The 143006-nt window shown below is 39.1% G+C and overlaps 1 protein-coding gene across 5 annotated transcripts; it reads left to right on the top strand.

Moving 5' to 3' along the window:
• Positions 1-43473: 43473 nt before the first annotated feature.
• On the top strand, positions 43474-115460 carry ATG5 (autophagy related 5). 5 transcript variants are annotated; one of them, XM_062489917.1, is made up of 9 exons: positions 43474-43512; positions 44212-44366; positions 49753-49880; positions 56289-56367; positions 62085-62247; positions 74187-74281; positions 89438-89555; positions 104793-104853; positions 114117-114236. In XM_062489917.1, exons 2-8 carry the CDS (start codon positions 44259-44261, stop codon positions 104828-104830), a joined length of 729 nt encoding a protein of 242 aa, XP_062345901.1. In that variant the 5' UTR covers positions 43474-43512; positions 44212-44258; the 3' UTR covers positions 104831-104853; positions 114117-114236. The 5 variants fall into 5 exon arrangements, with proteins under 5 accessions (XP_062345901.1, XP_062345898.1, XP_062345900.1 ...); XM_062489914.1 differs by lacking the exon at positions 104793-104853 and having other exon boundaries at positions 114117-115460; XM_062489916.1 differs by lacking the exon at positions 114117-114236 and having other exon boundaries at positions 104793-105263.
• The last annotated feature ends 27546 nt before the right edge of the window (positions 115461-143006 follow it).

The following is a 143006-nucleotide window of genomic DNA, read 5'->3' as shown; positions in this document are numbered from 1 at the left end:
GTGTGATTTTTATAGGGAAAATAAGCGTTTCAAACTTCTCCCGGGCCTTGGGACAGATGAGTGGCTCTGAGCTCCTCCTCGGGCATGGCACTGAGAAGTGGTGGGGAGGCATGCACCCTCTTGTGCCAGCACCCTGCCATCTAATGGCCAGGCTTCAGATTCACAGGTGAATCAAGTTTTACCTTTCTGCCTCCACCGTTCTAGATCCTAGAGATAGAAAAGTCTGTTTAAACTACCTTAGGTCACACCTTGTCAGCACAGAAGTATTCCTACTGGCTTACTTCGAGGTGTTTTGTTATACATCTTAATAACAGGGTTAATACCTCACCTAAAAGTATCCTTTGTTATAGTTACTCCACTCTGCCTTACTAATTCAGCCTAAATAATTCCTTCCTTTGTTTGGCAAATTCACACTATTTAAATACTTGCAGGCTTCAGCTGTGTCTCTCACTCACAACCATTATTTAGCATCATTTTCCCTTTTGTAAAGGAATTCCCATGCTCTCCTCTCTGTTTCCTTCTGACAAGACCTCTCCAGTGAAGATGTGTCCCGAGCTGGACACAATGTCCCTGCTTGACTCACACAAAAACCCAAGAAGAGCAGGTCTGCTGCCTCGTTGCTTTGTCCCACGATACATTTGCTCACACAAAGATTGCACAGAGTTTTTCTGAGCCACTCTAATACCACAAACTTGTCGTACTTGTTGTCCACTTCCATTCCTACACGTATTTGTTTTTTCTTTCTACCGCCTTCCCAGTACAATATATTAATTTCAGGTTATTAAATGTATTTGTTTGCATTTGGCAGTTTTGTTGAAGCTCTGAGCAACTGCTCATGAGATGAAATGGCTCCAAGCTTCTGGCTTTCCTGCACTTCAAACAGCATGCAGCTGGAAATACTACAGTCATTAGGCCTTCAAAACATGTTTTTCTGAGTGCTAACACAGACACGCAGCACTGCTGTAGCCAAATCTTTAATACAGTGAATCTAAGCAGCTTCTGGTTTCTTATTCCAAGAGATCATCTCCCTTTTTTTTTTTCCAAATCAAAAAGCCCCTCCGTCATAGAAATTACTGCAATTATTAATTATGTTTAAAGTTAACTTCTTTAACACCTAAATTAACTAGGAATAAAACCCAATGAAGGCACTTCAGAAAGATGGATTATAAAATCCAACATGAAAGTTAATTATAAGGTTAACTGCTAGATGATCTGGAAATCTACTGAATAATGGAGTTAGCTGCCAAAAACCCTGCCATTATATAACTACTTAAAATACTCATAACTAGTAGCATAGAGCTTGATCTATACCAGGCTTGTGCCAGATGCTCATCACCCTTTCACTATTTTGCCTCCTGATGTTCTCAGCTATGGAATTAACTGTACTAGATTTTTTATCTTCCTGTCTTAAGTGTATTTGTATCTTAAGTATCTTCACAGCAACTCACTTCTTCCCTTTTTGTATCTACAAATCAGGTTATTATCATTCTGTATTGACATTCCTATGAGGAGATGCATCATAAACTTCAGTTAACGCCTACCACAAACAGTCACTTCTCTCAAGTGATTTCTAGCCCTTATTTGCATAGCAAAAATCACAATCTAACAACAAACAAAAATCTGTTTTGGTACAAAATAAATGGAACATGTACTGATCTGCTTTCTAAAACCTCATTTCAAAGGAGGAATGCATTTTGTCATTTCAGCACTTGGAGACTATTCAAATTGCTGAAGCTCTTATTTCATTCTGTAATTTGAGGACCATTAATAAATTTTGTCAGTTACTACTTTTTGTGAAACTGAGTTCTCTGTGCTGATAGTGATATCTAAAAAAAAATCCTAAAACTTAGTACAATATTAGTGGAAGATGTAATCCTTTAAAGCATTTATTTTCCTTTTTTTTGGCCTCATCAAAAAAGCTCATTATTACCATCCAGCCACTGGGTGGCACCTCTGCATAGATGCCAGGTGTGCCTCAAGAAACCCATGACACCCTCAATAATCACTCCATTCCTCCCACAGCTAAGTGCTGACGTTTCATCAGTTTCATGTACACAGCCATGTTTGGGAGACAGTTAAAGCTGGCTACTAAAAATTTGCTTTGTAAAATATTCCTGGAATTTTCTGCTGTAATTTTTCAACTCCTAACTTTTGAGAAAAATGAATTTGTATAAAGCTGTCAGGGGAAACCTGATCCCTTGAATATGTTTATGGGCAACTTTTGATAGCATATGAAATTGTTTTGACAGATGTGCCAAAGAAAATATATAATAAACTTCGTCGCTTTGTATCATGTCTAAAATTACAGTAGCATCCAGCAGGCCCAAGCAAAGTTAAATTCCAGTTTTGGTGGGCAATGAATTAATAATATCCTTGCCCCTAGGTCAATTGTAACTATGCTGCACTGGACTATCTCAATGAGTGAAAAGCTCATCTTGATATTCATACTCTGGCCTAGCTTTAAAGCATTGTATAAACAATAATCATCACACTGAGTTACCTAACACAGGTAATATCTCATTTTATACAGTAAGAAGCTCAAAGAACCAGATGAAGCTGTTTGACTGAGGAGACGAAAAGCCAGCATCACTCATTTCTTTAAACACATGATGCTCATCTTCCTTTGTTCATATTGACTCACCATGACTTGAGGAACAGAAATATCATGTTACTGCATCATTTTCCTACTTTCTGTAGCTACATTGGGAGATACAGAAGGGTGTTTACAAATCCAGGGACACGACAATGCTTTTGAACATATAGACTCACACTTGCAGCCTTTCCTCACCTGCTCTTTTATGTGAGTTTTAGCATTTTGGCTCAAAGTGATAGTAAAAAATAACCAGCAAAGTTTATGTTCTTAAAAGTTTGTTGTGAGCATCTAGTAGTCTGCATTGGATTGAAGTACCACTTTACTGGAAACAAAGTGAAACTTAGAATAAGTCCAATCAATTCATCTGGACAATTCTAAATACAATGCAATTCCAGCAACAAGTAGGAAAGTCTTTAATTCTTGGGAAGAACGTTTCTGCCCACAAGAAGGGATAAAACAGGTTTGCATACACCAAAAAGAGCCTCTCAAGTTCCCACTGTCCAAAGACAGGAGAAGCCATGCAGGATGGGCACAGAGGCAGCAAGCAGGGAGGGATGCACTGTTAAACACACCTGAGTGCTAGGCCTTGTGTTGGGGACACCATTGTCACACAGAAATGAATGACCACAGCCCCAGGCTGCAGCTGGGGACTGCAGCTCACAGGAAGGGCCCGTTCAGCATGAGATCCAGAAGATTACATGGCCTTTCAGCAGTCTAATGCTCTCCCCTGCTCCAGCCTCTCCTGCACCCATTGGGCCAGTGAGGACACTCTGGGCAGGTCCCTGAGCCCAGCACGAGGGTGAGCCCCTGGCAGCACAGCCTGAGAGTGAAGAAAGGGCCAAATGAATGAGATGCAACCAGAACTTGTGAGGTGCTGCTTGGCTGGTGCTGCATAAACTCATCCATTTATCTATGCATCAAAATCTTTATAAACCACACCCTGCAATTTCAGCAAAGGAACTCACCTAAAATGAGTTGATTTCATGAGCTAAATTAGCCCACTGTCTAGAACAAAGACAAGCACCTAGTGTGGTACCAGCCATTCCACATTTGCATCAATTATGCTGAGCCAAATTGAAACTCAGACTTCTGGCATCAAGGCACTGAGCCACCTTTTGCTCACAAAATAACACAGTGGCTTACATTCAATGGAGATTCGTGATTACAAATTGCATTAATGTAGACTTATTATGTCAATTCTGAATATCAACAATCTAAATACCTAGGTAACCTACAAATACAAACACGCTGCAGAAAAAAAACAGTAATTTTTTTTTTAGTGGTACTAGAAAGGCACCTATTAAGAAAGTAGGCTTAGCTTTGTAAATTCAGCTTTGAAAACTGGCCATTAATATTTCACTGAGCTTTAAGAAGAAAGGAAGAACAATTTACTAAAATGATTAAACAACTTCTTCTTGATGTCAGGAATGGAAAACCGAATTGAAATTACAAATTCGGTAAGAAGTAGCAGGGAAACATAGAGCTATACTTAGATAAGTCAGCTTGTGTAACATGAGATATTTTGTTGCTTCTAGACTTAATAATGGACCTTATCATTTCAAGATTTAAGTAATTATAACTACTGCAAAAGCTATCACTATGGATTTTCTCATTTGCCTGAAAGCACACATCTGCAGAGATTTTAATATAAATCCTAGATTAATTACTTCCATTTAAATTCCATCTATATTTCAATATGGAGTATCTGAGTGAAGCATCATTTCTTAAGAGATGACAATACTGAATCACAATTTATGAGAGTGTTTAATGGGCCAGGTCCATGACTCTCATGTCTTAGAGCAAACAACCTTCATCTTTTATGTGTATATACAGTTACATTTATGAAAACAATTTAAAAATGCTTTAACACAGGCATCTTTTTAGATGCAACTTCTAAAAATCTATTCTCATACTTCATATGGCTTTTCTAGTCACATGGCCAGCAGAAGTAGTTCTTCTGTAGTAGTAGTAGAAGTCTTGAAAAGTATTAGATCATTCAACAAGATAACAATAGAGAAGATGAACAGACTCAAAAACTTTCATCAACAGCAGTCACAGATGCATCATAGACAGTGATTTTTGTCACAAATTCTAGCACAGCAACAATGCAAGATACAATTTCACAGTACATTCCACAGCCCTACAGATTATCATCAGAGCTCTTCATTCTCACATTCTCTCAAATACCATTAATGCAGTTATTTGAACTGTCAAAAGTTACACGTCAAATTAAACACATGGATTTGGATGGGTTTTCTACATACCTCCACAGAGGTCAGGCTTTCTGCCAGCTCAAACAGACATCATAACATGGATTTACACTACGAAGTGCTTCTTTGAAGTCATATTGGCTTCTTCAGAAGGACTATCTTACCGAGTAAAGAGCAGCAGAATTCAGGATTCCTTCTGGATACAAGCTCACTGAAGGCAGCCTACCTGCATCTCTGCATCTTTACAGAGCCAGAAGACCACGGGCTTCACCTTCAGATTTTGTTTTGCTTCACCTTCAGACTTTGTTTTGCTTCACCTTTTGAGGAATGACTTGTCTCCTGACAGTATTTTTGCCTCTTGTCATATCCATTTACCACTCTCCTGTTTCACCTCCTTCTTTTTTCCACAGCTACCAAAAGTGATCTTGCAGGCAGTGAGAGAAGAAAAAAGGAAGGATGCAAAAAACAGAACAGAGGGGAAAATGAAAAATGAAAATGGGAGGCTCCTGGGAAAGGAGGTACAGACAAACTAGGGAGAATATTTTTTAACTGGGACACTGACAGCCCAGTTAATTTTGTGTAAGGCTTTGTTATTTAAAATGGTGAGCATTTTGTTACAATTCAGTACACTTACTTAATGTTGCTTCTACTCTGTTCATTAACAGCTCTCTTCTGGATTACTAATCTACAAGGCCTTCAACTATTGGTTTTGAACAGCTCATCTTCCAGCCTCAATGCTTGATCATCCTAGAATGCTTAAATACCTCCCGAGCAGGAAACACCTTCATGTTAATTATATTAAATGTCTGAGCTGGAGCCTGCCAAGCAGTTCTGAACACAGTAAACCAGGCACAGACTTTGTGAAGAGTAAAAACAATGTGCTGCTACGATGGAATCATTACATGTAAAGAAAAATCCTCAGAAAAAACTAAGTAAAGTCTTAACTTTGAGGAAGCCAGTTACAACAAACTCCTATCTCTGGCACTGATCTGTGGCCACACCTCTATAAAAGAAATAATTTTATCTTGTCTCTTAGATTTAACAGACAGAGCAGAGGTGGATAATCTCAATGCACATGCACTTCTGCGTGAAAACAAGTTTGATTTGTCCAACACAAGCATTAACTTTCAGCCACACCTACTCTTCTGTTTGGGTCAAGTCTATAATTAATGAAAGCTCCCTCTCCATGTGACAAGCAAATCTTTATATCATCCCCCTTATCTTTGATTAAAGATGGCATCTATAAAACTATAAGATTACTATGTTAGTGTTTGAAGCTGATTTAAGACTAAAAACTGAAGAGAGTGAACATGCTCTTAACAACCTGCAGCTACAGCATCACATATTCTTATGTGTACCTGACCTGGTCTGTACCTAGCAGGAGCAGCCTCCATGGTGCTCACTGAAGGAAGGAATTTTCACTGCAGTAAATGTCATGGTTCAGATCATTGTCATCAAGAAATTAATTGTTTCAGTACAGCACTCTGTGACAAACTGCACTGCTCAAGTGTCTGTGAATACCATCTAAAAGGATTATGATGCTTTACAGGCTCTCAGTGTGCAAGCTCCTGAGAGCTCCACATTTTTAAAATGCCCATGTGACCATTTGAAAACAAACAAAAACCCAAAATCTTCACAGACAAAGTTTTCTGGTGTTCTTTCAGAGCCAAAGGTGTTTGTACCGTCCCAGTGTCTCAGTAGGTTGAGTAGCTCACTTTGGCTCTGGGTCTTACACAAGACCTCTAATTGACAGTTGAGCACAAAAAGTAATTAAGTAAACATCTTGAATCCCAAAAAATAATTCTACTACCATTTTGATCGCATTTTAATTTTAAAACAGTTCACACAGTGAACTTTATCCTAAAGCATCATGTGGTACAAATGTATTATGAGCCTCGGACTTTACACATGAAATGCAAGTCGTACTGGAGCTAGTTCAAAGACTAACTTAAGTCATCTAGGATGTCCTATTTATAATAGCTGACTACAGAGTCATCTGCCTGCAACTCTGTAGTTACCTGCTAAAACCTTCTATTTTAATTTCTGCATTTGCCTACTTTCAACCCTCTGAGGGCTAGAACCAGTTTAACAAGGCATTTATCTCATCATTGTGACCCAGATGGGGTAACTCATTCACAAGGGACAAGAAATCAGAATCTCCCACAGATAAAGCCTCAGGATCTGGGGGCAAAACATTTTTGATACTCAGTTTGAGACAGCAAAGTGTTTTGTTTTGGTGATTTTTCAAAGTACAGTGTAAACCCCTCCTTTCTTAACAATATTCCCACAGCTAAAGGAGCCACAGATTTCTTTCCAAAACCCTAAGTAATCTCCAAAAGGGAGCATGAGTAAACAACTGAAGTAATCAACAGTCTCTTACTGGAATCAGTTATGCAAGGGAAAAGAAAGAAAGCCGTCGAGTTTTCATCATATTACATACACAGTGAAACAAGGGACAACTTCAAAATCGTTGGACCCAGACTCCAAACCCAGACCTTCAAGCATTCTAAAAGCCTGATCTAGGCTGCTGTGTGCAGTAAATGTACACTTGAAGATGCAGCCAACCTGCCAGCAGACCTTTAGGACTGCAAAGTTTCTTCCTGCAAAGATACAGACCCTGGAATCTCTGTCCAAAGATATTCATTAACCATAATGCAGAACTGTACTTTTTTCTGCCTTCAAATGCAATAATACCAACTCCAAAGAAATTAAAGATCAGGAACAGGTAACCAAGGACAAAAATCAATTCCTAAATATTTGACATTTATTTTTTAGATAGATTATTTCATTGGTTTAAATGTTATAAAATAGTAAATTATAGATGTAAAAATAAAATTGCATGCTTTTGCAGAAGCATCATAAAGAAATCGACTCACTGAAAGACCTCAGCTGATCTGTTTCCATCAGAAGGTAGCACTGTAGCCTGGTCTACAGGTCTGTTAAATACAAATCTTTAACATAAAAGTAAATGAAACACACCATTTTCTACTAATGTTTCCATTAATTAACAGGAAAAAAAAAACAAACAGGAGCTACAGAAGACACTGAAGTCTTGGTTTCCCTAATGAGAGCTAGTTCAACATAATTTCAATATCTCAGCTCTCACTAATTAAAGCATGCAATAACATTTTTAGGAACTTCAGAACAACAGTGGCTGTACCTGGAAGCAAGATCCCATATACTTCTCAGGCAATTGTCTAGGAGGTAAGATCAATTGTTCAAAATAAGTTACACACATATTCCCAATACTCCTCTTCCTTAAGGATTTGTCAGAAGAGCAGTGAAAATGGAGGCAATAAACACAACTCAAGCTTTACAAATTTCAGCACAAAAATCTAGAATTAAAAACCTGCATTTTACACACCCATCTCATTATGGGTGCGAAACCAGCTCATTCATTAAAAGTTTATTTTCTTACCATGTAAGTCTGTTTAATGTAACTATTACCCCAAATCCATTTTTATCCTCCCAGTATTGATCAGAACTCACAAAATAGGTTAAAGTGAAGTGTCAGTCTCCTAACATAAAATTTCCAGCTAAGGTATAGCTGGTATAGCCAAATGCCCTATGTTAATTGGCACAAAACAAATTAACAAAAGCCGCTGTGGTGGAGAAGAAAAGATGGAAACTCTCGAGAGGAAAAATACAAGAAGGGGCAAACCAACCTGTTTATGGTATACTCTGCTTTTCTTCTGCTTGATTCTATGTCCTTAGTCATTCTTTTGTAGTGCTCTACTAGGCAAATACTCAAAGAGTTGGCTCAGAAGTCAGTTTTGCTATAGAAACTTTGGGTGGCAGTTAGTAAACTATTTCTGTTAAAAGGCTCTTCTCATCCCTAGTGAAAAAGCACAGAGTTTTCATTGAAGAAAAAAAGCCTCAGTTCCCCCCTTGGCTTTGTAAGCCACATGCAGCAGCAGTTCTGCATGGCACTCTGTACACAGGGACAAGAAAGCAGAGTTGCCCATGAAGTCTGGGCAGACTGAACCACAGACTGCAAAACCAGAAGGTGCAAGAGGACTGAAGGGTTTTTGTTTTGCAGCTAACTTTTTGAACTAGAACTGTCTGTCCTCCTCAACCCTCTCCTTCATTATTAAATTGTAATTGGGGCTAGATTAAAGGACAGTAGAGCAGCATAAAAAGAAGGGTGCAAAACTAACCAAAATAAATACATTTGGGACAGATTACTGAGCAGATGTAAATAATGAAACTGTTCCAGCATGTGACTCATAAAGAAATCGGAGTGGAAGAAGTAAATCAATTCTGAAAATATGACAGATGAAGGAGTGTGAGGGCTTCTTCAACAATTAACAGAAGAAGGACTCCCCAAGCCATTTTTTAAATCATGTGTTTCTTCTTCTTGGAGGAAGTAGAAAGAAGTTTCAGGAAAAATTAATTTGCAGAAACATTAAAAAATTGTCTGCAGTGATTCAAGCTTTTGCAATTTGTTGTTTTCTGTCTCACTTGTTCTATATAGGTGCCATGTAAAAATTCAGACACAAATACTAAGTAATACGATGTAAATAACAGGTAAACTGCACTAAAGCAGTTTAAAAAAAAAAGTAAAATCTAGTACTATTTGCACTTCAGTTATGCTGAGAATCTTTTGAATCTGACTGTGGCAAGTGCTGTACCAAAAACTGGGTATGTTCAGTAAGAGGGAAGGGAGGAGACATAATTACAATGAAACATCTGCAATTATCCTAACAGTTTCAGCCCAGCAGCTGCTTCATCAGACTTATCACCACCAAAACCCAGCATCTGCCAGGGAAAACTTGTGGCAGGAGGCACCAACACCACCTTACAGCTTGTGTGAACACCAAAGCCACTGGGAGACGGACATGAGCATGCTCCTGGGAGTCATCCAAGACGGACACAACATCTCTACCTCTATGGTCTTTCAAAGCAAGATCACGGGACAATAGTGACAGTCACACAAACTTAGTGGCATTTCTAGTAACCTCCAGGGTAACAGATTTATCAGTGATAGCACTTCACTACTACCTAAGTGATGCAGGGCAGCAGGGAATGCCACACTGTGGTAAGATATGACCAGCTATTTGCTTGGACATGGATTTGTGTCCATATTCATGCTTACATGGATTAAGAAACACAAACAGGGAAGTTCAACAACAAGTATTCAAAAAGATACCCGACAAGGAAGGAAGAAAACTTATACAATAAAAAGTCAGACAGTGAAATAATGTTAGATGTGCAAATCTGTACTTCATTAAAGCATTGAAAATACACTATTTAGTTTATTTATAAACGAAGTGGGACAAGTTTTTCTCTAATCATGTGATAAAGCATACTGGGCAAAAACAGCCTTTCCATCTTTCCTAGGCAATATTATTAAGCTCTGAAATCTAGGATTTATTTTTCCTTGCTCTAATCTTACTAACTATAAATGTTTTAATTTGCAAAAATTATCAAAGACTTTTCTAAAACTAAGCTGCAGCTCTGACCTCATGTGCATCCAAGGCAGCTCAAGAGCTTTCAAAATATAATGTCATTTCATAACTCTTTTTTAAAAAATCAGCTTTAAACTTCCTTTATAAATTTAGCGATTCCTACATTCAAGATCCTGTGTGGGTTTTAGAGATATATAAAACAATATTGTTCATCAGCTTTATATAAGAAAATATTCTTTTTTTTTTTTTTGCAACCTGAATTATTTCATAGTGACTTTCCTGATCTTCAAAGTCACAGCTGTTTTTTTCCTGTCTTCCAGATTATGTATGTGCACAAAACTCACCATACTTAACTATCAGGGTTCTTCCACCAATTTTTCCGACCACAAAGCGATATAACAAATATTTCAGTGAATAAAAAATCATTAACTATGAATAAGCACCTAAGGGTGTGCACTGGGTCTGGCTGGAATGGAGTTAATTTTCTTCACAGCATCTCATATGGTGCTCTATTTTAGATGGAAACAAACAAACAAAAAGCAACAAAAAAACCCCAAACCAAAACAAAAATCCCAAACAAAAAACAAAGTTTCAGCTGTTGCTGAATGGTGCTTGTAAAGCACCAAGGCTTTATCAATTTCTCATCCATTCTCCCCAGCAAATGGGCTAGGAAGGAACACCTGACCCAAACTGATCAAAGGGATGGATACTCCACAGCATGTAATATCATGCTCAGCAATACAAACTCTGTTTTTGTGGTGGGGGATGTTTTCCCAAAGTAGCTGCTGCTCAGACACTGGCTGGGCACTGGTCTGCTGGTGGAATTATTGAGGGGGTATGCATCAATTTGGATTGGTATTCCTCTTCTTTGCTTATTAAGATATCCTTATCTTGACCCATGAGCTTTTCTTGCTTTTGCTCTTCCAATTCTCTTCCCCATCCCACTGACAGAGAGGAATGAGCCAAGTGGGTGCGTGCTTAATTGCTGGCCAGGATCAACCCATCACCAAGTAAAATCCTTCTCATGGGGTTGGGATTGGGATTCCTCCACAATAAGATGTCCTCAGGAGATTATGTATGTTCCAAGGCCTATTTATGAAATTCATACCATTTTTCAGTTATCATGCAAAAATGTGCGCTGCTCTGGTTTTACTCTACTATGCCATCATATTTCCTTCACTTTAAGCAAAAATATTTTAATTCAATCCTGTGTGACTGTTCTAAACAGAAAAAAAAAGAAGATATCAGAGTTAAATCAGTCCATAACTACATTCCAGTAGAAGCATACATATTTTATGAGCTTTTTATAGCATTACCTATGCATTTGATAATCTTCATATATAGCTTAACACTCTTTGCATTGATGTCATAAAGGACAAAATACACCCAAAATTTCAGTTTTCATGAGCATGTGATCCCAGTCTGCCATGTGTGCAGAACAAGTCGTTGCAGAAGGTGCCTATGCATTACATCTCTTCAGGAAAGCTAAGTAACACATTAAAAAAATTCCATTCTTCTATTTGTGGTGGCACACACATGAATAATAACAAAGGAATAACCACTTAATTCAGAAGCGGGAAGGGAAAAGAAGACTTCAAGGGGTGTTTTGCTGGATATATCATCAAATTTGGATGCCCTCAGAAAATATGTAGTATTTCCTGAATGTGCAACTGTAAAACTGTCCTTTGGACCTCTTAAAAAAGATAAGTACAGTTTCTGACCATGCTGGAGGTGCTAATTCCCCAGCAGCCTAGGTCAATTCAGCAAATCCATCACCCAGAGGACACTTGTTTATAGGCACAGAGCCTGTTCCCAAGGCTGTCTGCTGGACTGCCAGCAGTACCGATGGGCTGTTTGATGTGGTGGCATGGTGCCAGTCCATCACATCTTAGACCTTAACTCTCTGAAATCTTCTGTGGAATGCTCATCTACAATCACTTCATCTTGGAGGATGAGCTGGAAACAGGATCTCCAATGCCTGTGAACTCAATTACTGTCTTCCAAGCATTTTCTTGCCACAGGGACTGCTCCTGGGTAGATGTGGGGCTGAAGAGTCTCTAATTGGGCCACCCTGTCCCCCCACAAATGCCTTGCATCTCTAGACTGTCTCAGAAACCATATTTTCTTTCCAGAACTGCTCATATTGCCAAAGACTGAGAATATTTACACGCATCACATCCTCCTAAATTCCTGCAAATGGTGAGGAGTCATAGAGAAAGGCAACACCCTTCCTCTGCACAGAGGTAACTTTGGGGCCAAAGGCAGCAGGGTCATGACAGGAACTGAATGGCATCAGCAACACCATTTCAAGTCCTGGAGCATCAGTCAGTGCTGCCTGCTGCTCACATATCCTGACATACCCTGCCTGCTCTGTCAAATATAACCTGGTATCCTGGCTTGTGCCAGAAATGCTACCGGACACCACAATGATAATAAAGATTACATAACAAGATATCGCAGGGAAGTTAGTGCCCAAATTTTTTCCTTATTGTCATTTGATCGTGATTCGACCCTGGGAGAGATGCAGAAGGCACTGGCAGTGCCACTGCCAGTTGCATCTGTTCCTCATCCAGGAACTTTGGAAGCAGGTCACCAACAGTCAAAACTGCATGAGCACCAATGGAAAATATTCATGTCCGCAGTTTTGGGAGGTGCTCACTACTCCTCCAGATGCCTCCAGTCACTGCCTTGTTTGTTCATGTGTCCTTCAGCTTTGCGGACTTGGTGACAAAAGACTTAAACCAATGAACCCCAGCTTATTAAAAGGATCGGAAATGGAAGTTAAAATCTCCACAAGAACAAGAAACTTGCATTCTGGCTGAGGACTGTTTAAAACATGGGCAGAAGTCAGACCTTTGTTCCTCTGATAGGAAGCACAAGTGGCAGCAGCAAATCTGTGGATCCCTGTGGATATTGCTAGATTAGAAGGTCCTTATGTTTGAGCACAGTAACCACACACAAATGCATCCCTGAACACAAATGAGGACCACTGCTCAAAAGCAAAACAAATTTTTAGAATACACATGCAGAGAAAAAGGTTCTGCCAAACCCTTGTTCTGAAGCTGTTATGGTAGTCATTTCCCTACTTTTTGACCAAGTTCTAACATCTCTTGTGAAAACCTGACACTAAAGTTCAGAAAATGGCATACTCAAAAGACTCTCCAAGTTCTCATATTCACAGGTTAATGCAACACATTGAGAGTGAGGGCAACCCAGGGAAGACATAAAAAAAAGCTAAATCAAGTAAGTCTGTCCACATTTCAGTATCCAGTCACAGTATTTATTTTCATGACTTTAATTCTCAATAGCCTTTATTTCACAGCCATTTCCCCTGACACTCTTGATGTGATTGGAGAGGTAAAGGCAACTGCATGTGTTCTTCCCACAAACTGAGTAAGAGGCTAGTTGGAGGAGGGGTTCAGAAGTCTTTTCACACATAAAAATGACTCAAACACTAGATGGAATATTACACACACTGGGGGGGGGGGGGGAGGGGGGGGGGAAGACAACAACTTACAAAATCTACCCTTGGAGAAGCACCCTGGTTTATTCTGAAAGTTAAAAAAGGAAGCACGTGTATCTCACATACACCATGGCCTGCTCCTGCCAACACCTTGCTGCTCACACTTGCTTCATCAGATGACATAAACACTCAATTTGTAATCAGCAACAAAATTTATTTAAAATCATCTGCACATGCAATGGACATCCTGCTAGTAAGAAAACTCAGTAATCAAAATGCACATGTTAGAATGAAAACAATTATTATGTCTTGTATATAAAATTAATTTTTATTTTTAAAATTTATATCAAACCTACTCTACACACCTATGCTGCAATACAGCCTGTATATCAGTGAGTCCTCTGGAAGGAAATAAAAACATATTTCAGAATTATGAGAGAAACAGATCAGATGGTGGATAGTTTGGGGAATATTATGTCCAGAAAAAGAACTGAGGGAATTGCATGTTGGAAAAAAATAGGTAGTATTACTAATGAGAGAGACTGTCTTGGTTGCAGAGTCTCAACCAGGAAATTAATGGTAAATTCTTGTCAGCTCCTACATCATGTGAAACAAAGTAAGAACTGATACGCTCACTGTGGGAAGAAATGAATACATAATAATGCATTGCTTTGGCAGATGTCCCATGTAATGACAGGAGAGTTCCACTTCAACTGGAAAAGCCCATCCAGTCCATTAGTGAGTGAGAAAGAACTCCATGGAACATAATAAAGAACAGTGGGAACAGAAGACTTGTGGACTTACACAAACCTTAACCTTAAATTATCAAAATTGGGAGTCTTTAGAGCATAAAGGATTGCTTTAAGCTGGATACAGGAGAAGCACTACTACAGAAAAGAAGCAGGGAGGGGGAAAGCACTATTTGGAAGAATTACACAAGGAAATATGCCAAAGGTTGTCAAGTAACTCAGATCTGACTTCGAAGAGACTAGACATGTCCAAACAGGTATACAGTATATAGACCTTTTTTTTTTTTCTTTTAAAACCAAGCAAAGCCAAGCAAAACTAAACTGCAGAGTATGGCAAGTTAATAACAACGGCAGTGATATTAAGGTATCACCCTGATTCTATATCACAAAAATCATAAAAAAAAAAATTAAAACAATTCCAAGGAAAACAACTGACAAACAAATCTTTGAAGACAAATCAGATAAAGCAAACAGGCATCTAACAGTGGGAAGTGATTAAAATACCTTTCTAACAGTAATTAAACATCTCTCATAGCCTAACTGTATTTTGTACTTTTAGAGGAAACCTGTCATAAATACTCATCACAAAAACCTTTGTTACATCAGGCAACACTACAATGTCATCAGAAATACTCTGGTCAATATTTGAACTTGATAGAGCATATGTAGACACAGAAACTGAGAATTTAAAGTTGCCAAGTTTTTGTTAGACACTTCCTGCTCAATTCCTCCCTGGCAGCCAAAGCAAGCACCCCTGCAACCTGCAATCCTCCCTCGAATACCTCCGGGTGAGCCCTGAACTATTATTACTGCCTCCAATGCTGCCCCACTGGTTTGGCAGCTAGTGGGACATTCTTCCAGTGCCAGCAGCCCGCCAGCAGCTCCTGCCAGGCTCACACACAGCTTCTGAGCACTGTACTCTGCAGTGGGGAGAAAAAATATATACGCCCATTAAATCCAGGTTCATTCGGGATGCAGAGGATTCATAAAAATACTCAGGACTGAAGTTCTACACCATTTCACAATGTTTTTTTGACTTGAGGTCACTTTTTGATTGTTTTTGTATTAAAGTCTCACTACCACACTGTGGTTAGTATTTACAGGGGGGGAAAAGGGGATGTTATGGGGTTTTTTGTTATGTTTTCACATATCAAAACAGACCAGTTTATCATCTGATTAGATTTACTTCTGACTAAAACTTACATTACAAAGTATATGCAATTTTCTATTCTTTTTATTTCTTTGTAAGCTATTCCTAGCACCCTGGCACACCTGTAGAAGTCTTTTGGGATAAGACTCCTATTTGTTTTGAACTCCAGTTTATAAAAATTAAAACACCTTCTAAGCTATCCTTTGATCCAAAGATAGTATGTTTGCACCAACAAATAGTTCTTGAAAGTCAAGATGAGAAGTTCGTTTTCCTAACAGAAAAAGCTGCATTTAGGCCTTAGATTTTTTATTACAATTTAAACTTTTTTGTTTGATTTATTAACTATAAAGAACCAGTAGACAGTACTGTTGTAACTCTACTAATTTTTGTCTTTTCATATTGCATTATAGTGAAAATGTGAGGTCTCTTCCACAGAATCTAACTTACCCATACATTTATTTCATAGGGAACACTGAAAATCCTGTGTTAAAATGACTAGCTCCACATTAACTCAAAGGCTATATAGCAAAGTTCTCTACTCGTCCCAGGAGAAGAAGATATCATCTTGATCTTACTGAAGAACTGGTTAGTTCAATTACCAGTCGCTCCAAGCCACAGATACGTGGCCTATGATAGTGCTAACAATGAGACAGACTCATATGAGTAATAGTACAGCTCTGGCTGCCTTTGGATTTCTACACTTCCATCAGAGACGACAGAGATCTCCATAATTCAGGTTTGTTAGAACTTTAAATACAAGCATTTTCCTGAAAACATCAAGAGGTTTCAACCCAAATACAGAATAGCCCTGGCTACACTCCATTTCTAACAGGGAACATTACAGGAATGGGCACTGAGCTGCTCATCTGGAACCAGGGAGTCCATTTCACGTGAGTACACTTATTACTTGCAGGACTGTCATTTATATTGTATTTAAAATACTCCCCTGTGGAATGTTCATAGGCCTTTCAGCCTCTTTCTTAATTCTTCACTTCATACACACCCAGTAAATTACACAAGGACTAAAAAGTCTGATAAGTTCCGCTCTGAAATTGCAAATGATATGTACTTACTCAGAGCTTTGGAAAGACGCCAACTACTTCTTTTTGGTCTTTTGTGCTGTTATTTACTATTTGCATAGTCAAAATCAGACTCCATTATTCTAGACATTTGATAAACACACAACCCAAGCCACCACAGCCTGGGAGAGATTACTCAGTAAACTAACAATGCAGACAAAAGGTGTGAGAAAAATATTTCTTACTTGCCTAAACTGAAAACACACAAGGGTACCTCCCACTGAATAAGTTAAGGAATCCAGCCACAAATCAGAACAATCCCACAAAGTTAAATCAGAATACATCTACAAGGCGGGGTGAGGCAGAGGTCTCTGTACAATGTGTCCAAGTCCAAATCAGCCAGGTAGAAAGCAGCTGTATGTTACAAGCCATGTCACTATGTTACTTGAGTGTGTCTGCTCATTTGTCCTCCCCGGCTGATAATGTGGGCTTCTTCTCAGTGCTGTTAAAACCAATCCATCCATCTGCCTCTCAACAGAATGCAATTGTATTAAGATGTTTTTGTTAATGGCAGACAAAGCCAGCTGTGCTGCTTCCAAACAGAAGGTACCTTGCTCCTAGACAACTTCTAACCCAGGGAAGTGAGACACCACCTGCAGTGCTGCATCCAGCTCTGGGGTCCCCAGCACAGGAAGCACATGGACCTGTTGGATCAAGTCCAGAGGAGGGACACCAAATAGATGAGGGGGATGGAGCACCTCTCCTCTGAGGAAAGGCTGAGACAGCTGGGATTGTTTGGCCTGGAAAAAAGAAGGCTTCAGGGTGACCTAACTGCAGCCTGCCAGACTCAACAATGTTTCCTCTTCACCAAGTGCACAAATCTTCAAAGAGAAAGAACATAACCTTTTAATTTCCAATAGAGAGAACATAAGATCGATACCTTATTGTTTCCATCCCTATTCTCTCCCCTACTCCTTCAGCTTTTGCACAGGGGATAACCAGCATGTATCTACAGGTGTCCTCCCTATACCATGGAGAACAAATTATTTGTACTTTATCTGTAAAACAGTAAAACCATGGGTTAATCATCAAAACACTGTCCTTGAAGATGGAGATGGCACTATAATGTTATAGAATCTTATTAGTAATCATATGGTTTTATTTTATACCAAATGTGTTTATACTGTATCAAAATCCTAAATATATATTTTGTCACAAGAATTACTGTCACAGGTTACTCACTTAATTCCTAAGTGGCACAGGATTCCCAGCCAAGGGTAGGAAAATGTGTCAGGACTGCAAATCACACAGCACATCCTGCCTGCTGAGGAATGTCCACCGTGAAATTGCACCGGTGGTTTTCAAGGAATTAAAATTATGGAAACCAAATCAAAGAGATCAATAAAATCTTCTGAAAGTCAAAGAATAAGAAACTATAGGCACTCCCCCAGAAATCCACATGTTCAGAGTGACACTTGGAATTACCTCGCACTTCTCAGTACCAAGTCTCTGCAAGTCCTTAGTGTTCACATTATTCTATCATCAAACATTATCAGCAGCATGCCCTTGCGACAATGGGGACTACCTGTACATCTCCTATACATGAAAACTGTACAAAATTATGGGAGTACAGAGAAGGGCCACCAAGATGATTGGATGCTGGGATATGAGGTACAAGAAACACCTGGAAGAGTAGAAACTGGCTGCTTAACAAGCTTGGAAGTGCACAGGGAAGGACTGAGAGGCAAGGGGTACAAGTTGCAGCATGAGAAATTCTGCTAGCCTTCTGCCTGGAAAAAAACAGAAAACCTCCTTATTTCCTAAAAGACAGCCTCTCCTCACAACTCCACTGATTTTAGAGGTTCTCTCCCACTTTCCCAGCATTAATTAGAAATCATCTGTATGACTCTCCACTAGCCCTGAGACACTGCATTTTGTCACCTGCTCCTGGCCATAACGAAGGGACAAATGGAAAATGATGGTTTCCAGTAGACCACGCAACTCAAATGTTTTCTGCTCGTCTGTTTATAGTCTGTGAACCTGGGCACTAATCCTTCTGGATTTGAATGGCATCAGACAGTATTCCTGACCTACAGCCTTGCCTCAACAGCAGCACCACAGATCTGGCACCAGCAACAGTTCAAAATACTGTGGAGACAATAAAGAAGTAGCTTACAAAGAAGAAAGACCAACTATAAAAAAGCTGTTTAAAGGATGCACAGGGGCCCCTCTGTATGCCTATATTTCTTAGAATACTTACAGAGTGATTGAACTGTACAAGAAGCACTGTAATAAGGTATCCTTACTAAAATTTTCTATATATTCTTTTGTCAAAATGTTGGAAAATGTGAAATATGCAAAAAACCTTCTTAAACGTTTTTGATACTTCATCTTTGCATCCTTTCAAGTCTAATCAACAAGAAAGGAAATTTAATCTGAAACAGACAACAGCCCACAAGCTCTAAGTGATGTCCAGGTGTTAGAAAGACAAATTACAGGTTGGTAGAATTGCCTTGTTAAGCTTTAGGGCCCAACAGGTTTCAGTGATCTCACACCCAGAGGGAGGTTAACAGAGTTGGGAATAAGGATGTACCACTGACAGCAGAACACAAAGAATTCAGAGTTTATGGGCCATAAGGACATTGGGCAGAAGCCCCAAGATAAGGAAGAAACTAATAAACCTTACCCAGCAATTGTGCTGAATCAGCTCTTACTGGGTAAAAGGTAATTCTGCAGGGGGAGATCCTGACCACCAACTCATGGATCATTGACCCAAAAACCCATTGGACCAAAAGAAGAGAAACACCATGGGACTGATTAGTATGAGAAGTGAGAGAATCATTAACCAATAGAAGACAGAACACTAAAATAATATGAGAACTATGAAACTTGTAGCTAATTAATTAAGGCTTCTGTTTGTTAAAATGCATAGTGAAAAGTTTTGGTAGTACTGGCTTTGTGGGTTTGCCACCCAGCACCTCCTTCTGCACAGAACTGTAAATAAACCTTGACTATGTGTATGGATTGGCCCCTTGCAGACAGAGAGGATCCTATTTTTGGAACAACAAAAACAGTAGTTGTGCTTCTGGCACTGGGCTCTACCTGAAACTCAGGACTTGGGGAATTCATCAAACATGTCTGCTCTACAATTTTTCATAGCTCAGAACATTTTTACATTTTAGTTTGGTTGACTTTATAACTGTTAATTCTAAATGTATAAAAGACTCCAGTACCAAAAAAGAAACTTTATCCAACTAATGTTTTTTTTTTAATTTCATAATTTCCAAGTACAGTTCCAGAATAATACAGAAGATGGTATCTTATTTTCTTTAAATAAATAATATAGGTTTTTTTATGAGAGAGCACTAAAGGATGCCAATCTCTTACATTGATCAGTCTTTGCCTATCTTTCCCTTCTTGTCTCAAGGGAGCAATGAATGATGAAATATTTGATGACAGACTGTGTGAGCTCACAGTATGTGGCTGCATGAACAAATACATGCGTGAAGATAAGGTATACAGCAGAATGTTTGCTGGTGTGACGAATACAAGAATTGTATATACAAAGATACACTGCTATCAGATACATTACACACATGCAAACCACTGATGACTTCTGTCTGTTTTGAAAGCTGAAGGTGGGATTTTTTTTTTCCTTGCACAGGAACCTCTGGTGACAGAACAGGTCCTCATATTTTTAATCTATTTTTAAATGCTAAAGGAAGAATGGCCTAGTATTAACAATTCCCCAGTATATTTCCCCAGGAAACAGTGTATTTCCAACAGAATTTAACTTTCCTAAGCATTACTATTTTGGCTAAATTTCTGCAAATCACACCATACGTGAGTAGTGTCCTCTCCCCTTTTTCCTCCTTCCCTGGTTCTCTTTCTCAAGCCATCTGGGAAAGGTTTGTTTCCCATGCCTTTCCCAGCCATCCCAAAAAAATGCAGAAGTAGGGATCAATCCCAGTTCCCTAAAGAAACTTAGACATTTTTAGCCACAATCAAATGAATAACAGAATATGCTGAATAACAGAAATTATTCAAAAATGAGTCTCTCAAAGCAGACTGCTTGTGAACAAAGAAGGTGCCTTAAAGCTGCACATGAAAAACCAGAACATAGATTTTGAAGCTCACAACTGTTTGACTTTGCATCGTAGCATCTCCTACATGGAAGTGTCAGCCTATGGACTCCCCCATATTGGGTAACATTGATGAAATTCAGGTGCCCAAATTTACATGTCAGAGGTGTCACCTTCAGGCAGCTTTTAAAGTTAATGAGAAAATCTTGCACTTCTAAGATGCAATTCATTTAGCCTGGTTTAGACACTCACCTTAAGGTGAGATGCATTGCACACCAGACATGACCATTTGCCCTCCTTGATTATAAAGTGAAGAACTATTTTGGATGCAGATATCTAAAATTAGAGGATATGGATGTCATCTTGTACATGAAGTAAATGAAACTAATTATACTGATCCTTTCTATAACACACTAATTTCTATCCACAAACGTTGTCCTGCCTCTTCCCTGAGATGACCACAAGTACAATAAAGTACCACTCTTCTCTTTGTTCCATGCAAGCAGGAAACCACTAGAGTGTGCAGCATAAACTGCATGATGTAAATCTTGAGAGGATGGAGAGGGAAGGAAAGACGGGACAGAGTTGTAGGAGCAAGGACCAAGACAAGGAGGAAAGGAAGAGAGAAGAGACTGATGTGTTGAGAAAGAGTGGAGACTGAAAACTGCTGTTTTCTCATTCAGACAAGTGGTACTCACTGAATTGGTATGCATTCAGTATTTAACATTGTTTTTAGCACCCCATGCATTACTAAGTGCCAACTGTATGTACCTGCATTCAATAAGAACTTTTTGTTTGTGCACCTTCCTGGGTGATTTCTACAGTGGTGTTTTATAATAGTGATTTCCCAAAACACCTTTCTATTTTTATTTGTCACTATTTCCAAGTGTGGATCTGACACACTAAAACCAGAGATGCCAAGACGAGCACCTAGTTCGAGGAGGATAAAACCTGCTTTTTCACAATAGTCCTTGTGTTAACATGTATTTAAATACTCAGTACAGAACTCCTATCACCTGAATGGAACTCTGCACTACTGTGGACCAGATTCACCTGGACACAGTAAGGTAAACCATCTCTTCAAATAAACATCCAACAAAGCCAAAACCACCAGAAAAAAAAAAAAAAAGAAAAAATCCTTGACTGTGAATGGCATGACTCCATTAACTCAATTCATATTTTTTTTTCTAATTTAAATGAAAAAGCATGAGCAAAGAAAGTCGGCAATTCTTATACACCACAGCAGACGGGAATGAGGTGCCACTCTGCCAGGGTCTATCTTTCATATCCTGACATTCAAGCAGACTGATCAGGAAGGCACCAGCAGCATTCTTACTGGCTCATATTTTTCAGACTATCATTTGATTTTAAAAAGGACAAAATGAAAAAGACAGCATTCTTCACCCTGGTGTTTATTCAGCCACCAAACCCATGAAATCAGCAACACAGAAGCAGCAGCTGATGTTACAGGACAGCATTTTTTGCTTCTTAAAAATGCAAAAAAAAAAAAAAAAATTAATGTTATAGCATGTCATCCCTCTTATCTTAGTATCTTTCTAGAAACATTTTTTTTTCCCAAGGATTAATTTCCTCATTAGGTCGCAGCAGAGAAAAAACTCAGAAAAAAGAAGTTCTGCTTTTAATTCTTGATCATGATATCTTAGAAGATCCTCACTCCCCTATAAAAAATTAAAATGCTAAGTATTTATTCTTAATAAATGTTATAAATTCCTAATATAGTGTTATGCTTACATTACAGATAAAGAAGAATTATACATCAAACCACATTACCCTTTTCCATTTCCACCTCCCACTAAGTGCAACTAAGAACACTTGCAGAAATCCATATTCAGTCTTAGAAAAGAACACAGATGAATGTTTCCTTTTTCTTCTTTTCAACCAGACAACACACAAGTGTGAAGTTACACACGTAAAGTGCATTGAACTGAGGGTTCCTACTTCACAAAACAGAAAACTGTGTAACAGTTTTCTACATTTCATTCTTGTCAATCGAGCTACTAATTGTCCATGTTATTACACACTTCATTTTTCACAGGATGAAGCATTTGCTGTTCATTTTTTTCCAAAATGCGATGCTACACGTGGGCTGTGAAGCACAGCTCCTTCACCTCCTCTAACAAAGAAATCACAGAAGAGTAACTTAGAGTAAGAACATAGAAATAGAGAACAGATATGAGATCTTGGTCTCACAGACACTTTCTCCACTAAAAACATAATGTTTCTTCACATTCCACATACCTCCTGTATATGCATGTTCCTCCCCAAGATAAGGTATAATTCCACAGTCTAACTTCCCTTGGATGCAGCCTAATGCTGTTTCCCTCTCCTTATTTTTATGCTAATACTGGCCCCTTAATGATTTTTATTTCTTTGTCAAATCACTGTAGAACAACAGTCACACAGGTTTCTTTGCCTTCACATATTTAGCATGTTGATGAAGGCCAGCTGAGCTCATGTAATCAGAGGAGAGGAAAGTAATAAAGACAAAGGGTGTTGCTGATGGTAGTGTTTCTAACATGCTCAATATCAAATACCCGTGTTTCTTGAAACTGAGGAAGTAATAGGCAGCAAAAATACCCTCCTTTTTCACAGTGATGACACTAACACATCTCAAGCTAAAATCTAGGTACTATCATTTATATGGTAGCCAACTCATAACTGGACCAAGTAACTTGTCTGGTCTTGACCATCAAATACAAAAAGTTCCAGATTTATAGGGTAGCATACATTGTGAGAAACACTGCTAAACAAACACACCCCAAAGATAAACAGGGGGGGTTTTTTGTCCTCCTGCAGAAAACTTCCTGCTACAAAGCTCAATTCCAAGCCGTCCTCTTAATTTTTAAAGTTGCCATTGGGTGGAGACAGTTCAGTGTCCAAACCAAGACAGCTGTATAAGGACATGGCCTCCAAGGGACCAAATAAAAATTGGTCTGTATGTAACTATGATGCAGTTACCTACAGAAGTCTTTTTCTTTTTATTTCACTGCACCTTCTTCTTTCATAGAGGCTTAAACAGATGCTACAAACTTTTGGTGGAAAAAGTAATCAGAGGAGTTCCTCTGGCTGCCCTCATACCCATGAATGCAGGCAGTACAACACAAATTTCATAGAGACAGGAGAACGCACACTTGTAACTTCAAGTTTAAGTCAGCTTAAGTTTAAGTGGGATGATTATTTGTTTTTTATCATAAGATTTTTTTAATGCCATTCTGGGTACTGCTCTTCTAGATAAGTAACTAATAGCAAGGAAAAGTACTGGCTACCTGAAAAAATAACATCAGACAAGTAAAACAGCTGATGAAGACATAATTTTTAAACTCCAATACCATATAAATAGGTGTCTTCAAACTGACAGCTGTCATGCTTGCCATGTGCCAAACCATAGCTAAAACCACGGCTACTAATTAAGCATCTCATATCTTCAAAGTCATCCCTGTTAACAGGACACTTTATCTGTCCTATACAGTATTCTTGAGAATAAGCATTACAGCCTACCATGCATGTAATAAAAACAAGATACTTCAAATCATGTCTTTTGAGACGTGCTCTCATAATCTTCAACATATTTTTTAAAATGCATTTAGTGTTTTTGGCTGTATACTAAAAGTTTAGTTAATTCCAGTTTTTTAAAAGGACAAGGGTGGTAGAAAGCTACACTAACAAGAGAAGTTTGTGCTCTCTGAAGATGACCAACTGTAGTTAAAGATGGTGACACACGTGTATTTTCACGTGCTGAAGCACAAACCCAGCCTGTCATCAACAGCAGAAAGATTGGTTCCCTGACCAAAACCCAAATCCCCCACTGTTTCGTAACAGGAGTTACAACCCCATCCTTTCAGGAGACTTGCAATTATTAGACTTCTCTTGTAATTTAGGCACAGAACTTGAAAATAAATTTATGCTGTAAAAACATCCCGGTATCTGGAAGAAAAAGGAACCCACACCTAGCTTAAAGACTTATGCCACTTCTCTTATGCCACCATTCATTTGCCCATATCTAGGTATTCTATTCAGTTTTGGGCCCCTCAATACAAAACACACCGATAAAAAGAGCACAAGGCCCCAAGATACTGAGGGGCTGGAGATCCTGCCCTGAGGAGTTGCTGGGGAAGCAGGTTCAGCCCAGGGAAGAGATGACCACAGAGAGACCCCAACACCTGCCTGTCAGTATGCATGAAGAGCCACAGGGCTCTTCAGTAGTGCACGGCATGCTCAGCACAAGCTGTGAATTGAAATGTGTTCCAGCCTTCTACCAGAAGAAACTATTTCACACAAGGCAGCAGTAATACAGCTTGGTCAAAGTTGTTGGGCACTCTCTCTTCTTGGAAGATTTCAAAACTCAAGTGGACGCAGTCCTGAGCAACTGAGATCTGAACTCAGAGTCAGCTTTGACTCAGAGTCAACTCAGTCCCTTCTATCCCGAGCCACACTGTGATCCCCTTCTGTTTTATCTGGCCTTTGGAAGGCAAAAGAGAGATCTGCTCCAGGCTGAGGTCACCTGAAGCATTGCCCAGAGCTTTGCCACCCAACAGCATTCTGAAATACATAATTTCCTGGTTTAAAAGCTCTGAAGCGCAGACTTCATTTTCTCTTTCCTAAACATACGTAAACATAATCTTTCATTTTCCTTTTATAGAAGAGGTTAAAGTCCTCAATAATGCATTTCAATACCAAATACAAACATCATTAGACCACACTTTAGTCAACTTCTAACTTCAGCAAGTACTAACATTTTCATACAGAACCACCTTCTGAAACTGATACGTTTATTAATTTGGACCAAACACCCAAGAGATCAATAGCTTACTTTTTTATTATTATTATTTTTTAGATGTAGGCAGCACTGACAGCTTCTCACTGCACAGTTGGTGATGTTCAGATCTGAGCTGCATTAATCAAATCCTTACCTGATGTAGCCTCAAGTTCACCATATACTACTGTGAATTACCTTCACGTCAGAGGTTTTACTGCTTGGCAACCCCACAGCCTCACTGAGGTTCCTTGCGCTGTGGTCACAGGCTCTAAACAGCCCCCGGGGAATGCCTGTGTCCCTATGAAGCCAGCATGCACTAGACAGTCATTACTCATGGGAGACTTGGAGCCACACTGGGGAGCAACAGCTACGGGGAGCACTGTAGCAGAGTTTTGTCAAGCCCTACTCTTTCATCTTCCTCCTCTAGTACGTCCAGAAAAAGCGAGCATAGAACAAGCTCACTGCTGCAGAAGAGTAAAAGCCATTCACACGCGCCAGCCGCACTGAGGAGGCTGGTTCGGGCCAGGCAGCCTCCCCCTGCTCCGGGCACAGGGCTGACTGTTACTCGTTCACACGGGCGCTGCTGTTTGTCAACACGGCCGGGGCGCCGCTCCGCCAGCAGGCTGGGGCGAACGCGGGACGGAAAGGCTGCGGGGCACGCTCTTCCCTCCTCGACAGAAGAGCCCCTGCCCTCCAGCCGTGCCCGGCCCGCCGGTCCCCCCCGCCGCCCGCCTGGCTGTCGCGCTTACCGCGGGGCCGGGGACTCGAGGGCCGAGGCGGGCGGCGCTGTCCAGGCGGGCGCGGCACCGCCGCCCTCCCGGGGATGCTGCTCCTTCTTCTTCGGGCGCCAGTGGGGGAACGCGGGGCGCCGCTTGGGCGCGGCGGCGGCGGCGGAGGGGCGGCGGCGGGGGGCGGCGGCCGCCCCCTCGGGCTCCGAGTCCTCGGACTCGCTGCGGCCGAAGAGGCGCTGGAAGCGGCCGCGCCGCGCCATGCCGGGCTCCGCGGGGCTGTGCGCGGGGATCTCCCGCCGGCAGCGGCAGCGGCAGCGGGGGGAGCGCGGCGCTCTCGGGCTCTCCGCGGGCATGGACGGGGCGGCGGTGGCAGCCGCCCGCCCCGGTGTATGCGTTTAATAAGGCGATTCCCTCCCTCCCTGCCTGCCTGCCTGCCTCCCTCCCTGCCCACCGCCGGACGCGTCGGTCCCTCCCCGCGGAGCGAGCCTCGCCGCGGCAGGCGGGCTCCCCGCCGCTCGCACAGGAAGGGAGCGGCCCACGTGTGATCCGTGCCCAGGGTGCGCATTAGGGGCCATTATCTTGTTGTTGTTTTCTGCTAACCCTGAGGTGTGCCCCGGACACTTGTGCAAGGCGCGGAGAAAAGCTGCGCGCCCGCCCGCACCGCGCCGGGGGCTCCGCGTCCTCCCCGCAGCCCCTCCTTATTTAAGGCGAAAAACAGGAATAAAAGAAGTCAGCTGTACAGCCGAGGGGCTCAGGAGCCAGCACACCCCAAACCTTGCAGCGCTGCTTTTTGTCTGGGTGCCCGCCACATCAATTAATTAGCTGCTTATCCCTCTCCCTGGGAATAAATTGGCTCCGACCGCCCTGCTGTCTCGTTATCCCGCTGAGGAGGACGAGGAAGGGATTCCATAGGGAGACAGAGCCGCTCCCGCGGGAAGGGTCAGGCTGAGATACCTTGCAGCGGGGAGGATCGTGTCAGGTCGTGTCGTGACCACCCCCTGCCAAGACCTGGCGATCCTCATGCGTTCCTCGGTGCTTTTAGGAATTTTCTCTTAAATGACGCTGAGGTCCAGCTTTCCTTAGGAAACGCTGTTGAGCGCTGACGGATGCCGTCAGTCCTAAATTTCGTCTAACAAGCACGCATTTGTCTGGTGTAAGGAACTTTTAGGGCTCTTGTGGTTTTGGTTCTGATTTTTGCTTGTTACTGATGGGACATGGATGTTACAATTCTCTGCTAAAAATACCAAGATGACATAATAAAAATGTCGGAAGTCTGTATTCTGGAAAAAACTTTAAATTTTTCCTTATGCAATGGTCATAATCAGATAGTAATTGACAAACGCTGCATAAATTGGTGGATATAATGGATGGATTAATGATGTTTTTATTACGGCAGGAGGAAAAGGATGTGAGCAAGGCAGGGGAACACAAAATACACAGGACTTTGCTGGGCAGCTAAGTCTTACCTCTGCTACTGTTTTACCCCAAGCAATATGTACATCTGTTTGGGGGGCAGATTCAGTTCTTTAGACTTGTAATTTATTTGGTTAGTGATTAACAAAACAGAATAACCTAAAAAAGAAAGTTATTTTTCCCAAAATTAAGTTTGTGTCATGCCAAAATTGGGCAGAACTGGAAAGAAAGATAGTCATACTGTCAGGAACTACAGAAGGGATTGACAGTAAAAGTAATTTTCAGCAAAGCAAGCTATATAAGCATGAAAATTGTAGAATCACAAAACACTTGAGATGGGAAGGGACCTCTGAAGGTTGTCTAGTGCATCCCCCCGTTCAAGCAGAGTCAGCAAGAGCAGGCTATTCAGGACCACATCCATTTGGATTTAAAGTGTTTCTGAAGACAGAGACAGGAGACCTGATGGCAGGTAGATGCTGTCATTGACAGATGGCTAGGAACGAAGCGGAAAGTCCTGTCTGTTGTATCTGGGTAGGATTTTTGGACACTGGGTAGACACTGCAAAGATTCAAATCGCTATACCTCTTTTCTTACTTTAGCCTAGAATTATTCCTTTCTATTTCCTTGACTAGAGAACCACAACTGACATAACCATGGTGTTTTCTGACATCCACCACTGAAGAAGCTGGATAAATACATTGCTAAGGCTGCGTGCTAGATTCCCCTTTAGGTGTCAGTTCTAATTTGGATTCTGCTGTGCCAGAGCAAAGGCAAATTAATTGGTGTTGGTGAACCACTTCACCTAAACAGCACTGGAGAGAAAGGAGTCTTGGCCACTGCAGTCATGGTGTGTCTTCTCCCTGCCACTCTACCCATTAGATACCTTGAGTTGATGGCAGACCAGGCAGATGAGGGTATGTTCAGCAGACCTGTGCTACCTCATTACGCTCACACACATTAAAAAAAAAAAAAAATATATATATATATACACATATATAAAACACAAACAAACAAAAAACACCAGAACAAACAAAAAACACCAGAAAAACCCCCACAGATGTGTTTGGCCCAAAACCAGAAAACATACAGTTTAAATTATATGAGAGAAAAAGGCAAAATGCAAGGCATACATTTTTTCCAAATCCTCTTAGATTATTTTGGCAGGGTCTGGATTAGCATTATCACCACAGAGTACCTAGAAAATGTGCAGAGTTCCATATCTCTCTGGAGAGACACGTATAAGAAATGTGCATTCCACATTTGAAATGAGGTATCTTGCCTTTGTGCTTCAGTGCTAACCTATCCTAAAAAGTCCTGATATACAAAATTAGGTGAAAGCTTTTGGTTGTTTCTCAAACTTCAGGCAAAATTAAAATCTGGTTGTTAAATATGGCAGTGTCTGAACAATATGTGATTTTGATCCAAACAGATCTGTCGAGGCCCTGTACTTTTAGTTGTACCTGTCTTATGTAGAAGGTTTGCACTTCTTAAATCAGGAAAAGCATTATTAAGGCCATTAGTTAACATAGATATTCATAAGAATTAGCCAGCCATTCAGGAAACTTTAAATGATGGTCATGTTTATGTCAGCAGCCAGTTTTTGTCAGTTTAATCCAGGCACATGCAACAGAACAAGTTGGTCTAGCTTTATCTGAACCAACATAATTTTGCAACAGTTCATAGTACTTCATACCTTAGAAAGGTATTATGCAACAAATTATCCTTCTCCTGTTTGGTATCATTCCAGCGTAGTGAAAAAGAAGATGATTGAGTATCTAGATAAGACTTGACCATACTCAATACTCTTGCTTGACTGCAAACTGTATGTGAGATTTTAAAAAGAACCAAAAAAACCCCTAAACCTAAAAAATGCTAATATTGGAGTCACAAAGATGATCCAATAAATACAGACTTGAAATTTTTGAAGTTGTTATAGAAATCAGCGAACACACAGGTTGAGGTAACACTGTTTATTCAAATAACTGATTTTCCCTTTTTATTGTTTCAAACCAGAAACAATCTCTGTTCTAATATAAAACTATTCCAATATATGGCACAATAGCTCTGAAATGAACAAACCTCCAATCTAAAGTCCATACACATATTACAGAAAAATATGAATGGATTATCATCAACATTGTCATCAAATATTTTTCCTTCTTTTCTAATACAACACAAGTGTGAGACTTCCTTCAGAAATGGTGCATGCATGCAAACATTTGAGATTCAGATAATTCACTGTCAGAATATATGAAGACTGCTTTGGATTTCCATACTTTGGAGTTGGTGGTAGAAGAGCAATAAAGTACACAGGGGCCAAAAACCTCCCTGTGTCCCACATAAAACATATAAGTCCCAAACTCTGGTCCTGAAATCCCACATTCATTTGACACCCAACCCTGTGGGCACTTAAATTCCAGGGTTGCCTCCCTGTTTGTCTTGAAAGTGCCCCAGGTACTTAAGGATTCACTTCCCCACATGCTCAGAGTTGCCTCAGTCTTCCTGGGACTGAGTGTCAGGTGCCTGCTTCTTGCCTAAGCCTGACAAGGAGCTAAAACCTTGGTATTGCTTGGCCCGAATCTCTGCTGGGACCCCCTGTGGTTGCATATTTGGATCTTATTTTATTCATGCAGTAACAGCAGGCTCCATACAAAATGCCATATTGGCTTCAATTTTTTTCCAGGAGTTCCAGGTATGATGCAGCAATAGTGATGGAAATGGTAGCCCTAATTTGGGAATATCCTACCTACAAGAATACATTCTATCTGAGAGTCATATCACCACTAATGTTTGTTTGCCAGCCCAACAAGAGACTGGACGTTCCCTGGCCACACCTGAAAAGAGGAGTGAGTCCCATTCCATGCCTTGAAAAAAAAGGCATAAATTAATGTCCTCAGTAAATTATCAGACATGGCGGGATGTGGGTGATCATCCCTGAGGGTTAAAGACAGCCTGGAAAATGCAACTAAATATTAGGATCAGGAAAAGCCAAGGCTAGGAACTAGCCTTAAATTAGTTCAGGAACATGGCAGCCAGAATTGTAGCACGAGCAGTATGTAGGAAGCCAGGGAAGCAAAGAGACCCTTAAAACAAATATCAGGGCAAACCCCTTAAAGGTAAGAAATTCCATGTCACAGAGAAGGACTTTGGAAAAATCACAATAGCTTGTCTGAGAGTAGGACTAAGAAATCTGGAAGGAAGAGACAGTGATGTGAGCTTCAACCAAGAAGTAAATTTGGAAGTCAAGCATTTCTTGGATTGCCTTATGTACCTGGTAGGTGGGGCAAAACATCACTCAGGCTCAGAGGGCAATCATTATTGGCGTGCCAGCTGCCATGACTTAGCCTGGTCTGTCTGGCGGCCGTGTGGCTGGATCGCCTGGGGGGACACACAGGGGAGCACAGAGGCACTGGAGCTCAAGTAGGTGGAAGTACCTCAGGCTCTGAGGACATTTCGGAGTGGGGGTGAATTTACATAACCTCATGCTCTGAATTTGATCTTGTACATACTGTGCGATTACTTCTGGCAGCAATTTAGATTTGCATGTTGGATGCTTTTGGTCTTATTTTAAGTCGCCTGGTTCCCATCATGGTTCAATTTGGGATCTTTGGTGTTTAGATTCATCTGTGAGCTAATACCTGCAATGCCCATCTCTTAGGTGCTAGTTATTGATCAGATAAGTCAAAAACAGATGTGACCCTTACCAGGGTCAAGATTTCACCTTCATTTTTCTGGTAGTTTTGGCTTAATTTATAATCCACTTTTTAATGAATAGATCTGCCAAACCCTCTGATATGGTAAGATTTTTTTCTGTAAACTGAGTATTCTAAATCAGATAGGTGTGGGTAGAATTTTTAATGGGCAATTAGCATATTCAATTAATCAATTCAATATTAGCATGGTTTCTCTTCTTATTATTATTTTTGTTGTAGAATGACAAAAATTTATCTGAAGATAAATATAGTTGTCTATATATTCACATAGATGAAAAGTCTCACATAGACCTTCTCACTAGCCACACGCCTCCTGTCAGCTACTCAAAGAAGAGTACTACAACCCATCCTTGGGCCTTTAAAGAGTCTTTTGCATTAGAATCCTACAGCTCAAGGGAAGCAAACAAAATAAGTAATGTATATAATACATAGGGTTGTATAACTTCAGTGCTCACCCATTAGAAAAGTCCCACAGCAATGCCAAGATGTAGCATGTGGTCTTTGACTTAACATGAAATTTTATAGTGCTAACCAGAGCCACTGTAGTTTTTTTTTTAGCATACAAGCAAACTACTTCTGCATCAGTTACTACCTCCACATAATACTCCCATTGTGATGCTAACAGTGAGAGTACCCTGTTTGGTTTCAACACCAGCTAGGTTCAGCCCATAAGTCCAGGCAGATAGCCAAATAGATTTCAGTTATGAAATGCTCAGGAGTTCCCAGCGTTGAATATTCTTCTTATTCTTGTTAATATGTCCATGCCAGTAGTTTTCATTCCTTCTCCAGTCAGTTCACAGAGGAAAAAAATAGTCTCACAGAAAAAACATTTCTTTCAGGGGTTTTCTTCTATGTTGGTGCCAAGTGCTTTTCTCATTCTATTAATAAGAATCCAGTGTTACTTTTCTTTAATGATAACTATCTTTCACTGAGGTGCAGTGTCAATACAAAGCCAAGATAACACCTACAACTCACATACAAACCACTTCATTCTTGCACTGAGTATCTAAGTATTTTGTTCTTTTGCCCACCTGTAAAAGATGAATGTTTCCTCTTTGCAATTGTCAGCTTACAGTTTCTTTAAAGCTTTCAGTCTTTGGATTTCGCAGTGTGCATAAAGATTAAAATAAAGATTTTGAGCCTGGTCTCAAGCTGAGCACTAATATCTGTAAAACACTTTATGTGTGCTACGTCAAGGCTGGTTCAGTATGGTGTTTATTTGGCATCTGAAGTTTTTCAATATTTTTTTTTCCTCCTCAAAGCTATATGAGAGGAAGATAAAATAGCTGTGAGAAAACAGGCTATCTAACTAGTCTGAAACAAATATTGTGGATGTTGTGGCTACGTTTTTTTCTTTCCCATCTTAGTGGGAAAGGAGGAGGGAGGTGGGACATGCTGCTTCTCATGGGAGCAGAATGCCACTGATTGGCAGCATCATCAATACCACTCTGTGCATCATGGGCTCCAGCCTCCTGTGGAGTTTGATTAAAAGGAAAAAAAATGTATATGAAATCTAGCACTCAGATCTCCTGTAGTCACAATTTAAAGGTATACTAGTAAGACCATAAATTAATTCAATTAGGAAAACACCACAAATTAACATAACAATGAGGCATTAGGAATACAATACTGACGAATTGTTAAATTACTGTTTAATATCAAGCTGTGCTTCTGTTTTCCTGAGTAGATATAGCTTGACTGAAATGTATATATTTCCAGGCTAATATTTTATGGCTTTGTTTCTCTTGCTTTCCAGTTTTGTACTGGTTGGTGTGCTACACTTTCATGCTTGGCCTAAAGCAAAGCTATAGGTCATATTCTTCTCTGGTCTAAATTTTTGCTTATTATCTAGGTTGAAATTAATTTGTCACCTTAAAGAATAATTTTTAATTTGACTAAATCAGCAGTGCCATTTTATTATATTTTCATTATATTCTCATGGAGATCTATCAGCCAGCATGGCTTAAATTAGGATAAGATATTTCTCTTTTTATTTTTAAGAAGGAAGGGAGAAACTACTAGGAAATTTGCAAGTAATTATATCATAGAGGTTCTAGGTATATTACTAAATCAATAGCCCTGAAAGTTAGATACATAATTACTAGTTATGTATTATTGCTTATACAAACAGATGAGCTGGGAAATGGACAAGCATGAAGGAAGGGAAGAATTGCTGAAATATTCATGCAATATCATATAAGCATGAATTGCTGAAATATCTTCAGCAATTTACAGAGCCAATGTGCTAAAGAATGAAATGTAAGCACAGCTGATTAAATTTCTATGGGATCTGAGCATCCTGTGACAAATCCAACAACTATCCAGTCCTCTGTAACCTAGCTGGGTGCTAAAGAATCTTCAATTAAATACTAAGCTGACCAGATGTAATTAAAAGCATAACTGTTCTTTTGTATCTGCAGATAATACAGGACCATTACTAGGAAAGTGAAACTGTCTATTCGTAGTTATGTTCACCAGTCACTTCTTCCTCCTGTATATTACACAGGGTCTATAATACAGACCCTGTTAACACCATCAGCCTCTCTGCAGACATCAGCTCTGTCCTCTTGCCAGATGAATATAAACCTTACACTGAAATATGTGTAAGGCTTTTTCATGGTGTCCCATGAAAAGTTATCCAAAGAGGAGGTGTTGGAACGGCCTGGTGAAACAAACCAGTTATTTTGAGTCCTGGGGAGGAGAAGCACAAAGCAGTAGAGCTGTATGTCAGCATTTGCTTTTCCCAGGATAATCAGTTGTGATTACAGAGAATAAGGATGTAATATTTAGAACCAACACAGACAGCGACTGTGAGAATGTGGGTCAGTGAATTTCTACCATTAATAAACAATAATTAGGGAGTTATCTATCAACCGTTCCACAAAAAGACAGATGGAGAATGTGTAAGCTAAGTCTTTATAAACATGCCCTTCCCACCAAGTTATCAAGGAAACTACACTATTATGGGTTCAGGGGGCAAAAAAAAAGACAAACAGAAAGAGTAAGAATGATCAATATGAGATGCAACAATGGACTTCCTTAAACTTCTCCAATAAGATTATTCTTATTTAAAATACTTCCTTCTCTAGGGGCCGGAGTATCAACATGCAGGTCAGACTGCTGTCAGGAAGCTGATTGCTTGTCCTGGGTCCTGGTGTGGGATGCTACCAAAGGACCAGCAGTGTCTTTGGATTGTTGCTGACTGTTACTGCATTTTCACTGTTACTGTGTACTTCTTACCCATCTGGACACAAGTGTTTCTACCATAAGAGAACTTGAGCAGATCAAAGGCAACTGCTGTGCTCGCAGCTGTGGTAAAGAGCCAAGGTGGTGTTCCTCTTTGACCCCACCAGTTAAGGACATGGGCTTAATAGGAGAGGGTGTATTATGCAGATCAGAGCCAGTGTAGCTGGTGTCACAGGGACAGCCTTTGGCTTCTATGTCCATGGATTCTTTTCTGGAAGTGAGGGCTGGTGGAAAGTGATGGCACCAGCATAAGAAAGAAAGAAAGGCAAGAGCACCTTTCCCAATAGTCTTATTGTTGAGAAAGGTTTCTAAGCAGGTTCATCAAAGTATGCAGACCAAAGCCTAAAAAGAAGTGGGAAAATAGGTTAAATTTAAGATGCTAAGGGAAGAAAGGAAGGTACATAGCAGAGACCTGAACTTCAGGAGAGTGGATGTCAGCTTGGTCAGGGAATAGGTCGGCAGGAATCACTGGGGAGCCAATAAAGAAAAAAAAAATGAGTTGGTTTTCAAATAAAATCTCCTTGAAGCACTAGAATGGTCCATTGTGATTGCACCAGAAGATGTGGCAGATACAGTGGGAAGGCAAACTGGCTGGTGAGGAAAGCTCTAGCTGAGCTTTGAAATAGATAGGAAGTCACCAGGAAATCTAGCAGCATCACTCAGGCATTCAACAGTCAAATTAGGAAAGCCACACAACTGGGGTCAAAACCACCAAGGAACATAAAGGACAACAAGAAAAGCTGCTACAGATAATCATCCCTGTAAGAAAGGTGAAGAAAAATGTAAACTCACTGCTAAATAGTGCAGGCAAGATGCAAAGGATGAAGTGACAAATTGCATAAAAAAGATTGGAGTACTTAATGCCTTGTTTGCCTTGTTTTTTACTGCCAAGGTCAGGTCTCTGACCCTAGTAGCAAACTGTGATGGCTGAGGCACTACCCATCCTACAGGAGGATCAAATTAGGAATAATTTAAGTATTTATGGACTTAAGACCAGGCAAGATGCATCCACAGAAGTTGAGACAGCTGATGTGTTTGTGAGGCTCCTCTTTGTCATCTTTGAGAGGATATGGCAACTGGGGGAACTCCCCAGTTGCTGGTAAGAGACAAGTATCACATCAATATTTTTAAAAAATCAAGAAGGAATGTCTACAGCATGGTCAGCTTCTGGGAAATTGAAGAAACAAGTCCTCTGCATTTTAGACACGTGAAGGACAGAACAATGACTGGAATCAGCCAGCCGAGATTTATCAAAGTTAAATCATCCTTGGCCAACCTGATTGACTTCTATGATGAAATGGTTGGCTCTGTGGATGAAAGGAGAGTAATAGATGTAGCTTATCTGAAGCAAAACTTTCAACACTGTCTTGTAGTGTACTGGTAGCTAAACTGAGGAAATGTGGACTGGATGAGTAAACTCCAAGGGTAGTGAAAAACTGGCTGGACTGCCAGGATCAGAGAGTAGTGGTTAATAATTCAGTGTGTATTGGGTTTTCGTGGCAAGGTTTTGGTAGCAAAGGGGCTACAGTGTTCTATGGGAACATGCTGGAAACTTCCCCTGTGTCCTACAGAGCAGGCATCAGCAGGCTCCACAACAGAGCCACCACTGGCCAAGAACAAGCCTATCAGCAATGGATGTAACAGGTTTGAGAAGGGGAAAAAGCACTGCAGAAACAGCAGCAGAGAGGGGTCTGAGTTTATGTGAGAGCAACAGTCCTGCAGACACCAAGGTCAGTGAAGAAGGAGGAGGAGGAGGTGCTCCAGGCGCCAGAGCAGAGATTCCCCCACAGCCCCTGGTACAGACCACGGTGAGGCAGGATGTGCCCCAGCAGCCCATGGAGGTCCATGGTTGAACGGATACCCCCACCTGCAGCCTGTGGAGGACCCTATGCCAGGAGGATGCCCAAAGGAGATTGTGGCCCTGTGGTAAGCCTACATTGGAGCAAGCTCCTGACAAGGCCAGTGGTCCCATGGAGAGGAATCCACGCTGCAGCAGGTTTCTGACAGGACCTGTGGTCCTGTGGAGAGGAGTCCATGGTGGAGCAGGAATGCTTGCAGGACTCATTACCCTGTAGCAGACTAGCAGACCCATGCTGGAGCAACCTATTCCTGAAGGACTGCACCCCATGGAAGGGACCCACGCAGCAGCAGTTCATGGTAACTAGTGAGTGAACTCTCTCTGTCCTTTTGTTGACCCAAGAGCCTTTCTTTACATTTTCTCTCCCCTGTCCAGCTGAGGAGGGGAGTGGTAGAGTGGCTTTGGTGGGAACCTGGCATCCAGCCACAGTCAACCCATCATAAAGCCATGTAACACATTTATCATTGAACTGGACAAAGAGCTGGAACACACACTTGTTTGGGTTTTGGGTGATACAAACTGGGCAGGGTGACATGATTGATATGCTGGAGCGTTGAGCTGTTATTCACAGGAATCTCAACAAACAAGAGGATGCAAGAATCATGGAGTTCAAGAGAGGCAAATGCAAACTTCTGTGTAAGCAAGGAAATCAAACATATACTGGGCTATGTTAGACAGTGGCCAGCAGCTCAAGAGAAGTGATTTCCAACAACCCTCCACTCCCTCAGCACTGATGAGGCCACTGTTAATTATACTTCTTATGGAATGAGACAGACTTTAGGATTTTTACTTCTTTTCACCATCAACTCAAACACCCATTCTTCTACTTTATGTATATCGTATTCTTACTTTTTTCCCTGAGAAACCAGTGATTTAACAGCTCGCTCATATAACAAATGTTAAACAAACACAACCAAGAGGAAAAGAAAACCAGAGAAGCTTGCCTCCAATCTTGATTTTAAATTCTCTAAAAGGTCTTTGTAAATTTAAATCTTCATAACACACTTTATTAGTGGAGAAATAAAGATATATCAGAGTTTCAGAACTGGAGTTATTGACATTTTATTACTACAAAATTATCAAAGTGAATTTGGAATCACTGAGAAAAATTCTTTCCCTGGGTAAAACTAATGAAAAACATCCAGTCATATTAAAAAACCTCCTTTGTCGACAATACAGAAATGCTGTGTTTTATTACAAATCAGTACTACTTTTTCAGAAATCTAAGGCAAAAACTGTGGTCTACATCAGATGTAATAAGACACTTATGTTTACTGAGAACAGAAAATTACTTTTCTGATGCCTTGATGACTTGGATGGGTGGGGAATGTGGGCTGCTGTCTCTGTGTCATACTTGGCACTGTGTTGATCCATGAACCCATATGATATTTGCAATAGTAAGTTAGGTTTCATAATATAGCCAATAGACCAGGTTGTAAAGAGTCTAACTCAGATGCTTGGAATTACACTGTGTAACACAGAAAAGAAATGAAGTCCTTATTGAAATGATTTTAATACAGAGCTGTACAGCAAGAAGTATTCTTACTGAGGTATAAAAGATTACTTGTCAACAAATAGCAGTTAATTCTGGTTTCAGTTCTGGGAGTTTCCAAGTCCTGAGTGACACATGGGTGCTTAGTGTCTTCTTGTACTGAGGGCTGGACTGCCCGTGTCTCAGCAGCTGACATTTCAATGGTATTAACAAGGTAGGTTGCTGGTGAAGCCTCATCTTGCCTAAAAGTAAACAACCAAAAGGCTGTTCCAATTGCTAAACAGCACAGGATTAATGTATTATCTTCCTTCTACTTTTGTGTTACTTTCTGCCTCTGCTGTGATTCAGCACTAAGTTAGTGCTGATCTTTGGTCATAGATGGCTAATTTTATGTATCAAACACAGATGGAGCCCAACCTGTCCCATACTGAGATAGTACTGACAAAGCAATTAACCTTTCCATCAGTATTCCCAACAGAAAAAATCCAGAAGCATCAGGAATCACCGTCCCACTACCTTTTGAATACCAGATACATATCATTGGTAAGTGAGAATACTTGAGAGAATAAGTATGACTTAGTTAACATGCAGAGAGGTAAAAATCTAGCTAAGTGAACAACTGGCTGTTGGCATTGTCAATATATTAAAAAAGAAAGCTTATGATGTGATCTACCTTGATAAGAAATCTCCACATGTGCATACTGTGAAATTTTAAAAAGGGGTATTTCCCTTCCTCCTCACTGAGAACAAGAGGTTTTCATGAGTCTGTGACAAAGTAGTAAAACCAAGAGATTTTGTTCAAGGTAAATAATAAGCAACAGACCTAAAACTAGGATTTCCTAATGTCCAGTCACTTGGTTTAGCAAAGATTTTTTTGATAGTCTGAAATAAGACACAGGAATTTTAAGTTAGGACTAAAATAGGAAATGAGGGTGGGAACTAGATTGGACTTCAAGGTCCCTTTCCAGTGCAAATCATTCTGTGATTCTATGAAATCAGCAAAGTGAAAAAGATTTAACAATGGTGAGTGAAAACTAGGACAGTTTTCAGCACACCTCAGTTATTTAGACAAGAAAGAGTTTAAAACCAGTCTAGAATATTTCTAAATATATTCACTGTTACAGAAGGCAAAAATATTTGTAGGTGAAGAGAGCGTGAAAGGAGAATTACATCCCGATAGGAGTGATGTTTTTGCTTCCACAAACTTATAAATTAAAATTGTATCTGGAAAACATTAGGTGCTATCTTATAATATTTCCAGGAAGTTCTCAGATTAATGAATCAGCTTCTTGTGTAATTAATCAAATTAACTCTTCACTGGGAGTAGGCAACAATGAACTATTCAGCTAGATATAAATAGCAGCTTTATGAGTTTCATTTGACTCTTACTCACTGTTGCATGTTAAAAGGTGTACATAATGATTCCCACAATTTGGTTTTGTTTACACACTCAAAAAACAATATCTAGAAAATTAAATTATGTTTTGCTTTCTACTGAAAACTGTTAGAGAAGTGAAGGGAACACAGCAATAGTGATTGCTGATCAGTTGCTAATGAAACAACACTGGAAGAGGTAAAGTTTCACAGATCTCTGTGTTTTGCCAATGATTTAATGGAGTCTGGGTTCTACAGCAGAGGAACCAGGACTGAATAAATGGAATCTTTTGTCCACCCGCCAAGGCCATTTGTAATACACCCATGTATGTATAACTTACATAAATATATACATTATATACTTGCAAACTATCCTTACTGTGTGGAATGCACAGGTGACAGAAAATACTAATTCTATAAAAGTACCATTACATTAATTCCATGTGATGAAAGCAATGAATATCAGTAATCCCAGTTCTAGCAAAATACAGAGGGAAATAGTATTTCATGTTTTATTTCAGGTTACTTATCAGTAATCAAATGCTGGCATGATTTGCCTTTACTAATATGTTCTAACTTTGCAGTAACTCCTGCTTTGAGCTGGGGTGTTGGCCTAGATGTCGGGGAAGAACTCCAGAGGTGCCTTCCAACATAAATTATACACTGATTCTGCTTACAAATCTTCCTCTGCACTACCATTGCACAAAAACATAACTGCCCACAAATATGTAAACCATCTGTTCCATTTATCTTATTTTTTATTAGAATTAATGCATCTTTAATTATAATCTTGTTCTTTACAAGCATCTTCACATTCCATATGTACTCAATAACAGGTATTTTGATTCAGCAGCCATTAGGCAATGACTCACTGTGTGTTGTCTGATGATGACGTTTAAAATGAGGGAATACTGCTCAAGGATCTTTGGAATTGGAAATATGTTTGTTGAGTTCTTCCCCTTCCAATTTAGATGAGTCAATTGTGCCAAGTGATGGTGCAACTTAATGCATTAGATAGCAACGGGGAAAACATTGTCAAAGAGGGAATTCCCTGTTTATTGCATTTATTTTGATGTTACCTTCTGGCAATTATTTTTAATGTTTGGATTTGGATTCTTTATTTGTAGTCATAATAACAGAAAAGCTGGCATTCACTTCTACACTAACTACACTAACTACACCAGCAGGATGTTTAAATAGGAAGGTAATTTAAATAGCAAGTTATCTCACTTTATAACTTAGACTGAGTTTTATTCTCTACCTGGCTTCTTATATCTAGATCCAGCAAAAGACTTGGGCTTTCAGTGGAATTCAGTTTTCAGCCTATGAAGTGGAATCCATGTGCCTGAATCAGGTGCTTATGCTCATTATATTATATACAAGAGAAAAATGCAAAAGTAAATGTTTAATCTGCTTGGTAGTCATCATTAATAATCAACAGAATGCTGATTGTACAATATAGCTGGCCAATGTTATGCATCAAGAACTGTAGCAGTAGGGGTTAAGTAAGACCTCAGGAGGTAAGCACAGGCAGCATCAAGAAGGAGTCACATCCTAACAGTATCACTGATAATAGCTTGCAGACTCCTGCCTGTGAGAAAAAAAATTACCTGGCATTACTTTTAATGATGCTGCTACAATGATCAGTCAATCCTTTCATCCTACAGATCCTACCAAAACTACCCTTTTCTGTGAGCTCTGAGGAGTTCATAGGAGGAAAGGGCAAATACTATCGCTGTGGTTCTCCTTGACTTCCTGCAGGGATATCTGCATGTTCAAAACTTTCTGAAATCTTGTAATGAGGAAAAATCTTTGTAAAAATCTTGCGGAGTTTTTGTCTGTTCAGTCAGGGTTTTCTATTTGTTTGTTTGTTTGTTTGTTTGTTTTTCCAAAGGTGCTGGCATATCACAGCAGCTCCACTGGCCAGTGCATCCTCCTGAGACTGGTTTCAGCAGACTTGTAACAGCATTAAGAGGGTTCCTTGCAGAAACACACAGTAAACGTGCAGTGCTTGCGGGTAGGATGTCTCTGTAATTGTGGGATCGGTTCTGTGCACATCTCCTGCCATTCCAGGCGTGCAAGACAATCATTTCCACCCCATCCACACTAGTTAAAACTGTTTTGAGTGCACAGACAATACTTCTGGAGGAACCTCTCCCACCATCATGCCCAACACATGCAAGGTGAGTGTAGTTGACCATATTCAGGAGTGTAAGGGAACTGATCCCTTCAAAGCAAAAAAGCCCTTGCAATATCACATGTGCTCTGTGCCTTCTTTCCCTGTCCTTGAGCAGGCCATACCAATTACTAAGTTTTCTCCAGGTTTACAGCAGTTTACCTCCTTTGTAAATCAACGTGTCACAGAAAACTTCAGAGAGAAGGCAAGGAAAGCTTCCTTGTGTATGTACCAAATCACAAAAGTGCCACAGCTTAACTTTTTGCTTATAGAGCATTAGCAAAAGAGATATTTTTTTTATTAAGCCTCATGTTTGGAATATCATGCTTTACCAAAAAGAGGTCATCATTATGATCTTATTTAAACTGGGAAAAAAAAATTAAAATGAGCCTTTCAGATTATTCTAATCCTTCAGATGATTAAAAAAATACTAGAGTTCTGTAAATCACGTTGGCTCAAAACTTATTAAAATGCCAGTCTTTGGGTAAACCCCACCGAAAGTCTGTAATAATTGCAGTTAAGTTCCCGAACGCCTGAAGACGCCTTCAGCAGCCGTGGCCACTGCGTGACATCTGGTGGCCGCAAGGCAGCATGGCCAGAACGTGGCACTACTGAAACTGCTGCCCGTGCATCTGCTAAAACCACACCGTATCAGCTTTCATCCCAACGTGCCGAAAAACGCACTCTGAGTTGTTCGCTGCAACTGTACATCTTGCCAGGGAACAACCCAGATTTGACAACCGCTAGTGTGTAGCACAACAGGATACACACCGTCCTTGGGAATTACGATGTTCCCTGCCCAACAGTTGATCACCTCCTGTACTCTCTACAGTTGTAGGACATCGAGATGGGGATTGCAGAGTGACAGAATTGTGGGAGATGTTCTTTGAAGTGCAGAGGTGGAATTCACTGTGAACTTGCACCTACTGAGCGGATAAAAAACAATTTAGAACGATGCTTTGGTATGCAAGAGGTGTTACTGGTGGCAACAGGCATACTCCTCATCCACCTGCGATCATGGTATAAAATCACAAAATTATAGAATACAAAGGATTGGAAGAGATCTTAAATATCATCTAGTCCCAGTCTGCCCTGCCATGGGCAAGGACACCTCCCACTGGACCAGGTTGATCAAGGCCTTATCCAACCTGGCATTGAACGCTGCCAGGCTAGGGCTCCCTGAGCAACTATTCTAGCGCCTCACTACTTCCTCACAGTAAGGAATTTCTCCCTCATACCCTAACTAATGTCCCCTCTTTCAGTTTGTACCCATTCCTCCTTGTCCTATCACTACAGTTCCTGACGCAGAGTGCCTTTCTAGCTTCCCTGTAGGCCCCTTCAGATACTGGAAGGTTGCCATGAGGTCTCCACACAACCTTCTCTTCTCCAGGCTGAACAGCCCCAACTTTCTTTTTTCTTGTCTTCATAGGGGAGGGGCTCCAGTCCCCTCACCAAATTTGCGGCGTCCTCTGGACACGCTCCATCTATTACGGTGGGTAAGATCTACTACAGAAAAGGTCACTGAATATTCTGAGTTGGAAGGGACCCATCGAATTCAACTCCCTGCCCTGCACAGACACCCCATAAAGTCACAGGATGTGCCTGAAAGCACATCTAAATGCTCCTTGAACTCTATAAGGCTTGGTGTTATGATTACTTCCTTCGGGAAATAGGAAAAAGAACAATCGGGTAAGAGAAAACAGAAATATTAAACGCTCAAAATCCTCAAAGGCGCGGTCCATCGGCTAAGCGACCCCCCCGATGGCTCAGGAGCGGGCCCATGGCCGGATCCAGTACAGCTGGAGCCCCCCGACTCTCCACCACAGCACCAACAGCGCTCTCGCAGCGGCTCAGGAGCGACCGCCCGGCCCGGCCCAACCTCTCCCACCGCACCACCGCTTCCGGCTTCTGGCTTCCGACTTCCGGCGCCGGCGCGGGCCGGGCGGAAGCCCCTCGGCGGGAGGCGCGTGCGCGGGGGCGTGGCCGCGGCGGGGGCGCGGCCGCCGCTCAGTTCCTGCCCCGCGCGCGGGCGGGCGGGTGTCGCCGGTCGCGACAGAGGTAACGGCTCGGCCCAGGCCGGCCCCGCGGCCCCTTGGCGGGACTGCCCGGGCGAGCCCGCCCCAGGCCCGGCCGCTGCTCGGGACAGCGCGCCTGACGCTGCCGCCTGCGGCGCTTCCCGGTCCGGCCCCGTGGGGCGGGAGCACCGCTGATTCACCGCGGGCGGCTGCCGGTAGTGAGGGAGGGAGGGAGGTGGATAGCCAGGCAGACGGACAGATAGACAGACCCCGCGAGGCCTGCCCGGGCCCCGGCTGGCCCCGGGTCTCAGCGCGGCGCGGGGCGATGCTGGGGCCCTCCTGCGGCCTCGGTGACCCCCGGCCGGTCCCCGCCCCCCCGCACTGCCCGGCTCGTTTGGGTGTTCCCGCCCGCCCGTCCGCGGACACGGGCTCTGCCCCTGGCACCGGGGCCTCCCGGGGTGCCGGGAACTGCGGGGCGGTAACGGGCTCTGCAGCTGGGGCGTGATTCAGCCTTAGGAAATGCTCACTTGCGGTTCCCTCCTTGCCCACCGTCGTGCGTTTGTAGCTGGGAACTTAGTTCGTCCCGTTCTTTGTACCAAGTGATGCGTTTAATGCCCCAGTGACAGCACTGGTCAGCCTGCAGGACCGTAGCTGTGGGAGAGCCTTTAACAAGATGTATTTTTTTGCAGTCGCTCTGACTTGTTTTATTTTGGGGGGTGTTGGAAATGGGTTACATTTGTAGCTGAAGAAACAAATTGATCTACATGTACCTCGCTGTCCATTGGAAGAATGACAGATGACAAAGATGTACTTCGAGATGTGTGGTTTGGGCGAATACCGACCTGTTTCACTCTGTATCAGGATGAGATAACTGAAAGGGAAGCTGAGCCCTACTATGTGAGTATGACAAAGGGAGTCGCAAATAGTCCAAGGCCGTGGTTATGTTTGTTTACTTCATTCTCATCACGTGTACTACTGCATGTTGTGGGAAAAAAACCCGCTTTTTTTCTTCTTATTCCTGGTAGCTTCTGAAAGTAAAGATATGACCATGCTGTGTGACTTTATCTTTCTTCACAGCAAATGGAAAACTTCAGGCTTGTTTCACTAGGGAGAGAAACTTATCACAAATAATTAAGATCTTTGAAAAAAATTCTTAGAAAGTCAGTGAGTGACTAAGTAAAGGAGGAGGCTGGATGTGAATTTGTATGTTCTTGGATAATGAGCAGTCAAAGGCAGAGGGCTTCCATTAATGCAGAAATAATTTAGTCAGACTTACAAAATCTTAAACATTAGGGTTGATCACCTGTGTAACAAAAACTCATAATGAACACTGGCTCTGTGGATGTCTTCTACTCATTTTCTTTTCTTTAAACTGCAGCAGCCATGAGAGATCTGGCTCAGAAATAAGAAAAGGACTACAATGGCCAAACAGAACGCTGCCTGAATAGGATTTCTAGCTGATGATTAAAAAAAGCATTATGGATGTATTTGAGTTGTAACATGGAAGTACGTTCTGTAATGATCTATTTATTTATAGTGTTCTCATCAGTTTTCATTCTTTCAGCACCTAATAGGCATCAAATTGAAAAAGAGTGTTAGCTGATTCAGTGAAATGCAAATTTGAAATGTAACAAATATATGGGAGGGAAATCTTGAACTTTTTTTTTTTTATGGGATTCTGAAAATCTAGAGTTTTATCGTATCCCATTCCATACTGGATAGAACTTTTTTTCTTGTGTTCAATAGCATCTTTGTGTTATCAGTTTCTCATTTGCATGTGTTGCTTTGAAACCTAATAAACTATTAGTGTTTTTTCTTCAGCACTAATAGTGCTCATCTTTGTCTATTGTAGTTTCATCACTGGTAAACTCTGCTTCATATTTGTTGACCTATTGCCAAATACATCTAACCTATCTAAAAGTCTCAGATTTTAAATTATTATTAATTAATTACACGTGAGTTAAAATATGTTTGTGTACTTTCTTTGAGAGCTACTTGAAAGGTATGAGTTTAAATTTAGAGGCTTACAGCCTTGATCTGTTTAACATTGGCATGGAAACCATGAAACCATGTTATCCTTGTGGTCTGGCCAGCTTTCTAAGTCAGGAAAAAGGTTTTAAGGTTGTAGGATTTCTTTTATTTATTCCATGTAAAGTGTGCACAAAAATTCTCAATGCTTAATTCTATCTTTCTGCAAAATGTGGTTACTCATGGAATGACGTGAAATTCTAAAATTTTAGCTTCTTCGTTTTGCAGTTCACGTTGGAGCTGGTAATGCAGCTTTCTGTCTTTGGAGGGACCAAGGATTTATAATAGAATAAGGCAGAATAGTAATCAAGGTTTTAAGCCATGGTATAGTTCTGATAGTTTCAGAGTGTGTTTGCATTAATGTTTTTGTTCAGTTCTGGAGTGCATTTGAAATAAGTCTTCATCCTTTCCACTTCCTGTGCCCAGGTTGGCATCACAGAGCAGTCAGCCCATGGGCTGAATCATTTTCACGTGAAGCTGAAGCAGCAGATGGGCTTCAGCTGCTAGTGGACATTTGAGCTAAAACAAAATAAAATAACATCAAAACACCTAAAATTATGGGTAAAGTAGAAAAGTATATGTAGTTAACATTTCCAGCCCTTGATACTAGCTCTTCAGCTTTATCTCCTCTTACTTTTTGGTATAGACACAACTTCTGTATTCCAGACTGCCTTTCATAAATGGTGAGATTGCATGGGAACATATCACTGGCATCAGTAAGTTGAGAGAGGATAAAGGATTCTGCTCTGAGGAATTTGCTTTATGAAGATGAAGGATAACAGACTTGGAGGGTGAGGGGTTAGAAAAACAACCCAGAGTCTGTGGGATGGATTTCAGTTTTTGTGAGTGGTGTGACAGGGCAGCCCTGTCTGTCAGATGGGTTAGTGCAGCACAGGAGTTGAAGCATGTGTGGACCACTTTCTGGCACTGCACAAGTAATTTAAAATTAACTTGCCTGCCTTTTGGAAAGAGGGTAACATAAAGACTGGGCAGCTCTGATAAAACATTACCCTGTGTTTTAATATATTCATGTAGGGTGGGTTTCTGCAGTTATGCTAGGAATTGATACATCAACTTTCTTTGGAGTGTTTCATGCAGAGGTTTATATTTTGAGTGGCAGCGTATTTAGGAACAGTTTACTTGAATTACTTTTGTTGCTGAATTACCGGATTTTTCTCTTATTCTAAAATTGTTTTGCATTTTATTTTAAAATTATGTACTGTTTGCCTCTTGGTGCAAGCAACAGTTAGAAAGAAAAGGATAAAAGAAGTATATATGAAGCAGAGGCTCATTGGCTGAAACTTGTCAGATGTATAAAGAACAAAATTACAGCAGGGTACAGTCTTAGAATGATGCTCTGCCCAAGGGACTGGTCTGTAACAGGACCACTCTTTAGCTTGCTGGTGGTCAAAAGTATTATTTTGTTAAGATATCTGTAGGAGAGAACAACGTGAAGCCATTCCATATTATGATGTTTTGTTTCATCTCTCTCAACTCTTTAGTAATCAGACCAGTGCAGTTCTATTTAAAACTGTAATTTTTCTGTTTTAGTTCTTTCTTATAAAAATACTGCATGCTCTGCAACAAAACCTGCGGATATACTTGGAGAGATAATCTTTGCACAAAGTTATATTGCAAGCATTTACTTGGGCATTAGGAGTTCTTTGTATTTCATTTAACCTCCTGGTTAATAAGAAGTCATTCCTGGCTATTGTGAATAAATATTGTAGCAATGCAAAGTATTCAAAAGGAAGGTGTTGCGGTTTGTGTAATTTTTGGGGGTGACATTTAGGGATGACTGTGAGGATTTATTCTGCTTAGTGATGTATTTACTTTTCTTAATTTAATGAAGAGAACTCCTGATCTTGTTATCTTTCAGTGGGTGGGAAAGGGATATTGAAAGGGGTAACAGAGTGAAAATATGTTTAAACTGCTTTTAAAGATCTCAACAGATTTAGTGTACTTATAAATCTCCAAGATAATTAAAGCTAGAAATGTGGTAGAATTAGATCCTTTGATTTTTCCTATGGAAGGGGATAACCACATCAAGGTAAAAGAACTGGGGGGACCAGACAATGAGTTCAATAGGTTTACAAATGCTCAGCATCTCTGAAAAACAGGTAATTCGTGATTAACTGTTGAGTTTTGTACAGTTGTACAGTTTTTGTTGAAGCCTTTTGGGAGTGCTGGCCATGTTCTGTTGAAATCAGTTGAATGTGATTTGGTTATTGTCTATATTCTCTAATTCTGTTGAAGTAGGAACTGGGTTGTTCTTTCACAATATAAACTGAAATAGAATATTTTACAGAGGAAGTTATGCAGTTTAAAGGGTTATGTGAAACACTATTGCAATAAATAATGCTTTAATATATTTATCAGTTCCAGCGTGGCTGTGCTACATGCAGCATACTGAGAATTGGCTTTTCTAAGAGGCCTAGTAAGTCTCATCAGGGTACAACAGCTTTAGTTTAACTGTACATATCATGCAGAAGTAACTTGAAATTATTACCATGATATGTGGGTTTGATTGGTATAGCCTGGACTGTATTGTCTCAAGAGCAATCGGTGAATATATGTGGAATTAGGTAAATAAAGGATAAGCTTATGTTGTCATTCAAGTCATTAAAGTACCAAGCAATTCTTACTTGAATGTGTACATAACTTCATTGAATTTATTGAGTTTGTTTGCCTTTTAAAAATGAAGGTCATATTTTGATTGCATTGCTCCTATGAAACAAGGTAAAAACAATGTGATGATGGTAATAAAAGCAGCAGTTGGAAAAAGAAAGCCATATGGTACATGAAAAATGGAGTGGTAACTGACATGACTGTGATAGTGGTGAGACTTGGCCTTATGTAATTTTAAAAAAACTGTAAAATTTAGCTGTGTCACAGATGTAACCTAATGAGGCATTATCAAAAAGATGAATCTGTTCTTCCAGCAACTTGATGTACTGTCCATACTTCTTTGCAAATTGGTTATTTACAAATTGTAGTATTGTGGCCAAAATACTATCTGATTTATATATCAAAGTGTGGTCTAATTATTGGAGAAATTCTGGAAGAGTGTTGCAGCAGAGATCAAGTTTTCTGTCAGGCAAAATATATTCTTACACAGTTTGAGATGTCTGTACCACATACATTCATTTAGGGTATGGTATTATTCGTATACTGTAAAGAAAATACTTTAAGAAACAACACTGATTATGAGGAACACTGGAAAACAAATATTTCTCTAAACATGTAAAATATAATCTATATATTCCTTAGACCCATCTATTTTATTAATAATTATGAAGCAAAACTTTACAGAATGGATACTATTAATTTAAAATGTCTGGTCTAAAAGTGAATTGATATTTTACAAGTAGGTTAATCTTTACTCGTTGAGATACTGAATAGCATTGTTTGTTAATCCTTATGGATTGGTTTATCTCTTGTAAATGTGCCACACAGTCATCAATCCATTCACTGATTGATACAGAGTGCTTAACCACTCCTGGGCGTAAGACAGTTAGAAAAAGATGGTAGGGAAGATGTTGCAAATAAAAATAGCACAGTGTTCTGAATTGGATAGTATACACTTGAGAAAAGAAGATAGTATATGAAAAATCTGTAAGAATGTGTTCTTGTTTCAGCTAATAAAATATTTACAGTTTTCTTTCTGATTTTAGTTGCTGGGTGAAGGTTAAATAGTGGAAGAATAATAGTCTTGAGTAACATGTTGAACTGGCAAACCCAGTGCAAAGAAAATGGAAAATGCCAGCTATTGGAAGTACAAAACACTTGGAAACCAAATCCTTAAGCATCTAGTTTCACTGGTTTTTGTTTTCCTTGTGTAGGAATTTCCATTTTGAGGTAATGGCTGATACGCAGTTGCTCATTCTTTTCAATTAGAAGTTAGAATCTCTTCTTGTGCTCATATCAAAAAGGTTTAAAACTTCATTATTTAAATAGAGCAAAGCAGAAATTGAAGTCCACTGTTCTACGCCCCACCCCACTGAAAGAATCAATAACTTAATTTTTTACTTTTTTTGGTGTTAATATATTGGATACTGCTATTCTGCATCATCTGAGTAGGTCAATTTATAGCCTTTCATTGACCATTAAAAAGTAAACTGTCTAAAAGACCTCTTACCTTAAAAAGGAGGAGAGTGCTAACTGAATTTTGGTTATGAAAATGCATACTTATTACCAATTTTTACTACTTTAGTGTGTTGTATTTGCACTTAAAGCTTCTATAATTTTTTTCCAGTTGCTTTTGCCAAGGATAAGCTACTTGACACTGGTAACAGACAAAGTGAAGAAACACTTTCAGAAAGTTATGAGACAAGAGGAAGTTAGTGAAATATGGTTTGAATATGAAGGTACACCACTGAAATGGTGAGTTTATTGAACTTTGTACTTTGTGCCATTTATGAACCTGGGAATGTAGAGAGTTCCCAGGTTTAGCAGTGTCAGTAGTTTTCCTAAAGTAATCATTCCTTTGAGTTTCAAAGATGGCAAAAGAGGAGGAGGGTAAGAAATGCGTGTTTGTGGGGAAAGACAAAAGAAGGTTTAATGTTGAACTTATTTTTTTATTATTCTGCTTGAATTTTTACTGTACATGTAAGATAGAGGTGTTGTACTGCACTTACTGGTTTTGTTCTCGTTGTTACCATAATTCAGAATGCTTGTAGTTTTGGTTTTACTGTTGCTTGCAGTACAATTGCCAAATAAATCTTCCTTTAACATATTCCATCTTCCTAAAAGATGTCTAGTAACACAGATAGAAAGTAATAGTTCTGGAGTCTGAATGCAAATAGCTTATAAGTATGACAGTAATAAAACATGAGTAGCCCTCACTGTTCACTGGTGTGATACGTGCTTGCACTGGAAAAATCTAATATTGATCTGCAAGCATTTGTTGAATTCAATTAGCTCAAATGTACTGAACTAATTGCTTTTGATTCTTGTTTTATTTTGTCCTATAGTCTATTAAAACTATATTCTTTTGGGTTTTAGTTTGATGTTTTGATTTTTTTTTTTTTGTGAGCGGTTCAGGACTTGGACTGTTTGACTTAATTAATTTTTATAAAAACTTTTCATCAAGTTTTCTACTTCTTCTGTTGTTAAAGAGTTTTAAAAAAAAGTCTTGAGAGCTGCAGTGTTTACTAGTTCTGTACAGACAGCATCAGCCCTCCAGAAAGTATTTAGTATTTTGAATGATGAAGAGATTTTTATTTCTTGTGTCATCATAGGAAAGAAAAAAAGTGATTTTTTAAATCTTTCTGAACCTGGATTGTCTTGTGATTAGTAAGCATCACATCATGGAGTCCCTGTAGATTTGGTGATGCAGTAGATCTCTACTAGTCTTCTGTTTCTTTGAGACCAACCTAGTGTAAACCTCAAAAATATCTAAATAGAAACCCATAAAAACAATCTCTTTAAACTTTTATTAGAACTGACTGGCGAAATCAGCTTTAGACATCTAAATAAATTATGTGGAATTTAACAAGAAATGGTGTCTTATGTGCCATGGTCATGTTGAGTCAAAGATACTACCTAAATAAACAGCAAAGTACTGCATTTGTCCCAGTGTGTTCATAATCCCAGGAAAGTATTGGGAGAATACAAGTTTTCACTGAAGTTGTAACAAGAAAGGAAAGAGAGGCTTTGTACTTCCACCAAAAATAGATCTGTATTTTCTGTAAGTTTTCTAATACCATGGTGTTTAAGCTAGAATTTAAAAAAACCCCAAACCTGTACAATATAGGTATAGAATAAAAATGTAGCTTGTAATTCTAAAATTACGTGAAGAGTTATTAAATTCACTGAATGTAGAAATGAAAAAAATAGTGTAAATTAGGGCTGTCACCTTTCAGAAAAACTATACCTGTTTTGCCAGGAACAGCTCCACTGATTTCGGTGGAATTGCTTTTCTAAGGAAAGTGGTATTTGTAAATCAGTATTTTAGGAGAATGGTAATCCCATAAAGAGCTGAACCTTATTCTGGGAAAGACCCAAACACAGGAACTGAGAATTAAATGGAGCTAGTAGTTCATTGAGAAAGAATAGTGGGCATTAATGTTTAATCTTTTTAGCTATGGCTTGTGCATTCAGACTCAGATAGAACTTGTTAATGGTATTGTTTATTCTAATTGTTTACCTTGCTCTGTGAGGTCTTATTGTTTACAGTGTGTGCAGTTTCATACCTAATTGGGATGAAGTCTATACCTGTTCAGACGTGGCTCTTCTATTTTCCAGTGAGATTTTGGAGGAAGTCTGAAACATAGTTTCAACTTTAGGCTCTGCAGCACATCGGTCAAGTTCTTAAAGGAGAATTAAGCTCTCTAGGCCTGGAGTTACATGGGCCAAAGTTCTTTGTCCTGCTGAGAGTGTTGGGACAGGGGAAGATGGATTCTTTGCCTGCAGGAGGTGTGTGCTGGGGAAGGGTCTGTGTCACCAAGGTAGGGAGTTTCAGGGAGAGATTATCAGACCGTGCAGCATTAGAGACTTCAAAAGGAAATGGATCAAACCTCAGACCATCCTGCAGCTACAGGAGACTTAATCTACAAGCACACTGAATGAGATACAGACAAATTTGGAAGAGCTGGAAGTTTGACTTCTTGCAACAGGAGGAATGTTCCTTCTACACCTGCATTTCTGTGGGTACAGCATAGATTCAGTGCTCTGGCTGCAGATGAAGGACTGAAAGTGTTGTCCAGTGATGCATCTGATATGGCTGAGCCTGAACTGTGTAGGGGCACCAGGAGGAAATGAAAAATGAAGTCAAAAGTCTGTATTCTGATTACTGTCCTTTCTCCAGGACTTTTAATTCTGCCATTTCAGGGTCACTGCATCTAAAGCTGCCACTAATTATCACAACTCTTTTGTCTTAACAGATAAGTAATAGATTCAGCTTTGGGTTATCTCTGGTTCATCCAGTGTCTGTACCAAGAAATCTTGACTACATGTGTCCCACTGTGTTGCTTTTCCAGCAGATGTGAGAGATTAACAGGAGCCAGGATCTGTGATGTAGACATTTACTGATTTGTTTAAAGAAGACTTCGTCTGTTTTCTCACCTGGATTGCATGATCTGTTGCCCTTACTAGTCCCTCTTCTGTTCCTGAACCACTGGAACCTGACCAACCTGTTGTCTGTCGTATTAAGTTTCATACATCTAAGCTGTTCCCTGACATGGACGGCAACCCTCTGTCCTCATCTGCCCTGCCTGCCTTTACTAAGCAGCTTATGTCTGTCCTTCCACAGCAGTATTCCAGTTGTGCAAGCTGTCTCGCTGTACCTCAGGTAGCCCAACACCCTCCCACTAATGTCATAGCTTGTGCAACTCTAGTTTTTCCTGCTTGTTTCCTGAGCTATGTGCACTTATCTAGATACTTGTGGTGGGCTCTCTTCTACCTTCTTTTATGACTTTCACCACTTGCTGTCCTCTCATGTCCATTCATTTCTATTTTTCTGTGGGTTGTTATTTACGCTTCTGTTGTTTATGGTCTAAAGCTCTCACCAGGCTGGGCAACATGAAGGCAAAGATACTTTTGTCTGACTTAGGTGGATTCCATATTTCCTTAGCAGTCCATTATCCCCAAAGAATATTCCATGTCTGTGAAAGCCAAGTAAGCCTCTGTTGTTGCACCAGCTGCATAACCAACTCCTGACCTGCAGATACCTCTCTGAACCTTTAATAGCAAAATTGTGGAGATGCCTCCTTGGCCCTAGAACTTGTATAGTCACTTTTGATACTCTCAGGTGTTCAGTTGCAGCACTTAAAATTTGTGCCCTTGTAGGTAAACAGCAAGGACTAGTAAGTCAAGCAGGGGACAGCTTTGCCAGTCTGCAACTTTTTAACAAGTGGCAAACCACTGGAGGTTAACAAGTTGGCAGTTGGGGTTCTCTCCCATTTAGGATGCAGTCTCCTAGTGCTATGACTGCTTCTTCTGGCTGTGGATGTGTTGTTCAGACAGCTCTGATGCTTCCTCAGAACTTCCAGCCTCTTGCCTGACCCAGAAGCACTGCCAGTGTTTGGAGAAGGCCTGCCCTCTCTTGGCCAGAGGTTAAGGAAGCTTTTCTGTCAGTCCATCCAGGAGCTGCTCTGGCAGTCACACACTTGGACCACCTGAGCTGGACTGAGGCCCCTTTGCAGCAGGCATCTCCAGGGAGCCGAGGGGTGCCTCGCTTGACTCCCTACACACCCCACACCCACACAGTCAGACAAGGTTTCCTTACCCACTCAACCCTTGGTTTCCCATAGCAGAGCCTCAGGTATCTGGATCCTTAAAAGATCTTGGTCATGGTGTAACAACAGAATAACAGCTTGAACTGGTGCCCCTGAGTGGGGACCAAAAACCAAGGAACCCCATGGCTTTTATAACCTCACCGTCTGTGTTTGATAGTGTGGGGTTTTTCCTCTGTGTCGTTGGCTCCTGCTGTGTCCCTGAGTGTCCAGGCATCTGGCAGGGCCACAGGCTCCCATGCCCTTTCCTGTGCAAAGGGTCAGCACCAGTTTTGGCCTCTTGCTTGGGGCTCCCATCACCCAGAGCTCAACCTGCAGCTCCCTCTGCAGCTGCACACTGAGCTACTGGCACTGAATGGATTCCTCAACACCAGAGTTCACACAGCTCTGGTCCTCCCCATCCTGAGGGTCCCCACTGACCACTCCAATGACTGCTGACACTTTCTCTCCAGATTCTCATCTCATTCTCTGAGATCCTGTTGAAGATGCCATTAATCTCTACATCTTCCCTGATGCTGTGCAGCCCCTTGACTTCCTGCAGCTCCCTAGCTTGCTGACATAGCTCCTCACTAATGTGCACCTCCTCTAGGCAAAGACATTTCCTCTGCTTTCTCCAACCCTCAGGAGAGGTCCCAAACTCCCCTGGCAGCTTGAAACCTGGAGAGTTGCAGCCTTTCTCAGGAGCCCTCCCTGGGTGATGCCACTCTGTGCTGGAATAGTTTCTTCAGCAGATGCTAGGGGATGGCAGCTGCAGCTTGTTTCCATCCTGTCTGAGCACTTGCACATGGCTTTCAGTGGAGTTGTTGTCCCTTTGGTGTGGGTTGTGTTCTAGCCCTGGTATTTGTATAGGTGGCTTTCTGGTACCAACTGGATGGATGCTTTACCCTTCCTGTTCATAATTTAGCAGAAGACAAAAGGTCAGAGCATCATTGGATCAGGCATCTGTTAACTCTGAAAGCACGGGGATTTTACTGAAGAAAATTGATTACATGAACTTCACTTAGGAATCTTAACTGATTAGAAAATATAGATGTAGGCCAAGACTTAATGCAGGAGGTTTTATATGGCTTTTTTTGTGGTGGTTTTCTTTTTCTTGGTTATCTTTTTTTGTTGTATAAATCGAAAGTAACTGGAAGTCATTGTTCATGTTGAAAATTTAAATTCATCTGATTATCAAATCTGGTTTTTGTTACTTAACTCACCCAGAAAACCATTCTTTCATGGAACTCTTGCTGATTCTCTGTTAAGTGTTTAGGACATGATTGGCAGTTAATATTAAAATATCTTAACGGTAAAAACTTGAGCATTAGCCGTGAATCGGGATAAATATGGATATTCATCCTCTTTATTCTCAGGTAAGCTCAGGAATTGTAGTCGTATTTTGGTTTTTATTTTGCTGTTGTGGTGAATTTGTCTTACCTTTGGGGTGGCTCACCCATAGAGGGTGCTAAAGCACTGTTGCGTGAGAGTTTCACCGCTCCGGAAAATGGCTTGGCACAGGTGCTGATAAAGAAACACTCTCGGTTAGTACTCTTGGGACTTTCAAAACTTATCTACGTGCTTGGGTCTGCGACCTGTCATCAGTCACATTTAATTCAGTGAAACTACTGTCTTTACAGTTCAGCATGTGTTTCTCTCTTTGTAGGACGAAAAGCTAGTAAGGCTCTTTGGGCTATGATTTTTTTGAAGGATATGAGAATGGATCTTGGTATGCTGAATGTAAAAAAAACAAACAAACAAAAAAACAACGCAAAAAATCTTGCCAATATCTGTGTTTGAGAAAACGGAACAAAAATGTTTTTTTACAGTGTCTGGAGGTTTTGTGTGTGTGATATATGTTCCAGATTCTGCTTGGGGCTGTAATATTCTGATGAATTTAAAGGAGAGAAAGCTAAGCGACAGAAGAGAATATTTGTCAGAAGCAGGCTTTTTTTGTGTAACTCCTTTAATCTAGACTAGCACTGAAATATAAAACTCCGATTAATTTTTTCCTCTCGTTTCATTCTTCTTGATTTGATAGTAAAGATACAGAGTTGATCTATCATCTTTCAGCCCTTTTACAGATACGTAATTTTTTCACTCTTCTGCTTATTCTCTGCCTTGATGTATCAGACATGTGGGAGAAGGAAAGCATGTTGGGGTCAGTGTGGTATAAACCCGGGACACTCAAGCATCTGAGAGCATGTGTGCTTTTCTGTCAGACCAGCTATTCCTGGTCTGATGCTTTTAAAATAAAAGTACTGTTTTGGAAAGTTCAGCAAAGCAGCTGTAGGCCACTTAAAGCTGTTGCAAAAGTAGCAGTGTTTTGTGGGTGCAGCTTGGAGACCACAGGTTTATATATTGAACATGTACATTCCAGACTTGATTCTGCCTCTCAGATTCTAAACTTTCCTGTATAACTTTTCGAAGTAAGCAGTAAAGAATGCTAATTATGGGAGTCAAACAGCTATTGTGTGTGTGTGTGTGTGTGTGTGTGTGTAAGTGCAGGTATGTTAACTGTGGTATGTAGTATTAAATGCATGGCTTCTATATTAAATTGATATCTTGTAATTTTTAGGCATTATCCAATTGGTTTACTCTTTGATCTCCATGCGTCAAATACAGCCCTTCCTTGGAGCATCACAGTGCACTTCAAGGTAAATTGATATAGAATCTTTTTTTAAGAACAAGTGAGCACCAGATTGCATGACATTTGGAAACTAGGAAAAGGTTGCATAACTATTTTATAAAACATGTGAATGGTGTGATTTGAAAGGGATAACATTAATTGCTCAGGAAGCATTTAAAAGCTGTAAATCTGCAGCTATTTTCCATGAGATGGTGTGTGCTTTTACTGGACTTTCTGTAGGAAATTATTCTATTATAATCTCAAAATCCAAAATTGTTTTTCAAGCTATGAGGCTTATGATAGCAGAACTTCCTATAATCTTTTTAATTTAATTGGCTTAAGTTGATTGAAGATGGGGAAGCTTGAGAAGTGCTTGTCCCTTTAGGCATATATGATCATGGATATGAGATGCTGTAGAAATCTTTGGAGTCAGGGAATGCTGTTTTACTTAATGTTGATCCCTTTTAGAGAACTGCGTGAAATGAATTTGGTCTTGTGATAGCTTAGTCACAGGAGAGACATTATTTTGATTATGCATTGTAAACCCATTAGGTATGACTTAATAGCACTACTGATCTTTGCTCGGAATGGAAGTTGAACGAGGTTAGCTTTAGTGCAGGATTTTTGCATATTCTGAAATGAGACAATAATTCCAGGTGTGTTTTGAAGTCAAAAGCACAGCTACAAATCATGATATTGGACTTAAAAATGTTAATTCTCCATTATAAAAGAAACAACGCAGCAGGAAAACTGATCTGAAGGACAGTGCTACATTAATAGACTTGACTTGAGTGCATGAGAGATTTGAATGCAATGAAAAATGTATTGGGATGCATTTGTGTTGAACATTTTCATTGAAACAATTCTCAATGTTGTGTTAGAAAGGCTTTTTCCAACAGTAATTGATTCTTTTTGGGAGTGTACACTGAAACCATACATTCTTATGCATTTCTACATGTTGAAACTTCTAAAATGACCGACTCAATGGATCTGAATTTGGGGATGTTTCTGAAACCATTATAATTGCTACACTTGCCTGATAAATGTTAGAGATCTGGGATGAGGAAACTTCCAGAATGTCCTGAAAAAAATGTAGGACATCTAGTTTCATAAACCATGGTTTAATTGTTATGTTCTGAGTGCTATGGGATATTAACAGTGGCAATGTGGGGGTGTTGCCCTCTCAAAGTAGAGGTATCTTGAAAATTAAGTTGTAGCACCACAGTGCTTTTTAATCAGCAACATAAATATGATTTTAATGTCTTTGTGTTGCTGATTGCCAAAAGATCAGCTACTTTTAGTTTTTCTCAAAGGTATACATTAAAGATCAGCAGAAATAATTAACTGCTAAGGCAGTTTTATTTTAAAAGTCAATGTAATTTAGTAATATAATACTGCAGAGTTAGCACCTGCATAATCTCTCTTCCCATTTTGATGTAATCTGAAAGTTTATTTAAATGAAACCCCTCTGAATCTGTAACTCAAAACATAACTGAAAGACTTCAAAGTATGTCAAAATATTGAAGAGGTTTTAATGTATTGCAGTTCCTTACAGCTAAATAGTTTAGATGTGGGATTTTTAACTAGAGTGTTCTCATTTCTGTGTAGTTATTCTTCAAAGAGTCATAATTTTTATTTGGCTTAATTAAACAGCGTTAGATTTTATGGGTTTAATTTCTGTTGTAGTGTCTGTGTCCTTTCTTCTGCCAATGCATGAAGTCAACAACAGATATCTCACACATCTGTAAAAAAAATGTTTTTCAACTTCTTTTTAAAAGTCAAACTCCTTCTATCAGGTTTCTTTGTTTGAAGTTAAAAACATGGAAAGGTTTATTTCTGTTCAGCAGAAGTTTTTAAGTTGGTAGATGTCCTCCTGTGTTACGTACACAGACCAAATCATAAACGTGCATTGGTTTTTGCATTGAAGAAACAGTTTGTTAATTTGTACTTCTGGTATGCAATAAAATTGCATGCATTTTATCTTGTAAAGTTGAAAAATAGTTGCATTAAATAGTTGCAGACGGATGAGACTGAAAAACATACTGGGGTCTGAGAATCATGAGAGGCTGTAGGCTGGGAAGTTGCTTTTGTTATCCAGGTGTGGCTTTACAGGAAGGAGCGGAAATTCTCTCCCTTCTTGCTAAAATCATCTCATCTTGCTCTCTGGCCTGTTTAGCACTATCCACATTCTCAGTGTGGTAACCACCTCTCCAGATTTTGGGCAGTAGGTAAGAAGTGGTGAATGGCTCTGGAAATAGTAGCACTGTTGGAGGAGAGGAAATCATGTGTGCCAGAGGAAATGCTGAGGTTCTGCTGAACCCGTTATCTGCTGGTGCCTGCCTCTCCACCTGTGACCTAACGTACAGGAGGAGAGACAGCACCTGTCCTTGTGTGACAGTCATCATCTTTGTGTTTTTTTTTTTTGGTGCAGGTTGGGTCAGGTGGAATGGAAAGGAAGTACTTTTCCTCGTAGCATATGGATAAATTGTGGAACTGGTAGGAGATATTGTGCAATCTAGAAGTATAAATGGGTTTGTTTTTTTAATTAGTCTACTTAAAGAAAAGACTGCTGATGGTAGCTAAACACAAATGCATAGATGTACCCCCTGCCACTGGATACATTCCTTATGGTTTTTAATGCCTTATTTTCTGTAAGCATAGTCTAATGCAAGTAGACTGCCACAGGATAAACAGATGTTTTGTGAACTAGAACTGAGAGATAAATATAGGTGGAATGGAGTAATGAAACCAGACTGTTGAAATTGCCTGTCATGTTTTTGGTACAGTTTTATGTGAGAGGTCATTTAGTGCTCTTGTTTGTACAGATGATACCTATTTCTTTGTGACCAGTTCATACTGCAAGGATCTATTGGTATGTGAAAATAAAAAAACAGAACTCCTTGAGGTTTCTGAGAAAATCAGGGTCAACCCTTAGTAACTGTTCTTTCAAGGTTGTAGGACATGGTGGGAGTTATGCACCGCCCGTAAGAGTACTTGAATTAAAGCTACTTATGTCATCTATTAATACTTCTTGCAAATCTTCTAGTTATATGGTCAGGACAGGCTACCAGTTTCTTTACAATTGTCCCTTTCTTCAGGGAACTGAATAAAGTTATTTTTGATTGATCTGTATTTCTTCAGGTAGAAAGAAGGCAAGTAGATTTTTGTTTTTAAATACAAGCACACATGATTTACATTTAAGTATAAAACTTATTGTGTGCCCTGATTGATAAATCAGTGGGGATACCATGTTTTCTGTTGGTAGTCTCATGTAGGTGAAACTGTTCCATATGCTTCTTGCAGATGTGCAGTGTTTTTTTCTAAGTTGTCACTTTCATGTTTAAGTTTTTCGGCTTCTACTCACAGTACTGCATAGAAATGTGCCAATGCTTTCCTACTAAAGAAAAGAGTACACAGCACTGAGATTCAGGAGTGTTTTCCAGTCTTTCACAGTGTTGCTCCTTAGAAGCTGGGAAAATTAATCATGTCACACCTAGTACTACTCTGTCTAGATTCTTTACACTAGCTTAAATAGCTTTGACCAAATTTAAATAGATCCTTGCTGTTCTGCAGACTACACTTTGTATGATTTCTGGAACTCATCCCCAGGGAGTGACATTATCTGCAACTTGAAATTAATTGGAAGAAAGTTAGCAGGAAGATGTCTACCTGTAGAAAGAGAAGTATGTCCAAAAAGAGATATATTTGTCTTTTTCAGTTCAATATTTAGACATATGTGTAGCGAAACAGTTGTAACAAAACTGTTGTTTTCATAAACTTAGCTGAAACATCAGCTTTTAACTATGAAAGTCAATTTCGAGGTTCTTGTGTTCTTGGCATTAGGTATATACCACTGTTTTCTTCTTTTGTTTTGAGGGATGCCAGTGTCTCACTTTGAATTCTTGCACGTAAAGAACTTTTTTGATCTTTAAGTATGCTATTTCTGTCTATTCGTTTCTTCTGGATTGGTTACAAGAGTTTGCATTTTTATTTGAGCAAGTAAATTGAACTTCTGAAAGTATTTTACAGGCCTATGCAGATGTCAATTGGCAAGTAACAATCCCAGTAATGTTTTCCTAGTAATCTTGGGCCCAATTATGCTGAGACACTCAGCTTTGTAGGGTAGAACAGGAGCGAGGTCTGCCCCAGAAGAGCTTTCCTTATTGTTCTGCCTTCTTTAATGTCTTTATACTTGGCCATTCTCATATAAGAAACTAGGTTTACCTCTGTCCTTAGATTTCTAGTCAGCTTTACATACACCAACCCTAACAACAGGCACTCCCTTTTGCAAGTTCAATACCAAACCATGTAAACTTTAGTGGAAAAGATATCAGCAGTCTTTTCTTTATGCCCCTGTTTTTGGAAAATACTCATCCTTTTGATCCACAGTTTCCAGAGTTTGGGTTCTCACTGTCATAAGGAGGAAACACTATATGAAATTTCATTATTTAATTTCCAATTCTTCTCAATAACCTAATGAGGAGGGAACTGTCACTGTTATCCTCAGAATTTATTTCAGGTAAGGCAATCCCCAGCTCCCTTGTTGATATTTTGGGTTTCTGTTTTTTGAAGCAGTCTTCACTATTTTTCTTGGGGTTATGTGGTGAGTAAAGATAGGGTTTTTTCCAGCATTAGATTGCTCCTACTTCAAATGTTAACTGAGTTGTAAAAGCCTTTGAAAAATATCCCATTATATGTTCTTGTATTTCCAAAAAGGTTTTGACAGTCTCTCACAAAAGGTTTTTAAAGTGCCAGTTTGTAATGGGTTAAGAGGAAATGGCCACTGGAGTAGCATGAGAATTCAAGTATAAAAATGTGGCAAGCCCTTGATAGGAAGAGGAGTACTGATGATGTCTCCACTCTGGTTTGGCTCTGAGGTTTGCTCCAGTCAGCATGGTCATAAGCAACTGTGGAAACAGAATTAATAAGGAGGGAATAAAAGTGGGTTTTAAAACTGAAAACTAAAGGCACTGGATTTATAGTAATGGATGCTTGTGTTGTTATTAAATGGCAAGTGATAGTAAGTGTTGATAAAAGAAAAACTGGAGGAAGGAAAACCGCAACTTCTACAGTGCTGGACTTCTGATCATTTAATTTCAAAATTAATCTTTTTTTTTGTATTTGAATGAGATATACTGCTATAACTCCTTAATAAATTCAGTAGGAGAGGTCATTGTCATTTACTGAAGGGTTAAGAGTTACCTGAGGAGTGGTAGTTTTGCAACTGCAACGCTGAATGCTGTGTGCCAGTGTAACCAAATAAAAGGGATACAGAATCAAGTCACACAGGCTAGCAGTAGTCATTTCCAGTATCTCTGAGCAAAAATGTTTCTAATTGGAAGATATGCTGTAGTTCATATATGTGGGTGATTCTGCTTGGTTTTCAAGGAACTGCATAGCTGCATGGTTGATAAAATATCATAGAGAGCTAATATAAATTAGGTGCTTGTCACTTGCTTCTCATAATTTTCTCCTCTTTACTATCTGAGATTGAATATCTGCTTGAAAACTTGTTAAAATTCTGGTTTTACAGAAAGTTGTTGAGCTTTTGTTTTTCCTGAAACATTTTCACTGCAACCTGTTTCTTGTCAGCAGCGTGAGAGAATGGTTGTTAAATTCTTCCATAAGTAGAACCCGTGTGCTTCTTCTGCATAAATATATGTCTGTTTAAAATTATTGTTTATTCTTCATCATACGAGGTATGTGATGCATTTATTTTTCCTGATCTGTCATTTCTCTTTGTAGAATTTTCCAGAAAAGGATCTTCTACATTGCCATTCAAAGGATGTGATTGAAGCTCATTTTATGGCTTGTATAAAAGAAGCAGATGCTTTAAAACACAAAAGTCAAGTCATCAATGAAATGCAAAAAAAGGATCATAAGCAATTGTGGATGGGATTGCAGAATGGTAAATAGAACACATCAAGTATTAATTATATTCAGGTCGAACAAGCTAATAATTTCTTAAAATTTCAGTTATTGCATGAGAGATAAAATGTCAATTGTTCTGCAGAATTTTTGTCTAATGTTATGGAAAGCACTGATGGTTTGGATTTTTTAAATTGAAATCATCATTTTGGTGGTAATTCACATGTGCCTTGAGTTATTCAAGGAATTAGATTGGGTCATGACTCTGTTTTAACAAACCAAAACTAGCAACAAATCAAAATAGATAAATATTGTCTAGTGTACTTTTGTGCAAATTACAGTTTTTATTTGGGAGACACTTGGGGTATAAGTATTCAGTATTAGCTATCTTGGACTGTACATAGGAGATTGTCTCCTCTAGTTAGTGCTAATGGGTTGTCACTGGTAAACAATACAGGCAAACTGTAAAAAAAAGTCCAGTAGACTTAATAATTTTTCTTTTCTCTTTGCCATTTTTTAAAAATTTCTTTGTGGCTTTCACAAGTAAGTATTGACTTGAAGAAGTCAGCAAAATTATTCAGAACGAGATCTTTAATTAGTGTTCTTACTTTGCACAGATGGTATGAATCAATATTACAGTATAAAATAAAACTTTTGTTTGTAGTGTCTTCCATATTAAGGTTTGTGGAGCCCTGTAAGTTGAAAAGCTTTTTTAAGTATTTCATAAACTGCTCTCTGGAATGGGTAATCATGCCACTTTCATTGCATTTTTCTCTGAAGCTGTCATTTATATTATCTCTAGTAAATTTATTTTACGAAAGCATTTTACTATAAGCATGAAGATGTTTATTCTGTGTTGAGAGACAAAATACTGAACAAATAGAATTAACATCTTCCTATATATTAAAATTAAATTAAAAAGAAGAACATTAGAATGCAAGCAGACTTGAATCATGCTTTTGGTTTAGACAAGAAGGTTCCAAGCTAGTTTTGGTTTAATGTGCATATTTAGTGAGTGTGCGACATTTTTTTACGTTGTCGTTTAGTGGTACTGCCTTCCATGTTAAAGGTACTCCAGTGATATTTTGGAGATGAATGGTTATTAGAAACTCTGCTTTCTTTTTTTTTTTTTTATTTAATTGGAGGACAGTTAGAAATTGAGGCATTATTTTAAATGATTATCTGAGTGGTAAGATCTTGAGGAAGGTTGTGCATGCCTGCAAAATGAAACAGTACAAGGTAAAGTTCTTTTAACGAGAAGTTACAGAATCTCAATATTTAAGATAACAGGAGAGATAAACAGCATGGTTTTTTCATGATCATCTTAGGCTTTGTCTTTCAGTTGATTATTTATCTAAGAATATCTTCAGTTCTATAGAAGGCAGAATTTTTCTGTTTTTCTCTGTAATGTTAAGAACAGAGGTTGCCTGGCAAAGTTGATTTCAAGGTTTCACTGTACTTAATGAGAAATTGCACCTGTGGAATCTGACACCTGAATGAGAAGTTTAAGCAATCTTTTGAATACTTTCAAATGCTAATATTAATTTCTCAACTCTTCATAAAAGAGAAACAAGAAAAGCTTGTGAAACCAAGAAAACTCTTTTTAAGCATGGTGTATCTTTCAATATGTTTTTATAGGGCTTTCGTTTGAGATGTAATAATTTTAAACCACTTTGTGAAACAGAATGAATGACCACAAAAAAGAAAAGAAAGTAGCATTTGTGATAACTGCTTTGTAAGTAAAGATACATCTGTAGACTGTTTTTTTCTGTGCAACGTCAAACAATTTTCTTCAGGCCTTAATTATAAGGAAGTGTTATTTTTTTAACAAGTGATAGCATTGCTTAGAAGACATGTCCTGATTTTACGTTTTTGAAAAAAAAAAAAACCTATCCAGTTTTGTTTGGAGAAATACAGCTGTCAAATAATTTATAATTTGTATAAATGTTTCTGCTGAGAATCAGCTCCTTGAACAGGTAACCTGTGAAACTTACCAGTTGCTTGTAGATGGCGTTTAAGAGAAAAGCTGTAATAGTGAATTTGTGGGAAAATATTGTACTGGTAACAGCTGGTGGTTATTCATATCAACCTTTACATCCCCCCTCCAATCATTTCTGGTTTTATGTTAATCTGATACCAAATCAGGAAAGAAAACATATTCTTCTATTTTGTGCTGTGGTTTTTCTTGTTCTTCACAGTCAATTTTTGATTCATAAACCAGATATTTCTGAGTTAGAACTTTTCTTTGAGACAGGTACATTTTTGACCAGCCACAAATGACAGCCATGTCTGTGGTAGAGAAGTGATAAAAGCAGACTATGCAGTTATACCTTTGTTCCTTCATATGAATTGTTAAAATTCTTTGGTCAGAATTCATGGAAAATGTTACTACTGTTTTTGCTTTAATAGTTTTATGGCCATTTTTATCATGGATGAAAAAGATTTTCAAGTGGGTGGGGTTTTTCTCTTCTTGCCTTTTGTGTGGAAAAATAAAAGGCTTTCAGCTTTGAAACTCTTAGGACTCTATGGGCCTACTGATGATTCAGGATCAAACAAATGAAATCCCAACTGTTTCCAGGGAGAGAGCTGTATTTTTTGCATGGTTCAAAGAATTAATATCTGTAACTTCAGTATATAATGGTTCTGATAAATGAGGGGATTTAGGTTCAGCACATCTGCTTTTTATCAGTTGTGAACTAACAGAAGCAACTGTACCCTGAAATTTTCACAGGCATCATTTATAACCAAAGAAGACTAGAGTTGGTATTTCTGATACATGAGTGGGAGAAATAAACAGTAAAAACTCATAACTATTTTAAGGTTTCTTTTATATATTATAAAATATAATGAAGTCATTATTTTCCTGAAAATAGTATGGAAAAAGAATGCAATGCTCATTCATGCTTTAGGGCTTACTAAAAGTTAAGTGTCCATATTGAATTGTTCTTAACTGAGGAGAAAAATCCTGCAAGCATTCAGAATATACAATATTTTGTATTTTAGTGCATATGATCTCTTTCATGCCTTACTGACAGAATCAGGCCTGTGTTGTCTTGCATTTAGTTACAAAATTCATCTAAACGATTCTGGGTTTTTGAGAGGCAGAAGTTGTGCTTGTTCTCAGTTATCACATTTCTGTTTAGAAATGTTCAAATTGCAAAAAGGGGAGTGTCTTACAGCTTTTCTTGTGCTGTGTACACTTGACCCACTCAGGTTTGATGGGAGTACTTCCCCTCTTCATAGAGAACTGTTAGAAGCAATGCTGTCCTTTACCTCATGGTGAGCATGCTTTAGCAGCTGAACAAAATCTCTGTGATCTCAACTCATCGTTTGAAATTTGCTTAGAAAAATCTTCCAGAGTTTCTCAGGACAATGAATAAAAAAGCTTCTAGTTTTTAAATCACAAAGCTATGTTGTTTACTTCTCCCCATATGGCTACCAAAATGGAGAGTGCTTTCCATGTTCAATCTGTAGAGATTTGGTTAACTGTGAAGAAAAATAAAATAATTCATTTCAACTTTGAAAATGAGTGTATTGGTTAAAAGTTATTTTAAAACCCAGTTGTTACTTTCCTGGGCTTCCTTTGTTAAAAATTTCCCAAAATTCATCAAATTGCCTTATAATTAGCATCAGTACCTGCTTATTCTGGAGTTAAGGTAGTGTGGCACACACCAAACATTGCTGATACCATGGAACTGAGGGTATGCATTTTAAACCAGTTCAGATAGCCCTGCACAAAGTCTCCCACTGCTGATTTAGTGTTGAGCAGGGTCTAGCTTTGAGCAGGCTAGACCTACAGAATGAATCATCTGCATCAGAGCAGGCCTTTCTGGGGGTGTTTTTGGGGTTTTTTTCCATAGCAGTGAGTCTTGTTTGGGGTTTGGTTAGTTGTGGTGGTTTTTCTGGTTATGGATTGTGACCTAGACCTCACTGTTAGTTCTGCAGTGTTTATGGGATTGTTACCCTTTCTGCACAAATGACTAAGCTAATGCTCCACTGATATGGATACACTATTGTGAGTCTAAACTACCATCCCCTGAAACGGCTTTTGGCTTTGTTACTCCTCTGTGCTGGCCTGGTGTCTACTTGAATAGCTGCCCTTTGCTGTGGCACAAAGTTGGGGAATGGATGGCAGCCTGCATTCACCCATTGGCTTTCTCTTCTCTGCTCTCAAACAGGAGGGCAGAGGAGGTCTGGTCTGTCTGAGGCCAATGAGAACCAGTGGGTCTCAAAGGAAGGCAAGAACTATATGAAAGCAGAGAAGGAAGGAAAGCAAAAGGTAACACAATCCTGCTCAAGTCTCTGCCACGAGAGGAGGTTGCTTAGAAATGAGATAGAGACAGTGCTTCTAGCATTTTCACCCTCTTGTGTTAGATGGCCATGTGCCTAATAAAAACCTTTAGACTCTGAAGGAGCAAACTTCAAGGTCTCTTTTTGCTGCTTTCTGCTTTTTTTCATCCCCTTGCTCTCAATATAAGTCATTTCCTGAAAAATGTGTATGGTCTAACTAAAATTTAGAGTAAACTGTCTAAAAAATGGACTTCACTTTTATATTTAACTTTCTTTAGTTGAGGTTTTCTTGTTTTGCAATTTGAAATCCTTCTAAGTTAGTTTCTGCTTGTAAATTCCTTGTAAATTCTAAATTCTGCTTGTAAATGCATCTATTAATATAAAATTTCAAGAAAAGCTTTAATTTAGGAAAAACACAGTACAGGGAAAGCAAAGTGAATTAAAAAGCTAACATGGTGTTATGCTGCTCTGTTTTCATGTATATAGGGAGCATAATTAGACATGAAGAAATCAAAATTCCAAAGCTCTCCTAGACATGGAGCAGAGATCTGGAGGATGGATAAAAGTGTCAGGAGTCCTTTTCCCTTTGACTTACTCAGGAAAGTCTGCAACAAGCTCTGCTGCTTAATTCCTATACAACCTGTGGGTTGTGTATTTCAGAAATGGATTATACTTCTTTGTCATCAGAGCTTTCTTTTTAATTTAACTGACAGTACTTCTGAGATCACCTGCTTTTTTATTATAGAGAAAGGACACATTTTGTAGGATGCATGCATTTTCTTATTTGGATGAAAGAAAGGAAATAGTCATCCATCTTGATGACTGCCTAAACCTTTTCCAGATTAAGCTGGTAACCTAGAAATGAAGGGAGATGATGTTAAGGAAACAGTGTACTTAAAGTGAAACTTCTGCTTTGTGAGTATCTTAGTAAGTGAAAAGAATGTTGGTAAGGTACGGCTTCTGTGTATAGACTGCAAGAAAACAGGCGGAAAATGCCTTTTTGATCTGATAAATTATCTGAAGAGTGACATGCTGCTTTCTTGTACAGTCTTCAAAATGTCCTCTTATGTTGAATGTTGTTAGCTTGCTATCTGTGACATGAAGAATATTTTCACATATTTCTGTGGCTTCTTCTACATTATGTCAAAACTGTTCTAAAGTCCTGTCTCCATATCGGATAGTGACACATATGAATATAGTCTGAAAAGTTCAGTAAACTTGTGTTCCCTTTTCAGGGGTGGATTTGTATTATATACTGTGGTCTTTCAAAATGCCCAAGTAAGCTAGGTGTTTAAGAGCAAGAATGCTTTAACTGTGGCAATGTGTAAAATGGAAGAGAAAAATAAATATCTTAATGATGCCATAGCAGTACTTCAAGCTGTGTTCTCAAAAAGGCTGTCACTGACTGAAGTAGTCATTGAGAGTCAGATATGTACCAAAGTCTTCCTGAAGTCCTTGACAGTTGTAATTATGAGTGTTTTTATAAAACAAGAATATGAATGGTGAATTTAGGTAAATTATAGTAATCAGCTGTAAATAATATTTCTGAATAGCACAGAAATTGGTTTTAAAGTGGTACTAAAGTTTTAATGTTTATTTCATCAACAAAAGCTCCTTCATGCTTGAGGCATACCACACAGGAACTTAAATTTTATAAAATTGGTTAGAGATAACCAGCGAGCAGAATTATGTATGCATGCAGAGTCTTAGTGTTCCTGAGAATAATAGGGAAGTTGTATTTATACTAAATTTTGAGAAGACTTGTTTTTGGCTACATCAGTTAAAAGTAATGCTTGTTAAAACATGAGTCAGTAGAAAATAAGCTTGCTTTAAGGTTAAGGAAATACACTTTGTATCCTTGACTTTCAGCTGCAACTCTCTGTACCCTGCAGTTTGATTATATGTATGTGACAGATTAACCCTTAGTGAGTTTATCTGTGACTGAAAGGAAAAGTTGGTGGGAGCAGTTGATGGAGTGGAGGGCAGATCTGCCATTCAGAGGAGCGATGATGGACTGGAGCCTCCCAGAGCTGACCTGCAAGTCCTGCACCAGAGACAGGAAAAAAGCTCATGTGTTGTGGCAGTCTAGGAACTGCTTCTGGAAAAGCAGCTTTCTGAAACTGGGTAATGGTGAGCAAGAAATGAGTTGAAAGCGTGTTGTGTGGTGTTGCATAAATAAAGATTAACCCGGGGAGCTGCTCAAGGCCTCGTGCCCCCTGGTTGGCTCAGCACTTGTAAAGCTGTACTGGGAGTGCCGTGTTCTCTTGGGACCCCAGGACCAAAGAAATATGGGCAAACAGAAAAGAATCCAGCAGAGTGCTGGTAAAATTCTTAGGGTCTGGAGCATATGCTGTATTAGAGAGTGAGGAAACTGCCTTGTTCAGGCTGAAGATGAGGAAGCTGAAGGGTGGATTTAATGCCAGCTTTATCTGAAAGGAAGACCCCTAGAGCAGATGGAGTCAGACTCCTCTCACTCTTGTCTCCACTGGCAGTGGAGATGGGCAATTACCAAATGAAAAACAGATACTAGTTGCAGCAGTAGGAAATCTGATGGTGCCTAGGGAAGGGAGGGTGGAGTGGGCTGAAGGAGTGAAAGTAGTTGTGTGGAAACCCACGCAGACAGTCAAACTTCACTGGGCAAGGCCTTGAGCAAACCCGTTTAACTTTGTGTAGGCAGCTCTTTTGGGGCAAGATGAGGAACTGTTATTCCAAAGCTTGACTTCCAAAGGCACTTCCAAACTAAAGTTTTTCTGTTGTTCTTGTACATCTTGTACATCAGTCTTTGGTCTCTTACTGCTAGGTATGGTTCTATCCAAGTAATTCCATGGTTCATATGGTGGTTAGACAGTGGTGAACCTCTGAGAATGGACAAGTTTTGTGTTTTTTAAACTTCAGCATGGAACATAGTTGTGTGCAAGCTGCGAGTTGGTATTGCTTGCATAGAGCTATTTAATTTCAAGTATTCTGTTTAATTTATTCCAATAAATGATTTCAAGAAGAAACTATGAATAGTCCAGACAAAAATGTGCATATGTCCTACCCCAAGGGCTACACCAGTTTGTTCACTTTGACTTTCTAAAAAGATGCTGAACTGCAAAAACCATGAATTAGTATTTCCTTTCTGAATTTCAAGTGTTTCCTTATTTCTGTATTAATTCTTTCTGTTTTATGAATCCTCTGAACAGCCTTCTTGAAATATGTCCAGTCCTAGTCTGATAATCTCTGATAGCAGTTGTATCAAATACAGAAACAAATTAATTCCTTACTATTATGATATTTTTGTTGATAAGGTTAAAGATTATGGTGGGGGTTTTTAGTTCTTTTGCCTACTCACTGCAGTGGGGGCTTCATTTTAACTGTCTCTATGCTCTTAGCAGAGTTTTTCATTGAAAGGTATTTGTAGATGTGTTTTTCCATTCTGTGATAATTGCCTAGATTGTTTGTGTCTGCAGATTTAAAGCTGTGCTGCAGTGAAATGCACATGTTGGTGGTGAGCACTTGAGTAGTGCCTTTTACCCTCTCTGTGATCCATTCTGTTGTAGCCTCATGTGATTGAAGGGGGCGTGACTTACTTAAACATCCATATGAAATTTTAAGTTGTTTGAAGTGTGACAGCACTTGAGTTTCAGAAAATGACTGAAAGAGGCTGGTATGAGTGAAACTAATTTTTCGGGTTGCCTGAAAAACGTTTCGGGCTGAGACCCAGGGGCAAAAGGGACCTCAGCCTTTTAGCCCTCAGCTTGGACTAAGCCTTAGTTAACACTGCTCAATAGTAAGAGGTTCAGGAGTTGCTGTCCATTAACAATAAAGTATGAAGGGATTACCAAGATTTTTTTAACATAACAAGGTATATAAATTTGGATTAATTTCAATGACTGCTAAAGTATCTCCATTGGCTGCTAAACCAGATCTCCAGTCTGGATTAATGGAGGAAACAACAATTCTCAGTGTTTCCCTGTGTCAGTAATTTTTTCAGCATTTTTAATGGATACTTTAAAGGCATGAATAATTTTACTGATAGGCTTCCGAACCCTACATGCATAATGTGGCATACTGTATTTGTAAATTTATGTTTGAGTTTACTTCATTGCTTAATTAATTAGTGCACTGAGATCATATATTGTCATGGGTGACATTAAGTCTTTGTAGTTTTGCCAACTCATGCTTTTTCTAAATATGTAAATAGATTATTTTCAAAGCTCTCCTTAAATTCTGTGCATCTTTGTAGTACTGAAGGGTAATGTCTGGCTGGCTTTTGGGCATTCAATGATTGCATTTCTAAGCAATGAATAGTTATAAATGTTAGTGACTTGGCTGATAAATTTCTCAATTACTGGTTATTAACTTTGTGATCTTTGACATAAAATACATGGAGAAGTTTTTATATTTCATTTTATGCAAATTTATGTAGCAATCACAATTTCTTAGTGATTAGTAGAGTCATATGAAACTTTTATACTGTCACTAATCTCACTTCTGTTCAGATCCTATTGTTATTACTTTAAATATTGTTATTCAGATAGGGACATGTGCCTTTTGCAAGTACTGTTTTTTGCTAATATAGAAACTAACACTTCAAGCAAGCACTTTCTTAAAAACAGATGGACTGTGAAAAACAAAAGGAATCAGATTTGACTGTTATGGTGGTTTAGATGTCATGCAGACTGCATAAGCTTTTTACGAGGGAGGGAGACAAGTGTGTAAAGTGCTTTTGCTGATAGGTAGAGAACTCTTCCTTATTTACTGGCTTGACGAAAACTCAGTTTTGTTTTGATTGTTAAATTTCCAGCCAGCACCTTCTGTCTTCGTCCTGTCTAGCCAATAAACTAATTAGTTCTTATAGCTCATTGTAGCACTAATAGCTTCCTTGAGATTTTGCAAAAATAGGGGGTACTGATACATTAAAAATGAGAGAAGGAAGAATCTTTTCACTACGGTTTTTAAGGAGATTGGGTGGATATTTGTCAGTGGTTTTATTTGTTTATTTTAAGCTTTGACTCATAAGGATTCTGTCACTTTTGAATTTTGTACTTTTGGAGCTTTAGGATTCTGGCACTCAGACAATGCTCTGCTAATTAAAGCTCTTGCCAGGTCATATATATCAGTATGAAAACTGGATAGCTTTTTTTCTCCTGCTTGCTTTAAAAATTTGTCTTAGTTTTCTTACACCCACCTCAGTTTCCTGTGGTGAAAATACTGTATCCCTGGAAGGATATTTGGAGGACAGCAATATAAGATTGTGAGGAGGAATTTGTTCAGAGGTCTTCAGACAATGCTGTACACAGTGGAGATCTTAAGATATCTGACTCCGTTATGTCTAGCTAAAATTCCTGGGAAATCAGGCAGATTGACAGAACATGCTTGATTACACAGTGTAACAAGTTCATAATTCAGCTGTTGCAGATTTATTGCTGTTATATTTAGAAACTACAGAAACTATTAGAACTTTGAACAATAGAGTATCTTTAGCACTGCCTAAGTGTTCAGAGAATAATCTGAGAGATATAATATTTTAAAATTTAACTGCCTTAAATAAGATTACCTGGTTTCCTGGATGTTTTGTGGCAGGTGAGGAAGCAGGAATGAAGAGCAGAAGTGAGCTAACTGCACATTATCACTGTTTAAACTTTTCTTGTCAAGCAGAGCCTTCCTTGTTTGTCATATTTGTAGGCCACCAGGGTCAATATGCTTAATCTTCTGATAGAAGTCTCTTACTTGTTCATAATTTCTTTTTCTTCTGGTCCATAAGATGTCTTTCTCATTTCTGGTGAATTTTGAGAACAGTAAACTGTTCACCCAATTTTTCCTAATTACTGTAATGTGAGCATTAAACAAGTAAATCAAGTTAATGTTTGTTTTATTTCTATTTCAAGTAGGATGTGTCCAAATATGGAGATTTCTTATTTAAGTCTGCTGAAGCTCACTAGCTTAAGTAGGACTGGATCGTTTTGTTTTGTGTATCACTGTAATAGTTTTCTCAAGTGAGTTAAAAGTGGTAATTGAAGTATAAATCTATCAGTGCCTACTGTGGAATGACTGTTCACTCCTCTGTAGTGAAAGCTGCAAGCCATTCTGAGTGCTGCCTCCAAGGATAAAGGAAGCATGCTAAATCTTCACCTTCCCTCTGAAAGAGTTCCTGAGGAGGAGGCAGTCATCCTTTGTGTTGGACATTTTAACACTAAACCTCTGACTCTGTAGACTGGGGCTCCCAAATGTGGGATTGTTTGATTACAGTCTGCTCCCGGGCTGTCACTGTCACTCCCAGCCCAGTGAATGATGGGGTAACATCCTGAATCCAGGCAGCTACTCCTGCCAGGCAGGTGCCTGCCTGGTGGTGCTGATTGTAGCTCAGGTAAGTGCCTGTCAAGAGGCACTTGCTGCTAATCAGGAAACAAGGGTGTGGAAGTACGTTCTGAGATAAGTATCCTGCAGCATTCCTGGCAGGAGTTTGTTCACAGTTTCTTGGAAATTCCTGCCTTGTGTTGCATCCAGTCAGGAAAATCAATGTATTATAAATATGAACCCTGCAATATATACTAGCCTGTACCTTTTAGTGCACTGACCGGTATCTGTGCTGTATGGGGGAGTGCAGCAAATCTCAGACTCATTTTCTGCAATTACTTTAAGTGTAATCAGCACTTTTGAAAGCAGAAAGAAGCTTTATCCTGTGAATACATTTCTGAATTTTACCTTACTTCACTGGTGCTGAATTCTGTAATGGGTATATTCTGTAAGAGCCCAGCTTTTTGAGACTTGGCTGAATATTGTGCCAAGGAGGGAAAATTTGAGACTGTGTGTTGCCTTCTGTGGAAACATCTGCTGTGTTTGGTGTATTGGAGAGTTAGGGCCTATAAGGAAATTGATCCCTTGCTCTTCTGCTTTCTCCAGTAAGGCTAGCAGCAGCTCTATTAATCTTACCTCTTTGTATTCCTTTCTATCACTTCTGGTGTTAGTTATTTGCTTAATTTGAATAATTGATTTGCATGTATAAAATGCAAAGATCTGTGCTGTCATTAGTACATTTTAAGTGTAATAAACTATTCAGTTCCTGTAATGCCTGAACAGCATGAAATGGTGTGCCAGGCTATTTGCCCTACTTACTTGGATAATAACAAAAATGTGTTTCAAGCGTAAGCTTTTATTTTCAGGTTGTATCATGAATCTGGCAATGACTTTTCTGACCCTATCATGCGTTGTTGCGGATTAATTTAAGATCTACATAGCCAAATGTAAACCATTCAAGAAATGTTTCTCCTGCTTTAGTTTCTCTGTACTTTACACCCTTTGTTCATTAATGGCTGAGAACAATTAAATGTTTTTACTAGACTGTGATACTGTGAGTATGGACCAGTACCAGCAGGGAGAGTGGAGAAACAGGCTCTGTTAGTTGAGGTAATGAAGTCTGTAATTTATAGCCCAATATTTCCTTAACAATGGGAGATAAGATATGAGTTAAAGTTGCTTTCTCTTTCAGTTCAATGAATCACCACCTCAGTGTTTTCATAGGAGAATGCAGATGACCTACCTTTGGCTTTGGGCTAAATAGGGAAGAGAAATGTGGGAAAAATAAATTTGTACAAAATCAATTCTGTAAGAAAAGTTTGTGTGTTGTTCCAGTTGTGTCTCATCTACCTCTTTAGGCTGAAAAAATGTTATTGATATTGACAAAGTCTAATTTTACCTTCACAGATAAATTTGAGCAGTTTTGGGCAATAAATCGAAAACTCATGGAGTATCCTCCAGAAGATAATGGATTTCGATACATCCCATTTAGAATTTATCAGGTAGGAGATAAGATAAAATCAAACCCTTCCCCTGAGGTGTCATATATTGTAATCTGTTTTCAGAATTATATGTTTTCTTGCATTATGGCAAAACTTTGCATGCTCATCTTTGCTGGACCCTTGAGTTGTATGGATTAGCAGACAAAATAGACTGTGTTTATTCTAATAGGTAATTAACATTTATTATGTTGTAAGTGTGCAATACTTGAGAATTTGCCATGGCTGGTGTAGATGATGTTTTTTTCTTTTTTAAAGAAACAGTCCAACAACATAATTATGTTACTAAAAATAGGTACTAAATATGAAGAATGCTTTAGAAGCAAAATGCCCTTTGAAAGGTCTAAGCCAAACACTTTAGGAGCAATACTTTTCCCTCAACCACTGTATGGGCTTCTTTTCTTGTAGGCATTTTATGGTAGAAGTAATGGTCTTCCATCTAGTTCTTACCTTTGTCTTCTAGTTGTATACCTACATCCCAAAACTAGCTTTGAATGTGGGGCTTTTTCCTGTTTTAATGCACCAGCACTTTATTTTTCTCAGCATTTTGTTTGGAGACATATTCTTTGGAATCATCATGATTTTTCTTACCCTAAGGGCATCTTAGTTTTTACAGCATTAAAGTCACAATGAAGTTTGCAATTATGTATGGTTAAAAAGCTTATACAAAAATTTGTGTAGCCTCTCTGCAAATTAAACAGTTGTGCTCTGTTGGAATGTTTTGAGCTGTTCATATTTAAGTTTTGCACCAATAACTATGAAAAGAAAGTCCTTTATTCATAGTACTGAATGTTCTGATACTACTTTGTAACAGGTTATAATGACCATAGAAGCCTGTACAGTCTTGCAGTGGGACTGGAGTAGCTTTTAATATTAGATTGTCATAATGAAACCTTAGATTGAGAACGGAAGTCAGTTATTTTGTCAGAGATCACAGCAGATGGCAAGGTTTGTATAAGAATCAAAAAGCATGTATCAGAAAAGTAGTACTCACAGCACTTGTTTGATTGGTGACTAAGTTATTTGCTTGTTCTCTGGTAGGTGTGGGGTTTTAAAAAGTCTTTTCATAGAAATCACGTAAATGGGTTTGCAAAACAGAGGTTTTGCTCTCTGAATAGGTTGCAGATCTTTAAGGCATGAGGGAAGATGTCTATGATATTACATTATTTCAAGCTAATAAAGCTTTTTAAAAATAAATAAGCCAATAAAATATATCACTTGAACCAGTAGTGCTTATCTTGATTCCCATTACCTTTTTGATTGAAAACCCTTACTTGCTGTAGTTTAAACCCAAAATGTCTCACTAAGAATTGAAAACCAAACACAGATAAAGATGATGCTGAGACAACCTTTGAGAAGGTTGAGATATAATATTTTCAGTAATGCTGCTCTTATTGTTTCTAAATATTCCCAGTCTTTTTTAAAATGTGAGTGCAGATGTCTCTAGCTTTATGGTTTGATTTGTTAGTGTGTGTACTGATTACTGCTGTTTATGTTTAAAGGAATGTTTAAAGGAATTTTCAGAAAGCCTTTGGAAGGGTGAAATTTTAATTTTAATTCCAAATAAGGAGTTAGTGACAAACTTGCATGTGGAAAAATAACTGATTCTAAAGTGTTGTTCAGATGTATTTAACCCCCACCCTGAGTGCATTTCATTTCCATTAGTGCTGGTAGAAGTCAGCTTGGCATTCTAACTGGTTCCTTCTATATCCCTCTGTAAACACCTGATTTAAGCTAAGTGTGTGTTGCAGTGGATATTTATTCCCTGTGTGTCTTCACACAGTGTTCTTGTAGACACTTAAGGATACACAAGTGGATGACAGGAAATGATGAGGCATTGCCTTCAATGGGAAGAGTTCCTCCTTGTATTTTCCATACCTTCTATTGCACCAAATTATTAGAAGGAAATTCTGTGAAGGGAACTTTCTACATTGTTTTTTGGCAGTATGAGGTGGATGAAGTTGTTTTCCTTCAAAAAATTCTATTAGATTATGATACCAAGTAAGAAAAAACAGTCTTAGTTGCAATTAAATGTGAATTGGCAAAGTAGCTGCAGGACAAATGCATTCAATAAAGTGATTAGATGGATTTTTTTCACTGAAGAATTCATTATTTTAAAAACTCAAAAACTCTTTCAGTTGTAAAGTTTATGTATTAAAATACATTTCTAAAGAGTAATATGAATCATACCTCCTGTGGTGACCAAATCTGATGGAGTGTGTGGGAGAAAGAAATGGCAAAAATATGAACATCATACTTGGGTAAGTCAGAACTAAACTAACCGCAGGTAATTTTAAAAACCTTTGTCCACCTCTTCTTTTAAGTATAGTAGCTAAGATTGGACCAGAATCCTGGCATCTGCAGTAGATGATGTAAAAAAAGGTTGAGAATCACTAAGGATCAACTTGTTTGCAATTTTAAAATTTAGCTAAGATATCTTGGAGATTTTATTGCTAGCTGTCTGTCATATTCTGTTAATTGTTGTATGGAACTTGAACCAGATAAACCTTTGACATAGGTGGAAACTTTTTCTACCAGAGACAGTTTAAAAATACCATTATATTTTTGTGATACTTTTAATTCAATGTGTCAAAAAAGAAGTTCCCCACTTCATCACTTCAGAGGTTTAAGCTGCTTTGTCTTCAACTGACAGGTGCACAAAACCTTTTTTGCCTTTTTATCTCAGTACTGTAGAATTTGAATGGCAAGAAAAAAAATCATAGTAATGTTTTGAGTATATTTTCAATTCAAGTGTTGCTTTTCATGTCCAGTACTAGAGCAAGTTCGCTTGTGGAATTTCCCGCTGTGTTTATAAGACCAGCTGATGTTTCACAGTTTAATTGAACAAACTGGCTGATAGATGGCAGGAAGTTTTCATCAGTCTTTGGCTCCAGGCACTGTGACAGGGCATATTAGTCAGGAGAGGAGTCTCTGTGTGCTGATAGAGACTGCTCTGATGAACAGCTGCCTGCTCTGGGAGCATTCTGAGTCTCACTTGTGCACTTAATTTGTACTCATTTCCTAGTTTGTTTCTTGCTCTCTCCCCACGTCATGCTCACCCACTTCTTCATACTCTTCTCTGGAGTCTGCTCTCTGAGTGTATGGGACTTAAAGGTGCATATTTGTATTTCATTCTTGAGATTAAATTTACAAAAATATTGGAAAGAAAGTGGATGAAAACGCTTCATGCCAAATTCGCTCAAGATTTTTTTAGAGTTGCAACTGCTTGAGGCAGGCTGGCTGTTTTGTGTTTGCTGTCCCAAAAAGGGATGATCTGGGCTTGTTTGCACTTTCCTTTATTTGGTACTGAACAAGCATTTCCTTTGCTTCCATTTTCTAAGGGTTCTGATTAACTTACTAATTTCATTGCTTATAATTGCATAGTAGGCCTTAACTTTAAACAGGTTTTCTTATCATAAGTCCCTTATGATGTTGAGATTAAGCTGTACAGTCACAAATTGTCAGGATGTTTGTCTTCCTTTGTAACATGAGTGAAATTCTCCACACTTAATAATATATCAATTAAATGCAATACTTTACTATTTATGTCAAAGCTGCAGTATTGAGATGTCTAAGTAGACATAAATGTTTATCATGACCTGTCCTCTAAAAGTGGGAGTGGGAAATGAAATATTTTAAGACATTATTAATATTTGTCTCAATAAATGAATCAGAAGCTTAAGCATGGGCATTTCCAAGCAATTGAAGACTGTTTCATCCATATTTCCACATTAATTGGCAGAGCTTGGGTAAGCAATTGCAGAAGCCATTGCAAGTATGCAAATCAACAGCACAATTCAAACCATGTTGTGACAACTATTTTAAAAACTGATCAAAATAGATTGCTTGGAAAGATACTGGATCTAGCTGTAGAGTTTTTAAGTAATAATAAATCTACTTCTTTATGCTGTTAGATTATTAACTTCTTGTTGTTGTTGAAAAGTCTCCATTGCATTTCAAGTCTGAATTTTCCTGACTTCAGTTTCTAGATTCTGTTTTGCCTTACCCCACTTGAAACTCATGTGACTTTCTGACCTCCCATATTTACTTATGGATTGGTATCTGGAGCTTTCTTTGGTAAACTGAATCAATTGAGCTTTTTAAGCCTCTTGTCATGAGACTTTCTTATCAGCACTGTTGTTGGTTTTTAGTCATCTTTTCAAATGCTAGCTGGTAGTTTGATAATCCTCAAGATTAATATTGAGGTTAGGGAGATGTAAAGGGCAAAAGTAAAGTTTGTTTATAGGATATTAAGCCAAAAATGCTTCAAGCACTGGTGGAGTACAGGTGAAGTTAGCTGCTACTTGAAACTTCAGATCTGAAAAGTGTTATGAAAGAAGTTGGTTCCTCTCCTCGATGAGTTATTGCATTGCAAAAAATATGTTGTTGACCTGAAGAGGGCAACACAACACAGCAAGTTTCAGCATTTAGTGGGCTAGTATATAATGCTCTTGAACGGGCCTATATGCAATACTTTATTTTTTTTTCTTACTTATTGAAAATGATGCTTTCATAAAGAACCTGCTGAAAATAGACAATTTGTTTCTTAAAAACTTCCTTTTACAAGGAAGAAGTATAGAAGGAAGAAGTATCAAGGGAGATCATAGGAAATGGTGATTTGTGTAACAGAGCTGGGCTCAGCTGAATTTCTGTGCTGAAGAGAAACAAATGGACTCTGAGTTATTAGAATAACTGATGGTTCAGTACTAAAGAAGCAGTAGCACACTTTCACTAGTTTTAAACTACTTCAAAATCAAAGCTTTATTAATAGGAAGGTTTAAAAACTTTGTTAGGTAAATATTTTTCCCTAGTGCCTCATGACTGGGGGGAAAAAAAGAAACACTTCTATCAAGTATTGCATGGGGGCAGCGTGATCCTTAAATACTTGTTTTCTGAACTGGGTTGTCTTGTTCTGTGCTGAAAGTAATAGCAATTTGACTAGTTCTCACCTTGAGTTGAAGGTCACTGTCACCACAGGTTTCACCAGAGGCTCCATAATTGCATAAGCTTTTCTTATGCATCTCAGTGCACAGTGAAATGAGCTGGCTCAAACCAGTGCTGCTAAAGATGACTTTTTAAACATACTCTATATTAAGGAGTGCTCATGCAGCTCTCTTGAAAGACTTCAGGAACCCATGTGCAGGATCAGCCTTGTGCCTTTAACAATCTTGGTATAGGATGGGAGCTGTCAATCAGAGTTTTGAAGAAAAATTCTGAGATGATAAATTGTGTTTGTCATCAAAATGTGACTAAAGTTTCCTTAAATATGCCCAAGTTGTGTGTAAAACTGTCAATCTGCCTAGTTCAAAGCTATTGTGAAAGTAACACAGTGCCCAGGGAAGGAGGTGCAGAGGAGATGGAGCTGTAAAACCTCGATTTGGATTGTTGGTTCTCTGCTGTGGTTGAGCTGTTACCAAGCTGGATGGTTTTAAGCTAGTTCAGGCCTGTCACTAGGAGCTGCAGTAATTTTTCTGGTTTGAGTATAGATGTAGTTTGTATACAATGAGTGAAGTAGTTTTGCTTGTATGAGAAACAGTTTGTTGAGATTCTTAGTTATGTTATACCTGGTTGAAAAAAAATTTAGGGTTATACTGGATTCTGTGTATTGGGGGAAAAATGGGTAGTATCTTTTTTAAATCCTTTTTTTTATCTTGCAATACTTAAGTTACTCGTAAATCTCTGAAGAATCTAAGTATATGAAAAAACAGTAGAATCCTACCAATTACTTAGTTAACTTCATGTAACAGTTTTATGGATTTTTTTTAAGTCCAAGTACATCTTGAATTACAATGAAATAATGAACACTTTGTGTGGGGAAAAAAAAATAGTCCATTGCCAATTTGAAAATACCTTAATCTCGCCTCTTATGCACCCCCCCAATTACAAATTGGTAGTAACTTTTTAACCAGTTGGTACTGTATAAATTTCCTCAATTGTTGTTTTTTCTTTGAATTGTCTTATGACAATGGAGTTGAGTATAAATAAGTTTGGGTAAATGTTCCTGCTACAAGTTTGAATTTAAGCAATAAGATTTGAATTCTTGTGGCTCTCTAAACTGTTTTGTTAAGATGGTAACCTTGTAGATTTATATATCATCCTAAAATTGTTAGGAAAGCTAATGTACGTATGCAATTAAAAATAATTTTAAAATGTGCACTTTTTACCTCAACCTTGAATCTTTATTCTTAAAAACATCAATAGAATGAGAGAGGCTGTGATGAAGACAATGAATGAAGCAGTAATTCAGTTGAGTTGGGTCTGTGTACAGTTACTCACAGATCTTATAATTTAAATGCAGTGCTCTTTAGCATATTGCTGCCTTTCCTCTGATCATTAAAGCATCACTTTACTTTTCCATTTCACTTGCTTTAATCAACACAAACTGATTTGCCACTTTCATCACATACTCTGTAGTGTGGGCGGGTTCTTAATGTTGTGGCAATAGGAATTTTGCCTACCTGAAGCTTACCTGGAGCTGTGTTCCACAGAGATGGGTTCTTGTACTTTGATGTAGTAGCAAAACTTAAAAAAAAAATAGTTGGTGAGCTACTTTCCTCAGGAAAAGGGGAAAAAGTGATACAAAACTTTTTCTTCAGAGAAATGAGGAATGTTATCTTCAAGGGTTATTTCTGTGTCTGTGCAGCATAAGCAATGCCTATAGAACTAAGGCTAGCTAGCCCATGATGCTGATGCAAAATGCTGCAGGGACAAAAGCCACAACCAATATCTGTTTTGACTTATCAGCATAAGCATTTCACCTTTACTTATTTTAAAATAAAATAGGTGAATAAAGCAGGTTAACTTTCGCACAGGAATGAGGATTAGAAAATATTGAAAGTGTTCTGGTTTTTTGGAAAGGACCAAGACTTCTATTTGGTCTTTCCAGAGACTGAAAGCAAATTCTCTACAGGTAAATGTGGAATGGAACAAACCTATGAGGAAGTGGGATATGACACCATACTACAGAAATACAATATGCATTAGCAAACAAATTTTTGAAATTTTGCTGCCCTTGATTATAGGAGCCCCTTCTAGTTAATCATTATTGTAGAAAGCTATGGAGAATTATTGGATTTAATGGTTTGAAGTAGCTTGAAAGTGATTTATGAAGTATTGTATTCTTCACTGCTCTTAAGCAAACAGTGAAGTGTTTGCTTTTGTGGATGTAAATCCATTTCTAAAGTTGTTTGCTTGATAGGTAGTCAGTACTCAATTGCTCAGTTGTTAAGAGAGGGTTAGGTCTGCATGTGCACATAACATGCTGCAGCTGTGAAGAGCACTGTTGATTTTTGTTGTTGCTGACTCTTCAGATATCTTGATATTTTACCAGTTACAAATACAAATTCTTTCCTGGGAAGGAAATTTAATGCTTTGAGGCCATGCCTTTATTGTAGGTATGTTTGTCTTCTCAAGGGCCAGCAAAGCTGCCTCTTGAAGCTGTTTTTTGTATTTATTCTCTGTGTCTGGCTGTGTGACGGTTGTCTGCTGTCTGCTCTGTGTGCCTCAAGTGTTGACTTTCTTCTGCTTATAGGATCTGTCCAGATCATCTGACATTAAATAATGCAGATCCAGTTGTTCAGAGTATACAGTGCTACTTTCCCTGCACAAGAAAATTTGATAGGTAATTTGAAAGACCAGGCAAAAGCCAGAATGTAGTTCATGCATGCTTGTTAGACATTTCGAGTGGTACTTCTGCAACTTCTTGTATGGAATTGTAACTTTTGGCAATACACACTCTTGTTAAAAATGATCCACAAGGTGTAAGAGGACCTTAGCAGTGGGACCTATGACAGGGAAAGTAAATTGTATCCTGGGCTGCTGTAGGATTAGAGTTAGCAGCAGCTTGAGGGAAATGGTCCCTCCAGTCGACCTGACACTGGTGAGACTGCACCTGGAATCCACTTTTGGGCTCTCCCATTCAAGAGAGACATGGAGCCAAGGGTATGAGAGCACAGCAAAGGACCACTGAAATGGTCGAGGAACTAGTGAATCTAACATGAGAGGAGAAAAAAGCCTGCAGGAGCAAGAACTATTCAGCCTAGAGAAGAGTAGATTTGGGGGAGGGGAGATCTCATCAATGTGTATAAAGATCTGTCTCTGAATATCAGAAAATACTTTGAGTGCAAATTCAGTGTGGACAACATGATGCATCTTTACATTTACAGAAACTGAAGCAATGGCTTCTATCCTGAAGTATCACAATGTACTCAGCCCATTAAATTTTTAATCAGTTTATTAAGGGATGCTTTCTAACTGCACGTTTCTTTTTCAGATAAGTAGAACATGTGGTAGAACTTTAACTTTCAAATGTTTTACATGGTTCTAATTACTAATTTTGTTGCTATTATGTAAAGTTTTTTCTAAAAGATTGTGAGGAAGCATTCTCTGCCAGTTTAAATAACACGGAGAAGGGTGATATTTTAAATGGTTCTTTAATCTTTTTAAGGATGAGCAAGTAATTACCCTCAACAATGTAAGGGAGAATTAACTGAAATAGTTGCCATATTTGTTAGTTATGTACAAAGTTAGGATAGAACTGCATTTGCTTCATAAGTGTGCTCTGTTCAATGAAAGGCATCAAGGAAGAGGCAAGTTGTTGTCCATGAATGATTAGGAGAATAGTCCTTAACCATTCGTGATCAAAAATGGTTCAATATTATTGTCTAGACATAACTGTAATAAGCCCTACTACATAAAATTTTAACCTTATTCCAGATGTGTTTATAATTCTAGTTGTGGCTTTAATTTGACTACAGTCTTGGCTAAGATACTAGATAATTTTGGCTTTATTACTTGCATCAATTCTTGACATAATACTTGCCACATGTTATGGGGGCTGTTGTTAAGGTCTGTTAAAGCATCCACCAAGAAAACGCATCATATGATTTATCTTGCTTTTAAACCAGTGATCATTAATGTTCAACACCACCTAAAGGATTTTCAGTTTGTGTAATACAAAAAATTATGTAATAATGTTAGGAGTGCTTTCAAGAATAACAGAGTTCTCACTTTACTTGATGTTGTGATTCCTTGACGTGTGTGATTGATATGATGGTTATCTCCACATCCAAGGAGTTCTATAGGGTTATCATCATAGAGGTACACATTTAGCATGACCATATTAAAACATATGTGCATGCTTTCATAATACTTTCTTCAGCTTCAATCTAGTGATAAACTTCTGCACCACTAACTTAGGTGACTGGAGTTAATGTAATTAAATGTATGAAGTGTAGCCTGTTTGTTGAATCTTTTTTTTTTTTCTTTCATTGTTGTTTCAAGCCTCTTAAAAATATTAGGGAGTGTAAAATTCCTGTACATCATGATTAAGACCTTCAATTTTTTGAAGAAACAAAGGGGTCCTTTTTACAACATAACTGCAGAAATTCTGATACAAACTCAAAAGTAAGGGAAAGGATTAATTTTTTCCATATGTTAAATTCAGGTATGTATGTTGTAATTTTTACAACAACTGAAAATATCTAATTAATTAGAGAAATTTAAAATGCAGTTTGGGAAAAACAAGTAATTTAATAATAATAATAGTAGTAATTTATAATGATAAAAATAAAAAACACATTTGTTGATCTTATGAGTCCTGCAACCCACAGCACATCCTGTCAGTGACTCAATTTTTGTGGTAATTCTGGGTAGGTGTGTTGAAAATGTGTATTGTTCTTTTTGTATTATGGGTTTTAGTTACATGTCAGACATACAGAAACATTACTTCTTTTATTAAAAAAAAAATCTGTTTTATATTGAGTTGTACGTTTTTCTCTGAACAGTGATGTGATTTTGCAGGGTAAGCAGTTGAGAATTTTGAATGCTAATAAAAGCAGTGCCAGCCTTATTCAAAGCATGCAAAATCATAACTAGAGCATCTACTTGATGGACTTCAGAGACTAAAGAAATACTAGAAATAGTTTTTTTGGTTTTTTTTGGTTTTTTTTTTTTTGGAATGTTGTTTCGGTCCTAACATCTTAGAGTTAGAAATAAAAAAAATGTCAAAGGTATAGAATGAAGCAGTGGGTTGTGTGGGAGAAGCCCTCTCTTGCTTGGAAGATTGGAAGAAGAGGAGAGGAGCAATGCTTACAGGATAAATGCATGTCACATATTCAAAAAATTTTACTAAAGTTTGAAAGGTGACAGATTTCAAATAGATAAAACAAAATCATTTTCTTGTGTACTTTAGCTTGTTGAGCTGAAAATCACCTTTATGAAAGAGATGGAAGTTTTTTTAAAAAGAAAGAAACAAAACAACAAAAACCCATCAACTCCCACCAAGAAACATTGTACCTTCTCCACAATTAAATATTCAATGAATCTTGTCTAATATTAAGCAAAAAGAAGTCAAAGATACCCATCCTGAAATTCCAGCAAAACCCCAGCATTTCAGCACCAGTGAAAGAAGAGTATTTCAGATGGGGATTTGCAGTGTTTTGCTTTTGGACAGGCATGGTGTTGTGATGGTTCTGTGACTACAGCAACTCATCAGCTTTTCAGTTAGTCACTTTTACAATTGTGCATTGAGATCCTTAATTGAAAACATTTCTATGAAGTAGAAGGCATCTAAAATGTATGGAAAAATATTTTTGAGGAAATATTTGCATAATTTTATTTTCAGGGACTGATTTTCCTGTACTTTCTTTTTTATATAAAATAACCTCCATCATTGTGCAAACTCTTGTTACTTCTAAAGCTTCTTGGTTGAATTAAATGAGTTTAAACAAAATGTTTCTATGAAATTAAGGGAATTTTTTTTAATGTAAAGTTGTTCGTTACAATGCAGCACAGACTAAGAATTTGACAAATTACTGAAAATATGTGGAACACGTGGGGAAGTCTCAAGTTTTGTTGTTTTAGTTTGCCAGCTTATACATGTGTGGGGATTTTGAGAAATTTTTTTGGTGGGTTCAGTATGTATGGTAACTTTTATTTGTTTGAATATTGAGGAGCAGCTGAGTGTTTAGGCAGAAAATCCAAATACCTTCCTCTTGATGAAAATACTGGTAACTGTGATTTTTCCAGATTAAAACCCCGTGGTTTGTAAGTTATGTTTTTCATTTTAAGATGCATCCTGTATAAAATATCTGACAAATTAAATTGTGGATTTCATGCGGTGTTTTATGTTGTGTTGATTCTGAAAAGGACCAGGCAAGCTGACAAGTTTTTTTTTCTTATTTTTATTGGGTTTTTTTGTTTTGCTAGGATGATAGGGAAGAAAGAGTTACGTTTGTTAGCATAGTATGTAACTATATAGCTTGTCTGTGATCCTGTGAGGCTTTGCACTGCCTTCAAGGGCGTCTTAGAACTTGACCTCACCTATAACTGCTCTCAATGCTAGTGTGCCTGAATAGGTAACTCACTCACTGTGGTGGAATTTGTTTTCACCCTCACTCTCCTATCACTGTCAGGGTTTAAACTTTCTTTTAAAAAGAGTAAAGTCTTCATTTGTCCTTCTAATCATGAGATTTATGGTGCTATGTAGTGATAGAGAGGAATGAGAAATTGCAGTTGCAGTTAAGTCCAACTTTCTAGAAAGTCTGTTAATTCAGAGATGAAGATTGGCTTTCATATAAATTCAGTAATTTGATACTAAATTGTGGATATGATCAGTGTAAAATGCCTTCCAATTTTTAGGCCAAGTGATTATCTTCATATGCTCATATACTTGAAGGCATTTTCTCTGTAGAGGTTGGCAATTACTGATTGTCTTTCACCTGTTGTATCCTGCAAATTCATCCAGAATCTTGAACAGATCACAGCTACATGGAGGCTACACTGCAAAATAAAATAATTTAAAAAGCGCTACATTCTGTTGAAGCTACTATTTTTATTGGCAATATTATAGATATTGTATGAATATTTATATTGGTTATTTAAAATCATTATCAGTTATGTAGTGGTATCTTTATGGGTTAGTTTGCAGGTAGTACTTTTTTCATGATAGATTAAGCAAATATTTTACAAAACACATTATATAAGCAGTTATTCATGGTGGGTGTTCCTTCACATCTTGTTGTAACAAATAGAATCACAGATTACAATAGTTTGAGTTGGAAAGGATCTTTCAAAGGCCATTGAGTCCGACCCACCTGCCATGGGCAGGGATATCTTGCACTAAAGCATGTTGCTCAAAGCTCCATCCAGCCTGGGCAGGACACTTGAAATACTAGAGTGGAGAGTTGTAGTCAAGTTTGTCTTGTGTTGCTACACTTGAAAAAGGGTCATGGCAAGGTTTTTGTAAAGCTATGCTCCTTTATGACTAAGATACTTTGAAAAGTTATCCTATAAATATTGTGGAATGTAGGATGGGACTTTTTTTTTTTATTCTTTTAATACATAAAGCATCTGCTGCATGTGAGGGAAGAAGTCTGTACGCATCTTGGGGTAATATTCTGCCTGTAGGATTAGATTTTTGAACAAGTCTTTATAAACAACATGCAGTTACTTTTATCATTTTAACATTGATGAAGACCAGTGATTTTTATTTACTTTACCACATCTGTGTTACTTAACACTTAAAATGCAAAATTGAATTCATTTTCTATAATGTTTCATGATAGGAGCTAAGGATATTGTTTGCAGCAGTCAGCAACTATGTTGGAGACTTGAGAAAATACAACTTTGGCTTTTCTCTCTTGGCATTAAATTGTTATAACTAGGGAAAATTTGATCTTAATTTATTAAGAAATAATGAGAAACTTCAGTGCAAACTTGGGGCATTATCTTAAAAGTCTGTTGATGATAACAGCCTTTGCCTGCATACTTCTGTTTATTTCCACTTCTGCTACTTCAGACTTAAGCACATATCCAATTATTTTAAAAACTAAACTTGGTACAAAATTGTTTTAACTAAAACAGTGTTTTAGGGGATTTTTCCTTTTTTTGTGTTTATGTTTTGCATGTATGTTTCTTCAACACAATGTGCCAGAGTTCACTTCTCAAGTGTGGGTCTGTCTGAGGTGGATGGATCCTGCTGGCTGTGTGCTTCCCATAATTTTTTAAATGTTCAGTCATATTTCATTAGCACTGATGGTATCCCCATATTGCTACCCTGAGGGCATTGAGAATTGACTAGAGCAGCTAGGAAACTACCTCTGATAAGTCTTCATAAGAAAAACTGGGAAAAGACTACTTTTCCATATTTGAAGACTATTAGCAAGAAGCAACAAGTAGCTGTGTGTCAACAGTTCTTCACTGTGCTGCCCTGGAATTACTTCCGAGCTAGGGTACCACTCTTAGGCAAAGGCTCCCTTACCTGTGTGTGAGTGACAGTTGCATTGTTGGTCTTAATTTGTTTGTTGGAGTGATTAGCTTTTCCCCATAAAGCCCCACTGAAAGATGACATGCCTCTTGATATTGAGTTGTTTCTATTTTTTAATTATCTTAGTAGGATGGGAGACACTTTCTGAGAGGTAAGAAACTAAATTTGAAAGGGGCAATGGCTTGTATTGCTTGTTCCAATTAGGATAATATATGCTGAAAGTCTCATTTGCTGGAGCAGAGTCACCCGCAATGCAGGGCACATCAGCTGCTTTTGGGAGTTAGCTGCTAGCAGAAAATTGTCAGCAGCATTATGGGAGCTAGATTATAGTGTTTGGGTTGGTTGAATACGAGATTTTTAACTTCTCTGGCTCAGGTGCTGAGTTTGGGTGGAGATGCCAGGTTATCAGGAAAAAAACCTTTGCCTGTTTTTGTAATGTCAGACTTGCTGACCCTGGAGCTGCTTTTACAGATACCCAAAGAAGAGATGTACCTGAACATAAGCACAGGTCTTAAATAAGTGTGAAAGATCTGATAGAATTAAATCTGACCAGGGACATTAAGGGCAACAAGAGAAGCTTCTAGGAATGTCAGAGATAAAGGAAGACTAGAAAGATTGTGAGCCCTCTCCCTAAGAAATGGGAGATCCGTTTACCCAGAATGTGGAGTTATTCAGTGTCTTTTTTTGCCTCAGTCTTCACCAGCAGATATTCCAGCCAGACAGCCCAAATCCAAAAAGGGAAGAGGCAGGGACTGGGAGAATAATGAACTGTCCGCTCTAGAAGATCAAGTCTAAGAACACCTAAGGAACATGAAGGTGCAGAAGTCTATGGGGCTGGATGAGAGACATCCCCACAGATCTTGAGGAAGGTGGCACATGAAGTGACTAAACCACCATCCATCATATTTAAGAAGCTGTGGCAGTCCAGTGAAGTTCCTACTGAAATGTAACCCTGTTTTTTTTAAAAGGAAAATAAGGAAGACCTGGAGAACTAGAGACCAGTCAGTCTTACCTTGGTGCCCAACAAAGGTCATAGAGCAAATTGTCCTGGAAACTATTCTAATGCATATGGGGGAAAAGGAATTCTGCTTGATCAGTCTGGAGAAGAGAATGCTCCAAAGACACCTTCCAGTACCTAAATGTGGCCTACAAGAGAGCTGGAGAGGGATGTTTTACAAGGGCATATGTTTATAGGACAAGGCTTTAAACTGAAAGATGCATAGTTGAAATTGTTCTGAATTCCTTTGCATATCTGCAACAGAAGTGGGCCATATATGTTCTTTACATACGACCGATTCCTTAAGTAGGTAGAAGATTCTAGGTTTCCTGTCAAAGCAGAACATGTTTTTTTCTAAGTTGGTGGTGGTTCTTGCAGCTGAAATAGCTTGAAATTTTTGATATAAAATCTAAAGAGAAAAAAAATCACCTGTTGAGCTGTAAGGATTGCTTTGGCTTGGCAAAATACATAGGAATATGTTGAACTCCTAAGTTTGTGCTCACTGCTTGTTTTTTTTTTTTTAATGAAGTATATACTAAAATGTTTTTTATTAAAGCAGGTTGTATTCCCGTAATAGAAGACTTGGGGCTTTAAAAAAAATAATACTCTTGTATCCCTGACACTGTTTATAAATTATCTTTACAGTTTTTCTGGAGTGACAATTCACTTGTAATTATTAATAAACACTTCCCTGCATGTCATGATATGAATGAAATGCAAAGCGTGAGGCAGGGGGAATGTGGAAATACCAGATGTTTCTTCTGCTGCAACCTTTAGTTCTGTCTTATTGTATACCTGTCTCAAGTGCTAATACTACATATTTGCATGGTCCTTAAATTGTTTGGCTTGATTTTTTTATGTTTTGGTTTTTTTTTTTTTTTTTTAATTTAAACAGGCAACAACAGAGAGACCTTTTATACAGAAACTATTTCGACCAATTGCTTCAGGTGGACAGTTGCATACTTTGGGAGACCTGCTAAAAGATGTGTGTCCTAGTGCTATCACCCCTGAAGGTACTGCAGAAATATCTTCTTGTCCAATAAGATAATTCTTTTTCTATTGATTTTTAATATGGGTACTTTGGAGGTAGAACTAAATGTCAGTACCAGAGTTTCAGATTTCATTCATTCCTGGCTCTTTAGTGTGCCCTGCATCACCTGCATGGTTTCAAGAGGGTAAGATTGAGTCCTTAGTCACACCTGAAAAATTCTAGACGTTTTATTCTAAAATTCCTGTACTCTTTTGCCCTTATGATGGTCATAGTAAAGATATTCACATATTATTTTCTGCACTTTAAAAAAAAAATTCTGAAAGTGTCAGCAGATTTTAAGTTGCCTTTAATTTTGTATTCCAAAAATTTCTTATATGTAAAACTCCAAAACTGATAAAACTGAAGATGTTTCCAGAATTTTTTCTGTTTTTGAAGTCCAGCCTTTAAAAATGTACCAGGAAGAGATTTTTACAAGTCTATAATAGTTTATGTATGATTATGAATTATTGTGTGACCAATTAATGTAGCATATTATTTCATACAATAGCCTTTGTTGATCTGCACTTACTCAGGAAATAGGCTTTTTTGGATGTAATTTTAGCCTTGCAAGTATCGGAACTGTGATACATGTTTTAGGGGAGATAAATAGAACAGGTATGTAGTCTGCAAATGGAGAGCAAAATTATTTAGTGCAACAGGTTTTTAATTTGTTCTTGCTGTTGTCTTACCAGTACCTGTAAATGAGGAACTTATGGGAAATGTGTGATATTCTAGAGAAGATCTTGGTACACAATTTACTGGTGTAGTATCAGCATCTTTTGACAGCAAAGCAGTGAAATGGAAATCAGTATAAAATTCTGTAAGATTTTGTTGTACACAGAAGTTTCTTGATTCAAAATTAAACAGCTGTCATGGATTTTTTCCCAGTATCAGGATCCTAGAAATTCACTGACATACCAAAGTACTTTTTTTACCCTTGTTTAATACTTGTTAGCACATGAGAACAATTTCCAAAAATAACAAAAGGTAAGAAAAATATGGAATATTGCTAACCATGTGTCTGTTTTTCATAAAGCTTTTTTAAGTTTTGGAGCATCAGTTTAAGTAGTGCTTTCCATTAGCTATCCAGAAGATTAAGGGAGATACCAATAGATACATGAATATTAGCACCAGCAAGTTTAACCATCTTTAAGTACTTAATAGTCAGTATCATACAGGCCCTGTTGAAAAGGTAGAGGGAATTTTAAAAAAATCAATGAGTAGGATGGATACATTTTAACTTGAAAGGCAGTTGAGCACAAATTAAATGAAAGAAACTCAAAAGCATTTATGCACAATTATTCCAGGATTTAAGGGATGACAATTTTTATGTAGATTTGCCAAAGCTGTAGATGGTGAATGTGCTAGTTGACTGCACTTATTGAAAGTGTGAATGTAATAAAATTCTATTTGAATACTAGTGATTATATTACCCATCTGTAGGCCATCTTTTCACATGTTGACAAAAGGACCATCCTTTGACAGCAGAACAGAAAAAAGGTGTGCTAATTGCTTGCTTCGTTTTTGTAAAAAGCTGATAAAACTTACATTTTACTCAACTTGGGCAAAAAAAAAAAATTGGAAGAAGAGAAACTAAAGTAGGTACTATTCTTACACATATGAGGAGGGATGTGAAACTTGGTTTTGGAGTGTTGGAATCTGCTCGTCTGTTCCTGTATCCATCTGCTTAAATTTGGCCCAGTTTTTACTGAGCAACTTGCAGACTTAAAGAGTTTAATAGATCTGGTCCCTCACATGGGTGTGAGCTATCCAGAACTTGGCACATTTTCTGCTGTAGCACAGCTTTGTGTTGTAGTGTCATTGTTGTTCCTTTTGTATTGTGAGTGTTCTCCCCTTCTGGTATGCTTGAAAGCCAGGGAAGCTGTCTGAGCTGAATGTAGAAAATAGTGTGGGCTCCTGAGGAGATGTGGGGGTAGACTGATACACAGAACCAATGGAGGGGGGGTAAGAGTCTGACTGAACAAGTAATTTGGAAGAAAATGACAGATCTGGGAATCATTAAACGTGATGGGGAGGGTGACTATAAACAATGTGGCAAAATGAAAGAGAATGGGGCAAATGCCAAAACATGACATAATAAATGTGAACACCTGGACAGAGTAAGTGGGGTAGGAGATGATAAAAGGATGAGGAAGAAAAAGAAGTGTATAGCTTGTGGACAATGCACAGAGATTGTGCAAGGCATCTGTGAAAGAATGGTGAGTAGATATCCTGCTGGCCAAGTGATTGGGAGAAGGGATTTGGAGAAGCAAATTGAATCAGAAGTTGAAAAGAAGGGTAGTTTGTGCTGTCAGAATGACAAGCTGCAGGTGAAGAGGTGGTCAGGTGGAGCTGGGGTTTGTCAGATAAGGGATTGAAGAAAACCTGTTCCATGGTTTGTTGTACTGCAGACTGGAACATAAAGCAGAAATATAGGTGTGGCAACATGGAAAGAAAAAAAGAAGGAAGAGGCAGAAATAAAACAAAACAGAGGGATGATAGAGAAAGGTTCTTCAGGCATAAAGGAAACTGACCTGAAAAGATGGATGCCCATGACAGCAGTGATTCTTGCTGCTAAGGATCATGGACAGGAAAGTTCACTGCTGGTTTGGGCTTGACTGCTAGAGGTCATCATACTCTATTCAATGATTATTCAATTTAGCCAATAAGTGAATTTGATTATTCTTTTGCTTGACTAAATCCACTCATTCATTATTCAAATGTAATGTGCACTATATTAAGTACTCATGCTCTAATACAGCTTTCAGCTATTAAAAAGCCAAGTAACTCACCAGGCTATTTAGTGCCACTTTTGAGTTTTGCCTGTAGAAGTGTTAGCAGCCATAATGAGGAAAAGTGTTTAGTCTACTTGATGGCAAAGTCTACTTTTCCATCAAGTAGACTAAACTCCTGAGATTACAGAACCACAGACATCTGTGCTACTGAAGTATCCATGAAACCCATTCAATAAAATAATTTTCTCTCTTGATGCTGGATGACTGAAAATTTAACAAGCTTCCTCTGTCAACAGATTTTCTGTCAGCTCCAAATACAGAGGAGATACGGGCACAGGAGAATTTAATTTGCAAGCATGTTTTGGAAACCTGGGATACTACACCTGAAAGTTTTACTTCTAAAGCAGTTGTCTCCATGTGAAGTGGAATACTTGGAGTATGGAAGGTGTCAGAGCTGTAGACTGGCTGTACAATCATCATTTCCTTAGACACTTACCATTCAACTTATAATCACTCCCTGTCTCTCATCTCTTTGTCTTCTGTGAGACTACTGTCTTTCTGCCCAGGCTGTGCGTGTTTTAGTGTCAGGTGTGTGTAGTGAAAATTCACAGTCCTGATTCTTGATAAATCAAGAATGAATATGATTCACAAAGTATTATAATTTAGACAGCTGAATACTGCCTTTGGGAACAGAATTTAATTACTTTTTCCCTGGATGATTCATTCATGTGTGATCGTGGGCAAGCTGAGTGTTATAAATCCACCAATTTTACAGAGAGGAGCATCAGAAAAATCCAGTGGATCAGTGTGAGTGTTCTGCTGAACAGTTTGCTTGCTTGTACTTGGAATCAGTGAGAACTCTGGGCAAAACCCAGACACTTTCTGAATTAAAGTTTAGGCCTCTCATAATTATTCTTCTGTCCTGGTATCCAAAAAATTAATGTTTCTGGCTATAAGATTGCTTTGACTTCAATTTGTTGTCTCTAAAATGATGATAGTTTAGGAAACTCTTGTTAAAATGGTTTCTGAAGGAAAAATAGATTGTAGTCAGACATTAAAAATTGTCCTCTTTGGGCCTTTGTATCGTCCAATATTTTCTTTGTGAACTTGTATGTTTTATCTTAATTTACACTTTATTCTGGTGGAAGCTTTAAAATATTGTAACAAAACAGAATACATTATCAAACGGTTATTAGAAAATAATTAAAAACTTCACATCTGGATTTTCAGACTATTCAGTTATCAAAGTTTAGATTTACTTAATTTTTCTGAACAAAGGAGATAAAATTAGTATCTCATCAAAGATATGCTTAAAGGTATGATAGATATTGGAGAAGCAGGTTTTTTTAAATCTTTTTACTCTTCTTTTCAAAGCCATTTAGATATTTTTCCAAGCTGTATTTAACCTCTCTCTTTAGTGAATTAATTCACTGGTGGCATTAGCTGCATCTTTTCCTCAGTGCAACACAGTATATATGAGTTTCTGTTTTTCTCCATCTGTTGACTTTTTTTCCCCCCCCTTTTCCTCTATGGTTTTCTTTTTTCCAATGACTTCTCGTTCAGCTGGAAGCTTCACGGTAATTGTGGTGGTTACTTGTCTGTGGTGACATCCGTAGCTGAGCTTTGTGCCGTGGGAACACAGAGAATATATGGTTTTCAGACTCAGCATTTGTAGCTGTATATTGAGCTGTTCCTGCTGCCAGATTCTTAGGGACCACCACCAGAAGAGGGAGGGAAGGCTTTCAAGAACCACCCACAGTGTCTATATGCCTTTGCTTTATGAAGCATGGATATAATTAAGTCTTCCTTTTAACTGAGCTGAGAAAAATGTTTCAATGCAAAAATGTATTTATATATATATATATATATATATATATATATGTATATGTGGATTGAATATATGCATTGATTACCAACTGTTGAAAACACGGTGTGTTTTCACAAAGAGCACTGTCAAAAGAGCAGGTTGAATAATGACATTAAAAGATTGATAGTGAAAATGGTCTTTGTAAAATGCTGTGTCAATATTATTTTGGACTGTTATAGACTGCGGGTAACTGTTTAGAATACTGTGTTTTATTTAAATTAGTTTATGAAACTGTTTATTCAAGGCTTTTGTTGTTCGTTGAAGTGCTGTAAAAAATGAAAACTTTGAACTGTTATTATCCCAACCAATACTTTTCTGTCTCTCCTCAAACTGGTCCTTTATTCAGTTATATATACATATAAATATATATTTTTTAAATATAATGTAAATTTTTTTTTTCTGCTTAATGAATTCTGTACAGTGCTCACCTTTCTTGGTTGCTGAATAGTTTCATCTGCTTAAGCTGTTAATCAGAGAAAAACTGGTGGACAAAAGACTTTTTGTTACAGGCATTATACCAAAAGCAAGGAGTGGCTTCTGTTTAGAGTCCATCCTCTAACTCTTCAGATTACAAGGAGTGTTGGCTTTATCTTCTCTTGTCCTCAATCACTGCACTGGAGTTGGAACAGAGTGCACAGCAGTTGGGAACCCATTTGTCAAAATGTGAATCAGTCATTTCATACATTAGTAGTAAAGCATTTCATGCATTAGTAGTAATGGTCAGAAAGTATTAAGAAAAGCAGTGGAATTAGAACAAGCACTAAGAAGCCAGTGTAGTTCTTAAAACTATTGACAATTACATTAATTATCTTGACTGTAAAGGATACTCTGTTTTTCCAAAGCAACAATGAGAATGGCTGTCTTTGTTAGTAGCAAACACAGAATTATAAAATTTTTGTTTTGTGTTGGAAGGGATCTTAAAGTTCATCTAGTTCCAGCCTGGATGCCATGGGCAGGGGCACCTTCCACTATCCCAGGTTGCTCAAAGCCTCATCCAACCTGGCTTTGAACACTTCTAGGGATGGGACAACCCACAACTTCTCTGCACAACCTATGCTGCTGTCTCACCACCTCCTGAGTAAAGAATTTATTCCTAATATCGAATTTAAACCTGTCCTCTTTGAATTTAAAGCCATTTCCCTTTTTCCCTATCATTTCATGCCTTGTAAAAAGCCCCTCTCCAGCTCTCTTGTAGGCCTGCTTTAGTTACTGGAAACATCTTTAAGAATAATGTAGTGTTCAGAGAACCTTCAAGGAAGATGCACTTATTTCACCTTGTATTATTCTTCTTGAAGTGCTGTGCAGTACTTTCTTCTAGAAGGCTAGATTAGAGCTGATCTAATATAACCCTCTAATTTTGTGTCTGAATAAGTATTTAAATCATCTGTTAAATCATCTGTTTTCTCATTAGCTGAATAGCTTTTCTTTTTACATGGTTCCTATTTAGCTGCTTCATAGGCAGTGGTTGTGGTTATGTGGCAACTGAAACAGTAAGACCAGGTCACCAACTTTCCACTGAGCATTGATACATTTCAGTTGTTTCAGTTATTTTCTTTGTTCTGGTCTTCTTATGTTGACATAAAGTTTGAGAAGCAGTGAAGTCCTTCTTGTCATGTTTAATAAATATTAAAATCAGTATTTTCAAACTAATCCAATAATCACTTCCTCTGTATTGAAGCTGAAGTCTTTCTTTAAACATGTTATATTTTTGTGTTTAGTTACTGAACTGTATTTTATCAGTTACACAGCAGTTTATAAATTAGTCACCTCAGTCTGAACTATGGATAAACCTATATTGTATATTAGTATATTTTTTTATGTACTGTATTTCCATAATTATTGTTTAATTCAGTTTAGCTAAAGGCTGCATACAGTTGAAATCAAATTTGGGAGTTGTGTAGTTATACAGACATACTTATCTTGCTATTCATGGGCTACTGTTCCTGACTGTCTTGAGTTTTTGGAAATCCTTCCTGGAAGATGGGAAATTTCAATTCAGTTTTCAGTATTGTAAGGTAAAACACTGCAAGTTCTGTGCTTTGAATGTAGTAAACTGTGTTTACTTCTCAGTTGTGATCATCCTCTGTTGAAGGAGAGTGTGTGTGTATTTGCTTTTTATGTTTGCTTCTTCCTAGTTGTTCATACTTAAATCTGAGGCAAGCAGGTCAGTTGTTTTTGGAAAGTGTCTCATATTTGATCCTGAGGGCAGCATCAGGAAAGAGGGGAACTTACTTTTCAGTTCTCTTTTCAATTTACGTTGACCTATCTTATTTTCTGTCATGTCAATGTCTCTTTCCTGCTCATGTTCCTTCATCATCGGTTCTAGTTATAGCTCTTGTGGTCCTTTTTTACTCTTTTAGTATCTGCTTTTGCTTCCTCTAAAACTAACTGTCCTTTGACTAAGCTCACCATAATTTATATAACTAATTTTGCAGATTTTCAGACCATAGCTGATTTCCTAACAGGAATAGATCTAGTTCTCTGGGATAGGAATTAGTCAATTGTCACTTCAGTGTTAGTTTTTTCTTTTAGCTTTCTATCTTTTTGTCCTGTGGTGTTCTATTATCTAGACTTCAGTTCCCTACTGTTTACCAGGAAATTTTTGTATCACTGGATTTGAAAATTTAAAATATTTTGACACCTAGGGACTGTGCCTCTCCATCAGAATTCTTCCATTTCCCAGTTTCTCTTGCTTTTCATTTGTCCTCCAAGATGGCCAATGTCCTGGTTAGTTACTCAGGGAAGTCAGAATGAATTTGTCCGGCATCACCCTTCTCATTCACTGTTTTGCACTCTTGATATTGTGCATATATCCTTTCCAGCCAACAGCCCAAAATCCTATAGTCTGTGCATCATGTAGTTCTGAATCTAAGCTCATGACAGATGGCTTTTTTATTTTAATATGAAACACCCATTCATGAGTGTTTAGAATCAGGGTTAGAATCAAATTTTTCAAATTATTCATGCCACAGCCTGTAAACTCATTGTCTGCTCTTTTTTTCCTATTCTTGTGGATGCCACTTGCACAGACAAAAGTTGATTCTTTAATTGAACAGTTCTTGTGTGGTAAAATGTAATTGTCTGCAGTAGTTCCAGAAAGTTAGGCAGTCATTTAAAAAACTTCAGAGTTATTACTATTTGTGGGAAGATTTAGTGGATTATGCAGGAACAGGCTAAGATAAAGCTTGATATTGCTTATGGTTTCTTAGACTGCGTTGTTGTAGTTTCCATGCAGGTAGGAAAGAGAGGATGTTAAGACCATGTTGTTGCCTGCAACTATAGCATAAGGTCACATACCTGATATGATAGAACATGCTACTTATGGGTATTCTTCCTCAAACTGAATAACAAAATTGTCCATCCCTGAAGGAGATAATACCGTGGCTACTCTCCCCCACTGTCTAAAGTTCTCTGTTTTATTCAGATTAGGTGGATTAGGCCACCTGCTTACAGAAACACTGTTGTTTATGACAGAAAATAAAATTAAGAATTATCTATCTGTTGCTTCAAGGAAGTCATGCTGTGTTTCCCCATGATTTTCTGTGTCTGGTGATAGTGTTCATATTGCCAGTTAAGGGGTCTTTGTTTCCAAAAGTAGTATCAGTTCCGAATGTCAGCATTTATCAAATTGGAAAAAAGTGAATAATTCACAATTATTGAAAAAAATGTTTTGTTTAGTACACATTTATGAAGTTCCTGTAAATGAACATCCTAATACTGTAAACAGTTCATTTAGAAATAGTGACTCATCTTTGTAGGAGAAAGGGAGGAACATAATATGATTTTACACAACTACAAAGCAACAACTGCAAGGGGAAACTGTGTTGAGTTCAACAGAATGCTTTGAAGAGGCAAAGGGTTAAAATGATAGAAAACAGAGTTCTGGGAAGGGAAAGACTTTTCCATACCAGAAATTTAAGACATTGGGCATAATGCAAAGATAAAAACTGTGTAATGCAGAAGAAAGCAGTTTTCTTGCACTGCTATCATGTCTAAACAATTCTGGATACAATTTTAATTTACTAGTGTTGTTGAAGTCTTCATAAAACTTGTTTTGATTTTTGTCTCATGCTTCCTTGAAGACTCAAATGGTAAACATTTGGACATAATGACGCAAACAGTAGGCTATCAATCATTCCCAGTTTTCACAGCATTGTTGCTCATTCAGAAAAGCTGCGTGAACTGACCTCTTTCTAAAGCAGTGTCATTAGTTCTTTCAGAAATAAAACAAGGATCAAAAAGACTTTCAGGATTTTTCTCTTAAGACTTGCTGTACTGAATGATTTTGTAAAATTAGGGATCAACTGTTTTCAATTAGCTCCCAGCTTTTTTTCATATATAATGTATGAGAGACTACATATTAATTGTTTTTGTTCTCCCTCAGTTTTTTAAGCATTGACTTCCAGTAAATTAGTTAAATGGAAAATTGAATTTAGATTAGATTTGCCATGTAGACTCCTAATTTTGATACAAATGAGAAATTGTGCAACAGAAGGAGGTAAATTTATGCAGTGTGAATGTCTTTGGGTAGACATGAAATATGACTGGGCTTGCTCTGCCTGAGGTCAGAATTAGCTCGACTTGGGGCTTACTGTGGGAATTGGAGCAGCACAGCACTATCCCATTCCTTGCTGCTCCTGTAGTGAGAAAACTGAGGAAGTCTTTGCACCCCATGTCTAGCTATTAAGTCTGATTGCATTTGCTCTCTGCAGACTGGTCTCTGCTTTTCAGTGCTGTGGAGGTACAGTGTTGAAATACTTTCCCAGGCCACCTAAATTTAAAAATATAACAAGCCCTGAGCAGTTTTAGGCACTTTATTAGCCACACTTTTATCCCATGTGACTATGAGAGTATTGTGAAGGATTGGAGGTCTTGTAGAGTGTGGGTGTACTAAGAGATGGTTAAAAGCACACCTAGTGATGTGAATTCTAGTCCACTGTCTCCTCTGCTGTGGGAGTCATCTTGCAGGCAAAAACTGACCTTCAGACCATTGCTTAAGCTATCCACCCTCCTTACATCCTTGACTAAGTGGTGCTTTCCACACTGGAGGAGGTCATCCTGTACTTCTCCTTTCTGGTGTGAGTCATTATTTGTGCCTGTTATCTTCTCCTAACTAGGCCATCTGCTTGTATTACCCTTCTGCATCTGAATTTCATCTTACTGCTGACTTTTTGATTTTTGTTTTTTTTTTTTTTTTTTAAATACACACAAACACCTACCTGCCCCAGTTGCTTTTTTCTAAGTTGAAGTGGAAACTTTTTTTTTTCTGTGTTAAAATTGTATACCTTTTGATTTAGTAGTCCTGTTTGCTCAAAGGGGGTAGAAGTCCAGAGGTTGGCTTGAGATTATAGCATTAATATGACTACAGAATTAATGAATATAGAATTAATTTGTCATGACCACATGGAAAGGTGAAAATAATCTGAGAATAATGTGGCAGCTGTGCTTCTTGTTAGCCATCTTCATTTCTCAACAAACTCTTTACATAATCAGAGAGGGCTTCTGTTGTGTGCAGAATGTTCTGGCTCACTTGCTCCTCGAAGGAGGCACAGTGGGTATGTGAGGCTGCTTGTGATCTTTCTGCATACAGTTTCTTGGGAAACACTGAACATAGCTTGGTTTTAAGGGTTTCTCTAACTTTACCTCAATTGACTCTACAAGGATTATCCATTTGGTAGCTTGAGTGCTTTGCTCCTTTCCTGTTGACAAATGGGATGAAATCCAGTAAGTCCAAATGCCAAGATTCTGTACCTAGGACAGAGTAGCGCAGAGCACAGATATAAACTGGGACAGGAGTGGCTGTTGAGCAGGCCTGCAGAAAAGGGTCTGGGGGTACTGGCCAGTGGCAGATTCAGTATGAGGAAGCTGTGTTTCCTGGCAGCCAAGAGAGTCAACCACATCTGGGGGTGCATCGAGCACAGCAGAGTCAGTCAGTAGAGGTGATTATCCCACTGTATTCAGCATCAGTGCAGCCTCACCTGGAGTGCCATGTGCAGTTCTGGGTCCCACAATGTAAGGGTGTTAAGGTACTCAAGTGCCTCCCTAGGAGAGCAGCAAAGCTGGTGATGGGGCAGAAAGGCATGTCCTGTGAGGAGCAGCTTCTTGAGAAAAGGGGGAGTGACGTGCTAAGTTCTTCCCCGAGTATCAGTTGATAGGACATGTGGGAGCTCAAAGCTGCCCTTGGGAGGTTTAGATTGGACCTTATGAAGCATTTCTTTAACATGAGTGTGGTCAAACACTAGAACAGTTTTCTAGAGAGGTGGTCGGTGCTCCAAGGAGGCCTGTCAGTATTTAAGAGGCATTTGCACAATGCCCTTAATAAAATATGCTCTAAATATTGGCCAGTCCTACATTTCTGAGGCAGTTGGATGAGATGATCATTGTAGGTCCCTTCCAACTGTAATAGTCTATTCTAGCTTACTCTTTCCTCTCGCATCCAGCAACTTTGCTAACATCACAAGAGTAATGTGCTGTTTCTTTGTGACTTAGAAGTGGTTTCTAGGCATGCACAGGCACGCACATTCAGAATGGTAGACTGTACGAAGAGGTACAGCAAATAGGGAAATAATCCTGTTTCTCAGACAAGCCTTTGGAAATTTGTTCAGCTTCAGCTAAATTTGTTCTGCCGGCCACCCAATAAGTTTTATTAGTATCAGACTCCAGACTATTCTCTTTAAATTAGTCAAAAGGCCAATGACTTTATTCAGACACAACGAAGTTTTTTAAGTCTATCATTAACAGTAGTAGTATAAAATGGAGAAAGTAAAATCCTCCAAAGAGCAAAAGAACTTCTTCAAAATTTAGCTTATTCTGTTTGACAATCACAAGCTATCATTTCTGAAATTCTCTCCAGAAGAGAGGTGAGGTTTTTCATCCTAGAATAGTCTGGTCTTCCTGGGAACATCAGTGTCCTACCACTTTTTTCCTGACTGAGTGCTATATAGATTTGGAAATCTAAGCAATCAAGAAAAGATTGTGGAAAATTACTGACAGAAAACCTGCCTGATTTCTAGTCATCTGCTATGTATGTGAGTTTTAGAACTGTTGGGATCAAACCATCTTGACAGAGTGTCTTGGTTGTGTTGAATTTTTAGTTTTAAAATGAGGTTTTTTAGTATTTTAGAAGGAGACCTCAGGTTCCTTATGCACTGTACTTGTTGCAGTGTATTCCCACAGAATTTATCACCTAGATAACAGATGAGTGAAGAGAGGCAAAAAAGGAGAAATTAAGAGGCACAAAGGGGTGTGATGTGGTTTGTACCTGGTCACTCTGAGGTTGGTAGCAGAGTTAAGAATTGGATTTTTTTGAGTCGTGATCTAAGTCAGTCTGTCTTACTTCAGAGGCCACAGAGGTCACTCAGTATGGGTGAGCCATCAAAAACTTCACAGAAAGAAACACAAATCAATTCTTGTTTCTCATATTTCCCTGCTTGCAGAAATAAGCATGTCAGCAACAGTTGAAGTGCACTAAGTACATAGATTTACAGGATATTTCTCATGCTTAGTTTCACAAAAAATGTGACAATGCCTTTAATGCTGAACTTGGTGCAAGAGTAACTGGAAATTTGGGTATACCAAAGCTTTCAGGAGACAGCAGTAACTCTCTGTGAAGATCCACAATTTCAAGGTCTCAATTATGACACTACAGCACACAAACAGATTTAAATTATGTGGTCTTAGTGTTTTTATTCATGCTAGTAAACAAAAGTGGGCTATAACATGTGTTGTTTTTGCTGTATGACTATTTGCAGTTCTCAGGCATAATTTTGGTCAAGGTTTATTAATATTCTTTCAGAAAATTTGAGCAGGGTGCATGGATTAACAGTCTGGGGTCTATTCTCAATAGGCAGTAGAAAGGGGCAGATAATTTAGCTGAATAGGGATGAGCTCTTCTCTGACATTTTCCCTGAAGTGCAAAGAGTGGGTTCTGGCCCATTTTTTAAATTGCATCTGTACCTTTAAGTTAGGTACATGTGCTGTGTCTTTGGGGGTTGGCTGAGTAAAATCATTCCCACCTTCCTTGCATCTCTCTTGTGATCTGATTCTGTTTTGCCTTGATACATATTAGGTATTACCTGATTTTTCCAGGAGATGAACTTCTTACAGGGCTGCAAAACTAAAGGACCTACAGAAATAAATAATTAGGAGAAATATAGCAGTTTTACCAGTAATGTAAAGGAGAATAATTCACTATGTATCCTGCTCTCTTCTCTAAGGATTCAGCAGCACTTGTTAACAGTGGTTGTCCCTTGCTTGAATACTTTATTTTAATCAGAGATTTTAATAACATCACAATCACTGGATAAACAGTGGACAACTTCATATTTTACTTTGCACTCGTAGTCATTTGGAGAATATCTGTTGAAAAACAGAGGTAAAACTTTTCCTTTTGTTGAAGCCAAAGTCTCATGCAGTGGTTTGGCTTGTGCACAGAGGTGCTACAGTCAATGAAGATTTTAATGCACTTGTGCTCCTTGTCCTTTTTCCAGATGGTACCATCACCACATTTACAATGGCAAAATGCAGCAGGTCTCTATGTTTTGGCAAACTTTACTAGGTAGTGAAGTAGTGAATTCACTAGATAGTAAATTTTTGTGCAAGCTGTCCCCAGCCATTTCAGCCAATATGCCAGCAGTATGAACCGATAGACAAACACTTGTGTGTGATGATGTTGGGCATCAATGTCCTCAGATGGAGAGATGGTTGCATAGCCAGTTTTCTTTAGTGCTTGCTGGCTGCAAGCTAATGCAGTCAAATTTGTGGTAATTATTTTCAGACCTGTATATGTTTGTCTACATGGCTAATGATTCCCAGTAATCTTACTAACTAATTAATGATACTAATGTAGCAAATTTTGTTTGTACATACTGTATGTTTATGTTGTAAGCTTTATAGATCTGTTTTTCTACTATAAAGCAGAAAAATACTTTCTGAACTCTAAATTTGAAATATTTGGGTTATGAGTCAAACTCTCATTAAAAATGAAGATTGTATTGTAGTCTATCAGCTTTGCACCTAACTGTCTTAATATATTTTGGAATGGATAAGCTAAGAAGAACTTTTGATGAAAACTTACTTACAATTTTACTCTGACCAGGTAGCTATTTGGAGAAGGGGTTGTTATTTTTTTTAGTGTTCAGTGTAGAGTCCTGCAGGTATTCCATTACTCGTTTCACCACTCCTTCCGGGATTTTTCAGTGCTAGATTCTTTAATTTTACTGTGGTAGAGATCTCTAAATACTTTATTCTACTAACTGCTCAAAGGAACCTGCAGTACATGTACAAAAAAAGGTATTTCACGTGTGCAAACTCCACAGCCTGCTCATTACAGAATTTATTTTTCGATGAGTTAGGGCCCGGAAGAAGCTAATGTAAGTATTTTAGCCAGGGTTTGTATTTCTCTGATAAACAGCACTCCCCTTCTGTTTGTGATCACAGGATGAAAGCTCTCTAAGCTTGTATATGTACATTTTTACTGCTACATCATGTAGTGTGCTCTTAAGATTGAGATCTCATTCCCCAGGAAGCATTTCTGTCTAAGATTAATTGCCCTTTTAAAATCAGTGTTTGATGTATTCCTTTGGCTATATCCTGACTCACTTTAACCCTCTTTGACCTGACCCCACTGACTATTACTGCCATGGCTAGAGCAGAAATCCTTCAGCCTGATGTATATGCAGTACAGACTTGAGCCTGTGGTTTTTCACATCAATGGATTCAATTAGCTAAGTTTTTACTGATCAGCTTAGCAGAGGTTGAAGAATTTGTCAGACACAGAACAAAACTGTCCATACTTTGAATATAATTGAACAGCTCATCTCAATTTTCACATGTAGTTTGTTTGTGAAGTTGTTTATTTTGTTAAATAACAATAATATTCCTGGAAGTTGCATTTTTTAAAAGCAAAACCCAGTTTATTTTTCTCTAGTTAAAGAGGGGAAGGCACAAAACATGAAATAACACCCATTAAGCCTTCAATCTGTATGTGTCACTTATCGCTCTTCAGCCAAATGGTTTTAAATGGTAATTATGTCCCAATGTCCACTTTTGAATTTGATGTATTAAACTGGGCAGTTAAACTAGCAATTAGCATTATGGCTTGAAAACAAGTGAATGTGCTGGTCTCTTCTGTATTGAGAGTGATTTTTCAGAAACAGTACTCCTTCTTTGCTTTGCTAGGAATAGGTCATCATTTGATTAGCTGAAAAGTTCTTTATAAAAGATGGACGGCCATTAGGATCACAGAATATTTGCAGGCATGATGTGAGTTATAGTAACTTGAAAATGAAGTAAACTTGAGGTTGAAAGTTCAAGAATGCCATTAAAAACTATTAAAAGTGTATGAATGTGCCTATGCTTAGGGGATATATAATACGATTGCATGGAGAATTTGTTATTTAATTGTTTAGCATGATAGAATTTTGAAAACAATGACATTGTTAAAGTTCTCATGAACTTCTGGTAACAAAGTCTTTTACAGCAAATTGATTTGCTTTAAATCAAACTTTGTAGAGATAAATCTTTATCAAATGTGATTTTTTTGGGGGGTGGTTTTTTTTTGGGTGGTTTTTTTGGTTTGTTTTTTTGTTTTGTGATTTTTTTTTTTTTTTTTGTCCAGGAACCACATTGATCACGTTTAGCTCCCTAGCTGTATAGAGAGAGAGTCCTAATTTCTGAAGGTCAGTTGTACACTGTTTGGAGGGAAGCGTAACCTCAAATCTAATTAAGGGCATAGTGCATAAAAGGGTTAGCTTATTGTAAGTCAAGATGCCTGCTGTTCAAAAAAGCTACATAACTCCTAAAAGTGATTTAGCTCTCCTTCAACAATTGAAAACATATCATGGATGAGTTGGCCTCAATTTGTCACACATTCAAGTGTTTTTATCTTTTAATGCACACCCTCCCTGTTCCTCATGTATCTAAATGTGTTGTGTGCTTGCTTGTTGCATGGAACAGCGGCACGATTTACATTGAACTTTGTCACTTTATTCACGTGTGAATGGCTAAACTTAATGCATTGAAGAAAACAGTTTTATAAGCCTCAGCTGCTAACCTCAGTCCTCTATAAACTGCCACAGGTTCAGTGCTAGTTCAGCAGCTGATGCTAAGGAAGAAGGGTTATAAGAATATTCCTTGGGAGTTTAGTCTTACCTTTTTTTTTTATTCTGCCTGAAGCTAGATAGGAAGCTAATTTGATGGGAAGTATCTTTGGCCTTGCAAGGTCTTCTAAAGTCCTTTAAAGACTAAGATGTCAGATTTTTAAGAAAAGTATTTTAGGGTTCTGTCATAAATTAGTTTGGGACTTATTCCAGGAACCCCATTTTAAAAACTTCTGTGAAATATACAAGAATAAAATACTTAAAAAGCAACAACAGCAAAGTTTAGGTAAGTAAAGCTTAACCCATTTCCACCCTCTATCTGCTTTTCCATTGAGTTGCATGAACTGTTTTACAAAAGGAAAAGTTCCCTTGTCTTACATGGTGTTACTGTCAGTGTTAACTGTTTTGGGGAATTGTTAAAAATAGTCTGCTCAGGCTTAGTCTGCTTAGTGGTGTTTCAGGCCAAATTCACTTTCTCTAAGACCTTTTTGAGTGGACTGGAAAAAAGGTTTTCTAGTTCATTTACGTGCTTTCTGGCTTCTATGAGATTAGAAATGTAAGCCAAGTTCTCATACACTGCTCCAAAGCATCATAAACTTTTACTTGTGGTGTTACTTTAATCTGCTTTTTTTGCTATGTTTCAGAAATGTGGCTATCTAACCTGAGGATAGACTTGAGATAAAAGATGACAGGAAATAACAAGAGAGAAAAATTGCATGGCGAAGAAAGTTATGAATGGGCGATGCCAAATATTTGATTTCATCTCAGTATTCAAAATTTCAATCATCTTTAGTGATATTTAATGTAGATGATGGTATTATTGTATATGATAATATTGCACTTCTGTTTTGGGGATAGAGAAGGCTGGACTGTGTTTGGGGTAGTTCAAGGAATGTAATCATACAAGAACTGTGACAAAGAAAGTTTTGCCCTCTGTTAAGTCACAGATGTCTAGATTCAAGTTGAGATGTTTATACCACAAGAAGATCACAAAGATACCAGCCTACTGGCCTGTGTCAAAACCATGTAGAGAAGTAGAGCAACAATTAAAGCTACATTAATAGATACGGATGTAATGTCGGCCCATATATATATATATATATATATATCTTACCTGGAGCTGGGCTTTTGTAGTCACGTACTCTGCAAGAATAGAGTTCACTGAAGTTGATACAGGTCTAGTTCTATCACAGCATTTTGGACAAGTAGTTCTTATGATGTGCTCTGGTAAGATGACATGAGGGCACTGTAAAGGTTAAATTGAGACATGTAATATGAGTGACAAAACACTCTAGGATTGAGAGACTGATGTTTCTAACTCTTTATTTTGGAGAAGAATTTAAAAAAATCAACTTAATGAATCAGAAAACATAAGTTGAACACTCTTGTTCTGTTATTTGTAGGTTGTTCAGTGAGGTATAAAAATTAAGAATAATTTTTAAAGATATTTTAAAATAAAATACAAAGTTGTTGCTTTTATTAACTATACCCCAAACTGAAAACAGACATTTAGGAAAACTATGACCTTCAGCTGGAGCAATTTAACTCATGTTACTACCAAAGGTTAAAATGAGTGATATTGTCTTGTTGCTGACAGTTAACTAAATCTATGTCATGGTTTATTTCTATTCATGTCGGGCAGCGAGAGTCTATCCAGGATCTGTAATTCTTATTCTCCAAACCACATCTTGTGTTTGGAACATTTCTTATTTCAGACACAGAATCATTTTGAGAAAGAAATTTGTACTGAATAATGAATGCACTGACCTTGTATTGCTGTGTGTGAGTTCTTTACCTGAAGTCAGCTTCAGTGGCTTTCCCCAGTGCTGTTGAGATATGTAGGCAGGAAGGAAAAGTCAGTCCCGTGCTTTCATGTCACATATCAGCATCTAAAATTTTTGAGGTCAGAGAAACCTTTTGTTGTGGCTAGGCTATTGTAGAGTTGGCTTTGCAGAACTCTTTATGTGTTCTTGCTCTTGGTCGGAGGATACTGAACAGCATACCTGCTGACACGATCCAGTGTATCATCTGTGTGTGTCCTTAAACTGGAGATCATCATTCCAACTTGGGTGAGGAAGAGAATAAGGATTTTGGTAGTTTGTGTGGTTGAAGTGAGGTTAAAAGCATATTAAGATTGCTATAGAAAATGAGTCACTTCTAGCAATAGAGCCTACTGCTGGGACAAGCAAGGTCATTTTTGCACAAGATGGAATTCACAGAAAAGTAAGGACAGCCTGGGATATGCTGGCTGAACTAGGCTAGTGTGAAGCTTCTGAAAACTCAGAAGATTTTAGTTTAAAAATTCTGAATTCTAACTAAAAGGACCCTGTTCATGTAGTGAACTTAAACCTTGAAGCTGTAGTTTCTTAAGTATGAAATACTTGGTTTTAGTAAAGAGAACATGCTTGCTCTCCAATGTATTTGTGCTGGGTTCATTTGAAGAGCAGAATATCATTTGACCATGAGATTTGACCAAATCAACTTTTTATGCACTTCCCATGAAATGGTATAGGTATTGAGCTCTTGTTAATACTCAGCTGATTAAGTAAAATTTATTCAGTGTACAAATTTATTTTTCTGTTTGGTCCCTTTGTATTGAGGCTGTCATTACTGTGGAATCAGAACACCTCACTATATTTCTGTTCCTTGCTAGCTGTTACACATACACATGCCAGAAACTGATTGCAGATGTTCCAGTTAGATTAGAGTTTATGAATGGAAAAGCCTGTAATAATATGTGTCAGTTTCTAATACTTTTTTTAAAAGGTACTGAAGAAAAGTAAAGCATGAATATTTAATTTATACATAGATTTAATTAATTCTGTAGCTATGGTTGCCCACTGAGCAAAGAAATATTTTGCCATGAATTAAAAAATATATGGTGTCTGCCTATAGTAAGTACTACAAAAGTGATGTGAAAATGTTCATAAATGCTCCTTAGCCTGTTTTTTTTGTTTTGTTTTGTTTTTGGTTTTGTTTTTGGGGTTTTTTTTTGCATTTTATGAACATGGGGTTTTTTTAGCACACACAGTGAAAATAATTGTGAAGCTTGTTTTGTTGTAAATGGTATCCTGTCTTTGTCAATTTTAATATTGGACACTGGAGCTGTTGTAACAGCTCCAGTGAGTAACCAGGTTACTGTTAAACAAGGTAGATGCTCTTTGTCAAGTTTCAGGGCTAACAAATTAAACCATTGCTGACCTTATTGAGGTTTGAGGGCTTTTAGAGATGCTACCTACTTAAAAGTATGAAAAAGTGAAGTACATTCATCTTTTCTGCTACCAGTGCTAAAGTCACTGGCAGAGAATTTCTTCAGACTATGAGGTGTGTTTGGGGCTGTCTCGTCTCTGTATGTCCTGTAATATCCAACCTGAGGTGCCTAGAGAGGGGAAGAATAAATTCAGCCACTGTCCAGTGCTTTCTTACCACGTGTGGTTACAAATTGGAACAGTCTTTGAGTTTGCTTGCTAATATAGAATAGTCTCTTGTAAATAAGTGCAGAGTTTCATGTGTGATCACTGGTGCTAGACCAGAAGCCTAGCTTCTAAGAAGGAAATTTTCACTTTTGCTTACTAAAGATTTAGCCTTCCCCAGCCTTGGCTTTAGGCTTTCAAAACTGGGTCAGCAATATCTTTCATTAACAAACTTAGTGCTTGCACACTATTACTCACACGAAGCACATTACTGAAAGCTATGTTTCTGTAAGTAATTTCCTAAGAGATCCTACAGAGGTAGATTAAAGTCATTCCAGCAAAGGTGTTGGTGTGTCTCTTCAGATTCAGAGATGTCCAAGGAACCAGGTGCTGAGCACACACTGTTCTCCTGCCAGATAATCTGAGGAGCTGAAGAAATGGGGAGGAAAGCATCCACACCACAGTCACAAAAAGAAAATTCTGCTCCTTATAATGCTGTCCCAAGATGAGTTTTCCTACAATATGGTATAGCCTATTGTCAGGAATACCTTTAGTATCATCTTCTCCAGAGTATATGATATTTTCTGAGGCTAAGCAACCAAATGTCTGTGGCCCACTTCACAGCTGGAAAAGCTGGCATCCAGGTATGTTGCACTATTAAAATGATGCTACTGCATGGAGCCTTGGTTGTGTTTATGCCGTACACATTTTAGTGTCCTTGTCAGTCATTCTGTGGCCTTGTACCATAAAGAAATGCATTGTTTCCGCTAATTTGAAGTACCGGGTTCTATTTGCCTTTTTAGAGTTGTAAAGCCAGTTTTATAAGTGGTGCTGCCCCTGACTACAGGCAGATTCTAGGACTTGCTATGCAGAGAACTTGCATACTGAGGATTCTAATTGAGTACTCCAGGGGCACTTTTGCTAAAGCCTGTATATCTTGTATTGTCTATGGTTAAGGGATTTAAGCCTGCTAAATTGCCCTGACTGGTGATTGCTTGAGGCCACAAATCAGAAGGGAGGTATTTCATCCCACTGAAGAATTTTAAGTGGTACATCACAGATGTAGTCTGGCTAGAGGAGCTGATCTTGTGTAGGTGAAAGGGAGTATGTCACTGCAGCAGTGGTGAGCATTGAGGTGCTAATCTGGGTAAAAACCAGTTGAAATAAGTACCTGTGACAAAAGCAGTGCATTCTCAGTGTTCTGCTCTCAGGCACTTGAATCCATCTGAAAACTAAACCAGTCTTTTATCTCCATCTTCAGTTCTTTCTTTTAAATAATAGTGTAGCTCAGTAGAAAAATTTATTTAGGTGCATCAGTGGTTATGTGCCACAATCTGAATGTATGCTGAATAAGCTGTTTTTCCTAATACTGAGTAGTTTACTTTGCAAGCAACAACTTATATAGCTGAAGGAAAGAGAAGAACTTACTGTGTGATACCATGACACCTTCTCTGATATCTACAGATTTCCTTGTTTGTTCTTCCGCTGTGTCTCGCTGACTCCTGGATATTGACAGGTTTTCATGGAAGCTGGGATTAGCAGTACTGAATATCGTAGTTAGGGCATTCCCCTTAAAGGAGAGAGAGTGGACTCAAGCTGCCTCAGGTCGAGGAGGGCTTTGAGCCACTCTCTCAAGGACTCACTTGAGATGCAACAGGCCACTCTCTCTTGCTTCCTTCCAGCAGATGCCTATCTGCAAAAGAGAGTGCCAGTATTTTCTTGTAGTGGTTCCCTCATCAGGAACATGGAGCCACCTTATAGGTGACAGAAAAGCAGATGTCTTCTTAAGCTCTTCACTTCAGAGGTTCTTGTTTCTCTCAATTTTCTGAACAGAGCTGGAAAACTCTTCTGATTTTACATGATATGATCAGTTAGCCTGGGTCTGGTCAACACGTTGTGTTGCACCCTTGAGTTACCATCTAAGTTAAGTGAGCTGAATGTCTCAGAAATGTCTTAGTACATAGCATGTAAGCATAGTTATCTGCCTTTTGGAGATAGAATGTTAAGTTTTACCAAAAAGCTTTATGTAAGCTGTGCTTAGAGCTTGCTTCTAGTAATTTGGCAGGGCTGTAGTACCACCTTCTCTATTGATACAGCTCCACAAGGAAAGTGGAAATAATCATTTAATCTTGGGACGACCACGCAGATAGATTACTTAATTAGTTTTCAGGGGTTTTTTTTGGTTTTGGTTTTTTGGTTTTTTTTTTTTTTGCAAATGCCAAAACAGTGTTTGTTATTTGTCATCACTTCAGTAATATAGAAGTACTCTGATTTTAAGTAGCACTGTGAAAACTTACAAAACATATATTGCTATGCTTTTATTTTTCTGGTACTTCCACTTCATCTTACTCTCAACAGTAATTTGCAGCAAAGCAAAAAAAAATCTTGAGTCATATGATAAGTAACATGTAACTCAGTTCTGACAGGATTTTAAGAGGACAAAAAAGGTTGGTGCGGTTACTGGAAAACTTAGTGGTTTTGAGGAAATCCTCTGGTTTTTTTCACTACATTACTGAACATTGTAGAATGGGTATTGACAGCAATGATACAACCAGGTCTGGACCTTGTGCACTGCAGATGAGCAGAGTTATTCTCCCTAATTTTCACAGGCATTATCCAATGCTATAGTGTGGCATTACTCTTTGTAATTAGATCGTTTAAATTTTTTACCCCTAATTTAAATATATATTGTGGTTAGCAACTTGTACACTTTGTAGATGCATTTTATCAGTTTAAAAAGGCTTCTTGTGATCACAGAATGTGGAGTGGGGAAAAAGAGGACAGCGCTTGGTGTGTCAAGATGCATCTAAAGTCATAGAAAGAAAGTTATTTTATAGATCTGTTAATCTATCGTATCTCTAAGATGGATGAAGTTTTCATGATAGTTACCAAATCATTCAGGACTCAGATCACAGTGGAAATGGATAAGAATTAGTTAGGCAGCTGTTGACAAAAAAAGAATACTTTTCAGTATTTTTTTCAGTGTATTTGCTTTTCAAAACTTTTTGCTACAAAAAGTAGGGAAGAGTCTATGAGAGAGACTGTTTTGTAATCGGATGTGTCATGGAAAACATGAAAGTTGAGGAAAGTTTGGGTAAATGCACCTTAAGTGAGAGTTTATGGTTCCTAGTAACAAAAGGAGAGAAGAATGTTGAAGTAAAAACAATGGATTTTGTAAAAGAAGGCAGCAGTAAATACAGAATTGAGAGATAAGATCTCTTCAGTCAAGCCTCCAGGGGAAAAGGAATTAGGAAGAAGTGATGCTTTGTCAGAGATAATACTAAAGCACAAACAATGCTAATGCAGAGATTAGATTTTAATTAAACTGTAAATTCTTCATTGACCTCTGAGGCTTTCTCAGTTTGCCAAGGAACAGAATAAAAGACTTGTATGAGAAAGGGACAAAGCTGGGTAAGGAATGGATACACCAAGATTACCTGCGCTTCATTTTTAAGCAAGAGTAGGCACATGCACACACGTACAAAGTATTACATTGCACAGTAATGGAAGAGCCAAAGAAAATGTTTATCATTTATAAGGCTTTCCTCCAACTGAAAAAAAAAATTATACTGAGTTGTAATCTTAATCTTATTTTTGCAAGTTTTGGCTAAAAACAGTCAGATGCGTTCTGTCATCTGGTTTTATGCAAGTTAGTTGTTTCTGAAAACTAAATAATACTATGAAACGTTTTAAAAAGTCACTAAGTCATACCAATTTAAGGAATAACATAGGTAGGTTTTCATTTTAAAGTGTTAATTTGGAGGTTACTTAAAAACATTTAGATACTCCCTAACTTCTAAGAAGGAAAAATCTTGAAATGAATGAATGCACCACAACAACTGGGTCTCTGAAATATTTTCTTTTGGAGTTTATTCTCTTGACAGTCTGACTGGGAGTGTTTCAGCCCAATAGATACCTTTTTTAGCTTGAAATGCCAGAAGTTGGTTTTTAAATTATGTGCTTTGTTCTTCAGACTTGTCTTCAATAAAGCCAGAAACACAACAAGTGCTTAGATGCTTAATTTAGTGTGATAATGTGCGTATTACGCCATTTAGAGAATCAAGACTTTGTACAGAATATACCATATGTAGGTAATAAGTAACAAAAGTATAATGCTTTATTTTAAGCAAACATAACTCTCTGCTCTTGCAGGAAGAATTATTACTAGCATAAAGTCAACTGCATGTTTAAGGATTATTTTTTTACCAATATAATTTAGCTGTGTGGGCATAGAGAACTGGTTATACAGATTTCTTCAGGCAGCTGTCAAATAATTTTGGCTACCAAACAAACATGATTTTATCTGTTTTATAAAATAGAAATTACACTACAGCTGGGGCTACTGAATGAAAGAACGAGTAATGGTACCTACACTTCTAGATTTTGCTCTTCCATGCAGCTCTTGGTGAGGATGGTGGTTTGTTCTGTCATAAATTCACTAGAGGGGGACATAAAATGCCAATTAGTGAACACAGTAATACTTTTGAGTACTGAATGTGGATTTTACTGTGGTAGGTCCATGTGAGAATGCCATAGTATAGAATAAAGTAAGTGAAAGGTCACTGCCTACTTTTTCCCTCCTAACCATTATTTGAAGCATATTTCATATGCTCTTCTAATCCCTTGTCTCTGAAATAAATTTTCATTTTTTGCTGTTTGAGTTCATGTCATGACTGTTATGTCAGTTGTTTTAGCTGGTTCCCATCATTTGAATCAAAGGATCAAAGTACTTGCATCCTCCGGGACAAGTATAAATAAAAAGAATTGAAATATTCTTAGAAAATATACTCTTGTTATACTGGGAACCATTTGCTAGCTTAGCTTTTCCAAGAGATGAAACTAAGTGAGAAAAAGTCAGTGCCAACTTTGCATTCAGAGTAACTCTGAAATATAGTTAGTGATTTATGTAAATTATTCTTAGCAAAACAAAACTACTTCAGGAATAATACATGTATTCTGTTACACACAGTCCAGCTCTTTCAGGAGATCAGTATTAAGAGTACAACTTACCAGTATGTTTTAGGAAGCTCAACATTTTAAGCATGATCTGTGTAAAATTCATATGCCTTACATATGCCTCACCATACAGGGTGAGATGGATGTGCCTTAACTGGGTTGACAACAAGCCGGGATCACTGTAGGATTAAAAAAACCCCTCTTGCAACTAATAATGAAGAGTAGCACTTTCATTAAGTTTCACATAATTCCAGTTTTTTCTTGGAATTAATTTTAACTCAAAGTTTCTGTTTTAGATGATACAAGTCTCAGCTTTCTCCACACTGATATTTCCTTTTCCTACTTTTCATTCTGTTAAATGTTAAAACTCCGTAACACCAATTTAATCTACTGTAAATTAAGTATGAGTAAATGTTTAATCTTTCTGTGAATTTTGAATGGTATACTAGTGGTTTCTCTTTTTCTTTGAATTAGATGGAGAGCAGAAGACTCAAGTGATGATTCATGGAATTGAGCCAATGCTGGAAACACCCATTCAGTGGCTAAGCGAACATATGAGCTATCCAGATAATTTCCTCCACATTAGTATCATTCCCCGACCTACTGATTGAAACTCAGCTATATTCCTATGAGGATCATTCTCAAGCTGGAATTCCAAGGGCATGTCAACTTCTTGCTTCTGTCAGTCTTGACAGAGGCAGCCTGACCAGAAAAAAAGAAACCAACGAAAAGCTGAAACAAAACAAGAAGTCCTCACTGCTGTAATCGAAACAGGAAGAGAGATCCTATCATCAGATAAGGGCAATTGGGCTGATCTTATTTTGCATCACTGCTGCGTTTGTTCACTGCTGTAATTAAATCAGTTGCGATATGAAAGAATTTACAGGACTTCTGCGAGTCTGCTGTTTTCTTGTAAAATATAATGAAGCTGAAACTGTCAGCCGAAGAGCAAATGGAAATATGCCACTTGATTGTATTTCTGATTAACAAATAAACAGGGCTGTTTCCTAAAGAGGTAGTGTTTCAGCTTTGAGGGTGGAAACATTGGTTTAATTTTCTAGAAAGTTAGGCACTGAGAGATTTGGTTACCAATGGCTTTTTGTAAAAGATCAAATTACTGTAAATCCATCTTTCCTTAATGAGAAGTTCATGTTTACAGTATATGTATTGGTGTGCAAATGATGTTTTAACTTTGATAACAAGCAGTGAGAGATTTTAAAGTAAGCCCGTGAGCATGTTTTATCAGTTAAAAACATGCACAACTTAATAATTACAAATACTTTTGTATGCTGTCACTGAATACTGCAGTGTGTTTATTATTCAAACCAGTTCATAGACTAGCAATGATGTAGGATAATTTGTCTCAGGATTCATCATGGCATTTCTTTGTGCTCATCTAATTTTTTTTTCCTTTAAGAATACATTTTCTTAATTTACTTTTAAAAAGTTTGTTTTTTTAAAAAAAATAAGCTACATGGATGCTGCAAACAGGATTGTATCCCGCTGTTTATTCCCATCGACTAGGAAACAGTTAAATCATAGAATGATGAACAGATTGATGATAATGATTTTGAATTTTGGAAAGCTGAGGCTTTTCCCAGCTAGTAGTTTCTTACATCTGCGGTCCCTAAGCAATCAGTCCACAATTTTGGAAACTTCTAATCTCATTGCACAGATTTTTTTCTTAATGTAGCAGACGTATTTTTAGGTTATTGGATCATTTTGGTATCTAGATGTTTGTTACCATTGCAAATGCTACTTGAACTCTACCAGTTCTTTTTTTGTGTGTGTGTGTCACACTAAATTCATCAAACTCTATGCTCTGTTGTTTTGTCTGCAGTTTGTGGCTGTTTGTGGCACAAAATTATGTTTATAGTAGACATATTATCCAATCTGTCAAATATTATCCGATATAAAGAAAGCATGACATTTTTCTTTCAGAAATAGTGGCTGTCAAAGCTCCTATCCACAGTCTTGGCTTGTAAATGTTCCGGTAATTCCCAGTGCTGTTCCCATTCGTTTCCATGCTCCCTTTATGGTAGGATACTTACCTGTATCTGAAAAAGAAGAAAATGAAAATCAATCAAATGAACAAAAACCTCTTTCTGAAGAGAGAGGGGAAGGATCTCCATGGGTGAGGATAGGGTTGAGGCTAAGAAGAGCCCTGAGGGCAGAAAAAATCAGTAGACAGATTCGATACTGTTTTAAATGTTAATGAGGAAATAGCATTAAGGAAATAGAAGGGTAAAGGTACTAATGAAACAAACCTATGCTGTATTCTGCAGGACATGAAGAATTTTTAAAACAAAACAAACCATGCTGGTCTGTGTTTATGCAGAATTGAAATATAATATTCTTATGGTGGGATGATTTAGTTGAGTTATTCTAATTTCCAGTTCTGTTTGGAATTTTTGTTTCAGTGTTGGATTGGCATTTATAAACTTCCTTAGGCACACATATCTAAATATTTTGGAGATTTTCAAAGTCCTGCCAATGGATAAAGCAAATATTTTGTAGAGTCTTCATATTTAAAAAAAAAATATCTTTTGTAGAGATAATTTTTCCATTAATCAGGATAAGAGGCAATACATTTCAAAAACTGTAGAGATTGTGTTTCCTTTGTTTTAAGGTAATCTGGAGTGAGTCACTGAATACTTTAATATATTCTACACCAGCATTTTAAGTATACAGCTCTTCTCGTGGCCTGTATTTGCCGGTAAATCCGACTTTAAGGCCTAGCATGGAACAAAGAAATAGCTTGGCTTTAAAACGTACTCTTTCCTCATACTTTAACTATTTAAACTTTATTAAAAAATGAAACAAAGTTTGAGTCTGTCTTTATTTCTAGCTAAATAAGGATCTCTGTCATGGAATGACAAGAGTGTTTAACTAATACTTAATAAGTAGGAACTTCTTAGAAGAGGTTCTTAGAATATCATCACGTATAGAATGGGTTCTGAATTAAAGCCTGTAGGTATCTATTCCGTCTTAAAATATCTGGTTTTGAGATAGGCATAGTGACATTTCGAAATGTCACATTAAACCTGAGTAATATCTCTTGAGAGAGAGGTAAAAAGACATTCAGAACGAGATTTCAGATTTCTGTACTTTCAAGTTACACCATCAAATTAGCTTGCTGATGAGTTTAAAATAGGAGAGATGTTTTCACTCCTTCTCTTGCCTTTCATGTCTCTTCGATTCAAGTAATTCAGTTCCTTTAACTGTGAAACGAAACACCAGTTTCTCTGAACAATAGATTGAAGAACACAAAGGAATACAAACCAGTTAGGCAAACAGCTACATGAAGAATTTGGTGTATGTCAGGTTTTTATATGTATAAAATAACTAGCATTATATGGAGTTTAAAGGTGTGGGTTTGGTAGCATTTTTATGTGTAAAAAAACCACTTAGGGCAGAAAGAGGCAGTCAAACAGTATGTTAGGGTTGGAGGATCTTGTCTGCAATTGAAACTGCCAAAATGTGTCCAATTTTAAAACAGCACTTTCCACTGAAGATGTTCAAAGCCATAATCCTTGCATCATTTCACTGAGTCAGTAATGGAATTAATATGTTGTGGAAACAAATCTGTGATCTAGCTACTAATACTCATTATGCACTGAGCTCTCACCATAACTGAGTATATATAACATGTTGGAAAGGGTAAAGCCTATTTGCAGTGTAGTTTGCTTGCATCTGTTGGAATCTGGAGGATCTTTTGTGAAGTGTGTTTTGTCAAGTGTGTTTTGCAAGTTCACAAGCACTTAGAAACCTCTAGAAGCTTGGTTCATTTTCAAAGAAAATCAGCAATCAATAGTGCTGTTCACTAAACCTGTCTCTTCAGTGGCTGCCTTACAGTGAAAGACACGTGGAGAGTGCACGAGTGAGAGTTGGTGATGCCTTATTTTGTACAGATAGGTATATAATTTCTCCTTGTGTATATTGTTACTTAGTGTCCCAGCTGACATAACAAACCAGACAATTTGTTTTTCTCTCAGCTAGACAGAGGCACTCAATTATTTTTATTACTACAGAATTAAAGATCAGAATGGAAACTGTCTGGCTGAAACTTGCACCTTACATGCTTTTCTGACTATAATTAAAATAATCTGCACTTCAGAGGTTTGATTTCCATCAGTTATATGTACACACACCCTCACTGGATTTTTTTCCACAGCTCAAAATTAGCAAAATAGGCTGGTTTTCCTTCATTTTAAAGTTTATCTGAGTGTACAAGGCAAACAGGAGGAGGGGATCAGGCCATGGGTGAACCTAAAGCCCTGAAATCGTGGCATGACACAGGAAGTCATATGGTTTCTTCACCATTTCCACAGCGACCATTTGATCATATGAATCCTGGCCCTTGCAGCTTCTTTAATTTGCAGCTTCTCTTTATTTAGCTGATGCTTGAGCTCAGCTGAGTAGTGATGAGGCTGTGCCTGCCCCTGGCTCTGCAGCTCCCGTCTCTCCTGTGCAGGATTACCATCGGTGCCTTGTGGGTGACCTAAATATCCATCTCTGGGACCCTCCCTGACACTTCTTGCACAGCTCCTCCTTCACCATCAGAGGATGAGTTCATTTCTGCTGGCTTTTACCACAAACTGGGTGGCCCTGTAGGAGAGAAGGGTGCAGAGGAGGAGAGAGGGAAACGAGAGGAATTAAAAAACAGTGAAGATGGGACTTGAGAGAAAATACTTTGTGGGGAGTGAAATGACAGATCTGGATTCTTGATCTCACCCAGGTTTGTCATTCACTCATCACCTTACAGCTCCCACCACCTGCTTTTTATCCTTTCCATGAATACAGTGCAATGGCTTTTGCCTGTGGGACAAAGCGTCTGGCACCTCTGGTGTTGCCTGGAGTGAGCAGTCCATGAGTGTGTATTTAACTTTGATGGTTTAGCACATTTCTGAAGGAGGCCTTTATTTACAGGAATTGTTTCAGAGCTTCCTCCTCTGCAGCAGGTCCTCGCCTGGGCTTCCTTCATGTGAGGAGTCAGAATGGGGAGGTCCTGCTGCAGAAAACATCCTGCACAGGCACCACAGGTCACTGTTGCAGTACGCTGTATGTTGGAAAACTGAGTCATGGGGATGGATGGATGGATGGATGGATGGATGGATGGATGGATGGATGGATGGATGGATCACTAGAGGACCTTTCTTTCATGGAAATTACTGTTTCATTTCTCTGAAGGTTTCCTTTATGCAGTTCTGAACGTTTCATATAGAACAGCAGAATACATTTTCAATGTGGGTAATGAATACCAAACCCAGTTTTGGTCACAAGCTTTTTCTGTTTAATTTTCCAGTCAGAATAAAATTCCATTGTATGGGGTTTAGTTGTAGAACAAGATGTTAATACTTGTAATGAGTCTGTATAGGCAGTAGAAAGAGGATGTGTCCATTGTAACCATCAACATTTCTGCACTGTACATCTCAACACCTTTCAATATGAAGATACACAAGGACCTTTGCTGAGCCATGATTTTGCTGAGCCACCCAGGCAGTTTCTGTGCCAGTTTGGGAGGTCTGCTCCCCTATGGAAACTCCAGTTTTGGTTTATTGTATATAAATTTATACTTGATGAGAAAATTTATACTGTTGAGAAAATGACTGGAAGAATAGCCTTAATGGCAATGGAAAAAAAAAAAGGAAAATAAACCCACTTAATTTGTTGCTGGAATGGAAATGTCCTTCAGTAAGAAATCATGATGTCAGTTTTCAGTGAAATTAGTGATGCCCTACTAATGGTTGTGCATTCAGTTATTTCAATGGTAAGAGGGAACAATCCTAATGGGTCAGCTTACAATTGCCTTGAAATATATATAGTGTGTTTTTAATTAATATGCAAATAACAGGAATTTCTTGGTTTTTATTCTTTCTCTTACTGAAACTTGAATGCATTCAAGGGTTCTGCTGCAGCTGGCTTCCTCAGGGAAATGCAGCATGAATTGAGTCCCTTCTGGCCTCCATAGATCACACTGGGATCAGCGTCTTTTGGAGGTACAGGGGAAAATATTTCTCTGCAGCTTACCTACTTGTACTCTTCCCTCCATCCTTCCCTAAACTAGAAGCCACAATTTTCCACCATGCAACCCTTTGTTGTTGTTGTTGTTGTTGTAGTTGCATGCATTCGACAACAAACCAGCTGAACTATAGCTACTGAGCATGATGATAATGATCCCCAGCTGTCATTTTAGAGGTCTCTGAAATTTAGGTCTTTCAAGTTTCTGAGCCACACCTCTAACAGAGGCTTGTTCTGGGGTAGCCACACAAGCTTCCAACAAGATAATACAAGGTGTCAATTATATTATCTTTAAAAATTGGCACTCGTGTGCATGGAATTATCCCCAGGCTTCATTCAGGCCGCTTTTGCTGTTTCTGTGTAATCAGCTTTCTGAACACTTTCAAAAAACAAACCTCACCGAGATCATGTGCAGGGAATGGACGATGCCTATTGCACAACTCACTTGCCCACACCCAGCTCAGCCCTTGCTTGTGTCACTGCAGGCAATTAACAGTGCTCAAAACCACAGTGGCTCCTAGTCCAAGATGCCATTTGATGGTATCAGGACACCTGAGCATTCAGGAAAAAAAAATGTTTCTGTTTTAAAGGGAGATTATTCTTCAGCATTAGAAAATGCTGAAGTAATAAAAGGCATTGAGTGTGCAGCATCAACAAGATCTTTGCTGCAAGTTATGATCTGGATGGGATAAAAGTGCTTCCTTAGTATAATACATGCTTGAAATGAATTGTAATATATTTATGTGTTCTGCTTTCATCCTAATGTGTTGTGGGGAGCTATGCTGAAATTAATGTGGATAACATCAATAAAGGAGAAGATCCTTAACACCTTAACGTATGGGCATGTGCCACAGTTGCCACATCACAAACAAGGGCATAAGCTTTTCAGAACTGCCCCAAGAGAGGGAACTTTTTACCTCCTCTTGTCCTGGAGTAAACAGGTTGCTAGTGTCTCTGAGAGCAGTGGAGTGCTTTCTATGGCACTGGCCAGGGAGGGATGAATAATTACTGTGGATTTCCTAGATGTGCTGTAGGCACAAGTGTGCATCTTGATCCAGTAGGAATGAAACTGAGTATTTGTCTTTACCTGCAGGATTTATGTTATTTTGTTATTTATGTCAAAGAGAGCTTCAGGGATTTGAAGTAACCTTAGGCATGGGATCATTTTGTTGACTTGCCTTGCTGCTAATTATTTGAAACAAATAAGACACTAACATTTTTATGAAGTTTCACTGTGGAGTGAGATAAGTGTCAATGGTGTGGCTGGAAACTTCTTGAGAAATATTTAGGTTTGTTTTGCAGTCTCACATAGGATCACAGGAAAAAGAGAACACTCCTGCCTATGCTGTCTCTCTTCTGAGGGTTTTGGTGGGTCGCTGTTTGCCTGAAGTGGTGAAGTATCCCTCTGCCATTCAGATCATGTGGTAAGGCTGTTGTTCTGGTGGAAAAATCTTGCCCAAGATATGGGCTGAACTAAACCTGAGTCTGGTTCTTCTGAGTTCTGACTATACTAATTTCACCAAGCACAAGCCACGTTGTTGCTGCTCAGCAAGTTCGCAGTTTTTTTCTGGATTTCTTTCCTTGCAGAGATAAAGCCTGCTGTTTGTTCTGAAAAACTCCTAGCTTAACAACTGAAGAACACCTTAAAAGTTTTTCAAACTAGTGGGAGAAGCTAGAGCTAGGAGGAGCTAGCAGCAACCTCCCATGATGTACCAGAAAGTGGGAAAACTCAAATCCCGTACTTTTCATCACTTCACAAGCTTCTTGATGCAGCATAAGTGAAAGGTTTCTCAATAAGTTGTCTGGGGTTCACATAGGGAAGATGCTTATGTTGATGTCAGTACTTTTTACTTTGCAAGTAGACCTTATCAGTCTCTGCTGTGAATCTGCTGTCCTTCCTCTGCACGGATGTGGAAATTCATCTTCTAGGAGAATTGCCATTTCAGTTTCACTGGGGGAATGAATTGGTAGAAGCTTGGGAATCAATGATGATGTCTAGAAGGTTACTTATGGCAGAGGATCCTTCTCAGAGCCATGTTTAATCTTGCTGTGGATCACGTGCTGGTCAGAACTGGGGTTGTGTTGAACCATCTGCTGATGTATCAAACAAGTCTGTCAGTAATACCTGTGTGATGGCTCAGGCATCAGAAAGCACAGATGATATCATGCTTTGCTGTGCAAACTTTCAATAGTGTGTGATCCTGAATTTGCAAGATGGCAGGGTTTGGTAAATGATGCACAGCCTGTATGGTTTTCTTATGGAACAACTCTTTCATGGCATGGTACATCATTAACATGAGGAGCATTGTTTTATTATCTCAGCTGATGTTCCTCTGAAACCACTTGGTGGGTAATTTTAATGAATGTGTGTCATGGTTTAGGAATGGTATTCCACAATTTAATGTTCCCACTGAAACCATTCCAAATCCATGGGATGGAGAGAAGAATGGGAGGCAGAAAAGGGGAAATATCACGGGTGTAGGTGAGAACAGTTCCCTGGAAACAGCAATGAGATGAGGAAATGAACAGCAGGAGCAGCAATATTAATGGCAGAGGGCGCAAGAAAGAGGCAAATGATACACACAGACCCCTGACAACACCCAGCTGCTCCCTCCACCACACTAGGCTGATCCAGAAAGGAGCAGGTACAGAATAACCTCCAGGTCCTGGCCATACCCCCTCCTGGCTATGGCAAAAATTAACCCTGTCCTGGCCAGAACAAGGCCGGTGTGGAATGGCAATCACTGCACTGGCAGGTACAATAGCCGCTCACCTTATTTGCTTACAAATGCCCCAAGCAATCACATGTGACACCTTCCTGCAAATGAGGCAAATCCCACTTGGCACTCAAGCGGCTGAGGAAGAAAACTTTTATATTGTAACATTAAAGGCAGACACTTTGTTTTAATCACTTGCCAAAACAGCTGAAAACAATTATTAATTAATAGGAAACATTAACTTTTAACTTTGCAAGCTCTCCAAAGAAGTGTCTGTGACAACTTGCATCTGGATTTATGGGTAATTTTTGGATACAGTGAAAATGGGCATCGTACTGCAAAGGTCGACTGCTTTAAATTCATTTTAAGTGTACACATAGTGCTCTTAAAATTAATGTGTTTATAAACCTAAATTGGTTCAGTTGGATGCCTTTTGTTCTTTGTGGCTTCATTTGAAGCAACAAGAAAAAGCTGTGCTTGTTTGTGTGTTTAACCAAAATGTTAAATGCACCAAAAGCCTACAAATATTTTCTGAATAATAGAGGCGCCTCTTTCACAGTGTTTTAGGTATTTAGCACTATGGTTTGGCGAGTAGAAGGCAGCTTCTTCACATCTCATAAATAAAATCTTAAAAATCTTTTGCTTGGCTTGTTTAATTTGAACCAACACAGTGCAGCACCCTCATTTTTTTCTTCTCTGCTTTGATAAGGCTGAGGTTAGTATGTATGGTTGGTGGGAGGTGGCATTTTAGATTATCTAGATACATCTAGATAATTAGAATTTAGAATACTAGATACAGCTAGTATTTTAGATTCTGGATCCTGCTTTCCCTTCTGAAAAATATTGTGTCTGACAAATACAGCTCCCAGGAAAAGGAGGGATGAATACAGCAGTCTGAGACAGAGGTCCTGTTCAATCTGACTAGGGGTGTGATTATTTGGGGATTCATCATGCAGATCTATTGCTTTTGCCTCTTTTGTCCAAAAAAAGAAAAAATTCCTTGGACTGGCAGAAACACAGTGTCCAAAATATTTCAGCAAGATCAGACCACAAGAGTTAGTTTGTTGTCTTAACTGAAGATCTTGAGATATCCCAATTATTTTAACAATGGGAGAGTAATTCCTTGGCCTGTTTGCTTCTAGCCAGTCCACTTCCCAGTTATTGAACAATTCATGGGGAATCATAGGATGACTTTAGGAACTGCATATTCTTCATCAATTAAAATATCGTTTCTAGCAAATGTGAGAATTTTGCTTCTGACATTTGCTCCTAAGACTCTTCTCTTTAAAAAAGTGTGGTTCCATCCTTTATTTAAAATTCTGCCAGTCCTGCCAAAACAGCAACTTGCTCTTTGCCAGGTAACTCGATCTGAGCTCATCTTCTGTACATGGGACTGAGTCTTAATGCCAAGGGTTGTCTGGTCTCAGTTGTGTATAATGACTGGGAATCACCTTAGTTATCCTTGTTTTGGTCAAGGCACAACACATGTGGCCACTCACCAACCTGTGGAAGGCAGATGGACCTATGTAGTCCTGTATTTATGGTTAAGAAGAAAACAGTTATGCAGTTCAAAGGTTAAGTTGTGCCTTCAGATAATAATGCTTTGCTTTTCCTGGAATGTTTTGCACAAGTCTCATAAAGAAATAGAACTTGTCCTCATTTTATTAAATAGTTCAGACTTTAATGGCTACTGAAATGATACCTACTGCTCATTTCCCTTTCCCTTCTCCTCCCCACACAGCACAGTGCTCTTGTTAGAAAGGAGGGGTTGCAGTGGTGCAGACATGTGGATGCAGCAGCTTGAGTCACATGTATAGGGATGAAAGGCAGTGCTGCTTCATCAACAGAGTGATATCTCTGCTCTGGTTGATAGTGGTCAATAATCTCAAAAATATTGATCTTAATAAATACCTGAGGATTTTATGGGCTGAACTATGGCAACTGCTCTGCTTCAATTTATGTTTGTACCTGCTGAAGTCTTACACATTTATCCTGAAATTACTTTTTATTACAAACAGTGGCTGTTTGCACAAAGAACTTCATAATCTCAAAGCAGTTATCTTTCTTCAAATAGATAATTTGGCCATTACTTGCCTTTTCTCTGAAGAAGGGGAAAAACTGACTAGTCTAATACATCTCAAAGGCACACTGAAAGGAAAAAAAAAAGGTGATTTTTGCAATGGGTTGGGCATTTTCTATACTTCTGGTCTCTACCAGTTGTTGCTTTATGCACTGCTCAGTCTGGAGACTTGAACTAAACATTCACCCTATCAAGCGTAGGCCAACAGTGAACTGCACTTGTGGCATCACCACAGTACTGTGACCAATCACGAATGAAAGCAGTAGGTTGCTTCTGGTTACTCGCTGGTGTATTAGATTTCTAGTAGCAGTACCATTTTCGGGTTTGTAGGTTGTGTGTGGCAGATGGAAATAATTACTTTCAGTGTGCTCTGGGGTATTGCTAACTGAGCAAGAAAGACAGCGTGTCTTCCCTCTCCCACCACCCAGGGTTTAAGATATGCCTAGCTGGAGTGCTACAAAGATCTGAATTGATTCCTGAGTTTCCTTTAGGTGGTTTTCATTATTTCCACAGAAGCAGTTGAGGGATAAATGTAAATTCCAAGTGTCAGCTTCTAAGGAAGGTATGAATCTGATCTGTGATGGCTCTTACTGGGAATTAATTTAGTCTTGCTTTTAATGCTTGATTTTTGCATGGGCTGTAGTGTTTTGGGGTTTATTGAGACCTGTGAGGTTCTTTTATGCCAATTGGTTTGTGCCTTTTTAGCAATATTCTTTCCAAAGCCCTCAGTGCCAAATCTCAGGTACAACTCCCATGTAGCAGAAACTTCCCTCAGCTCTTGAGTTTTCTAAGCACAGTTTGGGACTGCAGCACCCTCTGATGCTTCTGCATATAAGTAGTTGTTTGGATTTGGTCTGTTCCTCTCCAGTTCTTTGGATCTGCCAGCTTTGTGAAAATAATGGGATGTTGAAATTTTAAAATTAAAAAATAAAACATGATTTTATATGTCAGCTTCAGAGGACAACTGCTGATTCCAGTACACCTGCCTGTGCTGTCCCAGTTTTGACTGCTGTTTGCTGTTACTATGGTAGAATAAAATTTGTCTTATCCTCAGTGTTATCCTATGCTTACAGGACATGGGAACCATCAGGTTTCCATGTATAGATAGCTGGCATTAAAAAAGCAATTTGGTAATCTTTTGCAGTTGTCCAGAAGGTAAAATGCATTGTGCTGCCACAGAGCAGTCCTCAGCATGCCCTTTATATGGACAAGCTGTTTCTTTACACTTGGCCATCTTGCTTAAGATACAAAAGTACCCACCAAGCCTCTTTCATGGCTTTCATCTGCATTTTGCAAGTAGAAGTTGTGAGGTTTGCCATCCTTGTAAAGAATATTGCAAAACCCAGTTCCAGAACCAGGAAATGCCTCCCTGTCCACACAGACAAAATTCAACAGGTACTGAATTTTGCAATTTTTTTATGTCTCATTGCATAAAAGCTGTAGAATGAACATTGAGGAAAAGCCTTTTTCCCACCAAAACTCTCAAGCAATCTTACAAGTGAAGCAAAGCTGCTTCCTGTGTCCTGAAGAGAACACCAGGGAGAGGCAGGGGATGTGCAGAAATGAATGAGGTTTGGTCTAACTGGTATTTTTCTCACATAAGATTAGCAGAATGCTATTTATTGCAGTCTGATGTTGAAGTACCAATATTTGTTCTATTTTTAAAACAAAGAAATGTTGATTTGATGAAAATCAACAGAAAAGAGTGCAGGAAGCTGCTGGAGTGAAAAATTTTCACATCATGCCAAGACAACATTTTTATCAAGCTTTTTTCTTTAAGGTGTCACTTAGCAAGGTTGCATGCTGATGATAATGTTTTGCTGCTGCAGCTGGAGAAGTTGACTTCAAAGAGAGAAACATCCATGAAACATGAATGCAGCAGAGATGTTCCACAGGGATATTTCAGCTACCAGGAATATGGAACTGCTTGTTGTGAGCATCTCCACTCTCAGATTTACATAGATGGACATGCATTGATTCAAAACAGAAGGATTTTGATAAGCAGATGTTAGCTTCACTCAGAGCTGAGTAAAGAGGAGAAAAAAAGGTAGATCATATTCAAAACAACAGAAACTCACCAGCTTAATTATATACTACGAATGGTCCTACAGTCAGTGAAGATGGAAAAATCCTTTATTAAATGGTATAGGTACACATGAAACTGCAGTCTTCAAGCCTATGCCAGCTGCTTCTGAAATCACAACAGAAGATACTGCAAGCTGCATGGCCATGTCTTTTCCTGAAGTCATGTGGTTTAGCCTACAAGTGAAACTTAATTGGGTCAAATGAAAAGGTTTGGATTTGATCCATGAGTTGGTATATGGTTTGTCAGCTTCTGTTGCTGTTCTGCCTTGTCAGTTGAGAAATACTAAAAACTTTGGGCAAGATGAATTAGTGAAAGTAATGCAACAGCTTTGATAATGTAACTTTCATGATGGCTAAAGGATGGCTCAACATCAATTATACATGATAAGTAATAAGAGTGAGCTAAAATTATAGCCTGACAGTGCTTAGGAGGGGACTTGGAGGATGTGTGTAATACATTTTCTTCCTTCCAAAACTTGTTGGACTAGCAGCCTGACTACAGGAAAATCACTGTAATTTAGCTTTTGCTGGCAGTATCAGCAGTGGAATCTAGGGCATAAATACATTGCTTTATGTATATCTTAGCCCAGATCTAACACGGGAGCAAGTGAATATGGGAAAGCTTGCACTGTTGTTGCTTCTCCTTTTTTTAAACAGAAACAAGGACAGCTCAGGCTTGGTTGTGCTGCAAAATAGACATGCACTTAAAATCATCACCTTTATTTCCTCCCAAACATCTTTTTGAAGGGAAATATGAGCCCAGGTTTTACCCAATCCAAAACAGTGACCCTCAGCCAGACAGCAGGGCTGCTCCTGGGCAGCCATGGACGAGGCAGATGAGGAAACTCATAGTTCAGGTCTTCAGGCTTGGCACAGGAAGGCAGCTCCCATTGCACCCAGCCCCTGTCTGGGATGAAAGCAGTGATCACAGCAAAACTGAACTGTCCACATGCCTCACATGTGACAGAAACATTTGTATTTCCTTCAGCCTGGTCCCTGGGAAACATATGACACAGCTCATGAGCTTTGATATGTGTGTCTGGGGCACAATTTGTTTCTTTCGGTAGTCAGAGACTACAGACAAGGAGGGTTTTAAATTTTGGAAGAGTAGGGTAGCCAAGCTTTACACTTGCATTGGATGATTTCAGTTCCAGCTCCTGTGAGTTAAGGAAGCACTCATGGTTACATATTTTTTGCCAAACGAATTAGCAGAAGCAGACTCAGCCAGCCCCTAGTGTGTTGCTGGCCACTATGGTAGTCCTTTTTGCCACACTTGTAAGAAATCCGGGAACTGCTGCAATCTGGAGAGATAAACTTTTGAGCTTGTGCCAGCATGCACCTGTTAACAGGGCTTTGTTGAGGTCTCTGACCTCCAAACATAGATAAGCTGCTCTTGGGTGTTAGGAGATTTGAAGCTGCTGGGCTGAAATCCAGCACGCTGCAACCCAAGCTCTTTACTTTTTTGTTGGTTAAGAGGTGCTTGAACTGTTTGGCAGGGAGCCAATGAGGTCTGCTGGGTCTGCCATGGGGCAAGGAGTTACGTTAAAGGACCCAGTTTCTAATTAATCCAGGCCTTTGTAACTCTCTAAGGAGCTTGCCCAAAGTCATCATCAGTGCAGGGTCACCCTTGTCTTCCAAGTGTGAGATGGGGCAGATGAGGCCTCCAGCTCTGCTGAACACTGAACTTCAGTAGAGATCATTAACCTTTTGGCCTTATTGGGAGAAAAATTCTAGAAATGATCCGTGTGATTGTCTCTTGAGGGGCAGAAGGCAGAGCAGAGCTAACTGACTGATGTTTCTCTCTTGGGCTGGAGTTCAGCATTGCTTCATGATCTCTGCTGAGGCTGTTTTTTGAATAAAATAGAATTCTGCATGGGGCTGTTCTTGGTGGTGTGCCTCCTGTTTACAGGAGATGAGGATGAGGGAGAATTCATAACCAAAAATTAGCCTAATTTTTTTCTTCTCTCTGCAGTTCTGGTGGTAGGTACAGGATGTGGGGAAATTGCTTTGGTGCACCAGTCTGGAAGTGTTACTATAGCTGTGACTGAGCTTGCAGGAGATGGTCCTTGCTGCCAGATGTGCCTTTGCTTTACTAACCTATGTGATTATTTTTGTTATGCTTTTGGTTCATGGCAAGTATCTCTCAGAGGGAATCTGTACTCTCCTGCACTGAAGTACGTACGTGTGAAAAAGTGATGATGTGGTAGCTCTATGACAGAGGTTTTTGGTGTAGAAGGGCCATGTAGCACACCCCTTTTCAGTAACTTCTCTGTAACTGGCATGGGGTTTGCTAGGAAAAGGCCTGATTGACCTGATACTTTAATGGTCAACTGATAAAAAACTGTGAGGAGCAACACAGCACTGGCAGTGCCGACTCCTCTGGTGCTGGTCGTGACTGAAATGGTGATTATCTTCAATAAATGGCAAATCAGTGCAAACCCTGGATATGCCTGCCCATTGCTTTAATAATTCACCCTCACAGGGGCTTTCAGATCCCTCAGATTTTACTTGCTCAAAGAAAATTAATTGTAAAAACCAGGCTCATAACGGGAAGTTTATTCTTTTCATTAATATAGTCTCTGTAAATACAGTGTGTTTGTTAATATGGTATAAATCGAGCTGAGATAAAAGATCTAAGAAATGGAACTCCTGCCTGAGTCCTGTATGGTGTATATTTAATGAATTTTCACTTAATTATCCATTAATATGTATTAATAAAATAAACATGGCAATTGAACAGTACAGTACTAAAATACTGTTCTGAAAGAAAACCACATTGAGTAAACTAAAACAACTGCATTTCTTACTAATCTACACAATGCATTTAATTTAAAAGGAGAATTTATAGTATTTGAAATATCCTACCACATACTGAAACTTTTAGTGTAAACTGCCACTTTCTGACTATCACATATTGAAATACTTGTGGTGCGTAGTGAAATTTATGTTACATTGTGTAAAATATATAGTGAAACCAAACTGATGTATAATGAGACACACATGTGCCTGCAATGACTTATCAGTTCCATTATTTTCTAACTAACATTATTTTCATGATCAAGTTTTTCTGGGTCAGAGGAAGAAAATGGTGAAGACTGGGACTGATACTACAATGGAGAGTGTAGACCCAAACTTGTGCAAAAACCTAATCAAGCTGAGTTATCCTTTGTCCTTTCCTCAGATAAGTTCTAAATGTAAAGTCTGCTAATGGTTACAACATGCCTCTCTTTCTCTGCCAAAGCTTCATTGCAAACATCAACATCACCCCAGCAAGGGAAAATACCACCAGCCACAAGTAGAGAGGCCGGGTGCCGAATTCTCAGCAGTTTTTACCAGAATGGGGCTGCTGCACAAGAGATGCTGGTGAGGTATTGTGGGGTCTTGTGGGAGCACCCTACCGCAGCGTGGGTCATCCAGACCCATTTAGGTTTTGTGAGAGGAGGGTAAATAGACATCCCAGACCCGACCTCCTTCATCCACCAGCGCTTTAGGCCTCCTGTGAAGGCTCAGGGCAGATGGGCAGCATCGCTGTGACCTGCAAAACATCTCTCCATGCTGCTTAGATTTGTTTTTTTCTCTCTTAAGTTAGGTCCTGACTACACAGGCAAGCATCCCTGCCGGGCAGGGCAGGCAGGCTGGCCGCTGGGTGTGCCCTGCTGGTGGCAGAGGAGGGCTGTGGCAGCCAGTCCAGCAGCTGCTGGCCTCCTGCTGACCGGGGGTGCTCCTCTGCAGCGCTGTTGTTTGCAATTCCCAGTTGCTCTCCAGCTTCAGCAGTGGCTTGGGCAGAGGATGGTGGCTGCTGGGCTGGCTGGCTGGCTGGCTTGGGAGGTGCTTTTATCCTGGTTGACTTTGATCTTTGCAGGTCTCAGCTGGTGCAAAGCTGCAGGATCTCTCCAGCTCTGCCCACTCTTGCCCAGAATTTGCTGCTTGGACCACAAACAGACCTCTGTTTCTGAGAACTTGCCAAAAAAGAAACTGAGGTCCTAATGCTGCTCAACCAAAAGAGTAGGAAATAAACCACAAGTCTGACACCTCCTTGACAGTCCTATTCCATCAGAGAGTTTTCTTTTATGGGTTATTTTTTACCTGTTTTTACAGCTGTGCCAGGATGACCAAAGCATTTAACACTCAGAAAGTGATAACGACTGTGAAGTTCCCCCTTTCTGATCTGCCTCGATAACACTCAAGTCAAGGTGTGATTATCCCATCCTTGCACTGGACTATTGGCCTTTTACTAAACCAAAACAAGCTAGGTCATACTGAAATTGAAAGACCTTCCTACTTCACGGCTGTTGTGCAATTGATGCTCATCAAGGATGGTTAAAGGCACAAGACAAAACACACCCTGCATTTGAGGGTAAGGTGTATTAACCTTTCCACTTGGAATGCCTAATTGCTCAAATATTGCCAACATTGTTCAAACTGCCAGATATGTTAGGGAACAGGCAGAACTGGAGGGACAACTCTATATGAGGGGTATGACAAATTTATTGGGTAAATTGTATGGGAGTGCTTAACCCTTCTCTCTGTTCTGTTTTTTGTAAGGACAGCTGCCAAGTAGAGTTGGTCATGACTAATTCATGTGAGGAAACAGCACGGAGAAGTTAAACAGCAATAACCAGTTTAATTTCACTTGTTACCAGTAAGGCCTAACTTAAGTTTCAAAAGGAGATGAAAGGTAAATTTGCCATTTGCTCTCTATGTTTTAAAAGTTGCAAGAGAGCTTGAAGAGTGACATGCTCTGTATTACTAATGCTACCTCTGTCCTCAGAGCAGAGGGAGGAGACAAACACAATTTAATTTCTGTGTATACTAGGACAAAAATTTCTTCAAAGCACAGATTTCATGTTTTGTTCTACCCCATTCCTAGCTTTTAAAAAATCATTCTAGAGGTGCATTAGTTGTCCCTAAAGCAGGGACATTGACTATGTGTCAATGCCAAAACTGACCAAGATAATACAGGAACATTTTCATGAAGGAGAAGAAGGAAACATATCCCAAGTATCTGAGCATCAACTCTAGCAAACAATGCATCAGGTATGAATATTTCACAGGTGGTACAGCCAATCACCAGCTACCTCTCTTCTGGTTTATCTTCTTATCTCCCCTGAAATCAAAGGGTACAACAATGGTGACAGTGAGTAGATGAGGTACTATGTATTTAGACAACATTGTAGAAAACGATTTGTTAACAGGGAGACAGAAACCTTTCATAATGCTTGGAGGAAAATTCATAGGGTAATCCCAGGATAATAGATTTTTAATCCTAGGTTGTTTCCTTGTATGATACAAGATAATGAGTGTCACCCACTCCCTTGAACTTTTCTGCAACTTCCTTGAGACAGGCCGTTTCCTTTCAAAATATATTCAGCCCAAACTGAAGCATTTAGCAGTTCCTTTATCCCTGTGGCTAGATCGTTATTTTGCTAAAACAGAATAGAGCAACACAAGAATCTTTTCAAAGGCAGTATATGGGAATTGTTATCCTTTTGAGCTAACTCTGGGAAGGCAAACACATGACTGAGATTTTGTAAAATCGGATTGAAACACAATTCTCCTCATTTAAAATGCTTCTGAAGCAGCCAGGCTTGATTTAAATGTCCACTACATGGGTTGTAGTTGAAGACCATCTGAAATGAGGCTGCAAATGGACAGATCTGCCCTCTGCTGAGCCGGGTGAATCTCTGTGAAGAGGCTGAAGGCAAATGGCTCTTGCATACATTGGCAGCTTAGCAATTTTCTCAGCATCCACAAAAAAAAGCTGGAGGTGATCACTTATCAGTGAAAGGGACACTTTGCTAACATGGACCAAATTATTTCGGCCTGTATCCAGTCACGGATGGAGATGTCAGTGTCTTAACAAGAGCACCAGCTCCATATCGCTGAATTTTCAGCTGCAGGGAAAAGTATTAGCAAAGAAAAATGTGTCAAAAACAAGGAAAACCCTAAAAAAAATTATTTGGTAATATCAACCCAGCAAAGTACTGAAGGGGAACTTTGGCAGGGTGGCAACAGGCTTCCAAGGAGCCAGAAAGCATTATGGATGTTACAGTTTGTCATGTCATGGGTGAAATTTCATGCCTCAAAGTAAAGTTGGAGATGAGAAACTCTGGACCTTTCAATGTGGGAGAGCTGAATCTATCAAAATAGTTTCACTTTGCATCTACAGACTGTGAAAATATGTTCTTCCTTTTTTTTTTAATTTTCTCTCTTTCTTAGTATTTTATCTCACCCTTGCCCTTAGTAGTGTAGGTCCCCTCACTTATTAGGCACCATGTTTTCCAAAGAAAAGTGGTTTCACTGCTTCACTTCACCTGAAATTCTACTTCTGGCAAGACTGAAGAAATTGGTGGCCACCAACTTGCAGCACTAGCAGGGATCCAGGAGCCCCAGGGATGCTCACCTAGAAGGCAAGAGGACAGGGATGGGCAGAGGGAAGGGAAGAATGAGAAAGGTAACAGAGATGGGGAGGAAGAGTGGAAGGTTCACCACACTCCTGAGCCAGTCTGCATCATGGGTCACAGACTTCTCCTGGCAGCCATGGCTAGCAGAGCTGGTGGACCGATACAATGGAAAGTGCCAGTCCTGCTGTGTTGTGCAGTCATACCATGGGACAGCCCCAGAATGGACAAATCTAGCCAGTGCATGTGCTTTCCAAAGCATCAGAGTTTGCCCAGGCAGCTGGTGAGAACAGCACTGAGGCAGCAATCTCAGGCACTCAGAGGATGAGAAAAGGAATTAAGGTCCTTCATGGATGTGTGTAATGATGTGGTCTTTACAGGATGTGTGTTACCTTTGCCCTTTGCTTCTGGAATTTGGTAACAAAGGAGGCTCTAATGTGCAGACCCTACACCTTAGAGGTGGTCTCTTGAAAGAGGAGGGATAGAAGGAGGGGCTCTCATGGCCAGAGGCTGGAGTGCTGCCTAAGGGTAATGTTTTCCACTGGCTGTTACCCACGGAGTTGTGCATTGCATGGAACAAGTCACTCAACCTGTTTTCACAGGTCACGTAGTATAGTTATCCCTGGTTTGTGCTTGGTTTGAAGGTTTTCAGGATTCCCAGTTGACCCCTGAGATTAAGATAAAATGAAGTCAAATAACATGTGGGACTGCCCTGAAATTCTGAGCACCCAAAGGGAATTTTTGACTTTAAACTCCTGTATTTTGCTTCTTTTGCAGTCTGCTTAGGGATACCACCTCCCTCTCCCACATGTAGACTGACTGACTGACACTGGTGAAGCCTTCAGCCATCTTTCCAATGGATCCACTGAAAGCACTCAGGAGCAAATGCCCCCAGCTGGAGAGTGAGGCAGGAGCACAAAGGCCAGAGCCATGTAGCCAGAAAGGAAGATGGGGTGAGAAGGATGGCATCCTTCCCCTGTCCCATGCAGGATGAGTGTTTCCCACCTTGTGCACTGGGTAAGGTGCAAGTACTGTGGGAAAACCAGTGTGTGATCCTGCAAGCAAGGGCTGCTCCTGAAGTTATGAGTGGACAAGCTTAATTAATTCTGTCTCTCCTTAACTTTTTTTTGGTGCTTGACATCTGAACCTTGCTTGCAGTGTGGTAATGCAGGGAGAGAGGTGCGTGTAAGTGAATGAGTGAAAGTGGTGTCAGCATTTTGATTAAAACAAGGTTTCCATTAGATACAGACACATGTCCAACCTAGTACCTGTTTGTTTCCAAGTGATGCAAAAGCCCACTCAGTTCAGCACACTTCTGGGGGCCCAGGCTTTTAATAGCATGTAATATTAATTTCTGGCAACAGATGAGAGTTAATACATTGCGTTTAAATCTGGGATGAGTTGTTGACCAGCTGTGGTCTGTGTGCAGAGATACCAAATGCTTTTCTTTGGATAATGTCAGTTCCAGCCTGCAAACCACATGTGGGTCAGAGACAGGACTAAAGACCAGCAAAATTAGCCCATTTAATCTTATGGAGCCATGTCTCTACTGCAGAGCATTTGGTGCAGTTGTCCTCTAATGATTTAAGCATTTCAGAAAGTTCTGGGTGAGATGGCTCTTTTTTTCAGTGCAGCATCTCAGTCAGTGCTGGTGGGAGGTTTCTGCCCTTCTGTCTGCACCAGAGAGGTAAATTAGGTAAGAAGAGGCATGAATTATTTGCATGAAGCTGAGGTGGCAAATGTGTTCTCTCAACAGCAGAAAAGGAAATGGTTCTCTATAGATTATTAGTTACTGAAAAAGCAAAGGCATGTCTTTTATTGCCACCACACCACTGGTGTGACTGTTAAGTAGATATGGATCAATATATCCCCTTGCTCCTCAACCCCCTTGCTCTTCACATTTTCACTTAGGCTGAGGTGAAGAGGTTTCACTTTAATTTATGTCATTCTTGTATTGCCAAATGGCATGCCAGCACAACCGATCCGGGTGTGATCTGACTCTCTGTTTTGTGCTCTCACATGCAATCCCCTCGTGGGAAAATGCTGAGAGAAAATGGAAATTTAAGCTGTATACCTAGCCACTGTGGTTTTTTGGGTTTTTAATAGTGCTTCGTTTGTAAGGTCCTTTGGGCAGAGAGAGTTTGTGTTGAGTTCAGGGTAGCCATAGCCCATAAATGAAGATTTCTAAATATTATGATATTGCAGATAGTACTGTAAGCAACTTGTTCTCTCTATGAACAACAAACTATATGCAGTTAGAGATCAGAGGATCTCAAAACAAGGTACAAATATTAGTCCTACACCACAGCCTGAACAAGTCTTGTACCTATTCTACAAATGAGTTGGGAGCTGTATGGGAAGGTCAACTGACTTGTTGCAGACCTCACTCCTAGTTAGTGGGGTTGCCAAAACCAGAACACAGCCATCTTGGCTCCAGGGTCCTTGTCTTTATTGCTCAGCTCTGGCCTTGGAGTCCTGAAGTTTTTAGATTAAAAATAAAAAGTTTGTCTTTAAACCTCCATTGTTAGATAAGCTTGATCTTGGATATATTCCCCTGTGTAGATACTCATCACTGCCTTAGTGTTTTAGATTGATCTAAGTAATTAGACTGAAAGTTAATTTAAAAAAAAAATTGTAATAAGGATGGCATCAACTGGCATTCCCACACTTTAACACCCTGAATCTGGGGTAAATGAGAACCTGTAATTAAACTCTGTGTCTGGGTCCATCTCTTTGATATATTTTTGAAGTCAGACCCACATGGGGTCGAGGCATTTACTTGAGGTTAATGGATGTAGAGGGAGATAATGGGCAAAGAACCAGTGGCAAAGAACTGATATTTTGCATGTTTAAGTCTAACAAGGTACTTAAGACTGCTTTGCAGGAGTGTGTACTGCTTCAGGAAATGGTCAGGGAGGGCCCTTTTTTTTCCAGCCTCCTCATTTTGGATGAGTAGCTAAGATTTTGAAGGGAATTGGAGAGTACTCTGCCTCCATTAAGGTTTGTCCCCTCTGCTCCTCAGCCTGCCTCTCTGCTGGGTGCTCACTAGCAGGATAAGGATAATCCTGTCCTACACAGCAGAAGGGCCTGAGCCATGGTGTCCGTGCCCAGCAGATCTTGAACCACTTGCACCTGCAGCCACTGGTCCATCTCATCTCCTGCGCTGCTTTCTGAGGTCAAGCAAGACCAGTGCCAGTGCAGCAAACAACACAGTCATTCCTGAATATTGTATCTGGAGGGGATTACAAACTCAAGCAGATCTGAGGGAGGAAGGAAATCTGCACATAGTTGCTATGTAGGTCATATCTTCATCTTAGAAATACTCAGGTATTTTATGCACAAGTCACACAGTGATTTGTGGCATGTGGCTCCCAAGGAGGGCAATAGGAATCGGGGTATCCCCTGGGAGCTATGCTGAACTCCTCCTGAATGGCTCCTTTCAGTCCCAGCCCATGTAGGGACAGCGAGACAGTCAGTATGGACGTTGGTGTGTAGTCTGAAAGCTGGATTTTTATAGGAAACACATGTAAAAATAGCAATGCTCATTTGGAAATCGACTGCACAGCTGGGCACAGGGGCTACTGTTGAGACCACAAGTTTTTGGAGCCAAACTAGAGCTGCTTCCCAAAGGCCATGGACTTGCCTGCCCTGCCCTTCCCTCGCTGCCATATCTAATCATGGGCACAATTTTGGTCAGGAGCTTGTGGCCTGTCTTGCTCAGGGCCAGCTCAGGGAGGAATGGGGATGGGCAAGCACCTCCTGCAGCTGCCCAGTTTGTAGTTGCCAGACTGGGACATCAGTGCAGGAACAGGGCTGAAGCAAGGTTTTAGAGCAGAGGGATGTAGGAAAAGAGCCCCAGCCCTGGGATCCTGGTTCTGCTAGCTGGGGTCCTGGCTAGGGCCTCTCAGGGTGGCACTGAGCTTGTGACTCTTGAGGTGGCTTATTGCCCCACTGATTGGGTTGTGAGGGTTTTGGCAGATTGGGATGCTCTGCTGAGAAAATGCCCACTGGTTGTCACCTCTCTCATTTCTCTGTGCTTAAATTGTATTTTCTCAGTTTGCAGTGTCAGGGGGCTGGGTGCACTGTGAAGCAATTTGTATTCTGCGTTGATAAGGCAAGTGCAAACTGTCCCCACAGCTCTTGAGAGCAGAATCAAACTGAAACTTACCACTCAGAGTAGAAAGCACATAACACCCACAGCTACAGACAGTCACAAATTGCTGCAATATAGGTTAGAAAAGGAACCCTGCTCTGCACCCTCTGGTCTCATTAAAAACATGCGCACAACAGCAAATCTTCACTGAATGACTACAAGCACCGGCGTGTATTCCCTCCTAAACACCCAACTTACTTGTAACGGCTTATTAAAATGGCAAATTTTCACTTTTCATGTATTCTTGCTCCCCTTAGCACCTGGTTGCAGTTTCTACAACATTTTTAACTTCTGTTTTTTTCATGACTGGTTGTGAGTAAACTGAGACCTCTCTGGGACACCACCCAGCCTGGTTAACTGGGTCCCCACCTAGGGACATGGTTCCAGTGTGGCCGGAAGAAACCAAACTTCTCCCTTTTAGTAAAGCATTTCTGCAAGAGGCTGACAAGCGGAGCAGATCTGATCTGTAAAGATGTACAGAACCTGTTCCTTAAAAACAAAAGGTCATCTGAATGCACAAGGTAGACTAAGAAGGTGAAGGTGGAGAAAATGTTTCCGGGGGTTCACAGAAGGACAGTTCTCATGCAGAAAATTTTGCCATAAGAAAGCTGCAGGGAGACTGGGAACTATAATATCCAAGAAATCACATACAAAATACTGCCTGCCACATTCCTCTTCCTGCCCAAAAACTAACCACTGCTTTGCTCATTTAAGCTAGGATTTAGCATGCAAAACTTAACTGTAAAGACGGGAGCGCTGGGTTTCCCTAACCCCAAGACTGGTATCATATTTTGGCAGCTGTCCTCAGCAAAAGTGAACTGGGAAAGAGGTTTTCAGCCTCTGATTTTGCTGTGTGTGGTTTCAATATTGCAGGAATCACTTCTCTTCCCAGCTCAGTGTGGCCACTTCAGGGCAGGAATGCTGTAAGGAATCTCACTCGGTCCTTGGATAAGGAAATGATCAAGGACTTGCTTATTCACAATTAATGGAGAAAAAGAACTGAAAGCCTTTATTAATCATTGCACAATAAGGAAGTCATACTGGTTTTGCTCCCTTCAATAGGGCTATTTGGTCACACCTACCTAAGTGGTCTGGCATCCCAACCATCTCTCTGCGTGCAGAGTGCAGCCGGGGAGGAGGAAGGAAGGGCCACTGCATCCAAATGTCACCAAGGTGCCTGGCTGACAGCTCACAGGGAAAAGAGAGCTCTTGAGTGTCCATCTCCTTTTCCTGAAGGGCCAGGCACCTCTTTTTAGAGATCTCTGCCCAGAGCACACACCAGTGGTGCCTGTCCCCATGCTTTTGGCACAGGTTTCTGCCCCAAGCCCTGGTGTCAAAAAGGAGCAGAAATTCATGCATGCCCTGTGCCAGACTTCCCCCCTGCCAGCTGCAGGGGTCCGTGCCAGGGACGTCAGTTCTTGGGGGTGTGTGCCACCCACCCAGTCACTGCAGATCCTTGCCCCACTACTGGGCTTCTGCTCCCTTGTTTACCTATTGTAGCAGCCAGTCTTGCGTAACCCCCAGCTCTGGAAAGTAGTTTGTGGCTAGATGTGATGGCTGGCAGGTGCCTCTGAAGTTCCAGGAGACAGATGTTCAGGCTCCAGGCTTTGGCTGGCACAGGGAGTTGAATTGCCCTCCCCTGGAAAAGGATGCTGAGGTGATCTCTCAGATCAGAAAGGCTGAGGGGCCTTTCCAAAGTGAGCTTGTACCGGCTAAAGTTTGTAGAGCTGAATAGCTTGAGCCAGCAGAGTTGGTGCTGCCTGGAGGTGGAAAGCATCATTCCTGTGCAGAGCACTATTGAATCAGTGCCAAGCTGCAAGCTCTCATGGTGGAACTAAGGATGCTTTGGCTTTGAAGCAGAAGGCAATGTCTGCTTGCACACACCTCCAAGCAGACACCTGACCCCTCTGTCGTGGGACAAGAATACAACTTTGCATCACAAGTCAGCACTTGGGCAGCAGGGTCTCAGTGAGGCTTAGTGGCCCCTCTCCTATTTGGCTGACACAGTGAATTGCTGGGAAATGTTCTTTAGTCTCTCAAAAATGAGTGAAAGCAGAGTCATGCAGCATGTTGGAAACTCTTATCATTGATGGCAGTTGGTACAAAGCTGTCCAATGTGCTCTTTACCAGTTCTTCCATGTGCTTCTTGTGAGAATGGGAAGGGCAGCAGCCATGCTGGTTGCAGGATGAGTCTGTTTCAGCATCTCATGAAAAATTAAAAACTTTTGATTTTGGGAAGTGCCACATCTTTGATAAGAGCTCTTGTTTTTCTGCTGTTCAGGGAAGAATGTGCTGAAGTTGCCAAAATGTCAACCTGCACTCCCCACATCTCAGGCCAGGCAGCTGCCTTTTCCCTGCCAGCCTACCCCAACCCCGCGCAGAGGAGGGAAACCTCCCTCTCAATGCCAGGGAGGCAGCTTTGATGCTGTCAGTGAGTTTTTCTTTAGCCACCATGACAGCCTGTGTTTTGCAGATACCTGCCTCATGACAGACACATTCCTCAGCCACACCGCATCCACTCAGCTCCAGCTCATGCAGTAATTAGCCAAGTGTTTCCTGGCTGCCTTTAATTACAGCCACAACTATTTCCCTCACTCTAATGTAACACCTCTGAATGACAGCAAAGGTTTTGGGCCGCATCCCACGCGGTCCCAGCACGTGTTGAGACGCAGCCGTGCACTGCCAGACACCGATTTGAACCCAAAGGGCTCATGCCCCCTCAGTGAGTCACATTTTTCATTTTCGACCTCAAGGCCATAATTGCCCACACTGGGAATTAGCGGTGTCTCCCCAATACCCAGCCGGGTTTCACAAACCAGCCAGAAGGGCAGGATCCTCCCTGTATCTGTGCTTGAGTCTATCTCTGCTGTAATTCCCCCTGTCCTGTGGCAGAGCAGCTCAGCTGGCAAGGCCACATTGCCCGACACGTTCGGCCCCTCGACATTTTCCCGCTGAGGGCAGCAGGATCAATGTATTCCCCTTCACCAGGCCTCCCCGCCCGCGGGCAGCCAGCGGCTCTCGCAGGGCTGCGTTTTGTGGCAGCTCCCAAATCCATGAGCTTTCCCCCCCTGCCCCTTGCTAACACTGTTGTGGTTATCTGACCTGGTGGTGGTGGTGTTGCCGTGGCTGAATCCCGCTGTATTCCTGCTCGGAGCACACGCCGGCCGTCAGCGGCTCCCAGCCGGCCTAGGGGCTGCCAGGAACCGAGGCAGCAGCTGCCGCTCTCGGCCTCGCGAGGCTGTGATCTATAACGTGCATTGTCTCTTTATGTAATGTGTTTTATTAAACATCTTCTAAAGCTTACAAGTGTCCCCAGGACATAACTCTCCAGCACAACGTAACGCTTTGCCAAGTAATGAAGTATGATTTATGGTGGTAATGGTTATCCTGTGTTTTTTTTTTTTTTAAATTATTACAGCAATAGCTCTGTCGAATATAGGAATATAACATGCTGCATTTGGCACGTTTATGACAACAGTGCTCTGGTTTTCTTAACTCCACAGTTCAGTGTTGGCAGTATTTCAAATTCTTGAGACAGATGTTTAAATGAATTTTTTAAAGAGGACAGTGAAATACTTTTAAAACATCATACAGCGCTGAGTGTCTCAATATGCGCAGGAAGGTTATTTCTTTAACATTCAGGTAGGGCAGGGCAGCACATGGCCTCTCTGGTTTAGATCTCACTGTAAATGATGGAAGTAGCAAATGTTGAATTAGCTTTCTGGGACATCCTGGCCTGCTGTTACTCTTGGGCTGAGGTGGGGAGGGAGGGGCAGACACTTGACCTTCCCCTGGATTTAGTGCAGTGTTCACATCTCCTTTGTGAGCACTTACAACAGATCCACGTTTGTTTTGAAAGCAGTTCCCACCATGCTAAGACAGGACTAAGTGGTCTCACACTGACATTTTGAGTGTGTCATTGTGGTCCTGGTGGTTAGGGTTTCAGGCCAGAAATGACAATCATTTGGAAAAATGTAAATGAGAACCCTGGTCACCTATCTCTGAAGCAGATAGCATTCAAGTGCATTTCCATTGAAACACTGAAAATTCTTGGCTTTTTTTTTCAAAACAAAAAGGTACCGGCTGAAACTGAGGAAACTTCTGTAAAAAACAAAGCTCAGCTCTGGCATTGCTGTTTCCAGCTTTCAATGAGGGAAAATCAGGAATCACAAAGGCAGGAATCAGCATTGCTGAAGACACCATCACCCTAGGTGTAGCAGCACTGGGGCCACAACCAGGATGCACACCCAGTTGGTGCAGCGAGATTGAAGACAAGGGAAGCATCAATAAAGCAATGAACACTTATATTTAATTTACATTTGACAATTTGCACATAAATAATGATGTAAACCAATACGTAAACATATGATAGTTTGTTGTTCTAGCAAAGTAAAAAGCCTGTTAACTTTGGTCAGAGTCTTTCTTAAGAGAGACAAAAAAACCCCCAAAAACACTGTTGATTGTTGCTACATTCACATGTAAAACGTCTAAGGGGAGGGGGAAACAGTAAAGAGAAGTAACAATTCTTAAAGCTGATGCATATAAATTCTTGTAAATTTTTGTATCAAATACAAGAAAGCACTACAGGCAATAATAGGAAAAGTGTGTGTCCAGTGACAGAGTAGTGATACTTTGGTTTATCCTACAATTAAGTACTATATTTATGAACTATTGCTACATTTAAAAGATGTCAGCCTCACAATTTGCAGGAGTGGAAATGTAATGAACTGGAGTCCTTCAAAAGCTGTGTTGAGACACGTATTTCAGGATTGTTTGTTTTTTAACAGAAGGGATTAAAATGAAGTCTGCTGAAAAAAACCAAAAAATCACCAAATCCTGAATTGTTGAGGTGGACTTTAAATTTTTTTTAAGAACATAACCGACAAAAAGGGATAGATGGAGGGGAGGTGTGTAATAATGCTACTTATGTTCATGTGAGTTGACTGTGCAGCTCGTTAGTGGCAGGGCACAATGGGACAAGGGACTTGTCCCACCTGACTTCCATCCTGCCCTTACTGTGATTTGTGACCACATCACGCACGGGTCATATTTGGCTTCAAGTTCTTTCATTACATTTCTTTACATTTTCTGTCTGTCTGTTGACTGACCACCAGCCTTCTTCCCCCCCCAGTGCAGACGGCCAGGAGAGCAGGGGACTGAAGGAGCCCCGGCCTGCAAACAGGGCAATTCCCACCAAATTCACTGAAATGCCACACATGGATGCATGATGATGCCATTCACGTGTCTGCAAGTTCGCTGTGCGTGTGTATTTGCAAGTGATAAATGCCTTGGTACAACCTTCTGGTTTTGAGGTCATTGGTTATCTGCAAAACTGGGATAACATTTGATTTTCACACTTAGATGAAAAATAGGTTTTATTACATGGTTTGGCTCACAACTTAAGTGGTATAAATATATATACATATACATATATCGTATAGTGGTATAAATATATCTATAAATATACATGTATTCCTTGCTACACCTCAAACGTCACCATATCATCTTTGGGCTTAGCAAAACAAAAAGATAAAAGGATGTGCATTCTATCTTTCCCTGTGCACATTTTGGTTTCTTCTCTAAAGTAGCAAAGCATTTAGGTAAAACAGCATTGTCTGCACCACTGGACACAAGCACTGAGGTAATTGTTGTTCAACAACTTTGCAATGCCCTTTTCTTCTTTAATTAAATTAACCACAAAATGTACAAACACAAATACTGAGAAAAATCCGAGTTGTATAGGAAGGAAGAAAAAAAAAAATTATGTGCCAGTAAAGGACTTTGTTCCCCACTTCTACCCAGGCAAAGTGGGAGAGAAAAATACAAGTAAAACTGAACCCCTTCTTTCTCAGGGAATCTGACCATATATATATATATTTTTTTTTTATCCCTAGAAGGCTCTGGCCA

The sequence above is a fragment of the Cinclus cinclus genome, chromosome 3, assembly GCF_963662255.1.
Source record: "Cinclus cinclus chromosome 3, bCinCin1.1, whole genome shotgun sequence".
In the NCBI taxonomy this organism is placed as follows: Eukaryota; Metazoa; Chordata; class Aves; order Passeriformes; family Cinclidae; genus Cinclus; species Cinclus cinclus.
Note: the sequence above shows the minus strand (reverse complement) of the source record. Positions and strands in the feature narration are given on the sequence as shown.

Bases quoted from the DNA above. Each gene is read 5' to 3' on its own strand.
- ATG5 (XM_062489914.1), top strand. From the start codon at position 44,259: ATGACAGATGACAAAGATGTACTTCGAGATGTGTGGTTTGGGCGAATA. The intron at 49,881-56,288 runs GTGAGTTTATTG...TGTAATTTTTAG, and splicing joins GAAGGTACACCACTGAAATG to GCATTATCCAATTGGTTTAC. The intron at 89,556-114,116 runs GTACTGCAGAAA...TCTTTGAATTAG, and splicing joins TAGTGCTATCACCCCTGAAG to ATGGAGAGCAGAAGACTCAA.